Source organism: Salvia hispanica, chromosome 3 (assembly GCF_023119035.1).
Source record: "Salvia hispanica cultivar TCC Black 2014 chromosome 3, UniMelb_Shisp_WGS_1.0, whole genome shotgun sequence".
NCBI lineage: Eukaryota > Viridiplantae > Streptophyta > Magnoliopsida > Lamiales > Lamiaceae > Salvia > Salvia hispanica.
The window spans coordinates 15,746,741-15,889,472 of NC_062967.1; the positions used below are offsets into that span (position 1 = coordinate 15,746,741).

The window sequence follows — 142,732 nt, forward strand, 5'->3', positions numbered from 1 at the left end:
GAAAAAAAATTAATGGCTATATGCACCGATAAATTCATATATTTGTAAAGTAGCCTGAAAAATCGCACTCTACATTTGAAAAACTATGCGTTATTGCTCAATCTTATAGAAACGTCGTTGATGAAATTTGAATTTTAGATTTTAGATTTTTTTTCTTATTGAATACTCACTAGCTCAATTTACATTCTATCATTACCAAACGACATAATAATATTTATATTCTTATTATCATTAGTAGTATTAAATTTTTTGTTGAAAAATATACTCCTATTTCTTTAGTCTATAAAAAATATACCAATTCGTGAATAGCACTGATTTTAATACGTAATTAATAAAGTAAGAAAAATAGGGGAAATGTGATAGAAGTAATGTTAGTGGATTGTGGGGTATACATTATTAGTTGTTTGAAAATTTTCTTTTAAGAATTGGTCTAAATTCACTAAAACGTAAAATTAGTTTATTTTTTTGGATTGAATACTTAATTGTAATATTATTATCTTTGTAGCTGTAATCAACATATATGACTCAGTTATTTCTGTAAAGTCTGCTTTATTTTACTCTATACATAAAATAGTATGAAGACATAGATTGGGTCGCACTCAACTACAAAAACGCCCATAGGAAAAATAAAGAAAAGAAAAACTTGTTCAATGTAAATACACTGTATGGATTCACAACAATAATCATTAGATACATCATCAAAGATATAAATGGAATAAAATCCAAAATCAATAAACGAGATAAGACACAATCAATCCTCAAAAAGAAAAAAGAGGAAAAAAAGCAAATAAAAAAGCAACAAAACAAACCTTAAACACACAAAGCACGAACCTCTTAAAACAAGCAAATCAAAGCGTCGCGTAAACAACCTCCCAAGCTTTGCTGACACGTCAAAATTCAGTTACACTAAATAAATAATCCTCTCCGACGTCGTTTCCCACCATATCCTCTTTTCATCCGTTGGATCAAATATCAACGGATGAGATCTGCCGCCACATCGTAATCCCATGGGCCGCGACGTAACTCGCCACCCCGCGTTAATAAGTAGCATCTCGTGTAAGGCACAACCTATAATAATAATTGTAGTAATACATTTACTATTATTAATTCTTTGGATTTCTTATTACATCTCTTCGGATGTGATCATAAATAAAATTTACTTTTTTCACAATTTCGGATCTCTAACAAAAGTTGATGTCATAAAGTTGGTTTATTTTCTTCTATATATACGCTTAGTTTCGTGCAAACTCTGTAACTCATCAAACTTCAATGCCATAATTTGGGTGAGTATATTTTGTAACATATCACTCTAAATTATTGTACTCATGAATTCGTGTTTAATGGGAATAATGTTCAAGAATTGTTGATTTTGATAAATTACTTTTTAATATTCCTATCATGGTATGTAATGTTGCATTGATGTAGGACATGTTATTTATAGTCTCTAGCGGTGGCTGTTTTATTTCAAGTTAAGCGAAACTAGAAACATTATCAATGATATAATTTCATTTCAAGTAATAAGTTGAGATTATATTGAATGTTGATGCAGTCTGAATTTGGCATTTGCTTAAATTATTCTTGATAAAAAAATTTGATTTTATAGGCAAAAATGGGAACAAAGATTGAAGCTTTTGCACTGAGCCTTTTGGTGGCAAGTCTAGTGTTGCTTTGTCCTGCAGTTTCTGCATCAGATGATGGGCTGATGAGAATAGGATTGAAGAAGGTGAAGTTTGATCCATCAAATAGGGAAGCTGCTCTCCTCGACTCGAAGGAGAGCCTCAGAGCCAAGGCCGGGGATGGAGGGGATGCCGTTGTGGCACTCAAGAACTACATGGATGCTCAGGTACTATCAAAAGAGTGTTTAAAATTGCTATAAGCAATTAAATGATTTAATCTGTTAGAAAAAAAAAAATAATTCATGGATATTCGATTTCAGTACTTTGGTGAGATTGCCATCGGCACCCCACCGCAGAAATTCATGGTCATTTTCGACACGGGAAGCTCCAACCTGTGGGTGCCATCTTCGAAATGCTACTTTTCTGTAAGTATATATTCGTGTTGGTGTGCGATTCGTGTTGTTTTCGTGTTCGTGTTTGTGATTGAGAAGTGGTGGTTTTTTGGGTGCAGCCTGCTTGTTTTCTCCATGCCAAATACAAGTCTAGGCAATCTAGTACCTACAAAAAGAATGGTTAGTTCTCATTCCCTTGTTTTGTAATAATGATTGAAAATTGAAATATTCTAAATAAATTATGATTTTGAGGATAAAAAAAAGTTTTGAATTTTTTGGTTGATGGGGCTGCAGCTCCCCCTACATAGGATATGTACTTATGTGAAAAGGCCTGAGTCTTTGGCATCATTTGATTTCAGGGAAATCTGCTGCGATTCAATATGGAACAGGATCAATCTCTGGATTCTACAGTGAAGATGTTGTTACAATTGGCAATTTAGTTGTGAAGAATCAGGTTTTGTTTCCATTTTTATTTTTAGATTATTGTTTTTCTTATAAATCAAAGGCCACAACATAACTTGTGCAATTTGGAATTTGAGCAGGAGTTTATTGAGGCAACAAGTGAACCTGGTGTGACATTTGTGGCTGCCAAGTTTGATGGCATATTAGGACTTGGATTCCAAGAGATCTCAGTCGGGAACTCGACCCCCCCATGGTCTGAGCCCGGCACCCCATTAGTACTATTTTTTTCGTCTTTTGGTTACTCAAATCTCCAATCTAATTGTTGTATGCAGGTACAATATGATTGCACAAGGCCTTGTTAAGGAGCCTGTGTTCTCATTCTGGCTGAATAGGAATGTGAATGATCAAAACGGCGGTGAGCTTGTTTTTGGTGGCTTTGATACCAAACATTTCAAGGGCGAACATTCGTATGTTCCGGTCTCAAGGAAAGGCTACTGGCAGGTTGTTCATTAGAGCATATATATGTATAGCTGATCTTGAAAATTACATAAAAAATTGAGGATTGTTTTGGTGATTTCTGAAATTGTGTATGGATATTTTGCAGTTTGACATGGGTGATGTTCTCATTGGTGGTAAACAGAGTGGTATGTCACACCTTACTTTCAAACTTTTTTGTTTTGCTTTGATAAAAAATGTGAGATCCATGTTGTATGCATTTTGTAGGCTATTGCGCCCAAGGATGTTCCGCGATTGCAGATTCCGGGACTTCTCTTTTAGCCGGTCCAACGGTATATTTTTCTATGCTTCTTTTTTAGTTTGGCTAAGCTTATTTTTGAGTTTATGTTAATGGATGCTGTCTTTGGTTGTAGACTGTGATAGCAATGATCAACCATGCCATTGGAGTATCTGGAGTGGTAAATCAAGGATGCAAGTCTTTGGTTCAAAAATATGGCTCATCAATCATGGATCTTCTCTTGAAAGAGGTAACTTTTCTCTTAATATTAATTCTCTACATTTGATTCCAATTTTGGGTGTTGTAGTCATTGAACCATGATTTGGTCTGTCAACAGTTGCAACCAGAGAATATATGTGGCCAACTCGGGGTGTGCGAAGCCCATGGAGCAAGGTTAGTGCTCGTCTTCATGGCTCGGGTGATGGCTTAGATAGATAAAAGTATTAAGTGAACACATCTTCAATATGCAGCAGCGAGGGCATCGAGAGCGTTGTGGGAGATGAGGAGGGCAAATCAGCGGGCCTGATCAATGCTCTGTGCCCGGTTTGCAAAATGGCCGCGGTTTGGATGAAAAGCCAACTCGGGCTTAACAAAACCCGAGACGTTGTATTGAAGTATGCTAACGAGGTAGAATTTTTTCACTTGACTAAGATATGGTATAATGTTTAATTTCATTTTATTTATTTATTTTGTAATATTTGGGTATAATGTTGCAAAGGTTTGTGAGAAGATGCCTAATCCACTGGGACAATCAATTGTTGACTGTGGAAGTATTGCTTCTATGCCTATTATTTCCTTCACAATTGGTGGCAAAACTTTTGATCTCTCATCAAAAGAGGTGCACATTTTCTTACTTCACACATTCAATTATTTAGCCTGGAGCATTAGTTCTTCTTTGTATCTTGATCAATGACACTTGTTGGTTTTGTCATGTGTTACATCAGTACATACTTAAGGTGGAAGGACAAGGACAAGCACAATGCATTAGTGGTTTCACCGGCATCGATGTTCCTCCTCCACGTGGACCACTCTGGTAATTCTAGTACTATACGATAAAATTTGTGTGAGATCGTTATTTTATGTTGTGTGATGAATCAAGTTGGATTCAAAACTTGATTCAATTTGGATCTTGATATTGACCCGTCTTATAAAATTTTAACTTTACAAAACTTGCGCTTAACTCGAATGTGATGTTGCAGGATCCTCGGAGATATGTTTATGGGTCGCTATCATACCGTGTTCGACCATGGGAAACTGAGAGTTGGGTTTGCTGAAGCTGTTTAGAGAAAAATTTCATATTTACAAAAATAATGTGATCAGTAATTACATGTGATATTTGTTTTGAGTGTACTCACTGTTCAAGATTTGGATCTTTATTTCAATGAAACAATCTTTCTTGGCAAAAATTAATGTTCTGTTTTCCTACTTTTGCGTTCATTGTTCAAATTTAAATTAATTTTAAGCTTTGCAAAATTAATTTCCTATATTTCCCAGTTTAACCCGGTGCAAGTTCGACATTTTTAAAATAATTAAAGAATTAAAATAAAAATGGTGTTATGTGTGACACGAGCGAATATTCAAATGTTAACATTATATATTTTGCAATCTATATAAAGAATTTAGCGTGGTACTGTTTTGTCCTATCCTATTATCGAAATTTGGATCCATCACTGTATGAATGTATTAATTACTATTTCAAACGACTACTAATTCATTTGACTTTTTTGAGAAAAAATCATTTGTTTAGAAGTTTGTAATAAGACAAAATATTGTTCAACTATCACACGATATTAGATGAGCTACCTACGTCCCTAAAATATACTATAAGGTTCTAATAAATTTAGTTTTCAACCAAAAAAATTACAATAATAACAAATTAATGAATGCGAACCTTTCATAATCAATATTTCAATTATGGAGTTTATGTTGGTGTTTTAGTTTGAGGGAGTTGGGAATTGACTTTCAATTTTAACTAGTGGAAAATCATATCCCAGGCCAAGTCAATTCATTTTTTCATTTTCACCAATATTGAGCTACGGCTTTTATAAAATAAAGATCATAAATGTTAGAACTTAGAACCTATTATTAAGATTGGTTGAAATTATCTACTCCTCTCCTTTTTGTTAATTAAGTATCCTATAATTAAGATTGGTGGAGACGTAGACAACAATGACAAATTCTTTCGTGATCTACATTTCAACTTCATTTCTGGTGTCAATGTTGATGATTTAAAATAATTGACTTTCAATTCAAATAAATGATTTAGGCTAAGTCAATCCAATTTTCGTCTTCACCATTGAGCTGCGGCTTTTATAAAATAAAAAGACCATCAATGTAAGAATTTAGAACATCTACTTATTAAGATTGGTGGAAATTATTTACTCATCTCCTTTTTGTTAATTGAGTGTCCTGTTTTTCATGAATTAATGTCTCATTTAATAAAAATTACAAGTATGTAATTGTGGCATTCTATCCTATATAACCTTATTTAATAATTTTGAAAGAAATGGTCTTGTCTAAATTTTCAAAGACCACGTCAGCTTTACTTGTCATCTAAGAAATATTGATCACAAACTCATCAACTATATACGTACATATACTAGAAAGTTGATATTTGAGAATTAATAATAAGCTTCAATATTTCTTAACATGAACGTATCCATGCAAATTACTGAAAGCACATATTGAGTAATAAATCCAAAATTTTAACTACCAGGATTAATAAACTGAATGAAAGAATAGGAATAGATTAATAAAAATTGATGAATAAAAGAATGGGTACATTTTTTAATTTTATTTTTACAAAAAAAATATGATCAGAAAAGCTTGCTTGCAAATTCATCAATGGCATCCCCTTTGACCAAAGAATCCTCCGCTAAATTTCTGAGCTCCGACAAACTCCTTCCCAACTGCAAAGCAACCTTCATCTCCACCATTTCTCCATTCTCTCTTCTCTCCAAATCATCCTCCTTCAAGTTTGATTCAATCGATTCTTCCATTAGTTTAAAAAATCCAGCATTGCTTCTATACATCTCAAACACCATTCCCACTTGCCCGCCGTGCTCCAACGTGTTCGCCACCGCCGCCAATGCCCCACCGCCAACAGCCAAGGCGGCGGCCCAGCCACCGTGAGACTGAGAAAGCATCGCCGAACCAACGGCGGCCACACCCGTCAAAACAGGACCGCTCATCGCCAATACCTTATTCAATTTGAGTGCCTTTTCCCCCAAATTCAAGTACTCTTCTTCGTCTTTTCTCTTTATCACATTTACTATTTCTCTCATTTCTTCTTCCAATTTCCCATTCCATCCGTTGTAGCCTTTGCTCGTTTTAGGCTGCTTTCTTCCGTTGCGAGGCCACCACACCGCGGGCTCCACGGTGGCCGGGAATTTATCGAGCATGGCGCCGAGGAGAGGCAGCGGAAAGGCCCTGTCGAGCGCCAACACTTTGTCCATGAATTCCTTCACATGAATTGGATTTGGATTGCCAATTGAGAGAATGGTTTGGATTTGATTGTGAAGCTGTTTGAAGAGTCTCGTTGCGTTGCGCTGCTCTTCGGCTAGCTGAGACGGTTGGATTTTGTTGACGATGGAAAGCATCCCTGTCGCTGCCACGTACATCGCTGTCGATGACAACGCCACTGCGGTGGCGTCTCCGTCGCTCATGGAGGCGATGCCGGCCATGGTGGCGGCGGCCAGAGTGAGAGCGTTGATCGAATTCAGAAGGAGAGAGTTCCATTCGTTTCTCTGATCTCCGATGTTTTTGTGCATTTCGATTCTATCTGCAACCGCTTCCATAATGGCGTAGAGCTTAGCAATGACCGATGGATCCGTTTCGTCTCTTTCGATCAAGGCTTCCACGTTAGGGCTGAGCTGCTTCTCGAGTTGTTCGAAGCTGCTAGTGTTGCTTTTGATGTGTGGAAGTGTGATTTTCGAGACTCTTTGTGGGAGATTGATGGTTGCCTTTGTAGTGTTATAATTTCCTCTTCTATGAGTGTTTAAGGAAGGCAAGATTAGGCTTGATGCTTTTAAGGCTGCCATTTTCTCAAGATATGTAAATTGTGAAGTGAGTGTGGGTAAAGAATTTGGTTGTTTGTTGAAGTGAGGTATATATTTGTTAAGATTTGATGTATGAATTGTTGAACCTTTGTGGTATTGGTATATATAGTGAGATTGGTGTTGACTGCATGATAAGTTGAATTGGTTTGAATGGAAAAATTCAACGGTTAAAAGTTTGAAATGGTTGTATTATAGAAGTATGTGACTTATATGAATGCGACAGCTTCAATGTTTGATGGAGTACTTCAAGTCTTCAATTATGGTATTGTGCCTTTGACATGATATAATAAAATTCCTGAACAGAGGGCTATTATCTAGATGTAACAAACGATAAAATAAATATGAAAATTGTAACATTGATATTCCTCCCTGATTTGCTTAAAGAATCACAATTCTTATAATTCACTTCTCCGGTAACGTAAAATAAGTGACACATTTCTTAACTATTTATTATTCATCTCGTCCCTAAAACACACGATTGCTAAAGTAAAATAGAGATAGAAAAATATTGGAATATTGTTCTCCGACTATTTATATTAAATTCAAATTCATTTCTTATAATATGTCACATTAAAAATGAATTTTACTTCAATTATTTATCCAAACTCAATTTTTACATCAATTTTTATGTATACGTCTCACCACATGTTTGCATTATCTATAATACACATCCATATTTGGTATTGTTTCGTAAAATAAGGACTAAAAATATGAGTTTAAATTTGCAGTATAATTAGAGAAGTTTTCTACCTCCAAAATTAAGATTTGGTATATGGAGATGGTATAAAGCATTCGCATAAGCCATAAGGCCTTCTTAGACCATCTCCAACAATACACCAAAACTCATTTTTGGTGTAGATAATTTCTCCAATCGTACACCAAACGCAAACCCATTTTTGGGTTTTTGAATGGATTAACACCAAATATGGTGTTTACTCCAAAATTTTGTTAGACAAATACTCAAAAATGACGTAAACATAAATATGGTGTAAATGGTTGGAATAAAACTACTTTTTGGTGTGACATATACTCAAAAATGGGTTTGAGTTTGGCGTGAATGATTGGAGATGGCCTTAGTTAGCAAATGCATTATTACCGATGGCATAGTTGTATAAAATAAAAATTTGCCTAGTAATTGATAATACCAAACAAAAATTAATATCTTAAATAATTGAAAAATACCTATTGAACGAGCATGTATATAGATAGGATAATTTTTTAATTGTGTTTACCATTAATTTGAGATAAGATTTTGCCTCTGCAAAAGGGCTTATGAGTGTGCTCAACAAAATCTAAGTTTTTTATTTTGCGATATGAGTGGATGAACATTGTTAGTTAGAGTAATTGATACTGCAATAATATCATTTCACATATCTCATTGATTTTAACTAATTAATTTTGGAATTTTATAATATAGATATTTAGATAAGTATGAAATTAGAGAATAATAAAAATCATGGTAAAATTTAAAAATTGAATTGTAACGGACTACTGAAAAAATTGCGGCTATTCGTTAATATTATACGGACCTTTTTTCACATATAAAAGGGGATATATAAAAGAATAAGAAATACTCCCTCCGTCCCAGATAATTCGTCCCAGTTCATTTTTCACACTCGTTTTGCAAAAATAATAATAAATAGGTAAAGTTGAGAGAAAGTAAAATAAGAGAAACAATAATGTAGATAAGACTATTCTCTACATTATTCTCTCTTTTACTTTACTTTTTCTCCACTTTAACTATTTATTATTATTTTTGCAAAATGAGTGTAAAAAAGGAACTGGGACGAATTATCTGGGACGGAGGGAGTAGCGTTCTTTTTTAGACTAGAAATTATAAGGAAGAAAATAGAGTTGGGTAGGAGTCAAATTAGTACTATATGTGTATTTACAGACAAAAGCATTCTGTTATTAGGGAAAATCAATAAAGTTATAAAATGTTTATGAAAACAAAGAAATAGTGAGTCTATATTCTTCAATGACGACGAATGAAGTTTCAGATTTGCCAGCCTAGAGTTGGATTGGGCACATCTCCATTATCCATTTATACACATATGATATTGCCAATATATAAGATACTACCAGGTACTCTATTAATTGGCTTTGCTTAAACGATTGCTGCTTAATTGATAAAGTTAGTGTATTTTTTTTGAATCGTGGCCTACGAGTTTAGCTCTTAACAATTAACTATGGCATATTTATGATGGTATGGAAAAAGTTGGTTGAACTGTGATAACAACATCATCAATTTTATCATACACCTATGAGATTAGTTGATTTTGAATTCTTGTATTTTAAGATAAAAAAAATAATCAAATTTCACCTCCAATATTTTTTATAAAAAGTAAATTTCTTACTATAAAGCGTCGAACTTTACAATTGTTGTGAATTTTGTTTCGGTAGAAAACAAAATTATGACCTCATATATTAATTGGAGGGAGTGAGGTAAGTAACATTTATAATTCATTTAAACTATGGTTTTAATTTATTTGAGATATTTTTTCATCTTTTGTGATTATTTCTTTTCTATTTTGTCTTTTTTTTTAAAAAAATTTCAAGGACAAATTTAACTATTTCTATTATTTCTCTCTCTTATTATCATAATATTATAATTAATAATCTTATTGTATGCTAAAAGTCAAACTTATGTTTATGTCTTGGAACAATGTTGTATGTTTAATTTGAAGCTTAAAGCTAGGCCTATTTCTTTATTTTACTATTAAAATATATAATTAATTAATTATTTTGTTGATTTATTTGTAATTTTTTGTAATTTTACAAACGTACTTTAATATATTAGAAAGTATGAATTTTTCGAAACCTATATCTTGATATTTTGGCAGTGATAATTAATTTGCGAAAAGTATTAATATTATTATTACATAGAATTGTGTCTCTAAAAGACCTGCATTGTTGATATCCCCATAAGAGACTCGTAAAGGTTTTATTACAAAACATGTCTGTTCAATTTTATTTAAATGTTTGAGGTATAGCACTGTTGAAAACGTATGTTAGTTAATCATAGCCTCCAACAAACATAAATTTAATAAATGGATATTTGGTGTTTTCAATATGGGAAATAATTTAATTAAAAAATCAAATTCCTAATGCCAATGAAGACATGTAACGCAATATTAATTTTTTTAATGAACTCCATTAATATTATTTATATTTTTTTTCATTAAAAAAGGTTTAATTAATTTCATCCAGTCTTAATTGGCTAGATTCTAACATTCACGGACTTCATTAGCTAAAAGAGCAGTTAAATGGGGATGACAAAAAATTGAATTGACCTGGCTGGTCTGCTCTTTCGATTTTTCAAATAGTACTAATAAAATTTGTGCAAATTATCCACCATTTGAAATTGAAAGTCAATTTTCCAAATCCCCTCAAACTAAAATACCAAAATTGGAATTGCAGTATCAGATCAAGAAACAGTCGCATTCATTAACCGCTTCAAAAACTATCTATTGTTGAAACTTTCAATTCAAACCATTTCAATTCATGTGGTCAACAACATCCCATTCTACTCCCTCTCTCTCTCTCATAGTACTATATATATACATATTTCGAATTTGCAAATCATACCATCAATCTTCAGAGCTCATATCAGCATAAAAAACTTCACAATTCACAAACACAAAGCACCTTATATTACTACAAAGGAAAGAGAAAATGGCAGCCTTAAAAGCATCAAGCCTAATCTTGCCTTCCTTAAACACTCATAGAAGAGGAAATTATAACACTACAAAGGCAACCATCAATCTCCCACAAAGAGTCTCGAAAATCACACTTCCACACATCAAAAGCAACACTAGCAGCTTCGAACAACTCGAGAAGCAGCTCAGCCCTAACGTGGAAGCCTTGATCGAAAGAGACGAAACGGATCCATCGGTCATTGCTAAGCTCTACGCCATTATGGAAGCGGTTGCAGATAGAATCGAAATGCACAAAAACATCGGAGATCAGAGAAACGAATGGAACTCTCTCCTTCTGAATTCGATCAACGCTCTCACTCTGGCCGCCGCCACCATGGCCGGCATCGCCTCCATGAGCGACGGAGACGCCACCGCAGTGGCGTTGTCATCGACAGCGATGTACGTGGCAGCGACAGGGATGCTTTCCATCGTCAACAAAATCCAACCGTCTCAGCTAGCCGAAGAGCAGCGCAACGCAACGAGACTCTTCAAACAGCTTCACAATCAAATCCAAACCATTCTCTCAATTGGCAATCCAAATCCAATTCATGTGAAGGAATTCATGGACAAAGTGTTGGCGCTCGACAGGGCCTTTCCGCTGCCTCTCCTCGGCGCCATGCTCGATAAATTCCCGGCCACCGTGGAGCCCGCGGTGTGGTGGCCTCGCAACGGAAGAAAGCAGCCTAAAACGAGCAAAGGCTACAACGGATGGAATGGGAAATTGGAAGAAGAAATGAGAGAAATAGTAAATGTGATAAAGAGAAAAGACGAAGAAGAGTACTTGAATTTGGGGGAAAAGGCACTCAAATTGAATAAGGTATTGGCGATGAGCGGTCCTGTTTTGACGGGTGTGGCCGCCGTTGGTTCGGCGATGCTTTCTCAGTCTCACGGTGGCTGGGCCGCCGCCTTGGCTGTTGGCGGTGGGGCATTGGCGGCGGTGGCGAACACGTTGGAGCACGGCGGGCAAGTGGGAATGGTGTTTGAGATGTATAGAAGCAATGCTGGATTTTTTAAACTAATGGAAGAATCGATTGAATCAAACTTGAAGGAGGATGATTTGGAGAGAAGAGAGAATGGAGAAATGGTGGAGATGAAGGTTGCTTTGCAGTTGGGAAGGAGTTTGTCGGAGCTCAGAAATTTAGCGGAGGATTCTTTGGTCAAAGGGGATGCCATTGATGAATTTGCAAGCAAGCTTTTCTGATCATATTTTTTTTGTAAAAATAAAATTAAAAATGTACCCATTCTTTTATTCATCAATTTTTATCAATCTATTCCTATTCTTTTACTCAGTTTTTCTGTGTTGACATTGGGTTAATATTGAGTTTACTATGTTGAAAAGTTTGGAGCAATGTTTTAAAAATCGGACCGGCCAGTGAACCGGCGAGGCTACTGATTCACGGTTCATCTGGTCCGACCGGTTCAATCACTGGTCGGACCGTTTTATTGTTACAAATTATATATAATATATAAAATATATTCAGTTTAAATGAATAATAAAATTTATTAATTTTTTTATCAATAAATATAATTAAATGTACAAAATACAAGTTAGTGTGAATAAATTTTTAATATTTTAGATATAAAAAAAAGATAATTCATAATAATTCAAAAAAATTATATGAAAAAATATATAAATAAATATGAATTAGAAAATATACTATATAGTAAATAATTTAATATAAACGTTAGGTATAACTACTTATATTTACATATAAATATAAATATAAGTACCTATATTATACAAATAATAGTTAATTTTAGTAAAAAAGAGTGAATTTTAGATGATAAATATATTATATTATTAATACCTACTCACTAGAATATAAATTTAAACTTGAATGATTAGTTTGAGTAAATTAAAAAAATTATTTTTATATAATACTCCCTCTGTCCCATGATAAGTGACTTGTATTCCTTTTTGGGGTGTCCCACTATAAGTGACATATTTCCATTTTTAACAAAAAGTCATTTTTCTTACTTTATTCTCCACCTACTTTATTCTCTCTTCTCTCCTCTACTTTTCCCTCTCTTTACTCTCTCCACTTTAACTTATTTAAATACAATTCCTTATATCCGGTGCCCAAAAGAAGTAAGTCACTTATCTTGGGACGGAGGGAATAATAATTAATGTTCATGTTATCAATAAGAAATGCTTGTGGTGAGTGGTAATGGTCTTGGTCTGGTCTCTTGACCAAGAGGTCATGAGTTCGACCCCACCAAAAGCACTTATTTTACAAAAATTTTAAACAATGAAGAAAACTGGTTTCCGGTTCCCGGCTAGACCGGTTCGACCGGCCGGTTTTGGCGGTTCGCGGCGGCCCAACATGCTGGCGGCTTTACAGAGACAACCGGACCGGACCACTCAACGGTTCGCGGCCGAACTGGTCAAACCTGCCGGTCCGTTCTGGTTTTTAAAACACTGGTTTTGAGTTTGTACAATATATAAGTTTGCATTTTATCACTACCCGGAGCACTATTGTATATATATAATCTCCGTTCCAATATTATAGTAACAGGCTTCATGTTTCTTTTTGGCATGAAAGTTAAGAAATATTGAAGCATAATAGTACTCCCTTCGTCCCATAATAGATGACACATTTGGGGATTGACACGAAATTTTAGGTGATGTTGTTTTGTGTGTCAGGTGAAGAGAGAAAATAGTATATTTATATTAATGTGAAAGAGAGTTTTTTTCAAAAAATGAAATATGACATCTTTTGCTAACAAACTAAAAAAGAAAGCGTAACATCTATTATGGGGAGGGGGGGGGGATATTATTTTTCAAATATCAATTTTCTAATAGTTGATGTGTAACATCCCACTTTTTCGAACCCTAATTTTTGAGACGTGCATTTTTTTTGCATTTAATGCTTTTATGAAATATGTGGATTTAATTATGAGTAATTTATTGCATTATTTCTTGTGACCTAATTGCGATATGGAGTTGAGTTTAGTTGAATAGTCAAACTTGTTAAATATATGACGTGGCTATTGAATAGTCAATATTGTGGAAAATATGACGTGGCCGTGGAATGGTCAAAGTCGTTGAAAATGTGACGTGGCGGTGAAATTTGAATGGTGGATTTTGTGATACGAATATATGAATACTTTGATACGGGGTGAAATAATATTGTGGTGAATTATTTTCCTAAGGAATGAGTGAGAATTAAATAGGAGCATTATTAATTCACCCGGAATTTTCGACCCTCCTATTTATTGGAAAGAAATCCTATTTTTCTTGGATTTAATTATTGCTTGGGATAATTATTTAAATTAAATTCAAAGTCCGATTATTCCTTATTTATTTCATGAAATTTTCGGCCCTTATGATTATTTCAAGTAGATTTTCAAAAATCTCCTATTTATGGGAGAAGGGGTTACTTTATTTTATTTGATCCCTTGTTTATTCTCTTCCATAAATAAATTCAAATATCCTAGCATATCCTACCATATCTAATGAGATCTTGCCATATCTTATTTTAAATAATATTTGAAATTGATTCTTTATGGAGGAATCAATAAATCACGCCACTTTCATATTATTTCGAGATGATTATTATTTTTATTCTGCTCCGTGATATTTTATTCTACTCCGTGAAATATCTTAATTAAATCATAGGCTAATTAAATAGCCTAAAATTCGAAACCACCTTATTTCTCACCCATATTAACGCCAATCTCTCACATATCTCTTTCAAATCTTATATTTATTTAATTATGGGATTATATCTTGCACTCTATAAATAAGAGGCAAAACCTAACCCTAGATCACAAAAAAAAATCGCCCCCCACTCTCCAAAATCACGCCACTCCTCTCTCCCCACTCTCTCAAAGTTTTCTTCTACTTTTCTCCATTATTTCTTCATCTTTTGGAGAAGAATTGAAGTTGAAATTCAAGAATCTTTGAAGAATCAAGGCTATTACTTTGTTTCTACCGGTCGTTCTATCGAAAAAGGTATTTTCTATATTAATCTTTCTTCATCTATCGATTAATCGGTGTTCTTGTGTCCTCATGCATTTAGAATGAGTGAAAGGGGAAACAATTGATGAATATGGGATGCGCGTGTGTGTGTGTGTGTGAAACCGTGTGTGTGTGGGGGCATGCCTCGGTGTGCGTGCACGTGTGTTGTGTATGTGTGTGTGACGTGTGTTGTGAAACACTCATGCGTGACATATTTTGATGATAGATCGGGAGTTGTGGTGCGAATAAAAGTGACATGATAATCATACTTTGATTTTGAATGGTGTTATTATAATGAATTAATGGGAAAAAGGGAAACATTGAGAACATGCATGATTTTGAATGAATGATTGAGACTTACTTGTGATACACATAAATTAAAGGTGTTAACTCGCGCTCACGGAGTGATAGCAAGAAGAAGAACATACTTGTGATCTAAGGAATCAATGTGGGCTTTATTCTTAATCTCTCTTATGTTGCAAATTTATGAAAGTGGAGAAATAAGGGTGGATTAAACTGTTATGTCATGTCTGTGATTGTTTTGGATATTGTGTGTGCCTGATGCCTAGTTTGCGAGTGCGCTCCATTAGGCTATAGGGCTATATAAACGAATTCGGATCTGAGTAGGGCCGCAAACCCTATCAGGCTAGTGTACACGGGAGATCGGGAGCCGTCCTTGCTAGTCAGCCGGTCTCGTGGGCGAAGTGTGGCCACACTTGCGTCGCACCATGAAATTGTTGATTGATGAGAAAATGAGAGGTATTGTTTGACTGGCCAGTCCATGAAATTATTTTGTGATACTCGATGATATTCTTTAAATAAATGCAAAAACTCGAGTTCACGAAGGGTGGCATAACTATTAAAACGTTTTAGCATGAGTTCACTGAGTATGTTAAAATACTCAGCCATGCATGTGTTTTCCCTATGTGCAGGTTGAGCGGCGACGGACGGTTGGTGGTGTTGAGAAAATTGAATTGGATAAAATGGATGTGTTGAAACTTCGAGTGTAGTTGTGTCTTCATACATGGCTTCACTTTCTCTTGGTTGCTTCCGCTGGATTATGGAACTTATTATTTTTTGATTGATTTGAACTTATTTCTTTGGTTTAGGATTTCGAGGCATTTTGTTGAATTTATGTCAAACCCTTGACTTTTGATCATAGTTTATGATATCTATTCTTCATTGATTTTCTTGATTAAACCGTTGACTTATTGCTTTGATAGTTCGTTTAATACCTTGGTCAAATCTCTCTAAATGAAACTCTAGCCTATGTCCTTATTGCTTTTAAGTCCGCCTTAGTAGCAGTCGCCGTATTTATTATATCCTAGAAATCCGAGCCGTTACATGATGAGTTTATGATCAATATTTCTTAGATGACAAGTAAAGCTGACGGGGTCTTTGATAAGTTAGACAAGACCATTTCTTTCAAAAGTTATTAAATAAGGTTGTACAGAATAGAATGTCGCAATAATTATACTTGTAAATTTTATTAAATGATACACTAATTCATGAAAAACAGGACAATCAATTAAAAAAAGGAGATAAGTAAATAATTTCCACCAATCCTAATATGTTTCGAATTCTTAAATTGATGGTCTTTATTTGATAAAAAGCCGCAGCTCAATGGTGAAGACTAAAATTGGAATTTACTTAGCTACATTTATTTGAATTGAAAGTCAATTACATTAAATCATCACAATGACACCAGAAATGAAGTTGAAATGTAGATCACGAAAGAGTCGCATTCAATAAAATTTGTCATTGTTGTCAAAGTTTTTGTTTGAAAATAAAATAGGGTACTGGTTTCTAAAATTAGGAGTGGGAAAACATGTAGTTGTAGCCAATAAAAAAAATCAGATACAAGCACCCGAGAAATGGTTGCCCACTCCGGCCGATACTCGACGCGATTATACATTTGAGTAACTAATTATATGATACGGGTATCTGAACCCGGCTAATTGGGTACCCAAAATTTTCCCAATGATAACTTAGAAAGGGAAACTAGGAAAAACACAAGAAGGAAGAAAAGAATTGAATCAAACGAAACCTTCACCATCAATTCCTGCTCAGAGTTCAAAATCTCATTAAAATCACAAATTTACTTTTACTAGATCGTCCACTCCTACGACGGGCATGTGTGACTAGAGGGGGTGATTGGCTGATGGCGGTGTCAAACCAGTGGTAATGTCAGGCTGGAGGTGGTAGTTGGCCGCCGATGAAAATATGATCAGGTTAGGATAATGAGTTGGGTGAAATGAAACTAATTTTAAAAAGTCAATTATTATTATAAAAATAAATAAAAATAAAATTAATTAATTGGAGTTTTTTGGTTGATTATAAATCCGGCATATCGATATAGATTTACCGACATGCCATGTTGTCTAAATTTCACTTGAAAAGGGTGGGTTGGATCTTTTGCAAAAATTACATAAAATCTAAAAGATTACGATTTAATTGATTATATTTGAAATTCATGAGAAAATCTTAAAGGACAGTAAGTTAGTAACATTAATAGCTCTTTAAAAATAAGTAGTACTCCTATATAAGGTTGAATAGGAAAGAATGTCACTATTATACTTTTAATTTTATTAAATGAGACACTAATTAATGAAAAATAAATATATAAGAATGTGACTCTTAATTAATTAAAAAAAAGAAGAAGAAAGGAGTAGATGTGTTTGTGTTGCCCAAGTGTGGTTAATGTCTGATGCCAAATGTTTTGAGCGACCTTAAAATTTTTATTTATTTATCAAAATTAAAATAAGTAGGAATATATAATTTCCACTAATCTTAATAATTAGGTTCTAAATTGATGGTCTTTATTGATAAAAGCCGCGGCTGAATGGTGAAGATAGAAAAATTGAATTGACTTGGCATGGCATGTGATTATCTACTAGTTGAAATTAAATGTCAATTCCCAATTCCCCTCAAACTAAAACACCAACATAAACACCATATATATAATTGAATTGTAATGAAGACAAAATCCTTGATTAGGACCTCATAATTCAAGGGACGTAAGTGAAGTAAGTCTTTTAGTATTATAGCGTGTGGTCGTTGAACAGTGTTTTGTCTTATTACAAAGATTCTAAAGTCAAATGATTATATTCCAAAAAATGTCAAATAATTATTAACTTGAAATAATAATCAAATCATTCATACAGTGATGGATCCATATTTTATATAGGAAGGGTTGAAAACTAAACTGTTCACACATTACTAGAAATTCTAATGCTAGAATAAATAAATATAAATTGCGCTCTGTAAGATGTAAATACTTTGAATTCTAATCTAAAATATCGTCGTATTCAGTCTGATTTATTCATTCATATCGCAATACGCTGACACAACATGTTTATACTATTAAATTTCAAAATTTGAATTTTTGAATTTGGTAATTTGAAATTGCAATTATATAATACATAGATGAAGAGCTGCCTTAGGATTCCCGACTCCTTTTCATCTAGATATGATATCGTCTGCGATTCATTATAATTAATTAGTTAGGAGAAAAGTATTCGGAGTAAATTACCACATCGGAGGAATAATGAAGTTCAAAGCGCTATATAATACCCGTAGCTCCATTTTCCAATTAACAAGTCATGGGATGAAGTGAATGGGTTGTGGCTTATTTCCGTAATGGGCTGACCCAGGAAAGTCCCCGGGCCACAAACCGCAGAGATACGGGCTTGGAAACAAGTTAAGCCCATGGGCTGGCGGCCTGGCCTAGGTCGGGGCTGAGACACGTGTGGAGCCCCCTGACCGCTGCCCGTGGGGAATTGGCCGATGTTTCACAGTTATTCACTTGGCCCGTAACTGGGCTAACTGAACGGGGCTTATACTCCCATGACACTTTTTTTTTTTTAATTCGAACACACATAAACTCAATAAGAGAGTAGAACACGAGATCTTATTTCCAACGTCGAACGATCGTTTAACGCGGTTGCCATCAAAACTTACAAAACCCAAACAATATAAAGATAGATCAAAAACTAGGGGAGAGACGACAAACCTACCAAATTATACACCATTCATACTTTTAGAGGCTTCCCCACCACCCAAATCCAAACTTTCCTATAATTTTCACTTCTATTGGAGAGCATTCACGAAAGCCGTCAACGAGGCGACGTCCCTGTTCTCCGATGGATACTTAATCGGACGCAGAGACCGCTTGGGGAAGAAGACGATAGTAGGGAAGGTTCCCAGCTGCAGCTTTTCCTGCGCGAAGGCCTTCTCCTCCCCGTCTGCTCTGAACTTCGCCACCTTGACACCAGATCCTGCTAGCGCCTCAGCCAGCTCCACGTACGAGCCCTCCATCGCCTGACAGTATTGGCACCAAGGGGCGTACAGCACAACGAGCCACGCCTCCTGCCTGTTTTCCAGCTTCAGCAAGTTCTCAACTCCCTGCTGGCTCAAGCTCACGACGTTCTCGGATGTGAAGAGATCTGTGACTGGGGCAGTCCCGTTGTCTTGGACAGTGTTATTTTCCTCCTTGATGTTTCCCTTGTGCAGGCCACACTCCTTGGCCTTGGCATCCTCCCACCACCACCTTCCCTCACGCTCATGCTGCCCGGGTAGAACAGGCCTCGTGCACGGCTCACACCCGATTGAGATGTAGCCCTGTGCGTGCAACGAGTTCACCGGCACATCCATTGTCCGGAGGAAGTTCCAGACGTCGTTGCCCTTCACATTCGCCACTGGATTCCACTTCACCAAGCTCCCGACTCCACCATCCAAACCTTCGAAAACAGGATCCACTTGGACAATGGGGACTTCTGATCGGGTCCCAGGAGACTGATCCTTACGCTGGCCTGTTATCCATGCCCGAAGCCCCTTGAGAGCCCGCCTCAAAGGCCTCACCTTCCTCACGCGGCAGCATTCTTGGTGGCCATCTTCATAGAAGGAGAAAAGGCCCTTGCTTCTAACCAAAGCTTGGACTTCCTCAGCATCTGGAAACATGTATTCAATGCGAATCCCATACTTCTTCTCAACTTCATCAAAGAGCCTATACGTCTCTGGATTAAGTCTCCCTGTATCAAGGCTGAAAACCCTGTATGGCCTCCCTGTTAAATGTGCATATTCAATCAAAGCCACATCTTCCGCCCCACTGCAAATTTTTTAACATTGCATCAGTTAGCTAAATGCTTCATATTTTTTCCAAAAACTCTTTGAAATAACTTCATATTTTAAGAAATGTAATGAAAAGTGAGTTAAAAAAGTTAGTGGAATGTGTGTCCTACTTTTATGTATTAATTTTATAATAAATTGTAAGTAAGAATGAGTCAGTAGAATATGAGATCCACTACAAAAAATGGTAAAAAATGAAATGGGACAAACTTTGCGGGACGGACGGAAATAGAAAAATGGGACAATCTTTGTGGGACGGAGGGAGTATATACTACTGCTATAATCAACGGTCCCCTATCGTCTTCAAACAATATTAATAATCCAATTTAAAATTGGATTCTGATAAATCGAATAAATAAGTATTTCTAAATAGTCGATATATTCAGCAATACACAGAGGTATGAGATGAGTAGATTTCATGATGATATCCAATTTCTTCCTCTGCCTAAAAAACTGCTTACTATACAAACAAACTTTTTTATGCAATTTCAGTAAAAGCTTCCGTGATCATTGAAAAGCACATATCAAAATCTTAAGTCAAATTTTTCAAACAAAAACTAATAAAGAAATGGTACAATTACTATCATGATTATAGGCATCTCAAACAGAGTATCAAATGAAAAAATTCGAAGGCGTGCGAGAAATACCTAAAAGCAATAGCAATATCGTTTCCGAATTTCTCGAGTGCCTTATCCATAATCTCAAGCGGAGAAGCATTTTGAAGCTCCACCGCCAACTTCTCGAAGTCCTCTTCTACCTCCGCTTTTTCCACCACCTCTGCATAATTTTCAATATTAGAAAACTACCAAGGAGAAATGATGCCAGATTTAACTAATTTCTCTTCCAATTAATATACATGCACAGACTCTATGAATGTTTATCGACGCACCAGGAGCGACCACGGTTGCAGCCGACGGAACGATCGAATCACTCCTCTTCGCCTCCGCGTGCAACGGCTTCACGGCGGCGCAACGACGCCGTGAAAGTTTCACCGACGACGGTGAAAGGTGAGACCTATCCAACGGCTGGAATGCACCGAATTGCGCAGCTGAAACAATAGAAAACGCGATTCAATCCAAAAGAAGAAGAAAAATCGAATTAATTACCGAAACTTTTTCGGAGAATATGAAATTGGGATGAGATTTTACCTCTCGGCTGCTCAAACGAGGAAGACGGAGAGGAGCTGTGAACGGGTGCGGGCGAAGCGGATACGGAAAATGCCATTGATAAGATGATTTCTGTCGATTGCAAAACCCGAATTTCGGTTTCTGGGTTTTGGGAAGCTGCTGTTTGTGGTGTGTGTTTTTGTGAGGAAGAAATGGAAAAATAAATAAGTCGGGAAATGAAGGGCGGGGGGCGGCCGTTGCAGGTTCATTGAACTTGGACGTGTTTTGGATTTGGGGAGTATGCTGACGTGGCGGTATGTGATTGGGTACAGCAGTGTGGTGGCTGTGGATTCTATTCTCGTTGCTGCATCTTTACAAATGTGAACGTCCCACTATAGCGAGGAGACGTTTTCCATTTTACAACAAATGAAATAAAATTTAAAATTATGTAGAAATAATTTTACATAATTTATACTAAATCTTACAAGGAAATTTTAAATTTTGTAACTTAATTATATATGTGGTCAATCAAAAATAAAAATATTCATGGACATGGTAAGTTACAGTTATGTCTAAGAAATCCACTTCTATATAGTAACAAATGGTGGCAAATACAGAAAACCACAATTTACAAATCAAATCCTTTAATTATGCACTAATATATTATACTACTCCGTATTAAATAAGAACTAACTGTGGAGAAGGTGAGATAGTATATATAAAATGTAAATTAACCGGTTCGATTTCGATTATGATTTGGGAGTGGATATTTAGACAACTAATTGGCCAAATCGGCTCCATTAAAATTGATCAATTACTTGGAGATATTCAACCATTTACATTAAACTCAAATCCATTTAAGTGTAAATGTCATATCAAATATGATTTTGTTCGAATCATTTACACTAAACTCATACTTAAACGAATATTCTCTATATTATATTTTTTTTACTCATAAAATTTGAAAAACTTTTAGGTATTGGTTTAGTGTAAACCTAAAGATAGATAATTTTTTTTAAATTGAAATTCATTTTTGAGTACTATTAAAACTAAATGCATATCCTATTTTAGGTTTTAGTGTACCCCTTTATGGCTAGTAAAAAAAATTGATCAAAAATAAGACAAAATCCATTTTTTTGTTCGAATCATTTACACTAAACTCATACTTAAACGAATATTCTCTATATTATATTTTTTTTACTCATAAAATTTGAAAAACTTTTAGGTATTGGTTTAGTGTAAACCTAAAGATAGATAATTTTTTTTAAATTGAAATTCATTTTTGAGTACTATTAAAACTAAATGCATATCCTATTTTAGGTTTTAGTGTACCCCTTTATGGCTAGTAAAAAAAATTGATCAAAAATAAGACAAAATCCATTTGGGCCCCATTAGAATATAAGGCAACGAATATTCTCAATTAGAAATTTGTGACCAACACACGCCACCAATTATATAGTGATGCTGATTGAACAATTTTCTTTTATTTAATAGGAGTACTTTAATTTGTAGAACACGAATCCATGAGGAAATGTAAGCCAGAAAGATAAATGGGGATGGCGTTGCCACAAGTACTCAAGTGGTTTGAATTGGATTCCAAGCTCATAAGTCATAACACTTCAAGCAACAAGATTTGTATAAGCACAAGCAACCATAAATATTCAACAATTAACAACTTTAATTAGTACTTCTTTGTATGTATAATTGCATACATATCAGTATTCTTCGATTGGATGTGTGAGTTTTAATTTGATTAAAATTAGTACTAGTATTATATTTCAAAATTTGAGAAAAACATAATAAGTACTCCCTCCGTCGACCATAATTTGTCACCATTTGACTCGACACGAATTTTAAGAAATATAATAAAAAGTTGGTTGAAAAAGTTAGTGGCATGTGAGTCTTATTTTTATATATTAGTTCTATAATAAAATGTGAGTGAGATTGAGTTAGTGCAATATGAGGTCCACAACTAAAAATGGAAATAAGTGACAAATTTTTAGTGAACGGACGAAAATGAAAATAAGTGACAAATTTTCAGGGACGGAGGGAGTATGTAGTTCTCTCTCCGTCCCATAATAGATAACACACTTAGATAGTGACACCAAATTTTAGGAGTTATTGTTCTGTGTATTAAGTGTGGAGAGAAAATAGTACTATATTAGTAATATTAATACGAAAGAAAACTTTTTTCAAAAAATAAAGTGTGACATCTTTTAGGAGACAAACTAAAAATGAACGTGTGACATCTATAAAAGAATGTGAGATGACATCTGGTTATTACTTCTTACAAATCTTTTAAAAAAAGTTTGAGTTAAATTTGACAATATAAGAGCATAGTTCAAACAATGAGTTTCGAAAGCTCCTATCCATGTTAAAATCTCAGCTGTAAACAATGTGTTGCTAATTGAAAAGTTTTTGTAATTTGTTTAATTTGATTACGAGAATGTAAGTTACTGCACATTGCAGAATTCACAATACCCGAAATTTGGAATTTAATGAATTTATCTCTATTATTGAAAATTCTCTACACAAAATACCAATATAAGGCTACATATATATATATAAAAAATACTACAGTATATGTATATATTTTGGATACTGCAAAAAGGCAATAGCCATCATTAAGTAGAAAGTGGTTTACAAAGAATATCTATAATAGTTTTTCATCAATCCTTTAATGACTTGAACCAGCTCGATTAATTGAATGGATAAAAATGTCTTAATAACTAAATTGTGATTCATGGTCAGTAAGTCTTTAGATGTTGCAGTGGCTTTTCTTAATTAAATAGTGACTTATGGTAAAATCTTGCATTTTTAATAGTAATAACGTTGATAAAAAGCAGCTCGTAAGAAAACCCAAGGGTCAGAGTACTTTTTATATGATGTTTTGTGGGCGTGATTAAACTATAGTACGGAGTATAATTAAAGACAATCATTCACTAATGGATGACGGCTAATGACCCGATTGATCATAGTCATATTTTTTGTGTTTGAAATGGGTCCCACTTATTCAATCCAACGATTTAGATTTAAATTGTCTCTGATTTAACCATTTGTTTCTTTTGAAACACTAAAAAAATGAGCAATCATAAACGACCAAATTTTGTACAACTAAAACAATATTATATTAGCTATTTTGATGTGTTAATTAAATATTAAAATAATAAATATAGTTAGTTAACAAATTAAAAATAATTTATTAGTCTTTGGCCTCATTTTTAATTTTTTATTTTTATATTTGAATTATTTCTCTATTATTTTTTAAATTTGAATTAAAGTATGCATTAATTACATTTTATAGTTCAAAAAAAATTTAAAAATTATACACAGATACCGTAATATTATGCACGTTCCCTATACTATATGTATGTCTATACTTTTTAATTAAATGTATATATACATTACTTTTTCTCCCAAATAAACCAATTTTTGGTTGTACAAAATTTGGTTGCATAGATTTATTGTAAAAAAATTTGGCAGATTTGTGTGCATTCAAATTTCAATTAAAAATTCATTAATTCTTAAGATAGCTGTTAAATTTTATTAATTAAATAAGAATATTCAAGTTGGCCAAATACATCACTATATTTATTCGAAAATTTAAGCAGGATGGATTTTATAGGTCTTCATTTTTTAACACCAATAAAAAGGTTGCCTACAATGCTTCAATTACCTAGATAATCATTTTTATGTTTGATGAAAAGGTGGAGGTTAAAAAAAGAAACGAAATGTAATGACACTATAAATGACGTGTTTGCTTGTTACCGTGAATGGACCAATGTTTGATTTGGATAGATGTCCAGAAACTTCCATAATGGCGGCTAAAGGAAAACAAATGAAATTGGGTGGACATTTGAATTTTAGTTCGGTTTTAAAAAGTTTCTCATAATTAAATCTGAATCGAGTCACTTTGCTCGAAAATTCAAACCCAAAAATTCTAAATCCAAATTACGAAATATGATCCGAAACAGAAAATCTAGAATTATATAAAATATTACAAAACATCCGAAAATAAAAAGAATATACTAGTTAAGTATTGTTTAATGTTGTTTCTTTTTGATAAATTTAACACCTGATCTTGTTTATCGAATAAAGTTAGGGGTGTTATATAATATATATTCTTAAAATTCGAGAATAGGAGTATATTACAAGGGGAGTGTTAGGGTGCCACCACCTCTTAAAATAACATCATACCACCATTCCTAGCCAATCATTTGTACACGTGGATGAATAATAAGTTGTCACGTGGCAAAAAAAAAACCCTAAAAAACACGGCCAGCAATATTGTATACACTACACAACAATTTTTCTTGGCCAGCAATATTCAACACGCTATACAGTAATCTATAGATTGTTTAGCGTTTAAAATATTGTTGTGTAGCGTTTATAATATTGTTATATGTGTGATGTCACGGTGTCAATTTAAGAGGTGTTGTCATTTTAACACAACCCTATATTATATATGCCAAATATATAATATTACTTCGAAACATAATAAGGTATTGTTTGGTAGGTAAACAAGACAAAAATTATTAAAGATCCAATTAATTAATTTATCTTAATTTTTTGGTAGCTAATTGAAATTGTGATTTATAATATCTAAAATCTAAATGCTTGGTATAAGCCAAAATAAGAAAATAATCATGATAGCATAAAATAAAATAATCAATTTTTCTAATGATCAAAAGTATCCTCATGATTTCCAAAAATTGGAGTTACTAGCTCTGAGATAAATGGAGTATTTTCTTTAACTCTATCCGAGTACAATATCTGAAACAAGTTATGTAACTTAGCAAATTGATTCATTAGTTTGCTAGTTGAAACATAGGCCTTTTATTGGCTTTCATGAAGGCTGGATACAAGACACGAGCAGCACAAAAATATACTACTTCCGTCTCAAGATAGATGTCACACTTGGAAGATGACACGAGATTTTAGGAGATGTTATTTTGTGTGTTAAGTGGTGAGAGAAAATATAATTTTATAATTGATGTGAGAGGAAATTTTTTTAAAAGAAGAAATATGACATCTTTTGTGGGATAAACTGAAAATGAATGCGTGACATCTATCTTGGGATGGAGGGAGTACTAATATATAGATCAATGTCATTATCTTGATGTAACATAGCCACCAAACGATATACTCCTTCCATCCCAAGATATTAGATCTCTTTCTTTTGGGCACAAGAATTTAGGAGATAATTGTTTAGTGGTGTAAGTGAAGTTGATAGTAGGAGTAAATTTTTACCATAAATAGAAATGGTTCAAGTGTATTGGAACATCCCAAAGTGGAATATGGGTCTAATATCTTAGGATGAAGGGAGTATAAAGATATGAGAGTGTTTTAGATTTATAATACGTTTCGGTTTTTGTAATTTCCAAACTGATCCGATCCAAAATTTGTCAAAAATTAAATTCAAACTTCCATGCTCTTGAAAGAGGCGTGTGCGTTGCCCACATCGATAATACTGCCTCATGTGCTGATGTGAATCTTCAACACATAGATTACTTGAAAGTCTTTACCACGATTTGTTTCTGTAACCAACGCAAACATGTGATAAGGTAATGGGTTTGACCCAAAAAAGGTTGAACTGAAGAAATGGGATAGAAGGTAAGAACATGAACAAATTTTTTTCGAGTAGATATATGACATCCTTGGGACCAAAGACTTATCCAAAAGGATGATGGATTCATTTATTAGGCTATTACCTAAGATGCCATGTTTGCATGGGGTTACCTCACATATTGACAAGTAAAACCATTAAATAACTTTTGTTGTTTGCTTAAATGTTATATATATCAAAATTTAATTTCATCCTACTATACCTAACAAGAGAAGCTTATCTCACAATGATCTATTCAGTGATATACCACAACATCATTTATCTCTCTAGCTAGGTTAACAATACTTCAATATTTTTTGATATATCATCCAAGTATGTATAGATTGTGAAACTTATATATATTCTTGCAAGTTGCTGACCAACACGACCTTTAATAGCGTTGTCATTATCAACCTATAATGTAGAAGACCTGGACTACCCTTAATGCATCTGATTTTCAACTTTTCCACGTGACGATTGGACGTTCTTGTTTGTAAGGACCTAACCAATAGCGGAACTACAAATTTAGTAAATTCAATATTAAACTATTCAATTTTATGTAGTACTCCATATATATATAATTCCTTTAATTTAAATTTTGCTAGACTCTATGTAGATGATAACTTTTTGACGGATCATCATGTCTTGAAACTATTAGGAATAATATGCGAACGGGGGGTGACCATCGTCTATGAGCATAAGCTCACAAATAATTTAGAATATACTAATACTGATACAAATAATATATACGGAGTAGTATTTTGTATGAAAAGCTCATATGTACGGAGTACATCATACATATATCTCCTAATTAAATTTCATGAAATTCTATTTAGAATTGGAAATTTTGAGTTAATGCACAGTTAAGTATACATAATGTAACTAGATTGTACATAACCCACACAAATTATGGGTTCAAATAATTTGTAAAATAAATCACAATTCAAAAAATATTATAGAGAATTAAAATAAATAAAATTAAACTATGCCTATGTAAACAGAATTCCTGATCATCTAAAACTGAAATAAATGAAAATATTACTAATTACAGAAAATTAGAGTGGAAAAATAGGGTTAAAAATACAATAAAGAACAGTGACACCTCAAGAGGAATTCCTGACTGCTCCTTTTTACCTGTGTCCATATAACCCACAAACAAAATCCACCGCTTTTAGAAACTGACATTGATCTTTGTCTCATCGTCATCTCGCACCGGCCAAGCTCCCGCTGAAGCGTCTGCTGGGCCAATGTTGGTTATGTCTCTGAATTATTTCATTTTATTTTGTTGAACTTTCTATATTCAATATGGAATAATTATTCGAATTTTATTATAAATTTTAATAGTGGTTCGTAATATCATTAATTTTATATGCAAATTTTAGAATCTACCCTCATCTTTATATTTCCTGCAATTCTGCGAAATTTAACTGTCATTGTCATTGATATGCTCAAGAATGTTAGTAAAATGACTATTAAGCATTCTTAAAGGAGATTGTAATTTGATCGTGTTCTTGTTATCGAAAATGATAAGGCGCGAAGCTGGAGTATCCCGATTATTAGATAAGTTGTTTGTGAGAAGACAGTGAATAAATCTGTTAAGACAGATAGTGAGCCTCCAGCTGAATTCTCTTGGCAAAATGACTTCAATGGCCAAGCTTTTGTATGGCTCAAATGGTCGATCGTGTATATCTTTTAATGGACTAGCTTACTTTTATTTATTTTATGAGGCTAAATGACCTAGTTTAGTTTTATTTATTTAACAATTTGGGCTAAGTGACCGAGTTTAATGGGCTTATTGGCCAAGCTTCATTAATTTCTTTAATTATTTAATTTGATGAGCTCCATAAATGAGATCATGATTACATGTTAAGTGAATTAATTTTGTAATTGTTATTAAATTCATTTTGAATTTTAGTTATTACTATTATCTATTTTTAAAATACTAATTTTATATAAAATCATTGATTCTTAATAAAATTATATAAAATATATAGATGTGATTGGAAAAATAAGCGAGGAGAGAACAAATTTCCAGCTATGAGATTCTAATTAGAGTAGATTTATTGATTAATAACAATATTTATTGAAAATGAGTTTGAATTTAAAATAAATTGTTTGGAGTTTGGCGTGGAAGATAATGAGTAGGCTTAGAGTTGTATGTTCCGTTTGCAACAAATCAAGTAAAGTAAACTTTACGGAGTATTAGCAAATTTAATCATGACTGCTTGAATTAAAAACATTTTTTCCATAATGAGTAGGTTTTTTAGAGTTGCTCGTTTCCATTTGCAACAAATCAAGCAAGGTAAAACTGTATGGAGTATTAACAAATTCATTCATGACTGATGACTACTTGAATTAAAAACATTTAACTCCATGTTAACTGATTATTACTCCACTATCTATGTAATATAAGATCATTCACTTTCTGTTTTTAACAGAAATTACTGCTCCTTTCGTCACTACAAGAGTCACACTTTGTCATTTTGTTCTGTCCATAATAAGAGTCATACTTTATTTTTACCATAAATGGTAAGTAGGTTCCACATTCTACTAACTCACTTCACTCACATTTTATTATAAAATCAATATAAAAAAATGAGTATCATATTTCACTATTTTTTTTCAACCCATTATTCTTTACTCTCTCTGTTTTTTAAAAATAACAACTATTTCCATTTTGGGCAGTTTCTTAAAAATAGAAACTTTATAATATTTCTATTTTAGAATATAGACTCCACAATCCACTAACTCTACTTCCACTACTTTTTCTCTTTCTTCTCTTACTTTACTAATTCTTCTCACTTACTTAACCAATTGTGCATTAAAACTCGTACTGTTTCAAATGTTTCTATTTTCAACCATCTCTCCCAAATGAAAAACGGAATTACTACATTACACATAATCTAAGGAGTTTTTCTTTTTCTCGTTTCTTTCTCTATTCAATTATTTCTATATAGAGAGATGAATTGATGTATTTATTGAATCCGTCGGGACTGACAGGGCTCGAACCCCGTCTCTTAGAAAGAGCGGCTAAACGATCGGACCAGTTTAATATGGATGGTGTATATTTCTTAAAACTCATGCTCAAAATAGGAGTGGCTCCTATTATGGAACAAAGAGAGTACTATCTAGGTAATACAAGATCATTTACTTGAGTGTGTCAAATGCAAATATGAATTATGTGATAGTAGGTGATAGAGAGAGGTAGCATCGTAATACGGGTGTAGTTCAGGCCTTAATTAGGGCTTAGATAGTTAATATGGTTGGGTAGCAATGTTGCAAGGTGCAACTCCATTAATTCTCGCATAACGGTGAGTATTTTTGGTTTCAGTTTAATTTTGGGATGAACATTCGGTTTTTTTTTTCTAACAACAAACTGAAAAATGATTTTCTTTTAGAAAAAAATTCAAATAAATCTGAGCCCGAACAAAACAAAAAAAATCAAAATCATATAATTAAAAAAAATCCAAAAATTTAAAAAATTACTTATACTACTAGTATTTGATAAAGTGGTAGTAATATTATTTTATTTTCGAACCTTAGAAACTTATCAAAATTTGACAAAACATCACTATATTAACCCTTTCTAATTTGACATCGTAAGTGAAAACACTTAGTACTACTACATCATTTAATATTTAAATTTTACTCCTAGTATTGAGAAATACAGCATAGTATATGAGCGACAAAAATTCATGAGCTGCACAGTTAAAGATTTACGAAAAGCCGCGCCAAGAAGATTTATGACTGTTTGACAATGCTCACACTTTGTTTTCACAAAGCACAAATGTAACAGCTCTCGCAATAAATATTCCCCTTCCTTCTTAACTGCATTCATAACTTCAACTCCACCAGTAATATCCAAACCGCCCATTCCTCACAATGTCCAAATTCTCGGCCGTCGTACGGCCACAAGACTACGCCGACAGCCCCGCCCACTACGCCGTCGCCACGGGTGACCACGCTGCCCTCATCAACCTCATTTCCCCCTTGCCAAAACTCTCCGACCCCGCCCGCATCCACACCGAATCCGACTCCCTAGCCGAGGAGCGCCTCGCCGACCGCATCTCCGCCGCCCTCGACCGCCGCGACAACCGCCTCCGCGAGACCCCGCTCCACCTCGCCGTCCGCCTCAACGACGTCGCCGCCGCCCACGCCCTCGCCGGCGCCGGCGCCGACATCTCCCTCCAGAACGCCGCGGGCTGGAACCCCCTCCAGGAGGCGCTCCTCCGCCGCTGCCCGGCGATCGTCCCCGTCCTCGTCCAGCGCCACCACCTCGCCGCCTGGTCCAAGTGGCGCCGCCGCCTCCCCCGCCTCGTCGCCGCCCTCCGCCGCATGCGCGATTTCTACCTCGAGATCTCCTTCCACTTCGACAGCTCCGTCGTGCCGTTCGTCGGGAAAATCGCCCCCTCCGACACCTACAAGATCTGGAAGCGCGACGGCAACCTCCGCGCCGACACCTCGCTCGCCGGCTACGACGGCCTCAAAATCCAGCGCGTCAATCAGAGCTTCCTCTTCCTAAACGACGACGTTTCCGCGCCGCAGGGCTCGCTCATCACCCTCAATCACGATAAGAAATTGATCTCGAACGTCTTCGACAACGCCGGAAATCCCCTCTCCGACGCCGAGATCTCCAATTTCTGCAATCAAACCAGCGTCTACCGCCCCGGAATGGACGTCACCAGAGCCGAATTGATCGGCCGCACCAACTGGCGGCGCCAGGAGAAAACCGAATCCGTCGGAGAATGGAAAGCTAGGGTTTATGAAATGCACAATGTCCACCTAACATTCCGATCGCGCAAAATCGCCGCCGCCGCAGCCGAAAACAGAGGCGATCCACTCCCACAGACGTGCATTTTGCCTCTGGAGATCGACGAGGCTTCCGACGACGGCTTCATCGTAGCGGAAAATCCGAGATTCAGCGTCTCCGGCGATTACCAGCGGCGGCACAGTAGCTTCGTCGGGGAGGATAGGGAATTCGTGTCGGTGTCTCGGAAGAGTGTGGACATATTCCCTGGTGGGTCGAGGAGGAGAGCGCCGCCTCCATGCACGGCGGACAGGCTGGTGGCGCCGCCGAGGACGAAGGAGAAGGAGTTCGCGAAGAGCCTGCGGCCGACGGTGTGGCTGACGGAACACTTTCCCTTGAAAACGGAGGAGGTGCTGCCGTTACTCGATATTTTGTCGAATAAGATTAAGACCGTTAGAAGAATGCGAGAGCTCTTAACGACGACGTTACCGCCGTCCACATTTCCGGTTAAGGTAGCTATAGCAAGTGTTTCCTCATTTTCATTTATTTATTTTTATTTCTAACTCATATGACACAGAGTGTTATATTATCGATTGCTTTTGGCCTACTATGTTTGATTCTCTAATCATTAGATTGAGGAAGTAAGATTTAATCATATCGGACATTTTCATATTTTACTTTTACTATTTGAATGTGTCATTTGTGGACCCATATCCATTTGAACTGACAGTATTTAATATTGTCACATGGATTATATGATTCATAGTACAAGCTGGAAAGTGTAATCTTGACATATAGTAGTATTGATTAATTTAATGAGATAGATTGATTAAATTTGAACCACTTGTTTGATCAGGTTGCGATACCGGTGATTCCAACGGTGAGAGTAGTGATAACATTTACAAAGTTCATGGAGCTAGAGCCACTTGAACATTTCTACACTCCTCTGTCTAGTCCAACTCAACTTCCAGATGATACTACTACTTGTGGTGGTGAAACCAGCGGCCACTTGCCGCCTCGGCCATCAAAAGGCGGCAGCCACCACCGCCTAAAGAGTGGCGAGCAGGCGGTGGAGGATCCATTCGTCATTCCGAGTGGGTACCGTTGGAGCAGTTCGGAAGACAAGAATAGGAAAATGAAGAGGTCTAAATCTACAGCCACAAGATGATACTACTACTTTTAATGGCTAATAATTTGCAGATTATAGTTTTAATTTGTACATATATATGTTTCTATATATTTAATGCATAAATCTCTTAGTGCCGAAAGTGTAATTGTTGGAATTGTACTACTTTTTGGTGGTCCAACTACTTGAAGGTGTTAAACATTTAAATCGAAGTAATAGTAGGTGATGTAGGGACTCTATCTAAACTTTTTTGAATGGAATCGAAACATACTTTGTCAGTAGAAAATAAACGGTTGTCTTATTAATAAAATGCAATTTTCGTATATACTGTATTCTTTAATCGATATATGGTTTAGTTCCTCTAGAGTTTCATGATTAATAATGATTTTTCTGAATGTCAGTTGTGGAAAGTATTTTATTAATTATGTTAATTAGACTTTGTTAACCTTTTTATTGATATCGTTATATGAATCGAACATAGAACGAAAAAAAGAAATTTTGGTAGGGGATAAAGCAGCCTTTTACCCATACTTAGGCCTGTTACTGGTCCCTGCATTTTATAAGGCTATGATGGAGCAAGTGATAGATTTGATTTGGATTTTAAAAATATGTATGATACTCTGAATTGATTTCGACCACTTGAGTAGTTAACTAACATATTCTTGAGCTAGTTTGAAGCTAGTGAACAATTTTTTGGCACCATTTAACATCTATCAAGTTATTGGAGTATTACTTTGTTTCTTTGATGTTATGTTGAAAATAATCAACAAAAGAAACCAAATATTAGCATCTACTATATGATGGATCATTGACAGAAAAAATAAACGGGAATATAGCAAGATTTAGTGGCAAACAATAAATGTAATACTGTAGTAGTTCTTTTTTTACTTTTAGTTCCATTAAATAACCGATCCCCATACAATAACAAAAACTTATTCAATCAATATAAAATAAATAATAGTAATAAAAGTTATTAATCTAAGTCTAATTTTAGAACATTAACTAACAGAAAACTTGTCTTTCAATCCTCTCATCCAATAAAATTCATTTTATTAAAAGTACTTTGAATATTTGAAGCACAAAGTTGTGGGAAGATTTGTCCCCCAAAGAGCTGCAGCGTTGTCAAAGTAGAGATGTTGAAAGGAAAAGGGAAAGGCCAATTAGTTGTTTTAAACGCACATCAAGAAAGTTGAGAACAAAATCTTTCTTTTGGAATCAATAAAAGGACAGAACATAAAATCTTAGTACAAATAAGTTCTTTAGTGCTTTAGCTCTCACTCCTATGGAACACTATAATTGATATTAGACCTTTTATTTAGGTTCTACCACCACATTGTCCTTTTATATGTGAACAGAAAGAGTATGAAATTAAAAATTACTCTAACTGCGTAAAAATGAAAATACACATATAAATACATGTAAATTATGTGATATAGATATATAAATTGAAAATATAGATATAAAATAAATTTTAAGTACTAATAATAACAAATGATAGACATTTTTTTAAAAAAACAACATTAAAAAATATGAAAAAGAAAAGAAATGAAAAATGATTCAAATTGTGGCCCACGACTTGCAACCCCCAAAAATATGAGTGCATAGCACACATTCAAGAAGTGCGCACAAGGGTGCAAGTGCGTAGAACAGTGCTTTGGGACGGGATTGTCGTGGGGCCCACTCAGTCGCGATAAATGGGATTGTAAAATTGATGCCCCTACCAAAAATTATCTCCCAATTCAATCATAGTTGGTGGCCTGACATTGTTATATTAAGTTTGATTTATATTATTTGAATTAATGTTATTTGTGCAAAAATATACTACTATTCTCTCTATCCCAATATAGTTGAGTCGTATTCGTTTTTTAGTTTTTCCTAAGGAAGTCATTTTCTTTTTTTATATTTCTTACTTTACTCTTTCTTCATCTCTTACTTTACTTTCTCTACTTTAACTTTTAACAAATCAATTTCTTAAATCTCGTGTCCAAAAGAAATGCTCCAACTAACTTGGGACGGTGGGTGTAATAATTTTACATTGAATTGTAAATTCAATATGATAATTGAATCTTAGAAATTTTAGACTAGCCTTTCAAAAAAGAAATGTAAATAAAATATTTACTCATCTGTTCCTAAAAGTTTGTCACATTTTGCTATTGTAGTCCGTCCATAAAGTTTACACTTTTATCATTTTGGCAGTAGATATAACATTCTGCTATTTCTCATTCACATTTTATTTTAAAACTAGTACTCCTTCCGTTTCATTTTCAGCACTCGTTTTTAAAAAATTATACTCTCTTTGTCCCAAAAAAATAGACAATTTGTTAAATGGCATGAGTTTTAATGTGCAATTGGTAAAATAAAATAGAGGTATGAAAAAGTAAGAGATAGAAGGGGAAAAGATAGTCGAAATAGTGTTAGTAAATTGTGGGGTGCACATTAAAAATGATGTGTATGATTATTATTTATTAAAAACTTTCCATATTTAAACTTATTCTAATTTTGGGGGACGACCAAAAAATGGTAAAGCTAGTCCATATTTTGAAGACGAATTGATGTAATAAACAGTTTAAATAGAGAAAAGAAAAGTAATAGAGAAAATAATGTAGAAAAGACTATTCTCTATATTATTCTCTCCTGAATTAGAAACAAGATCACCATGAAAAAATTAAATAACTGATCAATGCACAATTATTTGGAAATAAAAACATAAAAAATTAATACTTATAATATACATTATCTACATAATATCACACCACCCAAATGGTATTAATATTATATGCGATAACCGTAACATGTATCAAACATGGTTAATTAGATAGCACAAAAGAAATCTACTAAAACAACCACAATAATACATATAAATAGGTAGAAAAACAACACACACTAGCAACAACATGAGAGTTTAAGTAATAGTAGTAATTAAACAGAACATAAGAAATACTACTAAACCCTTGTATCACTCGATTATAAGAGTGATGTTAGGATTGCCCGCTGTCAAAGTAGTAACAAGTGTTATAACATGTCCGCGCTCATCTTGTTTAGTGTCACGCTGCACGATCACAGTGTCGGTCCAATGCGGATGGCATCCCACGAGGGCTTCAACGCCCTTAATTTGTTCATAGGCGCTCACTCTAATGGTATCGTTCTTTGAGACAACATGGGCATGCTCAGCTAGAGCATGTTCAGCAGCAACTAGTTGGCACATGTTCTCTCTACGTTGTGCTTCAGCCTCAATCCCCAGTTGAATGACGTTTTAGTCATTGAGTACGTCTTCACTTTTATCCATGGAAGGTCGAGAGTGATAGAGTGAAAGTGAGAGTGAAGAAGGAGGTATGTGAGCTAAATATAAAGGTGAAGATGTTATAATTACTGCGGCGGAGGTGAAGATGTTATAGCCTCTGCCACCATCTCCACTCAATTTCCCCATAATGCTAAAAAATTCCCTAAAATTTTCACCTTTATTTTCACCGTCATGGCCTCCTCCTCCTCCACACACTAAAACTCATAAAAAGTGTAAAACCGACTTCGATTGATCAACAATGGATTCAAACACAAAATGAAATCAAGAATAACACATGCAATATACGGGGTTGGGCCAATTGTGTCCACTTCCATCGGAGAACTCGAGCTAATATACTTGGTTTAGCCAATAACTCATAATATAAATAACACAGTGAGTGCAGTCATGTAAAGAGGAAATTCGTGCTTCCACCATTTAGATTCAATAAATACTTTAGGCACACCAAAGTCACCTAGTTCGTATAGATCAGGTCAATATTGTAATATAATATCTTTGTACTTTTCAAACATAATCTCGAAATTTACATATATTGTCCAAATGGAATTCATAGTCTGTAAATTTTCGTGAAGATCATAGTGAACACTATTCTCGGAAGCTAGTAGACTAACACCTACACATTTTGGAAGCTATACGTCTTACCTACTCTATCTCTTCTCTTCGCCTTCCGTTTCGGCTTTAATTTTTATAATATCCATGTTCTCCATCTATATTAATAAAATTAAATTATTTGATAAACTATGCATTTAATAAACTATTATTTAATATACATATTGTATGGATGCAAGCAGGGTCGTATCTACACTTTGTCTAGATGGGGCAATTGCCCCTCCTCACCCCCACAAATCCTTCTATATTTTGGTATAAATTTCTAAATATATTTCCACTTCTTCACTAAATGCCCCCTTATTACAATTCATAAAATTACCCTGGATATAATTTTGCCCCCTTTATCATGATTTTCTGGCTACACCCCTGGATGCAAGAAGAAATTGTCGACCAGTGCTTTTCCCTTTCATAGAGCCCGAAAATATTTTGTTATCCATAGTTAGTGTCACTTCAAAATTGGGACTCGTTACGAATCGGGGCCGTATTTCCTGTACGATATGGACATTGTAATTTGGCATATAACTCACATTTGCATTGGGTTATACATTTTGTCCATAAAGTGTATTGAATTGAAGATTACTATTGAATACATTCAAATTTGATAATGAACAAGTTGTATGCCACAACACGCCAGCTTCATCTATTAGAACTTCAAAAGGCAAATGGAGATCTGAATTAAATAGAAATTGAAATAGTTAAATAATAATATAAATTCCAATTTTAAAAAATAAAAAAAATTATAATAACACTTACTTAGGGGGAAAGCGTGGCGCAACAATAGCCCATAATAGAGATAACATGGTGTCGTCACGTTAAGAGGATATCCGTGCTTCCACCATTCGGATTCAATAAACACTTTGGCAGCAGCAAAATCACCTGGTTTGTGTAGGTCTGATCTGGCCATAATGTGATGTCTTTGTACTCTTTGAACACCATGGCCTCTGCCTCCGCACAACCTCTACCGCAAAGGCATCGTCCTCCTCTACCCCCACCTTCTCCACACACACTAAAATCCAAAATGAAATCATATGAAAACTTAATCTTTGCTCTAGATTAGAGTGTCTTTCCTAAATACCCTTTGACAGATGTGAATCTATATTAATAAGCTAGCAATTCCTATTTTTAAAAAGTAAAAAAAATCCTAAAATTTTCACCTTTATTTTCATCGCCATGGAATCTTCATCCACACACTAAAACTCATAAAAAAGTGTAAAACCAACTTCGATTGGTCAACAATGGATTCAAACACAAAATGAAATCAAGAATAACACACTCGATATACGTGGTTCGGCCAATTGCGCCCGCTTCTACCGGAGAACTCGAGATAACATTATTAATAATGATCTCAGAATTACAAAGAGAGATACTTCATCCACCTTCATTATTAGCACCACTTTCCTTTTTCGTCTGTCCCCAATTATTGACACACCCTTACTTTTTGCTATTTTTGATAATGGACTTCACATTCCACTCATAATATCACACCACCCAAATGGTATTAATAATATATGTGATAACTCTAACATGTACCAAACATGGTTAATTAGATAGCACAAAAGAAATCTACTAAAACAGCCACAATAATACATATAAACAGGTAGAAAAAAACAACACAGACTAACAACAACATGAGAATTTAAGTAGTAGTAGTAGTAATTAAACATGACATAAGAAATACTACTAAACCATTGTATCACTCGATTATAAGAGTGATGTTAGGATTGTCTGTTGTCAAAGTAGTAGCAAGTGCTAAAACATGTCCGCGCTCATCTTGTTTAGTGTCACACCGCACGGTCACAGTGCCGGTCCAATGCGGACGACATCCCACGAGGGCTTCAACGCCCTTAATCTGTTCATAGGTGCTCACTCTAATGGTATCGTTTGATGAGGCAACACGGGCATGCTCAGCTAGAGCATGTTCAACAACAGCTAGTTGGCGCATGTTTTCTCTACGCTGTGCTTCGGCCTTGATCCCCAGTTGAATGATGTTGTAGTCATTGAGTACGTCGTCACTTTTAACCATGGAAGGTCGAGAGTGATAGAGTGAGAGTGAAGAAGGAGGTATGTGAGTTAAATAGAAATGTGGAGATGTAATAGCCTCCGCCACCATCTCCACTCAATCTCCCCGTAAAGCTAAAAAAATCCCTAAAATTTTCACCTTTATTTTCACCGTCATGACATCCTCATCCTCCACACACTAAAACTCATAAAAAGTGTAAAACTAACTTCGATTGATCAACAATGGATTCAAACACAAAACAAAATCAAGAATAACACATGCAATATACGTGTGGGCCAATTGTGTCCACTTCCACCGGAGAACTCGAGCTAATATACTTGGTTCAGTAGCCGGTAATATAAATAACACAGTGTTGTCATGTAAAGAGGAAATACGTGTTTCCGCCATTTAGATTCAATAAATACTTTTTTTAAAATATAAGAATGTGGCAATTAAAGGTAATCATGAAGAAGTTTCACTACACAACATGGAAGGGCTAAAATGAGGTGAAATATAAAAGATTATTACCGAACAAGAAAGACAAAGCTAATATCCTAATGAGTGAACTACACAAATGGTCCCTGGACTATGGGTTTATCTCGCCCATAGTCCCTGGACTTTAAAAATATCGCCAGACATCCCTGGACTAAGGGTTTATTTCATAAACGGTCCTTGGGCACTGTTTTCAAACGAAAATGCCCTTTTTAGGGCATGGGCAATTTGGACATTTCAAATTTTCTACTGTGCATGAAGTCAGAACATCATTTCAAATTTGCAGGTGGTGTCATGATTGTTTTATCTCTCTCTCTTGCCTCTCCTCTCTCTTACACCTTCTCTCCTCTCTCTTCTCTACTCTTCTTCTTCCTATCATATCCTCTGCAAACGTTTACGGTAAGAAGAAATGTTGCGAGAAATGTTGCGAAGGTGGGTGAACTTGATTTCTTTGATTTGCTGGGTTTCCGTGAATTTGTGATAACTACATCATTGCAGTACGTGATTATTGGGGAAAATTTTGATTGGAGTCTATTTAATTTGAAGTTTGTGATGTTTTAGTGAATTTTGGTTTGAAAATTTATTTGATGCACTTTGAAAATAATGTTTTCGGAAGTAGAATTATGAAAATGGGCATATAAATTTTCATTCGACAGGTCCGACGTGTGCTAGTACACGAAATCTAGAAAATAAAACTAATCGTAATACTACAGTGGGTACGACTAAGGAGATCTACGTGTGGTAGGATCATGTTGGAAATCCTACTTAAATGACCATCGTGCTGGAAATCTACTCGAATGGATCTTCTTCGACATCTTCCACCCATTGTTCCTGTTCCATTGCCCATTTGAATGGCTGTTGATTGTTCGACGTCGCTGTCATAGATGAGCTTGAGGCAACTGTGACATTGGCGGCAGTTTCTGAGACCAATGCTGAGATAGATGAGCTTGAGGCAAACGAAACTCAGTTTTGGATGGTGTCGGCTTCATATCGTTTGCATTTTGGGGTCGCTTTAATCTTGCTAAGATACTTCTCAACTTTTCCTCAGACAATTTTCCACCAACGCCTTGTGCTGGATTTGTGGTAGTCTCCATTGTGTTGTATTTGGGTGATGTATTTGGTTGGGGGTTTTAAACTGGTTGATTGTGTATAGTTAAATGAGTTAGTTGGAAGTTGGAAGATAGATGAATTCAATGCGTTTTAACCCCTGATGACCTGATCTGATACATAAAGATATGTAAATAATTTCAGATGTAGTATATGAAAATAATATCAAATTTGGTACTGATAATTAATATCAAATGTCATGCGACACTAATATCAAATGTAAACCTTAACCCTTGTGTACTAATAGTAATATCGATCTTAGATGAAGGCAAAAAGAACGACACAAAATAATATCATACTAAAAGTCACCTTAGATGTGAGAGGTAGTGGATACCACAAAATAATAACATATCAAGTAGAATTTTTAGTACATATATAAGGTACTCCTGCCTTGTATGCAATCATACATAAATGCATACCAAAATCATCATCAGTCTGCATATCCCTTTACTAGTCTAGTCCATGGGCAAAAACAAACAAAAAGGATAGAAACCCAAGTAGTAAAGGGTAGACACACAGACTGCATTTGATTTACTAATTACAACAAAAAACAATAAAGTTTAGTGATTTGCAATGACATTCACAAAAAACACAGTTTCATATTGGAGGCCAATTCAATTCAATCAGCCGTCTTCCGACGACCACATCTCTGAGCTTTCCGAACATGGTTTGATGACGAAACAACACGGCTCGGCCCAGCCGTTGTCTCCATATGTGGGCGAGGCGGTCGGTCCCTCTGCGCGTCAGGCTCTTGACTCCCATGACCGCTTGCTTGGCTGCGTTGGCTGTTCGGTACTGAAGGGTCATTCTGACAAGTCCGCCTATTGTGTCCAATTTGACCACACCTACCACATGAGAGCACTGCAGTTCGCTGCAACGATTCAACTCCATTCTCGTGAAGACGTACCTATCATCATATCAAACTTGCATTCTTAGTGAATGACGAACACCACACATGATACATATAATTTGAACAAAGATGTGTTACCTGAGGCTGTTCTCTCCTCAGTTTCCTTGGGCGGCCACGTTGCCTTTTGGTGTTGGGAGGGTCTAGCTCAAAACTAACCTCCGAAGACATTGACCAGTTTTCCATACCATTGACAGGGTACAACACATGCTCATATAGTGCCGCCATACTAGCCCTCGAGTAAAATGGTGATACATAATCAGTCAGAGGGTGCTTACACCTGAGTATAGATGCTGCAGCGTGCACGCAAGGGAGGCCACTGATTTGCCAAAGCCTACATGTGCATGTCCTATTGAGCATGTTCACCACAAACTGACCAGCAGGCCCAGAGACTTGGTACTCATTTTCCCCATTCCACAAGGCCCTCCATGAAGTAGAGTTGGATGCCGCCTTATCAAGGATCTCTTTTATGACTGGTGGTACGGGGTAGTTGTAGTGCTTCACCCACTGACCCCTAATCTGGATGCGCTCCAATAGTTTTGTTCGAATTTTCTCCAACAACGACAGAATAGGTTTTTCACGTGCCTCGACGATCTTTGCATTAAACGTCTCACACATATTGTTCAGCTGCACAATAATGTCCACATTAGACGATGGTAGATATTAATCACAACCCAAAACAGTTTTATATACTTTAAACATGTGTTATACTACTTCAAACTTGTTTACCTGTGTATCACACTTTGCATGACCAGAGAAGTACGCCTTGACCCATTTTTCTTTTGGTGCCACACCCACCAAATGCTCATAGGCAGCCTGGTTGTACACCCGAAGTTCATCCAATCTCTGCTCGAAAACCTCCACAGTCGTGCTTTCAGATATTTGCCACATCCTTTTCTTCAACTCTTTACCCGAGAACCGCTTCTTAAAGTTGTTGTACATATGTTGTACACAGAACCTGTGCTCACTCTGCGGATACTTTTCAGCAATTATCTTCGACAATCCCTGTCCATAAAAAAATAGAAGTTGTTACATAACAAGTAATAATATGATATGAAAAAATATCCAAGTGCAATACTAACCTTCTGCTGATCAGACATGAATACAAATCGAGGGCCGTTTTCAGATAACTGCAAGTCCTCATCCAAATGATCTAGAAACCATTTCCACTGCTGGTAGCTTTCAGTTTCACAAACAGCCCAAGCTATAGGCCACCACCCGTTGTTGTGATCGATCCCGATGGCAGTCAATATTTGTCCCTTATACGTCCCCCGCAAAAAACATGCGTCAAGGAAGATGATAGGTCTACAAAACCGTTTCCATCCGATTTTTAGTGGCCCTAGGCAAATATATATTCTGAGGAACCTTGGACTTGAGCTCGGTGTACGTCTATGGTTCTCATAATGTATTTGAACAGTTGAGCCGGGATGCGTTCGAAGCAGCTCATTCTTGTAGTAGAAGAGCTTCTTGTATTGCTTGTCGATGCTCCCAAATATGCCTTCGAGTGCGTGTCCCTTAGCCCTGTATGCCTTCATACGACTAATTCTGGAACCAAACTGCTCGTCTACACATTGTCTGATTGCAACCAATGGGATTCCCGAATTTGCTTTTATCTTCTCAGTGAACTGTTTGCCCAACCACTTAGCCGTGATCCATTTATTTTCTTGGACCTCTGAACATGTGTGAATATGCTCCCTGTTCACGGTTTGCACCACGTAGTCTCCATTTTTTTCCTTATGCATGTACACAAACCAAGTGCACTCACCATCAGCCCCATCGCACACAGCTCTCAATCTTGTATCATCATTCACTTTGAAACGAACGGGCCTCTTCGTCATCACGCCATACTGTCGGAGGACCTCTCTAAAGAAGTCTCGGCTGCCGAAGATATGACCAGGGCTAAAGTGTGGCAACTGATCAGTGAGTATGAACGGTTGTTTCACCACAGGACTACGCGTATGTGTTTCATCGTCTGAAGCAACATCTCTCACCTCAGCATTCGATATGTCGGCTAGCATGTCAGCATCTTCAGCCATCCGTCGGGCTTCATGATTGGGAGTATCTACCACAGGAGAGAATTTGCGGCGTTTAGTAGTCTTCGAGGTAGATCCTGATGCGGCTGTGGCAGAAGCTTTAGCTGCGGCTGTGTCTGCTGCTGCTCTCTCCTCGCGGTGCGTGGTCATTTCTTCGAAAAAAGACGCAAACATTTGCTCATCTCGACACATGCTTGCCAGAGATATGAACTGATCGAAGTCTTCGCATTCATCATCAGTATGCACATCAAAACCCTCGTTGTGCAGAGGGCAGTCGCCTAAGTCTACGTCGTCATCGTCGTCCTCGACCTGGCCGTGTTGCAAGTTTATGTTGACATCCTCCTCAGGTGCAATTCTTGTTCCTCCAGTGTTCACATCCTCAGCACCCTCAGTACCATTTGTGTTTTCTCCTCCCTGGTTTTCATATGTGTTCACCTCCTCCACCACTGGTGGAAATGTTGTTCCTCCTCCATTGTCATCCTCCTCAGGCCCCGTTCTGGTTTCTCCTAGATTCAGTATATCCTCAACCTCAGCCAACCGAACAAGGTACTCCTCAAACACAGCAGCTGCTTCAACAAAGTCTGGCACAAACTGCCCATTTGAGTGAGTTTTAAATGGCACGTAATCTTCCAAACCATCCATAATTGGCCTGTACACATCATCTTCTGTTTGTGCATTAACAACATATGCTACTGATTCTGGTTGAGGTGTTTGTTCAACTACTTCAGTTATCTGCAAAGTCAATGTATTACCACATCAATATCCTTCCTTCCTTCTCAACACCAACATAACAAATCCAATATGATATGCATTAAAACTAATATCAAAATGACTACTAAAACAAATCAAATAAAAAACTCAATATCAATCACATGACATTGACAGTACCTCATCAACATTAGGTTGGGCATCCTGAGATGCAACCTGAACCTCATCTCCGACCGATACTCCAACATCATCTTGTAGTGCTCCCACTCCAACTACTTTCTCTACCTACAACATACATACACCACAATAATATATTCAATTCAATCCAAAATTAAATCTGAATATCAAAATGAATACCTTATCAACATCAGACACATCTATATCAGATGCAATTTGAACTTCACCAGATTGTGTAACTGTTTTAGTTGGCTACATGCATAAAACCAAAACGCATAAAACTAATACCTAAATAAATACAAAGTCATTGATTCACAAACAGAACAAACAAATATCAATGAAAGTACCTCTTGAACATGACATTGATCTTCAATCGCATCTCCAACCTGAACCTCATCTCTATTGGAAGTTCCAACCTGATATTGTGCTCCCACTCCAACCACTTTCTCAACCTTCAAAATAAATGCATGCATAGCAACAAAACATAATATCAAAACCAATAATATAGTATGCATGAAAACTAATATCAAAAACAGTCTGCATGAAGTAAATTAGGATAATTCCATGACAGAGGCAGTAGCATTTCATTACCTCTTCAACATTACATTGGCCTTCATTAGATTTTATCTCAGCAACTTCATCTTGTAATTCTCCTACTTTATCAACCTACACCACGCATACCACCACAAAATAAAAGCCAAATTTGTAATTTTGCAACCATAATGTAACATTAATTCAAACCAAAAATTAAATCTAAATATCAATGATAGTACCTCTTCCATGTGACACATCTAAATGAGATGAAGTTTGCATGAAGACACATCTAAATGAGATGAAGTTTGCATGAAGACTAATACATACAAGTTCAGTACCTCAACCAACTAAAATATCTCAATATTAATCACAGTACCTCATCAACATGCGCTTGTGCTATATCTGTTTGTCCAACTGCATGGTCTACGTGTCCCTGTAATCCTCCTACCCCATGAGCTTTGTCAACCTACAACATGCATAGCAATAAGCCAATAAGTATGCAGTTAACTTATATAAAGTTGATTTTACAATGGAAACAAACTTTGAAAAATAATACATTCCATGAACACTTATATGGAGAAATAAAACACATTTAATACCTCATTTACAACAACAACATCATCTTCCTCTATTGCATCACCAACATTAACATCGTCAACATCATCCTACAAGGTAATGTCCACATTTAGATATGGTAGTTATTACAGTTATAATACAACCAAATATAACACTAAATATGATACCTGAACCACAACAAATTCATCCATCAAATTTTTGATAATGTTTTCTTCTTCCTTTTTTTTCGCCTTCCATCCCTCACGTGCTTTCACCAAGCTATCAACGAGGTAGTCCTCAAACTCGTAGTCACGTGGATACCACTCTAACAAAGGTGTTTGTGGATTAACGTTTGATATTCCTGGAATAGCCTTTGCCTTCTTCCTAGGCGGCTTCGGTACAACCATAGGGGGATCCTCTATTTCTTCAATCACAACACTAGACGATTTCGACTGCATAAATTTTTGTAACAAATCAGCTTGGTCCTGTTGCTGTCGTGCAAGAGCGTCTGCATGCGTGATCTCCAGCACGTATACGTGGACGAGCCTCGCTTTCGATGTAGAAGCCACCTTCATAAATCGAGATACTTGTTCATCTTCGATGAGCGGTTCAGGAGGATGCCCAATTTGAATACCCACACATCCATCATTGAACTGGGGATGACAGTAATAAGACTCACATATAGCGTGTCTTGGATATCCAACTCTGACCATCATACTTGACAATTCAAACAGGTTAAACTGCAGTATGCTCACATAGTCAATGTAGTTTAACCTTCCCGTAATGTAATCTCCTGCGTGGAACACACCATGGTGGTGAAGCGCAATCGTAAAACAATCGGGCCTACTCTCTGTTCAAAGTCAAGCAAACCAACAAAACTCATTAATTTCGGATATTATTACCTTTTTTGAGGTGTATAAATACATAAATTTCCACAAAACCCTGACCTCAACATTACATGATTACAAATTTATAATCAAGTACATAGCCGAACAATGTTACAGGATAAAAGGCGTACCATATTCAAGCTCCGGATGGAAGATAGAGATATTTATACCACGGAGTTTCCATGTCTCTTGCTCAAGGTCTATTATCACCCGAGGACGGCTAGGGCCAGTATCACCATTGTTCCTTGTATTTCGACTCGACCCAGCACCATCATTTTTCGATTTTTTTCGACTTGACCCAGCACCATCATTTGTCGACGTTTTTCGACTTGACCCAACACCATCATCATCATCACCGGTCTTCTTCTTTCGTCCCCTTTTTTTCGGCGGCATCACGGTCGCTGATTGTGGCCGGCGAAACAACTTTTGGAGAGTGGGCACCACCTATTAGTGACAAAGAGGAGTGAGAGTCGAAAAATGCAAATTTTCGAACCAGGTGAGAGGGAAAATGGAGGGTTGGTGTGAGGGAAGGAAGATGAACTGTAGAAAATGGTGGGAAGTTGGAAGGGTCTCTCAAAAGTCACTCAAATTTTCCTCTCTCTCATTACGTGTCAACACCCCATTTCCTCTATTTTATATGTGTATATATGAAAGTACATGCAAATCCGGATTTGCAATGTCAAAACCATGCCCAATACTAAGGGACTAAATCTGATATTTATTTAAAACCCGAAATGATATTAGTTTTTGAAGTACCATATTTGATATTATTTTACACATGCGTATAGTACAGTTGTACCGCATCTGATATATAATTTGTACTAATGAGGACCAACTATGATATTATTTTACTCATGCGTATACCACTTTTGAAATTATTTTATGAACCACATTTGTATGCCAATTTTGATATTTGTTTGTGTTGATTTAAATTTAGTCATATAATTACCAATGTAATATAGTACTCCTTACTGGATACCCTCGTATGTAGTCATTACCCATTGAAGAATACCCATTTTCGGCCATGATCACAAATCACAACAACTAAAACGATGCTCTAAAATTAAAACTAAAACTAAAACTACTACTAAAACTGAAGTCTAAAACTTGTAACTTTGGAAAAAATCATACTTAGAACACATGAATCATACTTAGAACACATAATTCAAATAAAACAAGTTACATCGATTTAAACACTTCAAATTTTTTTCACAACATCACGCACACTTCAAATTACAGTTCTTCCTCACAAAATGTTTCTTCATCAAAATTTTCCCCCACACACTACAATATATTTGCAAAAACCTACTTCATGAAACTCACCAAAATGGCTACAAACGAAACTAACAACGATAACACCAAAATACAATCTTTCGCTTTACTTCCACCTTGACACCGCTTTCGATATATTTCAGAATCAACTTCGTCTTCTCCTCCGACTTCGTCTTCTCCTCCGACTTCGTCTTCAAGCCCATTGTTCCCAACCAAGCAATTGCAGCGTTCAAAATACACAGACTTGGGATGACACCACCGAAAATAATTGCAGCCTCCAACCTTGCCCTTTTTCTCGCAAACGAAATACAACATTCCATTTGATTGCTTTCTTGTGTCGACAACGATTTTGAGAATCGCTCTTTGCCGGCACATACAATTTTCGTACTCAAACCGGAGCCACCTACAACCATTCACTCATACCCCATCAGCCGAATTTTTTACGGAATGCGAAGACATGAAGACAAGCTTGATGTTGTGGAGAGAAGCAGGAACAAGAAGAAGAAGAATCACGATTTTACGGAGAGAATGGTTGACACAAGAGGAAGAAGAAGGAGGAAGCAAGTGAGATAGGAGAGAGAATTGGGTCATATTTAGAGGAGAGGCAAGAGAGAGAGATAAAACAATCATGACACCACCTGCAAATTTGAAATGATGTTCTGACTTCATGCACAGTAGAAAATTTGAAATGTCCAAATTGCCCAAGCCCTAAAAAGGGCATTTTCGTCTGAAAACAGTGCCCAAGGACCGTTTATGAAATAAACCCTTAGTCCAGGGATGTCTGGCGATATTTTTAAAGTCCAGGGACTATGGGCGAGATAAACCCATAGTCCAGGGACCATTTGTGTAGTTCACTCTATCCTAATATAATAGTGAATCAAAAACGCCAACAATCAAACTTAAACCATGATCATGTCTTCGAGAATAGCAGAAACAAGGCCTTGACACTTCTTCAAGATTTCAGCAGTCTCCAAGGTGTTACGCAGACGAACCCTTTGAGCTTGAATGATGACTCCACCAAGTTGAAAATCACAGATACCGCCCCGTGGCAAGAATGCAAGAAGGCAGTGCACAACTCTTTCAGCGCTCCATTGTTGTTACGAATGATGAAATACGAGAAGGCAGTGAGAATGACTAAAAAACCACATGAAACCGGAGCCCAATTTGGACGGGCGGCGTTCACTGCACGCTCGGCCTGATGGAGGACGCCGACTAGGTACATCGCCACAGCCGCACAAGGGCCGTCATCTTGACTGAGGTCCCTAACGACTTGAGACACCACCATCAGTAACTCCAGAAAACATTGAAGCATTTCCAAGCCGTTAGTTGCGTTGACCCTCCGCTTGATTTCAGCAATAGTAGTAGTCCCATGTTCGACGTAGAGCCTCACACAGTCTCTAGTCGTGTTAACGATGTCAGCCATTCCGTGGTAATTTGAATTTTTTAGGTCGTCGAGAATCAATAAATACTTTAGGCACACCAAAGTCACATGGTTCATATAGATCGGGTCAGTATTGTAATATAATATCTTTGTACTTTTCAAACATAATCTCTGAGATTTACTTTGTCCAAATGGAATTCATTGTCACTGCTGAGTCAGTCACATCTGTTGTAGAGCCTCCTCAACCGCCTATGCCTGAATCTAGTCCTCCTCCAGTGATATCTGAGGTAATTCCTTAAACTAGCTCAGACAATACAGTTATTACCTCTGACACTTCTGGTGTAGACGAGAATGAAAATGCAGCAATTGATGGTGATATCGGCCGATATATACTCCCCGACAGAACTACTCGTGGGATCCCGACTAAAAGATACAGTCCTGAGAGGGTTAGTAAAAGTCAATATTCTATGGTGAATTTAGCTAAAGCAAATCTGACAGGGATGGCTAGGGCTTTTGAAGCTGCACTTTACGAAGAAGAATAAATCCCATATACGGCCGAGGAGGCTATGAAAATTCCTCACGGGCAAGAATCAATGCTAGTAGAAATGCACGTTCTGATGAAGAACAATGCCTGGGAAGTATGCCTTAAACCTGATGGAGTTCGAACTGTGGGATGCAGATGGGTCTTCACTATCAAACGAAGGCCAGATGGGTCGATTGAACGGTATAAGGCGAGACTTGTGGCCAAGGGATACACTCAGTGTCACGTCCCGCATTTTCTAATGATAGAAAACACGGTTGATCGCGACTAGAGGAGGGTTAAAGAAGCGGGAAAGAAAGAGGAAAACAACACAATTCAACCAAAGCTCGACATAATAGAAATAGCTCAAATAAAATTAGAGTATCATCTCATTAATTGACAACTCAAAGTGATACAATATCTCATCAATAAATGAACTCAAAAGAAATATTGTTTAGCGAAAGCATTCGAGAGTAGAATAATGTCATGTATGAAGACACAACATATTTCGAACATTTGATAAACATCTTCTTCACTTTTATGCTCAACACCCACCGCACTCGTCACAGCTCAACCTGCACACAGGGCAAACAAATGCAAGGCTGAGTACTTGATGTACTCAGTGAACAAATGCCAAAACAATTTTATAAAAACAGTTATGTCATGCCGCCATTGAGTGAACTCGGGGTTTTAATTTGAAAAGGCCCGAGACACTAAAAATATCTCAAACACAAACTTTCAACTCATGCTCAAATCCTTTTCCTCATCATTTCAAAACACAACCATTTTCTCCTTGAGTTATTTAAGAAATTGCCATATCTGTTCTTTAGAGTGCCGTGTAAGGGGCCACTTTCCACGAGCACGAAAACCGGTCAACCCATTCGATGGCTCACAATCCTCATCATCTCACTTTCCAAGTAGGGACGCACCCTTGCTAAGACCCGAATTCGATTAAACACATAGTAAGCACTCACTCCCCACTAAGCAATCATCAACATCATCATCTCAACAACCTCAACAACAACAATCTCAACATGTGAAATGAGAATGTGGCCTCAAACTCGTTCACTAGACCGGCCGACCCAAAAGACGGCTCACAATACCCAATGGTGTACACTAGCCTGAGTAGGGACTTACTCCCTAGTCAAACCCGAATTCGATTCCAATAGGTCTAGTAGGGACCACTACCTTGCTAAACATACAGATAGGCATTTCTCAAAACAAAAACATGGCATGACATACCCTTTGCAAACTCCATATTTCTCATAAAACGTATTTGAAACATAAATCATTTTTCTTTTTTTTTCTATCAAGATCGAGCATCAATCACATCACAACAACAAGGTCGAGCAATTTATAATATCACTCAATAAATCAAGACATAGCATCACATAAACTCTAATCACATATTTCACGTCATCATTGGAATAAATATAATAATTGCAATCGCACTTAAGATGAATTTCGTCGCATAAAATGATGCTTGAATCGATATACTAAAACTAAAGCTCTTGAAAGTATTTAGTTCGAAAGCACACCTCATTCGTTAAAACCTTGTGTTCCATTCCATTCTCGAAAAGCGCGTGTGAAGACGCCCATTGATTTAATATACTTAGTCCCAATTTTCCATTTTATTAATTTGGCCCAAAGACCAAATTAAGTCCAATCTACACGCCCAAACTTTAAATTAATTCATTTGGCCCAACATTAAATAAAACAAAACTAAATCCTCAATTTTTTTTCTACTTTACGTGAACTCCCATCTCTCAAAAGCTTTTTTCTCCAACACTCACGGTCAGCACCCGTCAAATTCTCTCTCACAAATCCGCCTCCTCCTCATTCTCAAATCAGCGGAGCTCTCGGAGCAATTACCGCCACCCCCTTCTCGCCGTCGTCGGTGAGCGCCGGCCACCTTCCTTCTCTTTTTCTCGGCAACTCAGAGCCGCCGAGTTCGCGATCACCAGCCACAGTCACCGCTGCTGCTATTGAGTTCAGCCCAGTGCTATTCGCCGCCGCCCTGGCAGTACAGCCACCACTGCTGTCCGGTAGATACAGCGCATCGCGCCGTCTCTGTCTGCTCGAGGTTACGCTACCACCGCTACCTTACTCCATCTCAAAATACGCTGCCTCGAGACTCCATCGCTGATCGGATCGTTGCCGCCCCGCTGCAGCCGCTGTTGAACGGACGTTGCTGCTCTGACGGGACAGCCTGCCACTACGTCTCCGATTTCTCTCCTCTCCGTCTCCTATTTGATTCCATTTAAATTGCAGGATATGGATTCCACTACTTTCTCTCAAATTCTCACTCCTCTTTGCTCTCGGTTTCAAACTGAAGAAAGTGGTACAGGATTGTGTGAACGTGGGGAAGATGTGAATATATAGATGTAAAATCTGCGTTGAGAGAAACTAATTAGTTGAAATTTTTGTGGTGATGGAGATATAGTGAAGACTGTGGAGTTGGGAGTGGAAAAAGTTTGAATAAGGTTAGGGCTGCAGATTAATGGGTGAATTTATTTTGGGCTTCTCAAAAACTCTAATATAAAAGAACAATTAAACTAGAAAAGAATAATTGTTTTGGCCCAAATAATATATATTCATTTTTTTCCACAAACAAACAAAGACGGAAAAAAATTTCAAGTGCTCAAACATTGTCCTTTCAAGAACATATGAAAATGTAGAAAAAGTCGGGGTGTTACACTCATACTTATGGAGTTGATTATGCTGAAACATTCTCCCCGGTGGCAAAGATGAGTACTATTCGAGTGCTCTTCTCAATAGTGGCAGTCAGGGAATGACCACTACATCAGTTCGACGTGACAAACGCGTTCTTACATGGGGAACTGAAGAAGCCCATTTACATGGAGCCACCACCTGGATTTGCTGGAGAATTCGAAGGAGGAAAGATCTGCAAACTAAAACGAACACTATATGGGCTAAAGCAGTCACCTAGAGCTTGGTTTGAAAGATTCTCTGTGGTAATGAAAGAAGTACGGGTATGAACAAAACAATTCTGATCATACATTATTCTTGAAGAAAAGAGAAGGAAAGATCACATGCCTCATCATCTATATAGATGACATGATTCTCACGGGGGATTATGAAGAGGAAATAAGCAAGCCGAGGAAGAATTTGTTTGCAGAGTTTGGAATGAAAGACTTGGGATTACTAAAGTACTTTTTGGGTATAGAAGTGCTAAGGTCAAAAAAGAAGATCTTCATCAGTTAGAGAGAATATGTACTTGACTCGTTAACCGATACAAGACTACTGGACTGTAAGCCAGCAGATATTCATATGGTTCACAATCATGGTATGCAGATAGTTGAAGGGGCGGAAGCCACTCACCGCACGAGATATCAGCGTTTAGTTGGGAAATTGATATACTTATCCCACACTAGACTCGATATAGCTTATGCAGTTGGAGTAGTTAGTCAGTTCATTCATGCACCTCAAGTAGCTCACTGGGAAGCAGCACTGAGGATTGTTCGATATCTGAAAGGGACGGTGGGCCATGGGATTCTATTCAAGAATCATGGACATTTAGAGATTCATGGATTCACAGATGCTGATTGGGCAGGGAACCCAAATGACAGAAAATCGAGTGCTAGATATTTTACATTTATGGGAGGAAATCTTGTCATATGGAGAAGCAAAAAAAACAGAAAGTGGTAGCCTTGTCAAGTGCAGAAGCTAAATTTCGAGGAAGTCATGTAAGTTGTTATGTGATAATAAGGCGGCAATCAGTATATCTGAAAATCCAGTTCAACATGATCGGACAAAACATGTCGAGGTGGATCGACATTTCATCAAAGACAATATAGAGGCCTTGACAGTAGAACTTCCCTTTGAAAGATCTGGAGATCAATTGGCTGGTATACTCACGAAAGTTGTCGATGCAAGAAGCTTCCATGAGTATTGGGCAAGTTAAGTATGGGTAATCCTATTACTTAACTTGAGGGGAGTGTTAGAAAGGAAAATTTGTAAGTAAGGAAAAATCAATTAGGGGTGAAGAGATTGTGTAGAATCACGTTAATTAGGGAATGAGTATTAGGGCAAATCTTGCCAATATTTATGTAATCCTTAGCCTATTTAACAGAGGCCAGCGGCGGAACTACATGGGGACAAGCCCCCGCGCCAGCGTGGGCTTGGCCGGCCCCAGACCTTGAATCCCCGTTACATAGCCTGGTAGCCGACCTCCGACCCAAGAGCGAGCGAATCCTGCCACTTGATTTTCTAAAATTGGAAATTTAATTAGGAAAGAGAACACAAGATTTGGGCAACGGAAGAGGAGAAGAGGAGAAGAGAAATAGTTGTAAATGTGTATTCAAATAGATAGAGGAATTATGGAAAGAAGAAAAGGGGATGGCGTGGAGAAGAAAGATGAACAGTGAAGTAGACAAGATCTGTTTTTTAATTCAATATATCTCTATAGATAGTAGTACTACACATTGAAACACGGTAAAACATTTGACGTGTCAAATGGTAGAAATTAGAAAAAATAGAGATAAATATCTATATTTACCCAATTTTTATAGTCCTCTAGTTGAGCTAATCGCAGGAGTATTTAATTTATTTTGTTCTCCCTAATCTATCTGTAGTCCAATTCAGAAAAATCTCTAATAAGTTTAATTTATTAATTTAACAATGTATCTCTAATTTGTTTAAATTATTCTTATAAAATACTTTCATCATAATTTAATTCCACCATTAATCATTAAAATCAAATCATCACAAAATCCAAATAATGAAAACTAGCTTAGTTCCAAACATTCTTAAATTTACTAAGTATTTGTTAAACTTATTAAAATAGATTTGTGATTGGTCAATTGAGTACATGAAATTGATAGCGAAAATAATTTTCTACAATTTCAAGAGATGACATATTTGTCTGTAAAAATCATTATCTAATGCTTTTTAAAATTGTAACGTTTGTTATATGTAATATTTTACTATTATTAGTATTCCATCCGCCCCGACTAAGATGATACATTTTTTTATCGGTACTAAATTTTAGGAGTTGTTGCTTAATGTGTTTAATTGGATAGAGAAAATGTGACCGTAGGTATTAATGTAGAGAGAAAGAGAATTGAATATTTAATTGAGGAGAGAAAAAATGGTCGAGTGTATTACTTGGAGAAAGAAAGATCCAAAAATAGAAATGTGTCATCTTATTTGAGACAAACTAAAAAGAAAAGTGTGTCATTTTAAGTGGGATGGATGGAGTAAATTTTAAAATTTTCAGCCCCGGCTTATTAAACTTCCTGGTTCCGCCACTGGGCGTGTATATTGTTATTCTAAAACAAGTTGAATGAACACAATACCAATCTTCAACACTTTCTCATCCCTCTCTAAATGTGTGTATGAGTATTCTGTTGTGTAACTGAATGACAACAGTAATGAGCTTATATACTTGCTCATAACTGCATGCATCCTGGGGGCAAATCATATGCACTTGGATCACCTAGACTCCTTTTCACTTAACCAACTTAACCGCCACCTGAGTAAGTCAGTGATGTCAAACAAGGGAACCACGAAGGGACAAAGCGGGGGCTTTGCCGCCACCAGACCCCAACCCCCCCTTATATGGCCCGGAGTGAGCCCTGCACTCCAAGTCTCCAACTCCAACCATGCAGCGACACCACTGTTCTCTAAAATTGAAATTTGAATTAAGAAGGAGAAGAAGACAAAGATGAAGCCTTATTAGTCTTGGACCTTTAGTTATTTTGTTGGGCTGCTTTTTATTTTGGACCATTTAACATTATTAACCACTGATGCACTTGATAGAAAAGTCTAACAGAAATAACTCCAATCATGGGTTGGACCAGTTGAGAGTGATGAAGATTATCTCACTCAAATTATTCCCACCATTCTCTCTCTACAAATATACAATATACGCGTGAATATGAGAGTGGGAACATCCAAATACACGGGCAGTTTATTCGTCAATCTCGGGCACTCTATTATATGGATTTCTTTGTTGGAATTGTACACATCACAAATTGAGCTTGTAAAATATCTCAAGGAGTAAAGCTAACGAATTGACTCTGGCAAATTGGCAATATACTACATTTTCTAATACAGTATTAGTGAATTGATAAAGTGGATCTCATCTTATGGAAATAAAAGTTACTTCCAATTTAACATATTTCCTGCACTTTCTTTCCATATTATATTTAATTGAAATAATTATGTTAACTTTTGTTAACAAAAAATATAATACGTCAAATTTTACATATTTCAAAAAACTGAATTTTTCTATTATTTTTAAATTTTAATGAAATAATTTAGATTTTAACATCATTAAACGAGATCGATCTTAAATAGTGGAGTACAAAATTGAATAACTAAAATTTAACTAAATTTCATGATTAAATTCCTATACTTTTTTTCTTCCTTTCTCTCTATTCATCACCTTTGCTCTCTCCACTATTTTTAATCTAAATAATTATGTCAACGTCATTCAACGGAAAAAAAATATGTACTAGAGTTACCTAATTATGTCAACATTATTTTACCAAATTAAATATTTTGCAATTATTTTGTTGGTAATAATATACAAATTTATTTTATTTTATATTGAGACAATAGCTATTCATGATGTTTGGTTATAGTTAAGTTATATTTTTATATACTATCGTTAGTGATATTAAAAACCAAATTATTTCAATAAAATAATAAAAGATAAAGAAAATTTTGACATTTTTCCTGATTTCTGAACTGTAAAGATTGACCCTTTTTATATAACTTTTGAAATAAATACAATTTGACCTATTACAATTTTTTGTTAACAAAAGTAAACATATACTAGTATATAGTTCGATTAAATAGTAGTAGAGAGAAATGGCAGAAAATAACTTTTGGAAATAATTTTTCTTTCCTATTTAAACATAATAGAGATTAGAGAGAGTGCACAAAATCACTTTGGAAATAACTTTTATTTTCATAAAATAAAATCCATTTGTCAATTTTTAATTAATGTATTAAGAAATGTAGTAGTTGTATGTAATGTATGAGGTTATCACTTCGCATTACGGAGGGTTTTGCTCAAATCAAGAGTCCATAGCCCTTGCATTTTACAGAACAATGAATTTGAGATCAACTCCATTAATTGTTTTCCTCATAAGAGAGCAAAGTTGAAAGATTACAAGAATTAGGGGTGAGTCCACCTATTATTGTCATCATCATGTTCATGCCATTCACTATTGTTATTGTGCATTTGCTCCTAATAAAAAGTAGTTTAGTACTACCTCCGTCCCATAATAGATGTCACACTATTCTTTTTTAGTTTCTTCAAAGATGTCACATTTTTTTTGAAAAATGTTGTATCTTAAATGAATATAAAAATTATATTTTCTCTCTCCATTTAACACAAAACAAAACCTACTAAAATCTCGTACCATCTCATAAATGTGACATCTTTTATTAAACGGACGGAGTACCGTGTAAAAGTAATGGCATAGTCAGCCTCTCATAGCCATGATATGTAATCCTTGACATGGTATATACATCATTCTATTTTGTGCAATTTCTATAGTTTCATCGGCTGTCCTTTTTTAATATGCTACGGTCAAAATCCAACTTATCCGCCTCTTGTATTTTGGATCCAAGAAAATCGTAACAAACTTTTTCTGTCCAATTTCCTTTCTTCTCACATTTCTCTTAGCCACTGCACAAATCCATTTCCACACGACGAAAAATTTGAAAATTTTCAATAAATCTACATTGAAGAAAAAAAATCATCAAAATGTCCAAGCCATCAACCAAGCCCCCCACATTCGTGACCGCCCCCGTGGAGCCACAAGACTACGCCAACAGCCCGGCCCACTACGCCGTGGCCACCCGAGACCACGCGGCCCTCGCCAAAATCGTCTCCACCCTTCCCAAGCTCGCCGATGCCAACACCATCAACACCGAGGCCGAATCCATAGCCGAGGAGCACCTCGCGGAGAAAATCTCGGCCGTCCTCGACCGCCGCGACAACCCCCTCAAGGAGTCGCCCCTCCACATCGCCGTCCGCCTCAACGACGTTGAATCCGCCCGCATCATGGCCGCCGCGGGGGCCAACATCTACCTCCAGAACTCGGTCGGGTGGCATGTCCTCCAGGAGGCCCTCCTCCGCCGCTGCAAGGAGATCGCGCCCATCCTCGTCTACCACGGCCACCTTAACAACTGGTCCAAGTGGCGCCGCCGCCTGCCGCGCCTTGTCGCCGCCCTGCGCCGCATGCGGGACTTCTACATGGAAATCTCCTTTCACTTCGAGAGCTCCATCATACCCTTCATCGACCGGTAAAGTTACCTCCGTCCCTTAAAAATACTAACAACTACTTTCATTTTGGTTCGTGCCTTAAAATTATCACACATCATTTTTATTGAAGAATATTGGTTTTTTTAAATCAAAAACTTAGGTCTTAAAATTTTGGTTTTTTATTGAAGAGTATTTTCTACCAACTTTAAAATTGGTCTTAAAAATCATCAATTGTTGAAATTGTACAATATTTTTCTCGATAGCTTTTGATCTTAAGTGGCTAGCCGTGAAGTACATGTGGCTTAGTTTGAATTATATAAAATACAGTGTCAACTCAACGTCCCAATTCTTAAATTCGATATTGAATAATATGAGCCTAATATGATAAAAGTATGCCTCGTAAATATGCACCAGGGTGGCGCCCTCAGACACGTACAAGATCTGGAAGCGCGCCGGGAACCTCCGCGCGGACACGACCCTGGCCGGGTTCGACGGCCTGAACTTCAAGCGGCGCAACCACAGTTTCCTCTTCATCAACGACGTGGACCGGCCGGACGTGCCCCAAGGGTCCCTCCTGGTGGTGAAGCACGACAAGAAGCAAGTCCACGTGGCGGAATACCAGAGGATGGGGACGCCGCTGACGGAGGCGCAGATCGCCAAGGACTGCAACCCCAAGAGCGTCACCCGGCCGGGCATGGACGTGTCGAAAGCCGAGCTCGTCAGCTGCAAGAACTGGAGGCGCCAGGACAGGACCGAGCACGTCGGGAAGTGGAAGTCAAGGGTCTACGAGATGCACAACGTCGTGCTCACCTTCCGCGAGTGCAAGCTGCCGGCGGTGGAAGCGCTGCCCTCGACCGAGCCGCAGAAGGCCGCCGAGGCCGCGTTTAAGAAGAATCTGAGACCCATGCTTTGGCTGACGGAGAAGTTCCCGTTGGAGACGGATGAGCTCCACCGCTTGTTGGATATTCTGTCAAAGAAGCTCACCGCCGTTAAACGGATGAGGGAGGTGCTCAAAACCACCTTCCCACCTAGAACTTTTCCGGTCAAGGTGAGTAGTTCCATACATCCACATGTAAAATATACTAATACAAATATTTTTAAATTGACGTAACGAGAGAACTGAAATCACTATATGTTTGTGGGTGTCAAATTTGACTGACCTAGCAGATATCGATACCTGTGGTTCCAACAGTAAGAGTGGTAATAACATTTACAAAATTTGTGGAGCTACTATCGGAGGAAGATGATTTCCACACTCCACCTTCAAGTCCAGGGCGTGAAGAAGAGAGCAGTGCCACGTTCTCATCGCCACCGTCGAAGACCGACATGGATCCGTTTGAGATTCCGAGTGGGTATACTTGGATCCGTCATGATTCTAATTCTAAAAAGGCTAGGAAAGTTGAGAGCTCTGCGTCAAAGAAGAAAAAATGATCGTCAAATGTATATAGTGTTTGGATCATTCTATTACTCCGTCCAATACATATGCATATCAATGGTTTTGAATCATTGAATGAAATAGCATATCACTGCTGGCTCTCAAATTAGAATTGTATAAAAAAGCTTTAGATTGATATGTAAAATGTAACAGATGATTTTTTAATAAGAAACAAAATTATAATTATATCAAATGTCGACACTAATTACTAAAGCTAAACAAATCCATTATGTGCAGAAGACCAAAGACTGGAATGGTGGTAACTGCTAGGGGTGCTTAAACGGTTCTCCGGTTCTCGGTTAACCTGAATCGGAACCGGAACCGACCGGTTAATTGAGGAACCGGAATCGGATTTTTCGGTTCCGGTACCGGTTTCAACTTTTTAAATAACACCGGTTCCGGTTCGGAACCGGAACCGACCGGTTCCTAACCGGGAACCGGATTATAATTCAATTTTATTTTTTTATAATTTAATATACTAAAAAATCTAATTTATTGAATTAATTTTGAATTAAAGTAAAATAGTTTGAAACACTGAGTGATTTTTAGATTTAAAATTTTAAATGTTTAATCTGTGATACTTTGAATCTACAATTATTTCCCTAATCCATTTTTTATGAACTAACTACAATGAATAGAACATCATAAGTTTGTTTTTAGTTTTCAAAAGAACTTATACAAATACAATATCATTTCATATGATATATTTATTACAAATTTATGTAACAATTCATTTAATATACTATTTTAACATATTTGTGAATAATTTATTAAGTGTTCCGGTATAAACCAAATAGTCACAACAATATCAATTAGTATTGGAAATTCCAATGAATACTATGTTTAACCAAAAAAGGGAAAATGAAATTCAATTTTAAAACTCATTTTTTTAAAAATATTTGCTAAAGTTTAGAACTCCTATTTTTGTATTAGTAAAAAATTGCTAACATAAACTAGTTCGACCCGACCTACTACACTTGGCATCACTCTTATCCATATATGAATATTATTGTATCGTTGGTTTGTATTTTGTGTATTTATTTTAATTTTTAGGTATTATTTGTTATAATTCTAGATGTTGGATTATTATTTTTTTAGTATTGAACTATTTAAAATTATAAATAAATTCGGATTAAAATTATATATCGGTTCCGGTTCGGAACCGGAATCGACCGGTTCTTAACCGGCCGGTTCCAAACCGGAACCGATCGGTTCCGGTTCTTGAATTTATGAAAATTTAAAACCAGTTAACCAGTCAACCGGTCCGGTTAGAATCGGAACCGGCCGAATAAGCAGGCCTAGTAACTTCAACACATTACCAATTTTGCAAATTAAAAAATAGTTCTTGCAAATTAAAAAAAGTTTCATTTTAGGAATTTTTAATGTAGATTGACTCTAAAATTGGATTACTTACTTCCATAAAAAATAGTCTCATAAGCATATAATAAAAATATAATCACATTTCACAAATAAAAATTTCTTCCATATTTATTCACTTTTTTTTTTTTTTTACTTTTTCTCTTACTTTCTCTTCTATATTATTTTAGAATTTTCTTTTTTCTATAAAACCTTTGCTGTGCTTCTCTTCAAAATCTACACAACACAGTGGAACTCCTGCGCCCTAATCTCAATTTGTGAAATCCCTCAAATTTTACTTTGTGTTTCTATTGATTTATGCGATTCAGATAAGAAACTGGGTTTCCATTGCCTAATTAATGCATGTAGCAACCCGGGCTCCTCTGAAATTTCTCATATGAAGAGAGAAGTCCCAAAGCTCGTGCCATAACGACGCCGTTTAGTGTTGCAGATTTGCCGATGTACCTTCTCACGGCCTATTTGTGTCAAAACAACGTCCACATTCATTCTCTGCGCTCGTAATTTCTGTCTTTGTTTTTCTTTTGTGGCAATGATTAAAAGATTATCCGCGCTTCTGAGATTTCCAATCGATGAAGTAGATTGATAATAATGGTTGAATTTCTTAATATGAGCCAATTTATTACTCTGCTTTTTTATTTATATTACAATGTGGTTGTGATGATTAATAATCAGCTTAACGCCAGTTCTGCTTCAGAAAATTCTTGATCGATAGAGCTGTATAATTATCTGAACCTTATTTGATTCTCCAATTTATTTATTTTCACATTAATCGATTTTTTGATACAGTGATGAAATTTCCAATTTTGAGGTGTAGTGATGTTGAGACCCTGTTTACAGGGAGAACCCCTTGATGTTGCTCCATCTTTTCATGAAAATTTGGAAATATCTGAGATTTAACAAAATTTCCCCAATTTATTTTGAAGAAATTATGCCTGTGATGGTTGTTGGATAGTATATGAAGTGTAGTGAATCCGAGTACTGCTTATGCAGTTGAACCTCTCGGTGGATCTATGTTGCTATTGATTATAATTAACATACTGAGGCTGTGAGGCATCTATGTTTTGCTAATGTAAATTCTATATTTCTGAGTTGAAAAGATTGGCTTTAATTTGTTTAGATACTTGAGTTTTACTATTCCCCTTCCTTCTTATGGGTTGAGGGTCTGAAAAACTCATACATCAAAGGTGTTGTCATCAGCTTCATCTCTCGAATTTGCAACAAGACTGGAGTTATATAACAGCACTAGGTTAATCTATAATCTTGCCATTTTCATTATGAAAGATATTAGATTTAGTTCTGTTTCTATTGTTCTTGGATTATGTTTTTGCTTCCAAATTAGACCGTTGGATTTGCAGGAGAGGTAAAATACCTTTTTGACTTTGGTTAAAACGTATTAGTGTGTTTATTTGCTGATTTGTATCTTGTTGTGATTGGATAGTGAATTTATGTTTTTGGAACTAGTAGTGATTGTATCGATTCTCAGCCACTCGTTGGAGAATGAAAGCCTAACTTGTGCCACCTTGCACTGCCGTTGAAGGCCTGCTCTGAGCCGAAGATTGCTGTAGTTTTCACAGGGTAATGCACCCCGACTCCCATCCCACACAAAATTACTGCTATTTCCACATAACTTTGTTTATTGATTGATTCCAATGGGAATTTGTGAATAATCTACATTCTGTGAAATTGCTGAAACTAGTTACACAAAATCAGCTAGATATATCTTAGCAATTACTATTTGGTTGATGATATCATGATAATGGTGAAAGAATGCAGTCATTGGCATGATTATGCTGAATTCTTCCTAACAGTAATGGAACAATATTAGTATCTTACTATCTTGTAAAAGCAGAGAGAGCTTTGAGGAGCTTACTTCGATCTCATTGGCACATTGAGACAGCTTACTTCGATCTCATTGGTGAAATCGAAATTCTGATTTTCTGCAATTGTGCATTTGCTTCTTTCATGTTGATTCTATCCATAGGAGAGTCGGCAGTGCATTTCAAAGCCAATTCAAGTATAGCTGATACACACTGCACATTGTTGTCAATCTGTTCTTCCTCCAAATTCATTACTAAGTTAGCATCTATCACTTCATCTGGCTTCTGTGGAATCGAGAGTTCGACCCATCTCTTTAAGCTTAAATTTCCACCAAACATATCATCACTAGGCCTTTTTCTAGTGAAAGTTTCCATCATCATAATACCGAAGCTATACACATCTCCCATTGTCGAAATTAGCCCTTCCGAGCCATATTCTGGAACAACAAAATCAAGATGTTAGTAGAAATTAAGTGAAACACATTCAATATCTGTAGAGTTAACTTTACCTGGAGCTATGTAACCTAAGGTTGCTAGGGTGTTGGTTATGACAAAGCTATTCTCATCTCCCAACAACTTTGCTATCCCAAAATCGCTTACATGAGCAACCATGTCGTCATCTAACAACACATTACTGGGCTTCAAGTCATTGTGGACAATGGCTGTTGTATAGCCATAGTGAAGATACTCAAAAGCAGATGCTACATCAATCATTATATTCAATCTTTCCATCACATTCAGGCAATAGTTCTGGGAATATAACCATTTCTCAAGATTTCCCTTCGGCATATATTCAAGAATTAATGCCTTGAACTCTTCATTGGAGCAACTGCTTATGACGCTTGCCAGGTTCCTGTGCCGAATGCTACTTAGTATTTCACATTCAATATCAAATCTTCTTGAAATTCCATCCAGTTGCATCTTAAACACCTTGACAGCAACAACCTTACCATTATTAAGAATTCCTTTGTAAACTGAACAATAACTTCCGGTGCCAATCAAGTTTCTCTCATTGAACTGTTCAGTTCCTCGCAGTAATTCGTAATAAGAAACTCTTTCTGGCACTCCTGACATCAACTCATCAGCTCTACTAGTTATCTCATCTTTCCTTCTATATCTAACAAAGATTAAGGCTAGAGAAACAACTGAAATGAAGCCCACAACACCTAAAATAATAAATAAAGCTAGTTCTACTCTCTTCCTTTTTGATCCAGGATTAGAAACTGCTGAGCAAATCCGGACATGGTACCTTGGAATTCCACACAATGCCTCATTACCTCTGAAAGAATCAATAGTGAAGTTTCTAAAAGAACCACCACTAGGAATTTCTTCGCTTAGAGTATTGAAAGAGACATTGAAGTAGCTGAGGTGTTGAAGTGCTTCCAGAGACTTTGGAATTGAACCTGAGAGGTTGTTGTAGGACAAATTAAGAGTTACCAAGCTAATCATGTTTCCCACAGACACAGGAATTGAACCTTGTAGCCTATTATTTGACAAAGATAGACTAACCAAACTCTGTAACTTCCCAATACTACTTGGAATAGACCCTGTCAAGTGATTCATTGATAGATCTATAGAGATTGCTGCTCCTAAGTTACTTATCTCTTTAGGTAAAAACCCTCTGAATGAGTTTGAGGACAAGTCAAGACTCATCAGATCTGTAAGGCCCCATAAGGTTGACGGTATGCTTGAATTCAACATGTTGGAGTCTAGAAAAATATGTCTCAAAGAAGACACATTTCCCAAACATTTAGGAATTGGACCTGAAAATTGGTTATGGCTAATGTTTACAGAATTCAAAGTGTGCAAGTCACATATAGCCTCTCCAATGGAGCCTCCCAACATGTTATCATTGAGCGATAATCCTTGAAGCTGGAGCAGATGTTTGATAGTAGGTGGAATATTACCAGATAACTCATTGTTAGCTAGTTCCAATACCACCAAACCACTCAAATTACCTATTTCGACAGGAATGTTGCCACTGAATTTGCAGCTGCCAGCATAGAATCCTTGGAGCGAGGAAGATAAATTCCCTACAGCAGCTGGAATGACACCGTACAGAGGATTATCAGTAATCAACAAACGAGTAAGTAGCATGCAATTTGCCAATGAAGTAATGAAGCCCGATAGTAAAGAAGCTGGTGCATGAAGGTTGTTGCTGAACAATTCAAGACTTTGGAGAAGTCTTAGGTTGCCGAGATCATTGGGTATATAACCACTGAATTTGTTTGTAGCAAGTGCGAGGATTGTGAGTTTAGAACAGTTAGAGATAGAGTTGGGTATCGATCCAGCGATGAGATTCATGCTAAGATGAAGTTGTTCGAGAATGGGAGAAGCATGACACAGATGGGTCGGAAGAACGCCTGATAGAGCATTGAAAGAAAGTGCAAGATTTCGAAGAGTTGAAATGTTAAAAATCTCATGTGGAATCGAACCACTCAAGTTGTTTAACTCTAATAGCAATTCCTCCAGTTGGTAAAGTTTGCCAAGTTCAGGGGGAATAAGACCTGCAAGAGTAACAAATTTAATGAATCTGTTACCAAATTAGCTTATCATGATACAGGTCAGCTTCGGTTCTTGACTCGAACTATAAAGTGAACAGGAGATATGTATAGACAAGTATATATAGATGATTAAATATGAAAATGTCTTGGCTTGTATAGCATGAAAATTACTCGGTCTGACCTGTCAAGTAGTTCTCATGGAGTTGTAGGCTTGTAAGCATTGTGAGATTTCCAACATCCCTTGATAAGTTTCCTATGAATTTGTTGCGCCATAGTAGTAATGTTTGCAGAGAAGACATATTCATGAAGACATTAAAATCAACTGAGCCCCCAATCTGATTGCTTTCAGCACCAAAAACAACTAGGCTCTCAAGATTGCCAATCTCATGTGGTAGTGTACCTGTAAAAGAATTATTGTATGATTTTGGGACATCAATCTAATCTTGATAGAACATCAATCATCTACAATTGCAGAGTTTATGTCGATAAGAACATGAACCTTACCGTTCAAATTGTTGCCACCGATATATAAATGCTGAAGAGACGTTAGAGAGCCGATTTCTGCAGGTATCTGCCCACTAAAAGAGTTGTAAGAGATGGACAAGCTCCTTAGTTGTGAGCATCTGGAAAAATTTGTTGGAATCGGACCGGTCAAATGGTTTTGAGAAAGAAGAATCCGGTCAAGATTGCGAAGATTATGGCACATATCTGTTGGAAGACTTCCACTCAGTTCGTTGCTCGTCAATGCTATAGACACAAGGGTCGATATGTTGAAGATGGCTAATGGTATAGCACCGGAGAGACGATTAAATTGTACCCTCAAAAACTGCAGACTTTGAAGTCTCCCCAACTCTTGTGGAATTTCACCATTAAGAAAATTGTAAGTCAAGTCAAGAAATTGTAGGTTTGTTAGATTCGAGAGGCATTTCGGAATGGATCCTGTGAAACTGTTGTTCCGTAAGTTCAAGTACTCTAGTTTTGGTAGTTGGCCAAACAATGCGGGGATGTCTCCGGTGAAGTTGTTGAGTAGGAGAGATATGAACTTCAAACGGTGAAGGAGAGAAAGCTCCGGAGGCAAAGCGCCAACGAAGAGGTTGCTGGTGAGGTCGAGGGAGACGAGGAAGGAGAGGTGGCCGAGCTGTGGTGGGATGGTGCCGGAGAGAGACATGTATGAGAGATTCAAGGCGGCTACTCTTTGGTGACGCAAGCTGCAAGCGACGCCAATCCAGCTGCATACGGAGCTCGAGTTGGTCCAGTTTCTTGCAAGAACACGAGAAGGGTCTGCGGTTATGCGTGTTTTTAAGGCAAGAAGGGCAGTTTGATCAGTGGCAAGGCTCATATGTGGTTTAGCTAGACATGATGAAGGCATTTCAAAGGTTACGATGAGGAATGAACATGCAAAGAACCAATAAAATATTCTGTTCATGGCTGCAAATTGATGTGGTTGATGAGCCTCTAATAAATGGGGATAAATTGATGGAGGGTGTGTGAATATATTGCGAAAAGAAAGAGGAAATAGGCAATAATTTAGATAGTCGGTCGTCCACTAGGAAGGATGCATCTATTCATAAGTCTTTCCTTCACAAAAGTCTGAAGAGAGAAGAGAAGTAGTGGTGGGTCTAGTTGCTAGGTGGGCTGGTTGTGTACAAGTTTGAAAGTTGGTTTCACACGGAAAAGGAGCAGAAAAGAAGAAGAAACTATTAATGCCATGGAATTAATCTATGAAGTTCCAAATCGTAAAACATTTTGTGATCATATTATAAGATTATTTTATTTTTCCTCATTTACACTTTAAATAATTTTTCGCAACATAGTTTTTCTCTGCTTTTTTAGCAGATAATTAATGGTTTAAACTAAGAACTAATTGAACTTGAGCTTAGACTTATTTATTAAAACTCTCTTTTAGTTATACTAAGGGTTAATAGTCATTTAAATTACTCCCTCCGTCCCACTTTAGGAGTCCCGGTTGAGTTCGGCACGAGTTTTAAGAAATACAAAGGAAAGTTGGTGAAAAAAGATAGTGGAATGTGGGTCCTACTTTTATATATTAGTTTTATAATAAAATGTGAGTGGAAAAAGGTGAGTGGAATGTGGGGCCTATTACCAATTATGGAATATTCCAACCGGGACTCCTAAAGTGGGACACCCAAAAGTAGTAAACCGGGACTCCTAAAGTGGGACGGAGGGAGTATAAATTTTGGTCAAATTCAGTATGTTCAATGAACTTTCTAATTATAATATTAAATCATAAAGTCTCAAATTTTCTCAATTGTTCCATTCGTGCATAGAATATCGTCTTTTAATGATATTCAAAACAATATATTTAAAATAAGTACCCCCTCCGTCCCATAGTAGATGTCACATTTTCCTTTTTAGTTCATTCAACAAAAGATGTCACATTTTCTTTTTTAGAAAAAACTCTCTGTCACATTAATATAAATATACTATTTTCTCTCTCCTTCTAACACACAAAATAACACCTCATAAAATCTCGTGTCAATTCTCAAGTGTGACATTTACTTTGGGACGGAGGGAGTAGTATTTTTTTCTACTATATTCCTTTGTATCTCATTTATCTTCTTGTTTTATTGAATATCGTTTTCCACATCACTAAAAGATGTCGATTTTTGCATGGATGAGACAATTAAGAAAATTAATTTTGAATTCTTTATTCGGATTATATTAATTCTCAAAAAGGCTACACATACAAGAACTCCGAAGCATCTTTCTTGTATAATGAGCTATAAACCTCGCATATAATTCTTAGATAATTAAAACATGTGAAAAATGAGGTATCATGAGAAAAAGAATAATGGATCAGATGAAATCAATATACAACAAACATTGGAACAAACAGAGATATTGATTCATTTGAATTTGCATTCACTTTTTACTTAATTATATATATACAGCGGAAAGGATCAATGAGAATGGTAGTAAAAGTTAAAATTAACGAGTCCTTAATTTTGACCAATTCTATCTTTCACTCAATTTTTTTTTTTTATTGATCTCTTATTAAGTCAATCGATTTTCAATTCAATTTTATAATTAATTTGATAATCTTGAAATTTAATAAATTTTATATTTAACATTTTATATTTAACTGAATAATGGTAGATGCATACATAGTTGAAATAATTGGATGGTTTATTGCTTTTATATTTAATTAGAAATTTTAATTAACCTTAAATTTGTTTGAAAAAGTACAATATTTAAAAAATAAAAATTAAAAAAACTATTTTAAAGTTGAGTAGCAAATTACGTCTCAAAAAAGATGGAATATGAATTAAATAGAAGTTACAATTAAAGAGAAAGGGTAATATTGTCAATTGAATTAAGCATTAAATGTAGGGGTGACAAATCATGTCTGTTGTGTCCAGTGACGAGTGATGGATCCAAGATTTAATTCAAGCTGGTGCTGAAATTTAATAAAAATAATAAAAAGTACTTCATTCTTTCCATAGTAATAGAGTCATTTTGCCATTTTGTTACGCTCCATAGTAACTGAGTCATTTCTTTTTGGGTTATTGGCATCTAATATCACGAAACTTTCAAAAAGTTGGATTCTTCCCATGAACTTTAAAATAGGCAAATAATATCACGAACTTTACCTTGGGTATGTTTTTTCACACGAATGAAAAAATTCATGTTATTTTAATAGATTGAAGAACAATTTTTTAGGGTGTGCTTCAAGAAAAACTATCTTCAAATATTGAAAACTTGAAACTTTCGAAATTGTTGTCGAGAAATTACGAAAAAAAATCAGTATCATAGTATTATTTGTGAGAATTTTTTCATTCGTGGAAAAAACAAACACGTGGTAAAGTTCGTGATATTATTTGCCAATTTTAAAGTTCGTGGGAAAAACCCAACTATTTGAAAGTTTCGTGATATTAGATGTCAATATCCCTTTCTTTTTTTAGTAAGAGTCAACACATTTATCCACACCTACTTTATTCTCTCTTCGTCTCTCTACCTTTTTCATTTTCCACTTTATTCTCACTTTGCTTAACTCACCTAACACAATTTTCTTAATTTCCGTGCCGAAAAGAAACGCGTCCATGGCTATGGAACGGAGGGAGTACTAACATAATAATAATAGTACTAATAATGTAATAAAAAATATTTTATGTTACATGTAACGTCAGTACAGGTTTTACGAGACACTAGATAACTTTTTTTCCGATGAGTCGTTATGTTTGTACAATTTGAAGAATAGTCTCATTTTAAAAAAAAAATGAATTTTTCTTGCAACACTTGTAACATTAATTCTTTGGTGGTTCACTGTTGCATTTAGAATTTTAATACTAGTACTATTATTTGGAGCATTTGAAATTGAATATTCTTTTAAATTTTTGAGAAAATATCAAATACATAAAGGTAATCAATAATTATAAGATTTTTCTGTAAATAATTTGAAACTAATATGTGTTCTCAAATTGTTAATTTGCCAAGAAAGTAAGAAAATAATTTTATAATCAATTTTATTATTAAGTTATTATATTTTGATTAGATTTATGCATTATACGATTATGCCAATTAAATTTAGAAATCTGAAATTGATAATTTGGACTTTCAAGGGCTTCATTATACATATACCAAAAAACTAAAAATATATAAAAGCCCAATCACTCAAACAACTAATGGCCCAAAATGAAATAGCCATAATTGATTCTCCTTCCTCCAATCTTCAAATTTGACGGGGGAGTATAGTCTGCGCAGAGCTCAAGCTATCCGGGCAGGGGCGGAGACCGGCCGGAGGATGGCCAGAGCAGGAGTATTCCGGGTCTAGCGCCGGCCAAGCCCCCACTGGAGTGGGTGGCTTGGCCCTATGTAGATCTGTCGCTGGTTGTGTCGTTATCATGTCGACACGATAACGACACGACACGATAACAACAAATACGAACACGACCCGTTAAGGAAACTCCGAACACGAACACGATCCGCTACCCTCAGACACGAACACGACACGAACCCATTAACAACACGAACCACTTCGGGTCAACACGACAAGATAACAACACATATATGACACGACACAATAATAATAATATTATAATATATTAATATTATTTCTAATATTAAATTTTAAATTTTAATTTTAAAATTTTAAAATAAATAAAAAATAATAATATTATAAGTAATATATTAATATTATTTCTTAACGTGTAACACGAACACGACACGACACGACACAAACATGACACGAACACGACATGAAGTTTTCGTGTCGTTATCGTGTCGACACGATAAGGACACGAACCCAATAATCCTTGACATACCCATTAATTTCGTGCGGGTTCGTGTCGTGTTATTGTGTCGTGCCAAAAATTGTCAGCCGTAACTAAATGAGATAATTATTTTATTAATATCTATATACACCTATATTTACTGAAATGCTACACTTACCCAAAAGTTTATTGCCACCTTCTTTTAATTGTGGTTAACATAAAATTTTAGTTTTCTATCTTTATTCATTAAATTCTCGAATTAAATAGTGAATCCTTGATTGTACCTGACGAGACAGAGTAGACCTCCATGTAGACTACTAATTCGAGGTAGTGTATCTATACTTGAAAAACTAGCTGATTCACCTACTTCAACTCATAAATAAAATCTAAATCTTCCCTTCATTAAAATGCTTGGAACATGCCAAGAATACAAAATCTCTTCCGAAATGACAAAAATAACCTTGGACCAAATCCATTAAGATAGTTGGATTAGGAATGCATTTAAGCCCCTAAATACATATTATGATCACGATACATATGTTTTTGTAATCTATTCAATAAAACCAGTCTTGGTTAAAATAGCATTCCTGGTTTTGCTGAGGTCTCTTCCTTTGAGAGTCCTCCCAACTCCTTCACACATTGAATGTGAAGCAATAATCCTTGTTCTCTCAAGCCTTTTTGCCAACACTTCATGCGGTGGGCCCACCTCCCCCTCCTCGTCCTCCTCGTCCTCGTCCTCATCAACCCGAGTGTCAAAATCACTTCGCTTAGACCTTTTCTTAATCTTTGACAAGCCGGGAATGTCCACGGGGGCTGAGCGGTGGTGGCGAGACACCCTCGGAGCGCCGCCACCAACGTGCCATGCAAAAGAAGATGATGAGAGATTGCATTGGTTGAAGTTTCCCATTGTTTTTGAGCTTGAGTTTGAACCTTCTCTTGCATTGATCATTTCCCACACTTCCTCTTCTTGAAGATCCTCCTCTTCCACCGCCTTCTTCCCGCCTTCCATTTCTGCAGCTAAATTTAGGAACTTGTATGGAGATTTTTGTGGATGAGGATAAAAGAATACAACTAGAGCACACCTTTTTGTATTCCTCAAATCAACTCTTTTGAGACTCTGAGAAATAGGGTGTAAAAATTTTAAATACCATAAATTAAAAAATAATAGAAAAGAAAAAAAGTAGATTGAAAACGACAAAAATTAGGGGGGATGTAGTCATGTAGATAATGAGTTGGGCTATACTAATTCATTTGGCCCTAAAAATAGTAAAAATGGCAGAGACGAATCAAATGATTTAACGATGCAGTAAACAGCTGTGTGTACTAAAAACGCCTTATCTGAAAAAAAATAATTTATGGGGTTACAGTTCGGTACGGAAAATAATCCAAAACAACATCAACAATTTGATTTTTTTTTTAGGAGATAACGTTGTTAGTAATTTATTAGATTAGATAGGACAGCTAGCTACTCTTTTGGAACAAACAATGCAAATGTCAAATTTACCCGTTTTGGTAAAGCAGCACACATCATATCTACTTTTAGTGAGCATGGGGTTTACAGTCATTTTTCAGGTTATTAATTGTAATCGTTGTGTAACTTTAATATTGTTACAGTAGATTGAAACTATTTTCTTATTATCGAAATCAATGTTAGGGTTTGCATATAAATTTGTGGTCAAGTCAAATATAGAGTATGATCCAAATCACGTTATTAGATTTCAATGCAAATAAAAGTCACCTAAAAAGTGTACTTGATTGATGGATATAGGTACATAAATTATGATACTGATCAGTAGCACATGCAGCTAAATTACTGTGTATTAAAACTTTGTACAATGTACATTGTCCTATTCCGTATCAAATTATATCGTTCTTTCCAAAAAATATACTCCACCTTTCAGCTAAATTTACTGAGTTTTTTTTATTGTAAGTGAGTAATAATTGAAAATGATATGATACAGTAGTAATTTATTTTAGGAGAACGATAAATAATTGTATTTTAAGTAGTGGGTCATAGCGGTTTGATCCATTGTTATTTTTTCTTAAGTTGCTAATTCTGCTAACTCATTAATATAGTGTATTAAAAATATAAACACAATGATACTAAAATGTCAACATAAAATTAGTTAATATTTTAATACACTGTGTTGACATTAATATTAAAAATGTCAACACAATCACATTAAAATGTCAACACGATGATACTGAAATGTCAATTAATTGATATTTTAATACAATGTGTCGACATTAATATTAAAAATGTCAACACGATCACATTAAAATGTCAACACAAATTTGTGTCGACATTTTAATATGATCATATTGATATCTAGTTAGCAGTATATATATATTAAATAAGTTGATAAATTAGCTTGCTATGCATTGATTTGTTGTGAAATATCCCTTGCGTGATGCGGCAACACTAAATAATAAAGATGTAAGTATAAAATACTAACTATAATAAAAAATACTCAATTTACAACCATAAAAATTTAATTGTGATTCAGCATCTAATTTTATAGGTATCATGTAGACGAAAGGGTGGCCTTGTGTGCATGGTACCCAATTCCCGCGACCAAATTGAGTTGGTCTGGACTAGCCCGATCCACATTCTATCTCTAGTCGGAATAGTAAATACTAATATTATATATAAAAGAAAAAGGTGAATCATAATTAAATGGATGTACCGTGTGTGCGTTCAGACCCGTATAAATTTTCTCAAAAATAACATAGGTATATGAGTTACTCACAAATGTCCGCACCCACGTTTTAGTCCTCTTAAAAAAAGAGACACTTGAATACAAAAGTTTAAAACTTCAATTGTGTTATTATCTAAAATGACTAAAACCTTAATTAATTTTCTCTATTAATAAAAGCCTCAAGTCACAAGAGTGGACCAATAGTCCAAATATAACAGTTATAAAAAGCAAAATAGTAGTAGTAACAAATAAACCATCAAACTCTATAAAAGCTTCACGCATCACCATAAATCACTTCTATGACTCAATTATATTCACTAAATGTGACTTTTCCTTTAATACAAAAATATTCGCCTAATCTAAAATTTGGTCCACTTGAAACACCCGTTGACATGCAATGGGCAGAGAGTGCATAAATTTTGGGAGACACTTGCCTTCATATACAACAGTAATAAAAAATTAAAAACCAAGTTGGGAATGAGAGTGCAATTGAGGCCACATCGCAAGCATCATCACAATATACAGAAATTGTTGGAGAGTTGAGGCAGTTAGGATGATACTTTTATAGGTTTGAGTGGTTATTGAATGTGCATAATGTCAAGTTTTGTGAATTCAAATCCTTAATTTCCAATTAATTGCATTATCTGAATAATTTTGTATGGGCAACATGAAAAACGATCCGGGCAGCCCATCTAGTCAAGGCCCAGCCGAGTCAAAAGCTGACGTCAGCAAGTCGCAACTACCATTTTCCCGCCTAGTATTTAAAGCCCATGCCTCTCTCTCCCGCTCTTCTCAACCCAATCGCTCATTTCACTGCTTTCTCTCTCTAGGGTTTCTCTCTAAACCAACGCCATGAAAACGAGGACTGGAAGCTGCGCCACAACGTCATTTTACACGTACCTGAAGCCCGGCGCCCTTGCTTCATTGAGATACTCCAAAATCTCCGCTAGATCCAGAGAAAACGGAGCGCGAGCTCTTCGTGCTCTGTCTCAGCTCGATTTGAGCTCGCAATCCGCGATTCCGCCGCTGCATTCCTCGGATTTAGCTGGAGAGGGAGTTCCTTGTTTCAGTCCGCGGGTTGCGAGGTTTCCGCGATGCCTGCGTCGCAGGAAACACATTGCTGTGAAGCCGTATTTTTCTCAGGTTTAGTCCTGATTTTTCTCGATTTGTTTCTTTATTTACTTTGTTTTTTCGATTTGTCATTGTAGTTTCTGGAGTTTAGGTGTGTAATCTATACAAAAAGGAGATGAAGAAACACCTGAGATGAATAAAATGAGTGATTGTTGATTTGTAGCATAAATTTGCTGATCTAGCACTTGGTAGATACATTGATGATTGAAAGCTGATTTTGTTATTTTATTGAAGATCTGATTTTGGTTGCAAAATGAAACCTAACTTCTATTTTAACTTATCTTCATGAATGGAAGATGGATATATGAATTTGATTAAATTTCAAAACAGTCATGAATTCTACCTCTGAATATAAAGTTATCCCCTCCAGTGACCCACCCATTCAATCCCAAGTTTACAACTAATCTACATTCCAGACAATACATCATTCATAGAAAATTAATTTTCTGTAGTTAAGATTTTAATATCTATTCGTTAATCTCAGCTATTGGCTCATAATTTGAACAAGAGTGCTCTAGTCCATACACCTATTTATTATTAATGGAATTCAATTTCAATCGGCCCAACTATTATGAACTCCTCTGGTGGATATTATCAAAATGATGTAATGATAGTTGTAGCATTGTTGAGGTTTCAATTACCATTGTCCAAGATATCAAGATTAATTTGGGCGATGAAAACTTGCATCTTTCAGTAATTTAAAACAATGTACAATCAATATTATATGTTAAATATTATCTACAAAGATTGAGAAATATAATTTTTATCGTTTCTATCGTTTGATCATTTTAGTGTTATATCACCTCAATCCTTGTTAGTTTCCTAAGGTAGGAAATCTTAGGACCCTTATGTGTATACGTAGCAATATTGCTATGAAATGTCTTTTGCACAATGTTGCGAAATACTATTACTATTTTTCTTCAGCAAGGGCCCGAATGGGACTTGTTCCACAACTAGTCTAGTATGCATAAATCTAAATGCATGTACTCTAAAACTTGAATACTAAATATTTAATGAATACGCAATGACAATACAATAAATAATATCTAAAGTAGGAGTGGAGTTTGTCGTATACAAGCACCCGGTCGACTCGAAAACATATCTCTTTATTACTTTTATACAAATGAACTAAAATAAACAGTGAATTTGCTTGAATCAATCAATCATATCATTCAATAATCAACCCCTTTAAAATAGTCACCCCCTTAAAAGCTTTTGTTTATTTTGAATGTCCTCGTAATGCATATCACACCTTACTTACATCCTTTGGTAATTTGGTTTGCATAAGTTAATATTATAAAGTTCATTGTAGCATACATATATTTTAATGCTATAAAACTTTTAATGTAGTAGCGATGTAGCTATATAAAAGAATATGATTTCACCCTAATCTACAAACTTAACCAGAGAGTAATTGATTAATAAAATCACACTACCGAGTTTCAAGCACCCAAAATGTTGTTTTTGTTGTTCCAAAACATTTTTCACTTTCATACTGCAGTTCACCAAATACAGCATTTGTAAATCATAGATGCAAAGTTGAGGCACCAGAAGTCTCTTTTCAACAAAAAAACCAACGGCGCTGAAACAAGTTGGTCAACAAGTCTCCAACCAAACAATAAAAGATCACACCACGAAGATGAGAGCACAACACTATCCGAAGATTCAACTTAATCGAACACATAATTATTCACACGAACAACATACAAAGAGTGAACAACATAAATTATCGCTCATCTGGAAAAAACAAGTTTCATTTCGAACTAAAATGCCTCATAAATCTCACCACTCCCTGTCAGGGAAATGTTGTCCCGCAAACCTTATCAAACACTCTCATATCCTCAGCAGAAATATTTCTGAGTTCGAAAACGACTTGCACAACAAACATCCATTTCGTTCCTCTAGAAGAGCTTTACTGGTTGTGTCGTTCCACTTCTCATCATTGCACAGAATTCCTCGTAGTTAATTTTCCCATCCTGTACGTACCAACGTATGTAACATCGATATATATTTTGAAATCAAATGAAATGAACCAAACACATTGCTAACTTACATTGTCGGTATCCACCTCAGAAATGATTTCTTTGATGGTAGCTCCATCCCCCATACCATAGTCTTTCATAGCAGTTTCTAGTTCGTCCATTGTGATATAACTGAGATGCAATTTTAAGTAGAATGACGAGTTAGTTAATGATAATGCATGTAACTTGTAAGGTCTACATAGCCCAATTATTGAGATAAGAAATTCGAGAGGAGTTTCTGGAATAGAAAGTTCAGTCTTAAAGCATAGAAATAAAGAGAACGGAATCAGATCTTACCCACTGTTATCCTTATCAAAGAACTGAAATGCTTTGAACAGGTGCTCATCTCGTTCGAGCTTATGCCTGTGCATTGTAGCAGTGATAAATTCAATGTAGTCGATAGTCCCATTACCATCTACATCCGCCTGGCATTACCAGTATCAATTGTTAAATGTACCACACAAGTCGAACCTGATGTTAGATGAAATTGTCCCAAATGAGATGTGGTTATACTTACAGCTTCCATTAGTTGTTGCACTTCTGTTTCCGACAGTTTAGAACCAAGACGAGCCAAACCAGTTTTAAGTTCTTCATAGGTGATTGTGCCGCTATTATCTGTGTCCATATTCGCGAACATTGCTTTCAGACCTTTAATTTCTTCTTCTGATAAACTTTGTGCTATGACCTAGGAAGGTTTCAGATCCGGTAGACGATGGTAAGAGAATAGCCATAAAGAAAGTTTTACATGCAATTATATGCATGACCAGAAAATCTCATTAAAATATTCCACAGGTGGAAATATAATAAATACATTCCTCCCAAGAGAGTCGCAAATAAAAAGCCCTGTGATCAAATCTCATCACTAGACAATGGTTTGCGGCTAACCAACTAGGCTAAAATGGCAATAGCTTCATAGCTATTTTTCATTCAGAATCTTATTTATGGCCATTTAAACAAAATTAGTTGCTCAATACTTTTTTATTTTTAAAACCTTTTTTACGAGTGTACTAATAAGATTCTTGATAAAAACCACTAAACTGCTCATCCAACAATTGTATGATTCATACCAAATATAAAGACACGAAGGAAATTACCTTTAGCGCAAGTTTCTTCAGCTTATTCATGGCCCTAAATTGCTTCATCCTAGAGAGCACCGCACTATCTATTGGCTTGTCAGATGCTTGTCCCTTAATCCAAGGGTGCTCTTTAAACACAGACAAAAAAGACAATAGAGGTTCAGAATAAATTAAAAACGCATCACTACCAACTTGTAACAGAAAATACCAAAATTGTAGATTCTTTTTAACTATGCAAAACTCTGAAAAAAGAAAACTGACTAAAACTAGCACAAACGTGCAATAATAACATTAAAGTCATTTGAGTCTAATGTTACTATGTTACTATGTTAGTAAAGGTATTGGCCCAAGATAGACTCCAATTATTTTACACTTATACATGAGTTTTTTAATGAGGGCCTTTTCATATTTACTGCTGTTGATTCCAAAGCCATGTTCTAGCTGACTATACTATTAATGAGCGGCTGGTTTGTTTGAATTGCAATAAAATCAAAAAATGTGGGAAATCTAGCTTTTGATCGGCAAAGAAAGTAGCAATTAGTAAAACCAAAAATGAAAAGATACTGTGAGAGTTCATTTCAAAGATGATTAAAGTACATATAAGATATTCAGAAAATATACAAACATACATCAATAACTAGAAAGGGAAGGAGATGATTACCAAGTACTTGTGCAGAAGTTATTCTTCTATGGGGGTCTTTGTTCAGCATTTTTCGAACAAGATCTTTGGCACTGCTTGAAATTGAAGGCCAAGGTTGGCTGTCAAAATCAACTTCTTCATTTAGTATAGCATCAAAAATGCCTTTTTCAGTCTCTGCAGCAGATGATCATAACACTAAGAAATCTGGCAGATAGGACTTAGGAGTACTTCATGGAGAAAGTTAATTTAGCCTAACCTGCCCAAAATGGAGGTACACCACTAAGGAGAATGTACAAAATTACACCAGCGCTCCATACATCTATCTCCTTCCCATAACTTCGCCGCAGAACTTCTGGGGCAACATAGTACGCACTACCAACAATATCACGATACACCTTGCCTGAAATTTAGCCATCAAGTTGACAATTATTAGTTCTCAAAATATAAGATATCGACATGAGTAAATAAAACACAAGGAAGGAAATACTTAAATGTCAGGTAGATGGCTTCGATAAAAGGAATAAATCATATACGTGCACTCAAATGATGCTTACAAGAAATCCTTAAATAATTTCCAATAGATTTTGGCAACACTGATTATTTTTTAAGTCAGTTCGAATTGAATTTTTAAGTCATTGTTTCTTAAGTTGTCATTTGTCCTTCGTGTTAGCTTTCATGGTATCCAGAACCTGGTTATAAGGCAAAAGCAAAACTTTGGTCAAGATGGACATGACAAGAGTAATTCACAAGAGTAGGAAGTACATCAATTTAATGTAAAAATTGTGTTTTTAAACGCGATGGTGTCCTGGCTCAGAGCAGTTCACAAGTCGAATTGAAGTCAGTAGCACATGGAGTGTGACGTTATATTGTTTAAGTTGTTGCTAGAAGAACTAACTTAAAGATTCTTTTGAAAGTGTATCAGTGTTGTGATAACAAAGTGGCCATTTCACAATCCAGTGCATGACAACTGCCATTTTACAAAAGTAAAAAATGAAAATGGGACTATTTGTGTTGTCTACGTGTCAGTTGAACATGCTGATGGTATGTTAAACTAAAGGCCTGCACAAACCACTTTTTGGGGAATATGTAGAGAAGCTGAGCTCATACGATGTACAGTCAAGCTCGAGGGGGGTTGTAGGATTTCGATTTTAGTTAAAAGTCATTTTTAACAAATAGAGGATATTTATCATTTACGAATATGTTGGGTGCATTTGGTTATTTGTTTTTGGCTTTTTAAGGCTGAAAACTTATTCAGTATAGAGTAATTAATGCAGATCATCGATTCTTGACACGTCAGCTAAGCTTACAAAACCACTATTTTAATCCATGTGTCTTCAAGAGGACTTCTGAAAGAGTTATAAAAGCTTCACAGCTCACCATCAAATCATTTGCATTAGTTATATTACTGAACAAAAGTTGATTTTCCCATTAACTACCACGGACTGGACTCGTATTGATATGCTATGTGAGATTCTATAAGTTTTGTTTTGATCTAAAATTTTCAATAGCTAAAAGATCTACCTTAAGCTTCTATGATGATAGTGCTGTTAAGATGAAACAGCATGAAAGTTCCTACAACGTTACCACTCATCAGCAGGTGTGAACAATCTCTGTAACCATCTACACACAGACTCAAACCCAACTTAAACATTTAACAGGTCAACCGGAGTATCATTTCTATCAAGTCAACCTGGTCAGCTTCGAAACCATTTGCCATCTAAGGTGAAAGTGAAATAGGAAACTTTACTATTTCAAGAACTACTAATATCAATTAGACCATCACCTAAATGCCCCTTTCCATTAATGTCCTATCATCAACATTTCTCATACTACAAACAACAAACTATATGAGCATAACGACCATGTAAAACTCATCGAGCATACAAGGGTGGGGACTCATATCACTACAAAGACACCACTATCAAATACTTAGAATCTGTACCAGTATGGTTAACCGTTAACCCAAATTGAAAGACGAGTCCTTTTTGAACCTATGCATATACTCTTAAACATTCATTACTTAACCGATATGGAACATCAAAAACCCAAAGAAACATACTAAAAGCAAACATATTATCATCATTAAGGCAGTAATTGTTCAATTGCAAAACCAAAAACACTACAAACTAACCCTCCTCAATGAAGACAGAGAGTCCAAAATCAGTGGCCTTGAGCGTTGCCTTGTCATCCTTGCTCGAAAGCAAGAAATTCTCGGGCTTGAGATCCCTATGCATCACCCCCATAAAATGACAGTTCTGCACCACATTCACAATCTGCCTGCAGAGATCGGAGGCAGCCTTCTCTGAGTAGTGCCCCTGCGCGATAATGCTGTCGAAAAGCTCCCCCCCACGGCACACCTCCATGATGAGATGCACTGTCTGCCTATCCTCAAAAGCACCCTTGAACTCCACAATGTTGTGCTGCCCACTCAAATGCTGCATAATGTGCACCTCCCTCTTCATATCCTCCTTGTCACTCTTGCTCACCAATTTCCTCTTCAGAATCGACTTGCAGGCGTAGCTATGCCCCGTCGCTATCTCAGTGCACATGTAAGTCACCCCAAATTGGCCCCTCCCCAATTCCTTCCCAATCGAGTATTTCGACTTCACATCCTCGAATGGCTTACCGAGAATGTTGTTCGGCTCCAATCTCTGAGCTGCTACGGGCTCGGGCTGCGGCGCGGGTTTATGTGGAGCTGGAGGCGGCGGCGCGTGATGCGTCTGCGGCGGAGGATTGTGGTGCGCCGCCGGTTTTTGGTAATCGTGGTTGATTTGCTGGTACCCTGCGTTGGCTCCCGCAGTGGATCTGTAGCCATTGGTGTCGGGGCTCGAGTGGTTTTTCTTGCTGAAACAACCGCCCATTTTGGGGGGTTTTGCTTTTTGTTATTGATTGAGACAAGATTGCAACTTTATGAGTTGAATTTCAAGGGAAGTAGTGAGAATTGGTATCAATCGATTCGGAGGTGGGGAAGCAAATTTGAATGGGTTTGATTGGGGAAAGAGGGAATGCTGTTTGCAGATGAGAAAGTTCAGAGACTACTAGTTGACTTCTCGCTAGCTGTTGGCCAAGTGTTTAATACACGGTTTACTTTTTTTGTTTATTTCAATTACTTTTCAAATTTTAATTTCTTTTTCTTATAAAATGAGAGAAAACCAATGAGCTTTTGTTTTTTTTATCTAAATGGGATAGAGCAAATAAACTTGGGTACTTCTAATATTTGATTTCTTGAACAACGTCTATGTGATGTACGTCTTGATGATCTCTTGAATTGACTTTTTGAAAAACATTTTAATTATCTTCCAATATTTGTTATGATGCTCGGTTCAAATGAATTTGTGCAAAAATATTTTGTCTTAAATATTATTTGAGGTTTTGATTTTATTTTATTTGTTAAGAACAGTTGATGGTCTTTAAACTTATATTGAGATGCTTTGATTGGACAATATTATGAAGACAACCTTTTGTCATATCTCTAAACGTTGAATTTGATTTAATATCAAGAAAATATTATGATTTTCGAGCTTTGAACGCCAATATAGATGAAGATGTCTTATTTCTACATTGATCATTGGATTTGTTTGTATCTTATGTCTTAGTGATTATTTAAGATTGAATCACAATATAGAAGGTTTCCACTTTCCATCTTACTTTTGGTTTGAATGTCACTCTTTTATAATTTTTTTGAAAGATTTTGGAAAAAAAAAAAAAAAAAAAAGTGATTTGCATTTCAATCACTATATCATTGGCTTTTCACAATATTTACTTCTCGAAAGTATCATGGAAACATATCTCTCTTCCCTCGATCAATCAATCTTTTATTGATAAATTAAAAATTAAAATCAATTTTTATCTCAATATAGACATGTCTATATGATCATACGGTTTGATCATTTGCTAAGAACTTACATTTCTCTACAAAATAGAGATTTTAATGTATTGGAACTTTCGCATAATTAATTGAAGAAAAACCAAAATACGGAGTATATATATGATGCTCAAATGCTCAAATTCTTAGTAATTAGGATTTTCATTTAAACTTGCACCAAACAGTTATATTTTGAAGAAAATTAAGTCCATGTCAGTAAATACAAATAGGAATGCATTAGACGTATGAAATTAAACTTATCTAATTGAGCAATTGGACAATGAAATATTTATCTCATCTTATCGTGTCGTAATACCCAAATAATTTTAAATGGCGTCTACCTATATTCTAATTATGGCTCTTTATTTTCTCTTATTAGAGAATTAAGAGTAATACCATTCAATCTCTCTCTCTCTCTCTCTTGTATCTTGTTCCGAAAAAAAGCTATGAAATTTTTATATTTTGGGACTCTTTAATTTGATGCGTGAGGGGCACTACATGGATAATTGCTTCATGAATCTCATGGATCTCTCGTGTTTATACCCTAACATGTACTACTTGGCTGACAATTTGTTGTAGGAAATCAATTTTCGATTCTTGATATTTTGAACCAATTGCTACCAAATCATCCACTCCAATTTAAAACTTTTTTTAATGTGATTAATACTGGTTCTTCATTTATCCCATGATGACCCGAGCGAATAAAAGTTCAGTAGTTCGGACATATTGTCGCGTGATGTGTCAAGTCAATCATAATCGCATAAAAAGTGAAAAAAGAAAGAGAGATAATATTTTCGCAATAATGATTAGTTGACCACACCATGTGGTAATATGTTCGAACCACTAAATTTTTACTCAACTCGAACCCCCAATATCTTACTAATTGAGATGCACTTAACCGTCCGCTCTAATATAAAATATTATCTCAAAAAAGATACATGTATTTTAAGAGAAAGCTGAAAAGAAAAAAAAAAAAAAAAAAAAAAAAAGCTAAGGCCATCTCCAACCATTTAGACCAAACTCAAACCCATTTTTGAGTATGGATCATACCAAAAAGTACTTTTACTCCAATCACTTACTCCAAACTCAAACCCAAAAGAATATTCCATATTTATATACTTTTTACACCTTTTCAATTGTACCTACATATTTATTTTAAATTACATATTAGTCCCGCAATATTTTTAATTATGTAAATTAAATAAATATAGAAAATTTTCTTATTAATATATTTATATATTAAATGTACTTTATATATTCAAGATGAACCAGATGACTATGCAACTAGAGCATATTCTTCGTACTTCGACAATATTGGAGGATCCGGTTCTGATTTACCAAATTATTAGATGACGTTTTTCATTTTATTATAATAATTTGTTGTTCGTGTTTTATTTTATTTTAATGCATTGTGTTTAACTTGCTTTCTTAATAAAGACTTGCTCTATAGTTGTGCGACATCCATCCATAACTCTTTAGTAAAAATGAATCTCAGCTAAACAACTTCTAAACTATTGACACATAATTGAAACTTTTAAACTATTAATACGATAAGCAATAATAACAAGATTTTTTAGCAATATTCATTCATATATTTGTAAATTTATTAGTTATTATTTGCTAAAAAAAACATAATTTATTATAATATGGTCAGCTTTCTGATTCCTTTTTAATTTTCTTATGGAAAAATATTTGCAAAATTAAATAGAGAGTGTGTGTGTGTGATCAGATTTTCTAGACACTAGTAAAACACACGCCAACATATCTCAACTCAACATCCATAGCTCTACTCAATATTTGCAAGGAGTGTCGGCTGATTCAAACTATCAAGTACTCCAATAAACAAATTATGGCCGGTTGATTCATGAACCTCCAAATAATATAAAGGACTATTATGCAATATTTAAGACTTTTTTGCAGTAGATACTCAATTTTGGTGTTCACTTCAAATTTGGTGTTGTTTGATTAAAAAACCCAAAAATGGGTATGGGTATGGAGTATGGTTGGAGCATATTTTTACACCAAAAATGGAATTTGGTGTATGGTTGGAGGTGGTCTAAAAGGACACTAAATAATCCAATTGTGGGGTATCCACGTCTGCAACACCTTAAAGTCTCAAACATAAATAATTAAACCTCATAACTTATGCTCACCAACTACACCAGAGAGCATAGATTAATTACTAGGATCTGAATTAGTGGTTGATTGTTGGAGTTAATTAATCCAATGTTAGCGTGGATAGATTTTTAATGAAAATTTTAGTAATATATAATTAATTTTTATTATATAAGGAGTAGTACATTTTAGTAAAATTAAGAAAAGATCATGATTCAGCTATGTATGGAATCACGGCAATACACAACAAATATAATTTTCGATGCATCATGATTCGAATTTAATGGCATGATGAGAGATCGGAAATATTTTTTTTGTGGGCTTAAAATGGATTACTTTCGGCCCAAAAAGCAGGATGCTTTTTCAATTTATTGGACCATTTCCATCGTTACAAACACACCCTAGTAGCCCAACACAAAACTTTAAATAAATCAACTTAAATATTTGCATTTAACTTGTGGAGAATTCTCCTTGGATCGGAAAAAACCCATACTTTTATGGGAAATCGATGCATTAATCAATTTTTTTATGCATAAGGGAAAAAAGAGAGAAAAATAACAAACAAATTTTGTTACTTAGTAGTATTATATTTAGCAATTCAATCTGAGGTAACATCAAGTCGTTGTAGTATAGTGGTAAGTATTCCCGCCTGTCACGCGGGTGACCCGGGTTCGATCCCCGGCAACGGCGTTTCTTTTTTATTTTTCTACATTTTTAATTCCAGACATGACAAAGGTTAGGGTGTAATTATTGCAAATCATCCAATAATGGTAGTTTCCACTTACTATAATATAATTATACATTGTAACAAAATCAATAATGATAACCAGTTGTAAGAATCTTGGCCTTTCAAAACATAAAAAAGGACTGTTTGACCATAAATCTACTAAACTTTTAAGCTCCTCCATCGAAATTGCTTGCTAACTAATTCACCTAATTATTCTTCACCGGCCTCTCTGTTGAAATAAAACAAATACAGTATGTTTTGTTTTCATGAATAAGAAATTCATCTACGACTATCTAGTGTCATGATATTTATAATATTATAATTATATAGAAAATGTTATTGTGAATATTATGTAAATGACATTAAAAGTTCTTGATTTAAATGACATTTAGTTGTTTTATTTTATTCTAGAAATTCACAAGTATTTAAAGTGCCTAGTAGTTAAAAAAACGACAGATTGATTAAATTATGTTGAAATTATACAAACAAGGGAACGAAATAATGAAGACATTCAGGAAATAAAACTTACATTAAAAAAGAATCTCAAGTCAAATTTGCTTTGTACAAAAGAAGATAAAGAACTTTGATACAAAACATAAAATTATATAAGTTCAAATTCCATTTGAGATATATATAGGTTAAAAAATAGCTGGCAAAAAGTTGAGCCAGAAAGTGGTGAGAAAGGAAGGGGAATTTAGAAATGTATTTAACAAAAATCAAGCATTGCTATAACAACAAACTTATTAGTGTGTTGTTCTGGCACTGATAGATTTAATAAAATCAAATACAAAATCGTACGATCTGCATGATAAAAATTGAACCATGATTCACAAGGTGGGACAAAAAGATGATGATTTTGGTTGTAAAATATTAAAATGATAAGCACCCAGTCTGTAACTCAATTTCAAAATTTGATTGGTATTTACAAAATAACTAAATTCGTAGACTACATTTACGGGTATTTATTTATCAATAAGCCGGCGGCGGATCGAATTAGAACGCCTGGATCTGTCGGCTCATTTTAATTTATTTTTAGATGCTCGGCACACCGCTCACACACACATACAATATATTAGTGTGTGTGGAATATTCTCAATCTCATGTAGTGAATTTTATTTCTCTGTGTAGCGTAATTATACGAGTATTAAATACTACTATTACTGTCTTCACTCTGGATCATTTAAAAATAACAACTATTTTCATTTTAATATATTTTTTAAACTAGAAATTTTTTTCTTTAATAAAATGAGACTCAAGTTTCCACTAATATTACTCTAATTATTTATTTTCTATTTTTTTTTTATTTTTATCAATTATAAGTTAAAACTCGTGTTATTTTAAAAGATTCTATATCTAAAAAATAATATAAGAGTATGGAGTAATAAATTAAAGAACATCAAATTTTTCATTCATAGCATGACAATGGGCTTGTATCTCACATCTGGTCTCAATCGTCATCAGAGCCATTCGATTGTCAAGTTTACTTGTGACTAAAGATAATGTCTAATATCAATTCTCGTTTGGTTATCTTTTTCTTAAAACCTCTGCAGACTTCAATTTTACAAAAACAAAATGCCGGAAGAGATGTAAACTTACACCATTCAATGCTTATAAACAAAGAAATGCAAATTGCAAATATTATTAACTAATTAAGAGTAAAAAATTGAAAATCTTGGTTAGAGTTGGATCACCAAACCAGTTGTGCAAAGACAGAAACCAGTTAGTACGTCTGCTAAAAATGAGATCACATGGGAATCAATCGATGCACAGCAGGTAAGATCCTGATTCTAATCCTGATTCTAAGTACAATTATTAAATTTCATGTAAATATAAAATAAAATAAAATAAAATAAAACAAAATAGGACATGGAAATATTACTATAAAATGGCTATTTGTTTTCAACAAGCGGCTGTTTAGGCTGTCATGTTTCTCGTGTGTGGGGCACGAATGGTAGGACCCATGCATGGAATTAGACATTAGATTCCACTTCTCTTTGATAGTTTCATATTTTAATTTATTACTCCCTCCGTCTCGACTAAGATGACACATATCTTAGTCTGCACGGAATTTTAGGAGTTGTTGATTAATGTGTTTAATTAGAGAGAGAAAATATAGATGAAAGTATTAAATAGAAAGAGAAAGATAGTAGAATATTTAAATAAGAAAGAGAAAAATTGGTTGAGTGTATAAATTGGAGAGAGAGAGTTTCCAAAAATAGAAATGTGTCATCTTATTTGGGACAAATTAAAAAGGAAAGTGTGTCATCTTAAATGGGACGGATGGAGTAGTATTAAGTACTTTATTAATATTTAAAAAAAATATGTATGATTCGTTATTTTTTGAAGTAATGAATTGACCATAAATTGACAAAATTCGGTGATTTTTCTAATAATTTGCATAATAGTAGTATATAAATATGTATGATTGCAAATTACATGAAATAAAAAAAATAATTTAAAATTAAGAAATATGGCTTCATGAAAAGCTTTAAGTGAAATGCGATTTTAGTACTATAAGACTAAGTTATGAGTGTAAGGTGTAAGTCTCTAAGAACTTTGATAGAGACTATTACTAAACTTATAAACTAAACTCAACTTGTGTGTTAAAAGCAACAATAACACAATAAAGTGAGACATATTTTTGATCTTATATCATGTAAAAAGCCATACTTATCGTTAAATACGTACTTAATATTGTGTCGCAAGTTTTGTTCACAATCTTATAAATATAAAACAGACAACAATTACAAAAGTTTTACAACTTCGGCAATTTCACACGTTTTATTTCTTAATAAAGTAATACCGATATGGTAATTAATTTGGTCCTTTTTATTTTATACATGAACTTTTTGTCCGTGTAATATTTTGTTCATAAAATTGGAAAAATGACACTAATATATTGACTGTATACTGTTTACATCTATGTAATTTTCACATGATTACAATTTATGCCAAATTGATAAAACAAATACTTGCAACCAACTGACAGCAGTATAGCCAAAAATAGAAACCAATAAAACCATCACATTTTAAACTCGTGCCAAAATTAAAACGATCAAAATTTTATAATGTGTATTTTACTGCAAATATATTCGATCAGAACAAGCAATACTTGACTCAGAAATCATTAGCATTAGTTGGCGCATTGTGCACATTTAAATTATGTTATTTATATATAAATAAAAAATATCTTTTTTGATGGGACAAAGGGATATGCGAAGTGAAAATGGTATTAATGATTCAAAAAATAGATGTAATTGGACAACCACGATGAGAGATTAGCTCAATTCATGAAACCTATGCATATGATTTGAGAAAGTCGCCAAAATAAGAGGAGTTTTTATCTATACTGTTTATAGGATTTATGTACTTCTATTAGTATTTTGTTAGTGGATGTGGGTTTTTTTCTACTCAAGGATGGTTTTATGTATTGGATTGAAAGGTGGATGTGGGTTTTTTTCTACTCAAGGATGGTTTTATGTATTGGATTGAAAGGTTAGTGGAAGATGGGGTATATGTTTATAATGAAATATGAGTGATAAAGTTGATGGAGTGTAGGGTTCATTATTAAAAGAGATTAAAAAAGATAAGAATTTTATTGGTGGACAGTGGCAAAATGAGAAGTTTTTTTTTTTGAAACGAGAGAGTATTAGTTGTAAGATTAATTACCAAAAATTCACTAATTTAAACCTAGTTTTATTTTGGACACGATTTACTATACATATTAGTAACGGACTTACCTTTGTAGCAATAAGAAAATGTAGGGTGTTTTTTTTTCCTATGATGACGTGACATTTAGAGGAAACAATTTTGTTGTCACCGATAATATTTGAGCCTTGGACAATTAAGGCGAAGGTGAACAACCTTTAGTCCCCCAATTGAGCTAAGAATTGCCCCATTCTTACATAGTGAACATGCCCCTTTTTTTATACAAATCAAAATGAATGTAGACGTTCATAAATCGTTTCAAAAACTAAAATCAAATGTATTTTGTTTTAGGAGTGTAGTGATGATGGGGCCTCTGGATTTGATAGGTAGCTGCTCCTTAGCTTGACATGATAAGCTCTTTCGATTATTTCATTTAAGAAGGGTTGTTTTCAAGGCCATCCAATTTTCAATCATGATAATTATATGATATGTTCATCTAGAACAATCTATTTTGTTTTGGCCAGCACTCACCATAATGTATAAGAGTGTGACATGCTTCCTATCTCCATTTGACAACCATTTCAAAAATTTTATAAAATGATGTGAATCTCTATATATGTTATATATCACCTCGTTGTCGATTTGAAATGATGTTCAAATTATTTGAATCTGAATTTGAAGCTTCAAAAGAAAGGCTCAAAACATGGATTAGAAGCTAGGAGTGTTTAAATAAGAGTGAACTAAGTGATATCAGGGATTGAAGTGGAAGTTTTTTTAGACTATTGCTTATTTTAAATAGAAAGAATTAATTCAGATAAAATATTACTAGTAATACTCAAAATTCAGTGCTATGTATACTTGGACCTTGGTACTTATAGCAAAAATTATTTTAAAATGTAGACCAAGTCAAAAGATTCATATCTTTTTCAACTCACCACATCTTAAACTCCACTAACTGTCTAGGCAACATCAATTTCAATTTGCTTTGATGGATATTAGTATAACAGTAGCTCCATTAGTTTTAAAAGGATTTGTAGTGGAATTCAAATCTATTACAGTACCTTTTTAATAGCATATTCCTCTCGAAAAGAGATTTATCAATTTTCTTGCTTATAATATTTCCATCCTTCTCCAATTAAGTCATTCTAGCAATGAAGGTCTATTTACTTCGAGCACTGTCCTTTTAAAATATTTATTTATGTTGAGGTGATGTGATATAACTAACCCTTGCATAATTATAGACAAAAACTTATGTGCCGACGGTTATAATGGTTAATACTTAAATTAATAATTAAACACTGATTAATTTTAATTGAAGGTTAAATTACTTAATTTTGATGACAACCGGTTAATTTTTTTCATATGATTATTAACTGTTTCTCATATATCCCAAGATTATTCGAACTTTTAAATTTATTAAATAGAGGAGAAACATCTTACCAATTAAATTATGTTTCATCGCTTAATAAAAAGAATAAATTGGTAAGACCTACATTCCTCCAACAAGTAAATCAATAGTTCAAATTATATAATGCGCTGAGTATGATTGTGCGAGAGCTGTATCACCAAAATTAGTAATAGTAGTATAATTTATGATTAAATAAATTTAAATGTAGATCAAAATTTGAACATTCATACACGTGTGACAGCCGTCGTGGACTCCAATCACTCCCAGTGGCAAGTTTATCTTTTCTTTTTCTCTTTTTGTTTAGAATAATTTATTCATAATTTAACAGTTATGATCTTCTACTCATTCTTAATTTCTTACCATGCATGATTTGTCCTTATTATAGTTATGGCATTGATTAAATTTGGACAAAATGAAATCCAAATTCAAATGAAATGCCGCTGGGCCCTTTCTCCTCATTCAATCAAACGTTATATATTCAATTGCAGCCTTCACCCTCAAGTCTCTGTATATAGAAGAAAATCACACATTCATATAGACATATAGTAATATATAACCTCACTGATTTGCTTTCTGAGTCGCCGGAAAAAAAGATTCCGACGAGCTCGGCAGCAATTCTATCGATTAGACAATCAATTTAGCAAAAAAAAGCATCAAGATTTGATTTTGATCTAGTTATTTCGACTAATGGCAAAGGGCAGAAAATTGACGAGCAGCCGCAGCGAGATGTTTCTCGGAAGCTTCTGCTACGATCAGGGCGGCGCAGCCACCAACGGTTCATCGGAATTAGAAGAAGACGAGGTTTGGTCAATGATCGACGACGCGATCAGCTCGGAAAATCACTCCTCCGGCGACGCGTGGAGCTCACGCGCCGGTGGTGGCCGCTACACGCGCCACCACGCGCCGCCTCGCACCGGCGGCCGACTGGTTGGCGGCTTGTCATTGGCCTTTGACGGAGTGAGCAACGGATCTTCGCCGAGCATTGTGCACCAAATCAGGGCGAGGGAGGGCATGGGGGAATCTCCACGTGGGTGCCACGTGGCGGCGTCGGCCCCGGTCAATGTGCCGGATTGGTCGAAGATATACCGGGTCGACTCGGTCGAGTCGCTGCATGACTCGGACGATGGGTTGATTGATGACTCGGAAGTTGTCCCGCCACATGAGTATCTTGCTCGTCAGTATGCGAGTAGCCGAAAAACGGCGGCCAACTCGGTGTTCGAGGGCGTGGGCCGAACGCTCAAGGGGCGGGATCTGAGCCGGGTTCGAGATGCAGTGTGGAGTCAAACTGGGTTCGATGGTTAATTAGTAAGGATTTATTATAGTTTGTGTGAGTTTTTAATATTCAATAGTACTTTTTTCTGATAAAATTGTTCTCATTACTCAACAAAAATTGTCGAGTATTACGTTTAATTATTCGTCTTATCATGTCTTATAAAGTTCATGCATCATCAAACGAATATTTTTATAAAATAACGACGTATTAGCTCTAAACTAAACCATGTTTGTATTGCTGTTCTAGATAAATAAATTTCCAGAGCTATAATTGACTTATTTGAAAGTCCAGTTCATAAGAAAAACAAAAGCAAAGGTTTGAGCAAATTTTCACAAAACTATAATGTATGTGAATGTATCAAATATACAAAAGGGTGTAAATTCATCATGAACACGTGTGTGACTGAATTACCAAAAATAGATGATAAAAGGATATTAACATGATGGACAAACGCAAAACTTTACTTCCTTTGTCCCCCCTACCTATGTGTCTCATCTTATTAAAAAGAAAAAAAAATATCTAAACTAGAAGATTCATCATTTTAAAAGATAAACTTAAATAGAAATAGTTCAGATTTTGAAAAGATGTAAGGAGTATTATATTAGGAATTGTGAGAATAAGAAAAAAAAGTTTTAAAAAAATCAATCCATACTCCTAGTAATATTTTTGCCTCATTCAAAATGTATCGGCTCATTCAAAATGTATCACTGTTATATACTCCCTCCAAAGATAGAAAAATGTAAAGAGAATAAAGTAACAGAGAGTAAAGTGGTGTGAAAAATGTGCTGACTTAGACTAAAAAAGGAAATGACTTTATTACTATGGAACATACCAAAACGACAAAATCTATTACTATAGAATGGAGGGAGTATTAATTATGTTAATTGCATTATCATAGAATAATAAAATGTATTAAAAAAAAGAGTACATCATAGTTAATACATTTAAAAATAATTATATATTTTAGTTTTTCATCTACTGTACCTTCTTATCTAAAAAAGCAACAATAAATTGGTTGTATAATGAAAATGATTTATCAAGTGAGACATCAAATTACAATCGAAAGTGGGTTGAGAGTGAGCAAGTGGAATGATTCCAACCATTCAAAGATAGAAATCATGAGCATATTGATGGGTGGACAATGGTTTCTTTTCTTTTATCAAGAAAGCCTCCATTTATTGCTCTCACGAGTCTTCTCAACCGCTTTTTTTTCATGGGACCTCCACTCTCTCCCTTAGATTAAGATATCATCACTTTTTTCTATGCCCCTAAGCTTCTTTTCTTCCCCTACTTCATTTGAAGAGAAAAACTCGGATTTCATGATGTCTCAGGTTATACACGTCTGTCTCATTGACTTTCACGAAATATTATCATCCCGGCAATGTATTATACTTGGCAAAAATAAATTTCTCAAATCAGAGATCTAATTCGTGTCACAGTAACCTTCAAGTACTTGAGGATTACATATCAAGGTTCAAGTATCTCAAAACTTAATGTAGAACTTTTCAATTATCTTTGCTTGGATTGCTTGGAAACTTGAATCAACTTGCACTCAAGACACGGAAAGATCTGGTCGGGTGCATCATGTGACAAATATCAAGCTCCCTATGCCATACTTCAATGTATATTCTTCTGAGCCACCACAAGCTCATATTTGTGAATCAGTGCATACTCAAATGCATGTTCGATTCCAACAAGTTTTAGTTGGTTCCATCTCCTCTCCACACCAGCAAATTTTATTTTGAGTTCGAAGTTGATCTTCTTCAAGCTTCTTGCTGCCCGAATCCATATTTCAAAAGATCAGATTATGCCATCTCCTTATAAGTTGGTGAAGTCCATCAACTTCCTTGTGACGAAGATGCTGCCCAATTTCTTCCATTCCTCTCTAACCATTCTGTTAAACCCGACCGGGAGACCTAAGAACCAGGGTTCTTGTATGGACGAAATTCCGGACTCTAATTGTGAGAGAGAGGAGTGATCTGAAACTGAATTCAAGTAAGTTTACCAATACAGAATAACACCAACAAGCCTTTATGTGATGCTCTGTGTTTTGCTTTTATTGGAGAACTACGAGAACAATACACTAGCATTCAACTTATTTCTATAATTTCCTACAAGACAACCGAGATCCTAAACTAGAGATAGAAAAAAAGCGCAAAATATAACCAATATATTTGACAGACATTCATCTTTTTCACGTCAAGGCGTTCATCTTCATCTTCAGTAGCACCAGATTCAGTCAGATGTCACCATCAACGACATGAATATTGTGAGTGTGACTCGGGCCTTCAGTGGATGGCATGGTACTGAGCAGATATTCTTTTAGGCGGTAGCTTGCGCAAAATGAACAAGACAAGAGCTGAAGGAAGGATCTCGACGAGCTGTTGGCGAATAAAGTACATTAGAACAACTTTGAATACATATAATGCCAGCATGAAGCCATCTTAGAGAAATTTTGGTACCATGTAATAGATCAGATTCAGAACTGGATGGTACATAACATCCAGTGATGCATCTGAATCGAAAGCCGACAGCAATACCTGCAGTGAAAGAGACAACATTCAAATAGAAAATCTAGTTAAGCAACTGTAAAGAGAAGTTATCACCACATAAACTAGCGGGTGAAATATTAGATCATCTGAGATTAGACATTTCGGCGCATTCATGTATACTAGAAAAAGAAAAATGTTTTGGCGGCAAGAACACATTTCATGAAAGTAATAAGACTAAGTAGACAATACCAAGGCCAGAGCAGAAGTAGGTATCACACCACTATAACCATGCAATATCAGACAATGGATGCATTTATACATGATGAGAATTATTTTACACGAAAAGTACAAAGACTAAGCAGATGAATATTAAGTGACTGTACAAATGTATTTTGTTTCATGGAGACACCCCTTAGTAGATACACAGACACACATAAGGCTTAGTTTTTCATGGAAAGGAAAACCGAAGTTCAATTTGATAAACTTACCACGAAGCACCTTATAAGAAAACAAGTGAAGCATATAGCTGTCACAGATCCAACCTGAAAATGAATTCAAGTTATTGCAAAGCCAAAGTTGAAATCAAGGATAAACGTGATTAGCTTGGACATGTTGATCAATCCTCAATGTTTTAGTTTCTAAAGAATAACAACTAATTATTCATGATCTCTGCTTCAATTTAAATGAGTAAAATTAATTAAGCTATTTAAGACTACAATGAGATGAAATTATAAAGACATTAAGTACAGTTCTATTTTAGAACCAAGCAAAATTTGTATGCAACAAAATCAGAAATGAGTAACTGCTTCACCATTGAAGGGTCACCAAAATATTTCAGATCCTAAATTTCAACCATATTCCATAGTCAAGATGAAGTGCAAGTGAATAGAACCTGTAAGTCTTATATATGGAAGGAATATAGACATAACACCCAAACTAGTTGAAAGCCCTTTACATCTTTGCCGAGCAAAGATAACACAGTATGAGTAATAATGAGAAGGCTGGGCTAATTTACTCAACGAAGATGATAAGATGAATTAAATCGGGTACATCATACTTCCCAATGATTATAACAGCATAAACTAAAACTGAGACTCATTCCCTTATTATGTAATAACATCTTAATGAAGATATTAGGAACACTTTTGAATGGTTCGTTTTCGAGATCAGTTCATAATTAAAAAAGAGAAGGTCTTCAAGCAGGAGGGTTACCACTTACCAATGACTGACCTTCTACATTTGGATTATTATCAAACTTAATAATCAGATGTTAAACCTAATACATCCTATTGAGTCATTGACAAGTGCACTTCATATTTACTCATTGGCAATTTGGCATTTAACGGTTCCTTGTGCCACCCATCTGAAAGGAGCATAATTGTTCAGATAAATCCACTTGCTGCAGATGAAAAAGTTCCCCCTTGATCCCTATATATATGACTACGTAACTTGAGTGTTATTCAGTTTTAAGATTGATTACTTCAAGAGGTAACTAACAATATTTGAGGGGAAAGATCATATGATCCAGAAGACAACCACCTTAAGTACCGTTGAATCCAATATTGCTAGATAGCGGAATATCCTACAATGGACTAACTAGATCAACTATAAATGTATTTAGGTACAGCAGAAAGGGACAAACCTCATGAAGTTTCTTTCTCCTCCCTTTGGATTCAATGGGGAAGCGTCTAAGCATGAAAAATAGCCTGGAAGAAGAAAAAAGAAAGAATGTAGTTTGCGCAAAAGTGAAAACAGGTATGGTTGTTAGACTTCAGGAAATTATCTGGAAGAAATTAATTCTGCTATATACAATAAGCAGCGAGTAAGAAGACTTTAAGTTCACCTTCCTCCATATATTACAAAGCCCAAAGCAGCTATGACTGATACCACTGCAAACATCAGAAGAAATTACCACTAGAATCCAAAGACAGTTTTAAGCAACCCAATAAATCAAAGGTTCAACCTTTGTTAATGTACCCTTCAACTGAACAAAAAACCTGGAGGGAGATTAACCTGCTATAAATATCTTTCCGATGAATTGTACAATGACGTTCTCATCTAATCCAAGGTACAGCCAGATACCGAACTGATGACGAAAGAAGGAAGATAGTTCAAGTTTTAGTCAGTTGATGGCTGGAAAGGCACTGTATGCAAAACACAGATGCTGCTGTTTTTTCTTGACAGTATTTACACCACGGACATATACAACCAGCAAATAAGATATAAGCCAGTGAATTTTGACTAACCTGTATTATGTAGATTGCACCATTGATAGAAATGTAGAAGATTCTCAATTTCTCTGTTGGCATGCTTCTAGCCTGACCAATTTACAGAGACAAAGGTTTCATTGATTCTTCACCTCACATAACACAATTCAGATCTCTCAAACATCTAAAGTAAAAAAAACAATTCTTACAAACTACAGCAGCCCAAAACAATTGAACGATATTTCAATTAACTTCACTGCTTGTGTACCTGATGATATATTTCGGCCCAGAAAAGGACAAGAAGTGTATATGTAGAAAAGAACAGCAGGTCAGGAAGATCTAGGAGTAGCAAAGTTAGGGCCTGATTCATAATGAACAAAGAGAGAAAAATAAGAAATAAAAACAAAAGAAAATTAAAAATGGTACTAATAAGGTAAATGTCTGCACGATAATGCTGTTTATTGAGCAAATGCAATTCAGTAGTAACTGTGCACAAGGCAAAGGTAGACTATGCCCACTGGAGGTATACACGTAATTGACCACCTTATACTTTCAACTAAGTGGAAACAGAGTGTCCATCAGCAACTTATCTAGTGCGGGACTAATAACCCTTTTTCAAATGCAGTTCAGGAGGAAATAAGACTCTGATTTTTTAATTAACAACATTCCCATATGATGCACTAATTAACTAAATAGAACTGCACATCACACCATGTGCAAGGAAAGACAGCAAACATAAATACAAAGCTAAACATACAGGCGGAACATATTCTTAGAAATATACTACAAGGTAACTGAAATATCATAAAATACATGTATTAAATAAATATCATTTTTTTCTGCTGGCATTTCCATTATTAAAAAGGTTCCTGAGGACTCATATTCTTAATATGAAGGTTCCTCCTACCTTTGAACCTATAAAAATGTAGCTGAAGACACTGTAAGTTATTGGCAAGGACATAAAATCAAAAATAAGATTCTGAGTTGGCAAAATAGATCCTTATCTAGAACTAAAGAATAAGATAAACAGATAGTGAAGTCAATTTTACCTTGGGATTCAGAAAAAATACTTGCTTATGAAATCCAAACACAACAGCACGCACTGCAATTGAGTAGCTTAACGATTAATGCAGCTAATGATAATCGATAGATAGAATGACTTGGAGATTATCTTCCCAATACCTCCATTTACAACAAAATTCATCAAGTGGAAAACCTTTTGAGTAGTCCATCCATATTCAGGCACCCTTAATTCGATTCTTATCAATTGAATCTGTAAATGTAAATGCACCCCCAGTAAGAGACATTTCATTTCATGCAACAAGTTATTCTCACAAAAGTAGAGTTTTCTGCAAAAAATATGTAAGAGTTTCAACTGTCAACTGTCAATTTTAACAGCATTCATTACAGTTTAAACACAAACTTACCACTATATCTCATAGTTTCTTGCGGAATCTAGAAACTACTGTATACCTCCTTTTAACATCGTAACTCAATCACTTCTACTTGTTTCCATTGTAGTTTCACATAGCACTTTTCACTAACCCTTTGTCTAAAGGGTATTGACTGACCGTATAACCTCTGACAGATAAACTCAGGTTGTGACTTTTGCAAGCAACATGATACAAATTCTAAGCTCCATTACAACATCTAGCCGTAATCACCGCTTTGTAGTGTATTTATATTGAAAGATTTGTACATTGTTGCTGAACAATGATCCGTTCTTATACAACGATTAAAGGTATGATGCAATAGTTGAAGATGGGCAGGCTTGGGAGGGTCTGGAGAACAGCGTGAAGATACAGGGGACAGAAAACTACTCCGACCAGTCTAAACCATTTTACGCTAATCAGCGGTCGCGGAGCATAATCCCTTTCCACCAAACTATTTAACATGAAAAAATGACTTTTAAAAATCTGGAACTCTAAATATGGAAAACACGGCCCCCTTCAACGAATTTCCTACCTACGCCCCTCAAAATTAGTCATACTATATAACATGTTAATGTGTATCATCAAAGCTGAACACTACTATATAATTATAACTACAAGCAACATTACTAAAGAATGAAACGAGCTGAGCTCAGTTGCTCCAAAAACACTAGAATTCATCTGCTACCGAAGCTTATGATAATGGAGAAACCGAATTCAAACAAAAATTCAAACAGCTGTCTACACGAACACAATATTGCAAAAAGGTTGCCGAAAAGTAAATGCAATCGACTCACAAGGGCGACGGACGAAAGGAGGGCATAAACAGCGCAAAGCGTGAAGAATATTCCGTCTTGCCATTGTACGGAGGCGTTGATGTGGTTCCACCAGGAGGCGGACAGTTCTCCGACTCCTCCGGCGTCGATCGCCGCAGAGCTGAGTAGCATCCGCGCCATCTCACCGCCGGAAGAAAATAGCGACAATCGATGGGTGGTAAAGAGCGTACAGTGTCACTGATTCAGAGTCACTTCTTCAATCAGAAAAGGCGATCAAATCGAATTGCGAGAGAGGAAGGGGAATGCATAGCTAAATACAGAGAAATGTGTATGAATTTTGATGAGAGAGAGAGAGAGAGAGAATGATCAATCTGTATAGTTGTACAGTATATCTACGTGGTCCTTATCCAGAGATTTCGCCATACAAATACAAAACTTTCTAAATAAAATTAGTGTCACATCTCATCATGGTCGGTTAAGAGCTAAGACGATATATTTATACAAATTTAGATGGATAATGTATGATGTAATTGTGAATAACTTGAGTAAATAGATTATTAAAACAAGTTGATTCGGTAGTATCTAAAAGTAGGCGTGCATATTTTTTAAAATACACTAAAATGGGGAATATCTAATCTCATTCATTAATCTGTGAAATTATGGGTTTAGGATTTATGATTTGTTCTTGAGATAAATCATTCATCAAAAGATGCACAAAAAAAACATTGCTGGTTTCAATATTAAGCCTGTATTTAATATTTTATTTTTGAACAAATTTGGTTATATAAAAAGAAGAGTGGTAAAATTGCACCAAGGATCCGTGGCGCAATGGTAGCGCGTCTGACTCCAGATCAGAAGGTTGCGTGTTCGATTCACGTCGGGTTCAAATCCCCCGATCCAAGATCCGTTTCTTTTTATTTCCCATTTTTCCAGTTTTCTCTTTCAAAATTGAAATATAACAGTCGTTCTTCCATTTTTCATCACTCTCTAAACCCTAAAGTAAAACCCTAACACTCTCTTTCGGCTTCAACCACACCAAAATCAACAATGGCGTTACGCAGCAAGCTCCGATCATCGCCGTTTCTCCACCACGCCCGTCGCTTCTCCGCCTCGATCCTGAGCCCGGACTCCAAAACCCCCCTCACCAGCAAAGAAAAATCGCGCGCCGCCCTCTCCCTCCTCCGCTTTGAGAGCAATCCAGAGCGCGTCCTCGACATCTGCCGCGCCGCCGCCCTCACCCCCGACACGCACCTCGACCGCGTCGCCTACTCCCTGGCCATCAACAAGCTCAAAAAATCACACTACTACGAAGGTATCCGCTCCTTCATCAACGATTCCCTAGCCCGCCCCGATCTCAAATCGGAGCGCTCCGTTTCTCATTTCATCGTTCTCTACGGCCAATCTGGCCTCGTCAAGGATGCAATCAAGCTGTTCGACGAAATCCCTCAGCACGGCGTCGAGCATAACGTGAAATCGCTGAACGCGCTGCTTATGTCGTGTATCATGGCCAGAGAATATGGCGAGATGAAGAGGATTTTCTCGGAATTTCCTGCTAAGTATTCGGTTGAGCCGGATTTGGACACGTTTAACACTGTTTTGAAAGGCTTCTGCGAGTCCGGCAGCTCGAATTCAGCTTACTCTGTTCTGGCGGAGATGGAGAGGAAGGGGATTCAGCCTAACGCCACCACATTCTCCGTTGTGGTTGCTGGTTTCTACAAGGAGGAGAAGCTGAGCGACCTGGAGAAGCTTACGGAAGTGATGCAGAAGTTTGGGGTTAAGCACGGGCTCGGCGTCTACAATGCTAAGATTCAGAGCTTGTGCAAGCTGAAAAAGTCGGATGAGGCGAAGGAATTGTTGGAGGAGCTCGTGGAAAAGAAGATTAAACCAAATTCTATGACATATGGCCATTTAATTTACGGATTTTGCAAAGAGGGGAAATTGGAGGAGGCCAAGGCTTTGTTCAAGGAGATGGTTGATCGGAAATTGAAGCCGGGGTCGGAGACTTACTTCTATTTGACACAGTATTTATGCCAAGGGAAGGATTTTGATGCGGCATTGGAAATTTTTAAGGAATGCATTGCTAAAGGGTGGGTTCCTCGCATTGCAACAACGGAGTTACTTGTGAATGGTTTGATCAGCATTGGGAAGGTCGAGGAGGCGAAGGAGATCATTGGGACGATGAAGGAGAAGTTCTCGAGGCATGCTGATAAGTGGACTGAGGTTGAGGAAGGGTTAGCTAAGTAGAGAGCAAGAAGCATGGTTGCAGATACGTTTTTCTGTTAACTCGTATCATTTGATCTCAGCAATAAGCTTAAGGAGATGATTTTTAGTTGTCTGAGATGATTGTTTTATGCAAGTTCTGCAACTACCTTTTCTATTGAATCTGACTTGATATTTGGCCGTTCTTTACTGTTTTGTTTAATAAATTTGATTGTGTTAGTTTATGGGCTTTAGATTTTTATAGGATGTTTCATTTTGCATCTATGTTTCTTGTTTGTTCAAATTATAAAAGATTGGAAACTGCTTTTACTTGGCTATGGTTATTTGCATTTTTCAGTCTTCAGTTGATGTGTGTAATTCTGTCTATGTTAACAATGGAACTTAGAATGTCATTGCAAATATATATAACACCAAAACACAAACTAAAATGTATAATCCAGCGTTGTGGGATGTTTGGAATCTAATGCTCTATGCCTCAAATATCTTGATTCGTTTTATTTTCCAATTCTGCAAAATTTTCTAAACTTCCCTAAATTTGCCCCTTCTCGATTTCCCAAATTTTCCTCAGCATATAATTTTGCCCCCTTCCATTTATATTCCCCTGATGACAGAATGTGGAGTATTAAATTAAAACGTGTATGGAACTTTTTGTACTAACAAGAAACAACGGGGAAACATTTTTTTAAGTGTAATTTCCCCATATATTCTGCGTTCATCTTTTAGACCCCAGAATCTTGACATAGCTCGTTATTTTCAATGTATTAGAGTACAAACCGACATTGCTTTCGTGCATGTTATTTTTTTTTAAAAATTATACAATGCCATCCTATGAGCTATGTCAAGATTCTTGGGATTGTAAAATGGATGTATAGTAATTTTTATACAAAGTCGAGAATTTGGTGTTCAATTTAACTATGTATTGTTCAGGATATTTTTGATAAAATGGCTATGGTTTAGGGTTTAAAATTATATTTATCACAATATATTACTATTTCTTGAAATTGGGTAGGGAGAATCCAACTTATCTCTCCCTCTACCTAATTTAACGTGGTATGTATTAAGTTCTAGCATGAGGTTATATTTTTCCCCTTTTAATATCCAATCAATCTTTTTCTCAACTGTCCCTATTTTTAAGGCATGCTACATGTCATTTGCTATAAATAGCTTTCCCTTTTTAAGCGTTGATATTTTGATCATCATATTTCATAAGCAAAAAAAGGTCAAAAATGAAGACCAATCTGCATTGTTAGTGATGATTGTTGAATCCTTCAAGAAGGGTTCATTTTAGATATTATCTGGAGCTGATTCTGAAAATAGATTCTGTTATATAACACGATAAGAAGTAGCTGATACGAGGATGAGGAGTGTTCTTAAAGCTTCGAAAAGTTCTCTCCAACAGATCAAGTCAACCAAATACAATGCCGTGGATGCGTTGTCATCTGCTGTTTCCAGAACCGTTACGCTAAATGCTGGTTAGGTTCATGTATCTATCATAGATGCAAATTCTCATACTTTTGTCATGATTTTTCATATAGAAAGAATTTATGCCGAATCAATGTTGATTTTGATGGAATCGTGGACCACCATCACAGCAAAAGTTTATGTTTTGTTTGTTATGAAAACCTCAATTTCTCGTCATTTGAAGCTTTTGATAAAACTGAACAGCTGCTAACAAGCTGAGGAAAACGGCGGAGGATCCGCCCAAGCATGGCATGGTAGCTCCTGGTAGGGTATTCACCTTCCAAGAACTGGCGGCCGCGACAGAGAACTTCAATCCTGATCTGCTAGTTGGCGAAGGAGGATTTGGAAGGGTTTACAAGGGCCGCCTCAAGAAAACTAATCAAGTAGGCCCCTTATCTTCTCTTTCAGCAAAATCCTCACATTAAATGATAGATGCTGCTTCATCTCCCAGGTAGTGGCTGTGAAGCAGCTTGATCGAAACAAGGATCAAGACAACACAGAATTCCTCGCGGAGGTCTTGGCACTGAGCCTCATTGAACACCCCAACCTCGTGAGCCTGATTGGATACTGCGCTGATGGCCGACAGAGGATTTTGGTCTACGAGTATATGCAAAATGGATCCTTAGTAGATCATCTTCTTGGTAGCTATCATATAACTCACCATCAATGATTTTTTTTTTGGTTTCCAAAATGGAGTATGTTTCGTGATGATTCTTGTATGCAGATTTACCTCCGGACAAGAAGGCATTGGATTGGTTCACTAGGATCAAGGTAGCTCGGGGCGCAGCTCGGGGGCTGGAGTACTTGCACGATACAGCATGCCCGCCTATCATATTCCGGGACTTCAAGGCATCTAACATACTATTAGATGGGGAATTCGACCCTAAACTGTCGGGTTTCGGTCCGGAGGAGCGAGAGGAAGTCTCGACAAGGGTGATGGGGACATATGGCTATTCTGCCCCAGAGTATGCCCAGACGGGCAAGCTCACGACCAAGTCAGACGTCTATAGTTTCGGGGTAGTGCTTCTCGAGATCATTTCGGGAAGAAGAGCTATTGATAGCAAAAAGCCACCCGAGGAGGAGAATCTAGTTGCTTGGGTTAGTCAAAAATTCTTTCCTATCAGTATATCTTCAGCGGCTTTTACTAATCTAAGTTATCACTATAAATTATAGGTTCTTACATGCTTCAATATTATCTATAGTACTAGATCATAACTCAATATTATTATACAATTATTATAAATTAAAAACTCAGAAAGGGACAAATTCATCTGATTTCGTTGAATGTGAAAATTTTAGGCGAAACCACTACTAAAGGACCGAAACAAGTTCTCGCTGCTAGTTGATCCGTTGCTGCAAGGGGAGTTCCCTGTGAAGGGGCTGCATCAAGCTCTTGCTGTGGTGGTGATGTGTCTGCAAGATGAAGCCGACACTCGACCCCTGATCGAAGATGTTGTCACAGCCCTCGAGTATTTGGCTGTAACGACAGATGAAGAAGTTGCCTATGTAAAAAATGTGGACATGTAAAATACATGCAACAAGTAATTTCGATTAAAAAGGCGAGGACAATCATTTTTGTGTGTGTGACTTGGTGTCGTGGTTGTATGTCGTTCTGTGCATAATACTATAGCTACATTTAGTGAGTCGTGTGCTGATTCTATACGGTATAACGTGCTGATTTATGTGTAAATATTCTACTTGATACTTACTACAAGTACTGAAATATGTGTGCATATTCTAATTTGATATTACATCTCGTGTTAAAAGTGGGGAAATAAGAACAAAGTGGTGTGGTCAAGTGGTATGAGATTTGTTTATTTTTTGAAAAATAGTCAGGGGATCGATACCTGTTTTCGTTGTGCTAGCTATGTGGTATCAAGCTGAGTCACTAGATCCATCGATGAATAACCTTGATAAATACCAAAAATAAGGTGGTGAAATAATGTTGATGATAACTAAATTAGTGAAGCTTCACAAATACATTCAGTAAACTATCTTTAATTCATGCATAATTTGATTTTTTTTTCATTCTTACGTTAACTCAAAACAACATTCCTTCAGTAAAAAAAATTAGCGGTCAAGGCATGCCAAATAACAGTTTGACATGATATGTCCCTCTAATAATCTTTGACTTGTGCATTATAGGGGCCCCACTAAATACATTCATTTTTCTTTATAAATTTTTTTCGTTTAATTTGATTTAAAATTTTAGCATTTATTGGTTCAGTTTGAATATATAAAATCCAAAAAATAAAAAAATCAAGTTTATTTTTAACAGCATATATAATTTCGATTCAAAATTAATATAATTTGTTTTTTAGTTTCTTCCTTGCTACTCCCTCCGTCCCACATTTATAGTAACATTTAGTTATGGCACGGATTTTAAGGAATTGATGGAGTGTGTAATTAATGAAATGAGAGATGAAGTGTGTAATAAATGAAGTGAGATGGTGGGGTGAGATGATGGGGTGTGTAATAAATGAAGTGAGATGATGAAGTGTGTAATAAATGAAGTGAGTTGGTTGAAGGTGGGTCCCTCTTTGACTTTTTGATTTTTTATTTTTGTTTTGATTTATTTTAATATAGATAATGACATTTGGGTGTAATTTTAGTGAATAATGGGGTAAAATTTTATGTGCAAATATAGTAAATTCTAAATGTTACTCCAAATGTGGGACGGACTTTTATGGCAAAATGTTACTACAAATCTGGGACGGAGGGAGTATTTTTTAATTGTTTTTTGTTTATACTAATACACACTAATGTCAGTTGATTTCATGAGTCAATCGCATTATTCGTATTTCAATATGGATTACACTCTAGTATTTCAAATAATAAACATCCGGAAATCCTCCATGACATATAAATGTAAATTCACAAAACTTTGAAATATGGTAACCTAATATAAACACTTTATTAAAACTCATATATTAACATGTCCATATAAAATGGAGAATGAATATTGATTCAACTTTGAAAAAATTGTCTTTGCAATGCACCACAGGTCCACAAACTCCACTTGAGGTGACATACGCTTTTATAGCATTGCAGGTTATTTGCTTAATTTACACGTTGTATATATGATCTTTCACTATTATCAAATGATGCACGACAAATGATATAAATATTCTTAATAGCAACTGTCACAATCTTTCAATTGAATTGGGCACATACTCTTGACTCTTAAGAATTGGTCAAGAATTCTAATATGTACAAATCTAGGATGTTACTTTTGTTGTATTTTGTTCAAGTGATAATAATGTAAATTAATTGATGTGGTAACTTCAAAATTAAATTAATATGGATCAATTTTGAATTAAATTGAGTTAGTATTAGAGCACTTAGCAATACGGCAATAGCACCGATAAATCCATCACATGCGATTGACAAATTTATTGGAGCTATTGCACGTCATTGGACAATAAGACCGCCGACGACCTCACCCTTGGGATAGGGTGCGCCGATCGACGTTATTGCAAGGCATTCCGCCAATTATCGGCAGTTTTTTATTTTATTTTTTCAGCTATTTTTCTCTTTAAATTCCCTCTTCGCTACATTCACCACCCTTTCACTCAATCTCTTCCCATCTTATTTATGTTTCTCTAGAAAGCAAAAAATGAATCCCGATGATTTCCCAAACCCAACGGAACTCCGAGTTCCCTGGTTGTTCCGCCCCGGGTGGTCCCCTAATGTTGTCTGGTCGCAGACCCATGACTCCAGCTCTCTAAGTCGCCTTGTACAAATTTTTTCAAAGCCAGTGTATTTATCCCAACTATGGTGACGAAGTGTATCGGGCATATCCAAGATGAGGGTACTCGGGGAACGCACGGCTCTACCATTGACCCAAAGGGGACGAAGGTCAGTGCCGACGGTAGTTACACGAGCAGGTGTCAGAGCGATGCGGTGGACTTGAACTCTCCTATGGAGGAGAGTTTTGGAACAGACTCATTTGTGAATAATATGGGTTTTAATGAGAAATTGGTAAGTAAGAAATAAGGAGAAAAAATAGGTAAAGTAAAGAGAGATTGAGAGAAAAAGTGGGTACAATATGAGAGAGAAACTTTCCAAATTTAGAAATGAGGCTATTTTTTTGTGGACATCCTAAAATGGTAAAATGAGACTATTTTTTGTGGACGGAGAGAGTATTTTTTTATATATATTATCCAATTATTGAACATAAAATTCATATCCGTAATCAAAATTCCTTATGAATATGTCATTGCATCGGAATAATATATAAATTTGTACTTGACGATAAACGCGTTACCATGTTACAACCATTACATAAATTTTGCATGACTATAAACGCGTTAGCATGTAATAAAAACCATTCATTATTTGTGTTTTCCCCAAACTTACATTTAGCTTCTTGAATCTTGATTGCATATAGCCACTTCCATTTTACATTAAAATTTTTACATAATTAGCCATTCAATTTTATATTTTCTTCTTGACATCCAACATTTGTGAATCATCAAATGCATGACACGTACACTAAGTTCGTACGCGGTCCACAACAAATACTTAAATATGAACATATTGCACAAAACATGAATGCTTAGAGTTATGATATGAACAAATTTCCTTTAGTAATTAAAACCGAATAAATGATATAATTGCTTTATAGAAAAAGTAAATATGAATATGATAGAATATAATAATAAGAATCCTGCAGTTGGGGATGTTAGGTATGGGAAGATTAAATTGCATTGGGTAAATTGAATAGCATTGGGTCTATTCTATTTATGGTTAGTGGGGATTCAACTTTTACACAGACCCCCCTATTTATCAAACACCTCCTCTATATTGTTCCTTTCAATTTCAACGCTCGTACCATTTGGCTTCAGACTTATAATTGTCTGAGAAATAAACCAACGAGCTCAATAACTGGTTCGAAAAAACAAAATCGCAGACCAATTATCACCACCCAACGCACCATCATATTGATTGTGAAAAACTCACTTTTTAATACATTAAAAAATGCCCAATTAATCACATATATATAGTACTTTACATTATCCGTGTACTTTCCATATTCAACAATTAACAAATAACGTATCTCAATGCTATAGTCACACAAGTGTCACATTATTGAGCTATGACAAGTGTAACATGAGAGTGATTTATGTGATCTGTGATACATCACAAAATTTCCAATATAGAGACTTGACTTATTTGCAAATAATATAATTAATATAATACCACAAACTAGTTTGTAAATATTTTTTAATTTCATAAAAAATATTTAAAATACTTACTAAACAACTCAAAACATATTCTCAACATACAAACTAATTTCCGCTGCAACCCCATGTACATTTTATGTATTTGTACATGTATAATTTGTGAAGCTTTGGGCCATGCATGTGTAGTGGAATACTCACTCCGGCCCCATTATGTGTCTCCGTTTTCTATTTTGGTACGATCATATTAATTGTCCCACTAAATTTTTACTTTTTTTGGGTACTAGACCACACATTCCACTAACTCATTTTCACCTACATTTTATAAAATTAATATATAAAAGTAAGATCAACGGTCCACTAACTTTTTCATCTCACTTTCTATTACATTTACTAAAACCCGGGTACAATCAAAGTGGGACACATATTGAGGGACAAAGGGAGTATGTAAAAATGTCTCTAAAATTAATAACTTTAACATTAATGTAGACATATAGAACGGAAATATTATAATATAATTTAAGTTAATATAGAGGAGATTCAAAACATTTTCCTACACAAAAATCATACACCCCACGGTAGCTACCAAACACTGATAGAGCAAAAAAACAAAAAAGAAGAAATAAAAAGCAAGTAGCAATCAAAGAGATGGAGATCCGGTTGACGTGGCATCACGAATTCAAATCTTTGTCCGGGCCAGAATTATTGCTTTGAGCGGATCCTTCATGACCACAGTAAATGCGAAAGTCTCCGCCGGGTCAGGCGGGTTATCCGGAATGGGGATCCACTTGAAGGCATGGACCATCCTCGCCAGCAGCAGGTTTACATGGAGCGTCCCCAGGCTCCACGCCGGGCAGATCCTCCTACCCGCCCCGAATGGCAGCATCTTCACCCCCCGCATCCCCGTTATGTCCACCTCCACTCCCTCCCCCGTTAGAAACCTCTCCGGCCGGAATTCACTTGGGTTCTCCCACATCTCCGGGTCCTCCGTCAGCCACGCCGTGTAGATCTCCACGTTCACGTCTGCCGGGATCGTGTACCCGCCCAGCTCCATTTCCTTCGTCACTGGCGTCACAAATGTCACATTTTTTTAATAATGCAACGATATTAATTTACTCAACACACCATGTAACAATACGTCTAAATCACTAAATTTTTAAAGATCCTGATAAATATAAGTACAACTATTTTGGATGTAATTAATGAAATCTAATTAATATTGGTAAAATACTAAAACACAAAAATATTTGAGAAACACAAGTCTTTATTTATTGTCACATCACCTAAATAGATTTATTTGGTGCAACAACAATTCCAAATTGAGGGACATACTGCCTACACCCCATCCTCATGCATTAATTATGATTCCACTGCAACTTGCACCCCATAAACCGATTTAGTTATCAAACACACAACCCTTGTGTCTTCTTAAATATTAATAATAAAAAAAAGACAAAAATATTTCACCTGCATGAGAAAGCAGAAAATGGCTAGGCGGATGACGCCGAAACGTTTCCTTCACAATGGCACCAAGATAAGGCATTTTCTCAACATCAGCTTCATTCACAACTCCATTTTTCCCAACGCAGCCCACAATCTCCTTATAAAGCCTCTCCTGTATTTCCTGATTCTGAACCAGATGGAGTAGGGCCCACTCCAGGGTCGTGGCGCTGGTGTCGGTGCCGGCGTTAATCGCCTCCGAGCACAGCGTCACCATCTCCTCCTCCCCGAGCCTCCCCCGCCCGGGCACCTCTAACCCGAACAGCGAGTCGATATACGCGGCCCCCTTGGGGCTCGCCATCTCCGCCGCATTCTCGCCGCTCTCCACGAAAGCCCTCCGGTCCCGGATGAGCGGGACCAGGCACTCCAGCTGCTGACGCCGCAGCTCCCGCGCGGCCCTCACCTGGCGCCGGAACAGCGGCGTCAGCAGCGGGAGGAAGTCCGGGAGCTTCGGCGTCGTCATCATCATGACGTCCTTGAGCACGGCCTCGATGAGGCGGATGCGGACGTCTGAGACTTTGACGCCGAAGCAGAGGCAGATGAGGATGCTGCACATGGTCAGCCGGCAGTGCCTCATCACCTCCACGTGGCCGGCCCGGGCGGACTCCTCCTCGAGCCGCTTCATGTGGGCCTCCACGGCCCAGTTGCGGATCCAGCTGCACTGCTTCACCCGGGCCGGGTTGATGAGCTCCGTCACAAAGTTGCGGCGGAGGGAGCGCCAGAGGGGGCCGTACTCGGCCGAGTTGATGGCGCATTTGCCCATGCTGAAGATGAGGCGGATGGGGGAGTCGGGAGGGCGGCTCGCGAAGAGCTCGCCCTTTTTGACGAGGGCCTCGTGGATGAGGTCGGAGTTTGTCACGATGACTAGGGTTCTCTGGCCCATCTTCATGGTGAAGATCGGGCCGTATTTGGCGCGTAAGTCGCGCACCATGAAGATGAAAGGGCGGCGGTGGAGGACGACTTGGAATAGGTTTCCCACCAGGGGCCACCCTGGTGGCCCTGGTGGTAAATTTTTTGGTTTTCCGCTTGTGGTGGCGGACCAGTACCGCCACCACAGGCGGAGGAATAGGGCGGAGAAGCAGAGTAGGAGGATGTCTATCAAGTCCATTGGTATTTTTTTTATTTTTTAGTTTTGGTGGTGTTGTATGAGGAGTGAAGTGTGGGGGTTAAGGGGAGTTGGGGTTATAAAGAAGAGAAGAGAGGAGGTGGGTGAATGTATTTTACTTTAGTGTCTATTCTACCGGCTATAGGTGGTATTAAATAACCTGACCTGAAATATTTATTACACGTTAAGTACGGCAAGATATTGATACTGTATTAAGGATTTTCCTATGGTAGGATTCAACTAGCAATGGGATCTTTTATTTATTATTTTTTGGTATGTTACTGACTTACTGTGTTGCTCCGGAGTATAACATTGATAAAACTTCAGTCACCTTTAGGTCCTTTGCCAATTTACCATACTATTCTTACTAATTATACTATAGGAGTATTATTTTACAAATCAATTAATATCTAATATTCATATTTTCCCTTTTTAAAAAGAGAGAGAAAAACTATTTAACTCATAAATCCTGAACTACAAATCCCACACATCGACTCACGATTTCATGATTTAAATTTTTCAATAATTTAACTTTTACTACATGATTTCAAGATCGGAAACTCATATTATCATGAGATATAACTTGTGTATGGTGGCATATTTCGACATAAACGGCACACCTTAGGGAAGAAAGAGAGTGAGAAAGAGTTGAGCTATTGGTGGGGAGAGATAGAAAGATGCAGGATCCCAACATCAAAATTCGAGCACACATACTCGAAAAATTCTTAGCGAATATTATCACAACTTCACGAGTTGAAAGACAGATATTTGAGCACATCGTCGTTGCTCATTATTGTGTGAGCAACAGGGAAGGGAACAATTTAGCAAGTATCATTGTGCTCGCTAAGGTCATTTAGCAAATTCTATTTCTTGGTGTTTGTGAGCCCTTTGTAATATAAAACATATTGATTTTCAGCTTGAAAAGAATTTTATTTATGAGGAATATTGATTTAATTAAAGTAAAACATATTATGATCAAAATATGATAAAAATGAAGTTTTGTATATGTTGGTCTTCTAAAAAATCTGTTATTAACACTAAAATAGGATAAAAATTTAAGTTACGCAATTTCAATTCTAAAAATAATGAATTACCATAACTGCTTTTTTATGTTTAAAAAGTTAAATTAACCTTTTTTATTTTAAATTAAATATTTTTTCATGTGTCACTTATTATAACTGTTGGATTACAATATCCTACAATTTTGATTTTGCAAGTTTCCCATATTTAATTCCTGGGTCCATCAATACTTTGGGAAAAAATTTCTACTATACATCTGGGAAATCAATATGTTTTTTCAAAAATAACATTGTATTTTACTTATACGTTCCTTAATAAGATATTCGGAAACTTGTCGGCAAATTTGAATATCTGATATTTGTTCTTATGAAAACACGACCAATTAAACTTTTTAGCTAGGTCTTAATTAGAATACAATACTTAGTTATGCCATATACTCCATTAATTTTCATTTTCGTGTTTGGTTCTGAAAGTTGATGAAATAGGAAAAGGATTATGTGTTTTGAGTCTTTAAGAAAGACCAATGTCGATAGCAAGTCATTTCCAAAACAAAATGTTTTCGTTTAGGGCATCCAAAACAGAGGTCTACTGCAGAGCCTATCTCCAGAGCCCAGAACTTATCTCCATTTTCTTCTTCAATAGCAGACTCATCTAGAGTCTATCTCCCTGTAAAGAGAGCTCATCCCAAAATTTATCTCATTTCCACATCATCACTATTTTTATATAGTACTATCTCAATTTTAATTGTTGGTGTAAATTAAAGACAACGTAATTTACGGAAAATAACAAATTATATTAAAAATAAAATAAAACATCTTACATTAAAAAAAAGGTAAAGATAGATAAAAAATTGAGATTGGAGAGGGATGAATGTGAATTGGGGAATAAGGTATATATAATGTGTAGATGAGATGAATTAAATAATAATAAAAAAAAGATATCGCCCTTGCATTGGCCCGAAGACCTTGCAATGGATGCCGATAGACGAGGGGATGAGGGCCGATAACTCTATCGGCTAGGGTGAGCGATGCAGCGGCCTTAGGGCGGAGGGTGATCGCTCAGCCCTTGCGATCAGCCCATTGTTAGTTTCTACATGACCTTGGCTCTATTCCCTCTAGAGGCAAAACTTATTTTTTAAGTAATTGAATCTTTTTCTCTTTCTCTATCATATTTTACACTCTTTCCATTTAATTAGGCCATTCACAGTAGCGCCTTTAAAAACCCACCCTTTAAATCCGCATATCCCCATTTTACCCTTGCCATGTCAGCATTTTATATTCCAACCCATCACCTGCAATATTGCGGTATAAATGGAAAGACGCAAGTTGCTTTCGCGTCGTATGGAGAGACAGGTGTGTTATATGTGTCTCGTACTCTCATTAAAGATGCTAAACCAAGTCGCGTCTTACCTAAATTAAGAAGTAAAATTTTATTCCCATTCACGGGATTAATTTCATGAACTCTACTCATTCAAGATTTTGCATGTATTAAAAATTTGAGGGAACTTCTTTTTTGGTACACGAACTTTGCCAAAGTATCATTTTAGGTCCGTGAACTTTGAAAATATCATTTGAGGTCCATCAACTATGGGATAATATCATTTGAAGTACTCTTTTACTATTTCCAAGTTTTTCTGGACGAAAATACCCTCAATACCTTAAATGGTATATATTTTTAATAAACTTATCATATACTCATATTTTTTATAAATATCTTTACAATATATTTTTAACGATTTTTCTAAATATAATTTGACCTTCAATATTATCACTTAATTTTGTGACATGCAAGAAATAATCCTTATTCAATTTTTTTATTATTAAAGAAGTTCTATATTCAATTTTAAAATATATAAGTGATACATATTGAAGGTCAAATTATATTTAGAAAATTCATCAAAAATATATAGTAAAGATATTTATAAAAAATATGAGTATATCATAAGTTTATTAAAAATATATACCCTTAAAAATATTGAGGGTATTTTCATCCAAAAAAACTTGGAAATAGTAAAAAAGTAATTCAAATGATATTACTCCATAGTTGATGGAAATGATATTTTTAATATTCATGGACCTAAAATAATACTTTGGCAAAATTCATGGACTAAAAATGATGTTCCCTCTAAAAATTTTGGCACTTATGTATATCAACGTACAGTAAGTCAATAATTAGTACATCAGTACATGCATCTTAGTGAGACGAGCACTTTTTTTTCCCACAACTAAGAACACTCATTTTCTTACGGTAATTGTGCTTAAAGTACATAAATTTTTCATAAAATTCAAATTTCGCAAATGAATCCAAATATGTGAACTCTCGATTTTTTTGGATATTTGATGATGTCATTTTATCCAATAATATTGAGTTAAAAATTACTCCAATAATACTAAGTTAGTTTGCGTCATCATTCCGTCCACTGACCAAGTTTGATTGTATTGTGCATGAGATTTAGGAATTGGGAGTAACAAAAAGTGGAAAGAGAATGTCAGTTGAATAAGTAGAGTTTTATAGTGAAATAAAATTAATGAATGTGAGATCAATTATAAAAAATAGTATTCTCTCCGTCCCATTAAAGATGATTCACTTTGTTTTTTGATTTGTCCCAACCAAGATGACTCATTACTTAAAATGGAAATTCCTTTATCTCTACTTTATCCCCGCTCTCTTACTTTACTCTCTCCATTTAACACACAAAATAAAGTTACATAAAATCCCGTGCCGTCCAAGAAAGGGGTCATCTTCCTTGGAACGGAGGGAGTCTATAAAAACAAATAAGACATTTATTAGTGGAAGGACGAAAATGACAAAATGAAACAATTATCGGTGGATATTGGGAATATTAGTTTACCATTTTAACTAGACATGAGCACATAATAACAATTACACATAGTGACATAACTATGGGAAATATTAAAATTACGTGAAAATGTATACTCCTATACAGTATCAGTTTCTATTACGTATAACTTGCTCTTTTTTCGTTGAATCATTAATGATTTTCTTGAGAAAACGATGACCAATAGACATAGATTTATTAATAGAAAGATTTGCGGTACTGACCCCGAAAATGAGATCTGATTCGTGCAGCACAGCACATGTCCATCAACATAATTGGCAGAGTAATTTTTTTTATTATTATGTATTTTAAGTCCAAAAACTTTCTTTGGATCTTGATATGAATATGGAGCAACTCCACATTTATGATTTATGTGTATTCTGAATATGAGTAATTGTGTATGAAATTCGTGCTAGAAATCCTGCCAGAGCATTAAAACGCTATCACTGTTGTGGTTGGTTGGATGGCCTGCAAAGCAACTACTCCACTTAAATACCAAAATATCAGTAAATAATTAAATCATTAATTTAATTAAATTCCAAAATATAAATAAACATTGAAAGCATTAATTGAATAATATTTGAGGTAAATTGCCATTTTGGAATAGTACAGATGGATTATAGATAGTAGCCATATATATTTGAGGTAGTACTGATACAAATTAAAATGGAGTACAGTATTTTTAATTTGGAGTGATGGTGAATATTTTTACTCTTTATTAAAATATATTTTGTAGTTAAATACTGCAATATGACTTTGTTGATTTGAGAAGTCTCAAGTCTATTTTTTCAAATTGTATTTTATTTCAACAAAACCAAATTGCTACTTTTTTCATGATAAATTAACTCAGAAAAGTGTTGTGTAAAATATCTAAACGAAATCAATTGACCTAAAATCGTCTTACATTGGATCGTTTGGTGCTATAATGATTTCAACATACTTTTGTACTTACTTATTTTTAAAGCCTTTCAATTGCTGTTATCCTCCAATAAATAATTTATGGTGGTATTTGTGAATCTGTCTGTGGTTTTCTGCTTCATGGAAACAATGTTTTATAATTAAGGAAGGTGCATTTATTCCTACTGTCACTCACATCAACCGCTTGAGCTCTCATTCAATTTGAAAAGCAAATATTTCATTGATGAATTATGAATAATGAATATATGAATACATACAAATTGGAATGAATGGAGGATTATTGTTTTTAAAATACCATAAACCGAAAATTGGGGTGTGATTTTAGGTTAAGAAAGAAAAATACCTCACAAATCAACGCAACATAAATAGGTAGGAATTTTATAAAGTAGTTTTGATAAGTTACACATGCTAGTTTTGATTCTTACAGAATTTTAACTTTGCCTTCAAATTTTGCCGATTAAGATTGCAAATTTTCCGTCAGCATAAATTAACTGCCGATGCATGGTTTACAATATTAATTTATTTATATTGTGTTTTTATATTTTATATTGTATGTGACCATGCGTGCAAGACGTACATATTGAAACCTTCATTCTTGTCTCACATTGACTTAGTAGAGATTTTGTGTCTTCTATATATTTTTTGGACAACGACAGGGAAGGAGGAAGGAAATAATCTTTGAAGGGGTAAAAATATATGTGGGGATATTTATAGTATTTGAGGAGGGGATTTAGTGAAGAAATTAATAGTAATTTTTTTTCTATAATAGATTTTATACATAAATATGAAAATTTTGAGGGAGGGCATTTGCCACACCAGCTTACACATTAGATCCGTACCTGGGTAACGACCACATATAAGGCCTTCCCAAGATGAGTGACCTATTTCTAAATGATACTCCTCCCTCCATCCACCATTTAAACAACCATTTTGACTCGGCATGAAATTTAATAAATTGTTTGACTCTGTGAAAAAAAATAAAGGGAGAAAGTGAGTGGAATGCGGGACCCATTTAAAATAATAGTTTTATATTGGATTGTGAGTGTAAAAAGTTGATGGGATGTGAGATATGCATACTAAAAGTGGAATCAAGTAAATGGTTCTATAAACCATGGACAAACCAAAATGGCAAAAATATTCTTTAAATCGTGGACGGATGGAGTATTAGAGCATTTTAAGTCGATGATAAACTCTTTGTTTCTTGTGTGTAAGTCCGATGTGCATTCCAACCCACACGTATAGAGTGTGTTAAAATCTCCAATTCTTATCCCAAATCAATTTGATACTGATTGATACGCTCGGATTTTGCATGGTTTTAAGACCATTATTTGGTCCGTTTTTAATGTCAAAGTTGCATTACATGTCCATTATTTACATGTTTTTATCTATTTTGGTAGTTTGACATGTTTTGTGAGAAATGTGTATATTTGAACCTAAAAATGGAGTCAAAACGCGAAAGTTAGAAATTTGGAGTTTCAAGTAGCGTCCGGCGACCGCCGCAACACTTCCGGTGACCACCGGCGCTCAGCGGTGACAAAGACACGTCCGGCGACTGCCACAAGGAGTCAGAAGCTTCTGATGTCCGGCGACCGCCAGCCAAGGTGCGGCGGCCCGCCACTGAAACGCGGCGCACGACAGTTGTATTCAAACTGAAATTTTCGGCGATCCTGAAGTTCTATCAGGGCGTTCTACACACCATTCTCTTCGTCTTGAAAAGAGCTTCAAGTTGGTACCAAGATCACCTCAATCGGAGTTCTGTGGAGAGAGTTATGACCGTTGTACCAAAGTCGCGCAAAGCTGTCAAATGCAGTCTAGGCGGAAATTCAAAGAAGGAAAGAACCAAATCTTTTCCTTCTACTAAAGGGAACGAAAATTCCATCTTTCCAATTGCTTGGAGGAGACTTTTTACCAAATTTAAATCCTTCTTAATCATATATATACCCCATAACCTAAATCATATAATTCACCCTTCCATAGCCCCAGGGGAGTCTCCAAGACTCCTCCTCCAACCCTAATCCTAGAGCTTCTTTTTGCAAAATAAATTCCCAGAGATTAAAAGCTTGAGTACGTCATTGTGCAAGGAGTTGAAGAAGGATTTCAAGAACATCAAGAACGACAAGGATTCAACCTACGGGTTTTATTTGCTTTAGTTTTATGTTCAATTTGTCTTCCCTTCAATCTATGTGTTTAACTTATTCCATTATGTGTAACTAAACTCATACTCCCTCCGTCTCATAGTAATAGAGGCATTTCATTCTGCACACTCGTTTTGATAAAATAATTATAAATAGTTAAAGTGGAGAAAAAGTAAAGTAAGAGAGAGAATATTATAGATAAGACTCTTCTCTACATTATTTTTTCTCTTACTTTACTTTTTATCCACTTTAACTATTTATAATTATTTTTTCAAAAGGAGTGCGCGAAATGAAATGACTCTATTACTATAGAACGGAGGGAGTAGGATTCTAGGGATGTGTTAGTAACGACTATGGTTATACAATTCCAGTTTTCTATTTAATATACGTTTTGTTTTTACTTTGTTTCTTCCTTAAGTAATCTTGATGCTGCATGATTGAGTGACACAATTATGTATGATTTAATACAACTTCCTTCATAACTGTGAGAGAGTTCTAGCGAGTTAGGTCCACTTAGTAGACACTACAGTTAGCTTATCTTAAAACGACACTGTTAATTGAGAGTGAGGACTTTTTAAGGGTCTCAGGAGCTTTTTGGAGTTACGTGTTAGGATTGACAACCCTAATATTGTAATCAACGTTTGTATCGCATGAGCATAAACTAGATGAATTGTTCTATCAAAGTAATAACTGTGTTAGGATATTGTAGTTTGGAATTTGTATAACCATAACAGTGAAGCACATCCCTGAAATTCCCCTTATCTCTATATTTTATCTCCGTGATTTATTTGCAATTAGTTGTTGTTTGCTTTCTATTGTTTTCTGTTTTCAAAAATTCTCAAAACTTTCGGTTATCCAGATAGTAATTGAGTTTTAGTAGAGGATAGACACTTTGTGTTTGTTTTCCCCGTGTTCGATATCCGGTATTGACCTTTAGCTATACTATATATACTCTGTATACTTGTAGATTTATTTAGTGCTAAAAAATAGTGCATCACTGATCTTGCTTTTTTAGTACTATATATGAATGGATAATCCTTCTTCATTATAAGACCTCTTTAAATGATATCGCTCCAATGGCCGTCAGCTTATAAAGAATATTAAAGCATACAGAGCTAGCAGATATCGAAAAGTTCCACGTACATGGACTGTGGTTCCCAGCGCACCAAAAAAATACTTCATTGTAATGATCGAGAGAGTTGTGCAGACTATGAGTTACTTTTGGACAGGGTAATCTCGAGACTATGTTCGAAGAGTACAAAGACATCATATTACAGTACTGGCCAGATCTACACAAACAAGGTTATTTTGTTGTTGCCAAACTGTTTATTGAATCTGAATGGTGGAAGCACATATTTCCTCTTAACGTGAGGGCACCATGCTATCTCTATTACGGGCTATTGTTGCGCCACGCTTTCCCCCTGAGTAAGTGTTATTATAAATTTTTTAATTTTTTTAAATTGAAATTTATATTATTTTTTTACTAGTTCAATTTTTATTTAATTTAGATCTCCATTTGCCTGTTGAGTTCTAATAGATAAAGCTCTAATAGATAAAGCTGACGTGTTGTGGCATGCAACTTGTTTATTATCAAACTTGAATGTATTCGATAGTAATTTTCGATTCAATGCCAAGTATGGACGAAATGTACAACCCGAAGTAAATGTGAGGTATATGCCAAATTATAATGTCCATATCATACGTGAAATACGGCCCCGATTCGTAAATAGTCCCAATTTTGAAGTGGCACGGACTATGGATAACAAAATCATTTCAGGGACCATGAAAGGGAAAAGCACTGGTCGACAATTTCTCCTACCATCCATACAACATGTATATTAAATACTAGTTTATTAAATACAGTACTACTTTATTAAATAATTAATTTTATTAATATAGATGGGGAACATGGATATTATAAAGATTAAAGCTGAAACTGAAGGCGAAGCGAAGAGAGAGAGTAGTTAAGACGTATAAAGTTATAAAATCATTTATACATTTTTCGGTATAAAGTTATACGAAACGGTTGGTATAACGGTAAGGTGTACCGAAGTAGGGAAAGCAAAATTTACCGAAATATTGATTAGTACTAACATTAATATATACTACATGTTTTACTTCCCCCGTCCACGAAAAATAAGGCACTTTGTGAATGGAGTTTTAATGTAGAATTTATAAAGTAAGGGAGAAAGAAAAAAAAGTAAGAGAGAAGAGAAAAAAATAAGAGAGAAGTAGTGTTAGTGGAATGTGGGATCCATATTATTATTAAGAGAGAAAGGGAAAAAAATTAGAGAGAAGTTGTTAAAAAGATCTTTTTCGACCAATCCCATAGAAACAACGATTTATTCCTTTCTCTCTTTACGTTCTGTTCCAACATGTCTTCCCCCAGTTCTCTCCATTTTTTGAGTAGATTATTTTTGGATTTGAATTTGAAATAAATAATTGAAGTAAAATAACTTTTTAGCGTGAATCATACTTAAAAGTTAATTTAAGTTTGGTGTAATAATGAGGAAGCACGTTTTATTAAAGTTGAAATAATATTAGTATTATATTATAAATATATATTATTAACCAAGTATTTTACTATAATACTTTAAGGAAGGTGCATTATTCCCACAGTCACTCACATCAACCGCTTTGAACTCCCATTCAATTCGGAACCAAATATTTCATTGATGAATTATCATATATGAATACATAAACAACAGTGGTCCTATATGTTATCCAAATTGGAATGAATGGATGATTATTGTTTTAAAAATCTCATAAACCGAAAATTGGGGTGTGGTTTTAGGTTAAGAAAGAAAAATTACCCCACAAATCAACGCAACATAAATAGGTAGGAATTTCTTATAAGGTAGTTTTGACAAGTTACTTATGTTAGTTTGATTTTTACACAAGTTTAAACTTTGCCTTTATATTTGCCGATTGAGATTGCAAATTTTCTGCGGCATAAATTAACGGCCGATGCGTGGTTTACAATATTAATGTATTTATATTGTGTTTTTGTATTTTATTTTTTATGTGAAATAATTATCTTTTATTTATCTCCCACCTTATCAATACCTTCTTGACGGAGACAGATGTTTGATAGTAAAATCAACCAACAATTTGGAGAAATTAATAATTACAATAAAAAATTGGCATAAACCAAAAATTCCACTATAAATATGAAGAGGAGTATAAAATAATTTTTCTAGACTAGCAAGACAAATAGCCCAATAACAAATTCTCTATATGTTCAATTTACTCAAAATCAAAGTAGAGAATATCGAAATAAGAGAACGATTAATGCCATGAATTTCTATAAAGAAACCCTCGAAAATATTGTATGCACAACATAGACTGCCAAATGTCAATTGAAGCTTGTAATCTAAATTTAAAAGTATCATTGGTCTATTCGGGCTCTTGTTGGGCATTTGTGGAGGAAACGAACCATGGAAGAACTCGTCAGACCAGACCTAAGTAGACATTGGATCTCTTTATTTCAAGTGTAGAAGTCCGATGTGCATTTTAGCCCATACGTGCAAGACGTATTGAAACCTTCATTCTTGTCTCACAGTAGAGATCTTGTCTCTTCTATATATTCTTGGATAGCGACCACATATAAGGCCTTCATGGGTGAGTGACCTATTTCTAAATGATATTAGAGCATGCTAAGTCGATGATGAACTCTTTGTTTCTTATGTGTATGTTTGATGTTCATTCCAGCTCACACGTGTATGAGCTTGTTAAAATCCCTAATTTGTATCCCAAATCAACTTGATAGTGATCTTGCTTTTTTTTTTCTTCTAAATATGAATGGATAATCCTTCTTCATTATAAGAACTCTTTAAATTGTAAGTACGACCATTTCGAGCTAGAAATATGATAGGAAAATTGAATAGGACGGCAATGAAATAGTTTCTGATGAGTTTTGAAATTGTATTAGAGGTTGGTGTATAAATGTTTTTTTTTGTGTATAAATGTTTAGTTATATTTGTTGTGATTTAATTGATATGGACTATTTAGGTTGAGCTATAATTGACTACTCTATAAATTTATAATATGATAAATCAAGTTATTTTGAAATTCTTTGCAACCTTTTTGGGCCATAAGAAATTTTCAAAGGCGTAATATAATATTATAAACCATCAACATTACGGTGCACTTTTTGGAAATAGAGTTAAATGCTTAAATTTGAGATAAAAGCGTATCGATTAATAATTTTTGTTTCACTTACTAAAGTCCAATTTTTGTAGGCTTAAAATTGGTATTTTAATAGGGTGGGCCGGACCTCAAAAGTTCCAACCAAGAGGCCGGCCGGATTTTGGGGCTAAAACGCCGGCCCAATTTTTGAATCTTATTTATGTGTAATGTAATGTGTATATGGTGTAATAGCTACTATCTTGGTCTTATATGACAAAGAGATGCATTGTCTAACCTTAACATGATATCGATATCAGAATTTAAGAGTGTAAACTCAAGAACAATAATCGATTTTTTGAAAATATTTGACAAAACAATTCGAATACATAAGGCGGCCTTATGGGTAAACTAAATTAAACTAATCTTAATCTGATTAATAAGCTAAACTATCAACAAATTAAAATATAATAGTAAAGATAATATTTAAGCATTAATCTTTTCTTCTAAAACCCAATGGGTTCTATTGTCACAGTCTCTCTTCCCCAAACAGGCCTCGGCCCAACTCCCACTTCACACAAAATATTTTTCTTCTACTCATTTTAGCCCACTCAAAACTTCAGCTCATTTCATTCGATCGCTTCACTTCTCGAACCTTATTTTTGAGAAGCATGGATTACATCAATCGTTGTATCATGATAGATTTGCATCAACGATCATGTCATGTGTTTAATCTAATTATTATCACTATTTGTTGATTAATAAGTAGTTGACTTACTATTAATTTTAGTTAGCAAGTGGTGTAACGTATTTCCCTCTTTTGGTACATAATACTTGGTCACAGTAACAAAGGTGGTTAATAATAATTGATTGGGCTCTACTTTGTTTTTGGTCATGTTTTATATAGGGTGTTGCTGGAAAAAGGAATCCATCCATCCACTAGACACAAGCATCAATCATTTAATTCTATCTACATTTCAATTTTTAAACATCAATTACTCTTTAATTCTATTTCACTTTAATTTTTAAACATCATTTACTCTTTAATTTTGTCTTTCACTTTAACCTTTGAACACCAATTTCTTAAAGATAGTCGAGTCATACACATGCACCTTCCTTGACCAACTAAACAGCCATGTCAATATGTTTTTTATGCTCAAGTTTTGCTTAGATGGACTATGAAATGTTCGAGCAAATTTTTTTAAAACGCGTACGACCAAATGCGTATGTGTTTTTTGAAATGAGTTTCGCCTTCGCATGTTTTAAAATGAATTTAGGCTACTACAGAGAGAAAAAAACAATTTGGAAACCTATACTCCCCTGAACTAAAAAAACAGATGGACTAAAGGAAAAAGGGAAATCAAGAAAGAGAAAACAACAATAAGTAAAAAAAGTTAAAAGAGGAGAGAAAAGGGACATGAAGAAAATTTACTAAAATAGTGTTTCATAGTTGAAGGGCATTTTGATTAAAGAGTGAACTAAATAAATGGTACATGATTTTTCACTTTTGCACATAAATGGTACATGATCTTTATTTTATATCGTTTTTGGTACTCTGTGAAAAAAATAACCCTAGGTGCCAAACATGCGATTATTTTTCTTCCTTTTTTATTTCTTTTTTTCTTCATTTTCTTCTTTCTTTTTAGTATTTTATCTTCCTTTCTTCTTTCTTTTTTCTCGTTAATTTATGTTTCCTTTTTTTTTTTTCTATTTTCTTCTTTGTCTTCTTTCTTTTTAGTGTTTTATACATACATCTATTTGCATTCATAATATAAATCAAGAACAAAACACCTAATTTAAATTAATTATTTAAGTAATTAAATCATTTGAATATTTTTTATCAAATTGTTTTATACTCATTTTTGGGTTGAAACACCTAGCTAAAAACATTCAACAATTTATATCATTATGAATACAATTCACAGTTTTAAATTTTTATTTAGACTATATTGATTACTTATTACTTTAATATAAAATAATAATAATAATAATAATAATAATATACTATGATTCATAATTTAAATAATTATACTGTAATGATTTATTAATTACTATTAGTTTTTAGTATATAACAATAATATTATATAAAATTAAATATAATTATAACTATCAATTATATTAATAAATAAATAAATTATTAATTTATAATATCAAAATAATAATATTAATATTGATTAATAATAATAGTATAAAGAGTGAGGAGAATGAGAAAACATATTATAATATCACTTTTGCTACTAGTTTTGCGGATTCCCAAATTATCCTCATTGACACAAATGGAAAAATGTATTTGTTTAGAGGGTATTTCGGGGTGAAAATTGTATCAGGTACAAAAAATGTGATTTATAGGTACCAAAAACGATATAAAATAAAGATCAGGTACTATTTATGGATTTCGCTCTTAATTAAAAAGTCTAAATTGCAAAAGTTCTTTTTAACGGTAGTACGTCAAAAATTAGATAGGTATGGATTTTTAAAATTTGAAGACATATGTGCAAATAACATAGAAATAAAATATCTTTAATTTGTAATCTTACAATTCATCAATTTTGTTACTATGAAAGGATAGTAGATATTGTACCAATGTACTTTCTGCATTAAAAATATGACAAAATTTGAAACTCAACATTGTTCAACTACAACACCAAAATAGAAAATATAGTAAAAGTTTATTCTACCATATGACAAACAGTTCTACCACCCAAAAAATTGGATTTCTTGCATGAATTTAGATCCTTAAGTTTTAATGTAGTCTGCAGTCATGGAAATAATTAATTTAAACACATTATTGGACAAAATTGGTCATTTTTTAAAAGAAGAAATTGATCATATCTTATTAATATGCACATTTCAACAGTTGGGTTACTTTCAAGAGTTTTTTGCGACCGAATTGAATGTCACTAAAATACTAATAATAAAAAAGGGGAAAGTACTAAAAAAAACATAAAAATGTGAAGACGCACACGCAAGCTCAGACTGCGTACAAACCTGCTCTCCTCCTCCTCGCCCTCTGCAACACTCTTCCCACTATTTCAATTTTCAACCTTCTCTCTTCATGTTTCGTGTCTCTCTTTGCACTATTCTAAATCTCATAATCAATTGCTCATTGTTAGTTCCGTTGTTTGTGTTGCAATTTCATAAACGATGGTACGTTCATATCTTCATCTGCAATTATGTTTGTAAGCAAATGCACACTGTCATTATCTGCGAATGTTAAAATTATTCAATTAGGTTACCGATTGTTGCGTTGTCCTTTCTCTGTGCTTGAATTTGGGGGATTTTTGTTAAGGAATTTGCTGATTTAGATTTCATCTATAAATAACTATGCAACAGCGTGATTTTGTCCTTCTTTCTTGTTCAAATTTAGTGTATGACCATTTATGTAGACTTCTTAATGATGAAAATGTGTATATATTGCTTTCTGTATCTGAGAAACTCTGGATCATGGTTATGTTGCAGATTTGTTCAATATAAACACATAGTGATACTTATTTTCAGCTTTAACAATCAGGATTGTTACTGTTTGGGGATTCTCTTTCAAGGAATTTGTTGATATTCCCTTTTTCTGATTTAGTATGTTCTTTGTTGTAGACTTGTAAATGGTGAAATTGTGTATAAGTTTCTGTATCTGAGGCTCTATGTTATGGTTTTATTGCAGTAAATAGGTTTTTGGTGCGATTCGCGCGTGTCCCATTCACTTCTCCAATCCGGTTTATTTTCAACATTCAATTTGTTATATGGAGGCTAAGCTACAGAACAGAGAAATCACAACTTTTCTGAGCCAAAAGAGTATGAATCTAGATTCGATAATCTGATTGCACATTTCCAAACTCTATCACCAAGTCAGAAGACATGTTGCTGAGTTTTGAGCATTTTACTGATGCATAACTGCTAAACTGCACGGCTGCCCTGAACCGTCTTGTTGCATTGGGGATTAGTGCAGCAGTCATGGAGCACCGAGAAGCTGTGGCTACTCCAGCTGCTGAAGTGCGCACCAAATTTTTTACATTAACGTATTCCTTTGAATCAGACGTGGTTGCTGTTGATCAAGTACATCCATTGGTATTTGAATTATATGATTCTCTCAATAAACAGAACAATATTCGAGGGAGAAATGAAATGGACGTTGCTGAGGAGCTAACAGTTGATCTTGTGTCTTCTTACAACCTGTTTATGGCAGCATTACCACTGCTGGAACATGCTTGCTGGTTTGAGGTGAGAATATAAATAGTGCTTAAATTGGTTTTCTCAATTACCATATCAAACTTATGTAGTTATTGCATCTATTTGATCTCAGTAGGAACTAGTTACATTTCATTGAAATGATGACAATAGATTCCAATGGTAAACTTCATTATTCATATGAACTTTTCAGAGGGAAAGATATAGCCTTCTTGTAGATTGATTGGCTTCTCATATTCGTATCTTGATTGGCAACGTTCAAAATTTGGGTTATCTAATCTTTCAGATTCAACAAAGCCACCATTTTTGGTTACTTGAAGAAATTTGTTTTACATAGTTGTGAATTCCTATGAAGTTGGAAAGTGGGAATGGATTCTTCCGAGGGTAAAATATTAATGTGAAATGGAGTCACGGAGATATGAATTAGCATTGAATAGGTCATTGTTTATGATTGATGCGTCATGAAATTGGGAATAATCATTACCTAAAGATAAGATGATAATAATGCCATAAAATTTACTAGTGGAGTTAGAGTAGGGTAAATTCTGAAATTTGGATTAGTGTGCATATTTTCTCAACCAAATTTGTGTTCGTACTCCCTCCGTCCCGGCTAAGATGACACATTGCTTAGTCGGCACGGGGTTTTAGGAGTTATTGGTTAAAGTGTTTAATTGGAGAGAGAAGGTGAGTGTAAGTATTAAAGTAGAGGGATAAAGAAAGATGAATATTTTAATAGGAGTGAGAAAAAGTGGTTGAGTGTATTAATTAGAGAGAGAAAGTTACGGAAATGTGTCATCTTAGTTGGGACAAACTAAAAAGGAAAACGTGTCATCTTAAGCGGGACGGAGGGAGTAGTAAAAACTGAAATTTAGTCTAATCGTATGGTTAGTGAAATACTGAAATTCTTTGTGCGCAGCGTTATTTCTTCGTGAGAATTTTTTTGGTCCCTAAACATTGTTCTTTGGTACTTCCTTTGCCTGTCCCATTCAAAATGTCCACCTTCTTTTTAGTTTGTCGCATTGAAGATGTCTAATTTCTATATTTAAAAATAAATAAATCTCTCTTCTCATTTTCTCATTAAAATATTCAATTACATTTTTTCTCTCTACTTATTCCATCTAATTATTCTTCATAGAATCTCATGTCACTCAAGAATATGGATATTTTGAATGGGACAGAGTATTTTTTTACCCAAAGGACATTTTCATACTTTTCCCATTACATATAACTACTACTCACTCTGTCCTATTCTAAGTGACTCATTTTTTCCGCACATATTTTGTAAAAAATGAAATTTATAAATAATTAACGGGAAAAGAATGTAAAGTGGGAGAGAATAATGTACAATAGATTTTTTTTACTTTGTCTTAAAAGATCATAAATAGTAGTAGTACTAGTATACTGTATAGGAGTAATTAGAAATTATTAAAATGGCAATTCTAATTATTTTTATATTATTTTTTTATGAACATGGTGAACTTATTGATTTATTGACGATTAAATAAGGCAGTGAAATAATTTGGCCAAGTTAAAACATAAAAATATCTCAGTAATAATTATTATACTGCTTTGTTTCATAAAAATATATATATTTTTTTTCATTTTTGGACTATCTCATAAAATTAATTATTTATATTTTTGATAACTTATTTTTCTCTAATAAGATGAGCCCTGAACGCTACTAATAATATTGTAATAACTTTTTCCTGTACGCTACTAATAATATTGTAATAACTTTTTTCTTTCCATATCTTCTTTAATTATTTGTCAATTGTATATTAAAATTCATGTTGTCTCAAATATTTATATTCTTATAAGATGGATGGATTTTTAGCTTACTAGATTTAACCAAGTAGAATTACTAATAAGTTCGTTTCACATTGTGTCGTGTTGTGCAAACTTTATACCTCGCTACTTATCGTAAAAAATATATTTTATTAATCGTAAAAGATCTATCATTACGATAACGACTTCAATAAAAAACACTCTCTGAAAAGATCAAAACTAGAGTAATAATCGTACATAGATGGATCTGCGAGTTATTTATTGGTAAAAGCCTTTTTTTTTTTCTTCTTTCCCATGTACTGTATTTCCTTTACGTATTTGAGTTTAAATAAGCGTGATACCACTACTTTATGGCCTAAACAATCATTGATTAATTTGTGTGTACCAATTTTTTGAGACATTATTGAAGGTCGGAGGGAGTGGTGTTTAAGAGAGTTTTAATTAAACACTGCATATATTGTTTATATTTAGGCCATTAGATGATGTAATTAATTAGTTTCTATCACGTCAAAGTTTCACATGCAATGAAATCCAAGAGATTTTGCATAACTTTTAAAATACGAATTGGGGGCAAACTTATACTATATCTAAATCCTTTATGAATTTGAAACTTTTTTTTAGTCATGAGACCTTTTGAAAATGATCCAAAACACAAATCCATGTAGATAATATTGAACAAACATGTATAGTCGACGATCTTTAACAATATGAACTTATGATTCCCATGTTATACTTTTTTCTCCCTTCGTCTCCTATATATTTATTAAGCATGATATCGATTTTGCATAACTTTTAAAAATACGAATTAGGTGCAAACTTATACTATATCTAAATCTTCTATGAATTTGAAATTTTTTTGAGTCATTGAGACTTTTTGAAAATGATCCAAAAGACAAATCCATGTAGATAATATTGAACAAATATGTATAATCGACGATCTTTAACAATATGAACTTGTGATTCCCATGTTATACTTTTTTCTCCCTTCTTCTCCTATATATTTATTAATCATGATACCGATTTTGCATAACTTTTAAAAATACGAATTGGGTGCAAACTTATACTATATCTAAATCTTCTATGAATTTGAAACTTTTTTGAGTCATTGAGACTTTTTGAAAATGATCCAAAAGACAAATCCATGTAGATAATATTGAACAAACATGTATAGTCGACGATCTTTAATAATATGAACTTGTGATTCCCATGTTATACTTTTTTCTCCCTTCGTCTCCTATATATTTATTAATAATGATACCGATTTTGCATAACTTTTAAAATATGAATTGGGTGCAAACTTATACTATATCTAAATCCTCTATGAATTTGAAATTTTTTTGAGTCATTGAGACTTTTTGAAAATGATCCAAAATACAAATCCATATAGATAATATTGAACAAACATGTATAATCGACGATCTTTAACAATATGAACTTGTGATTCCCATGTTATACTTTTTTCTTCCTTCGTCTCCTATATATTTATTAATAATGATACCGATGTATTATAAAATTAAATTCTAATGGAGCTGAGAATTCAGTTCACATTTATATTGTTGCATGTATTTCATGTGGGAACTAAGTAATTAAACCCTCTCTGAATCAATCTGGAAATTCCAGGATTTTGCTCATTCAATGAGATTAATCAGAGGCTCATTTAAAATCCTGAAAATCTTATTGAAGACAACCAACCACCATCAAACCTAACACTGTCAAGTTTTCATAAAATTCTTTTGCCTCGAGCAACCACTATATATGCATTGTAAATCCTACATCAGATGAGAATCTTGTAGCTAGAGTGAAGAACAATATAACAAGAAACAAAATCAAATTAAATGTGGGACTTAAACAAGTAATTTTGGTAAGTAGTTGGGCATTATTCAGAATTAAAATTAACTCAAAATTTTACAATATATCCTCGCACTAGGATTGAAGGCCTCATACTATGGAATTAGAAAAAAATACCTTATGTTGTTTGCAAGACCACACACATGATACCAAGATCTTGATCAAGACCACACATGTTGGTCACCAGGAAGTCAACTATTTATACATACACATAATATAATAAACAATTATAATATGCAAATAAAAAATAAAATGTGGTTATGCTTTTATTTATATGTATATGTATATGTATATGTATATGTGGATGTAATCGAATGCAAATTCTGTATATTGTATAAACTCCAGACTATGACTGAGCCGTTAGATTTAAAGAATTGATGTCAACAGATGACATACAACGTCAATAGAAAATGTTAACCCAACGTCAACATTGTCAACCGATTGATGTTGTGCTGATAAAATTTTAGCAATATCGACCGCTAGTCCAAAGACTACTAAGCTGATGAAATGTCTCATTTAAAGAAGCCAAAATGAGACACTTATCAACATTAATCCTTATCAATACACAACTTGAAAATTACTTATTGATCAACATCAAAAGGGTTATTTATCCCCGAGAATTGGAGGAGCATATTTAGTAAAAATAGACATTAAGTTTTCAGTAACGAGAACCGCATTCATCATTCTTTTCTAATCATAATTTTGGCAATCGAATTTGTATTCTTTTAGGATTGCAATAAACCATTTACCAACATTGTAAAGAACTTGACTCATATGAAATAAAAAAAAATTATAATGATACTTTAATGTTCGATACAAATATTGCAAATAATCATAAAACAATTATGTACCATCTCACAACATAAACAATTATGTACCATCTCACAACACTGAATATTACTTAATCCGTGCCTATTGGAAGACTAAACAATTCAAATTTTAACAGAGTTCTAGTCACAATACTAAAAGATAGTCTAAAGACCACTAATTAGATATAACTGTTAAAAATTGTATAAGCATCTACCATATATAAAAGCTTATATTTTATGTTTTAATTAACAAAAAAATTAAGTACTCGTGCCATCCGTTAATTAAAGTACTGTTTTGTCATTTTTGCCGCTAATATAATTTTTATTTAAGTGTATTATACTAATCTATACATATATAAGGCGAGTTTTGACCTTCTTTTGAAATATTTGTAAATTTTGTCCTCATTTTGGAGTATCTATAAGTTATGTGATCAATTTGAATATTTATTGACTAACTTATTCATTGAAATTAATAAATAATTTGCATTAACATGGGATTTTGATATAGGCGTTTGGGGTGATTTATACGTGTAGTTTGGCCATATGAACTGACTACAACATTAGTGGGTTTAGGCGTTTAGTCGTTTATGTGTCAAAGAGAGAAAATAATTTAAATGACAGTTATTTTGCCTATTGAAGGTAAATAAATAAATGTCATATGGAATATTGATTGATAATATTACATATAAGAGCTTAATTGAAAATTTTGGAGCTAAGAATAAAGATTCATTGTAAATACAATTTTAAAATCATATACTACCGTTTCATCTTATATACAACATTTTTTATATTAAAAAATTATTAATTATGCCTTATTAAAAGGTACTCCCTCCGTCCCAAAGAAGTTGACACACTTTCCTTTTTAGTTTGTCCCACAAAAGATGTCACATTTCCCTTTTTGGAAAAAGTTCTCTCTCACATGAATATAAAAATTATATTTTCTCTCTCCATTTAACACACAAAACAAAACCTCCTAAAATCTCGTGTCATTTTCAAAGTATGCCAACTTCTCTGGGACGGAGGGAATATTATGTAACCGCCTAAATGATTCCTTTTCAATACTTTATATTTATAAATATGTACCATTTGCTAGATTCCATTCCATTTCTTCATTGTCTTCGTTCTCTATCACAAATTTTTGGCAAAAATAAAATTTTGTTCACATAAGGGAATTCACATTTCTTAACGATCTACAGCCTAATAATGCTTCATCAGTAATTCAAGTGCGGTGCTTGCATGTTTATGAATTCATTAAACATGGACAAATCAATGTAACCTCCTTGAAATATGTGTTCAACGATCAGATGGTATGTGTGTCATTGCTTAGCTTATTAGTACTATTTTTTTAGAAATTTATCTAAAACTAAAATCATTCATTTTTATTTTTCCATGCCGGGAACAAGGATTCAAAGCATGGTTTCAAGAAATTTTTAGAATACTTTCAACATTCTGTCTATAAATATGTATCATTTGCTAACTTGTAATTTATTCTTCATTGTCTTATCCCATTGCGTCGCGAATTCTCTGCAAAAAGAAGAATTTTTCTATGGGTATCACTCTTTATCTATAGTTGTACATTTATTTGAGATTATATTGTTTCAGTGATGTTAGTTCATATTTATGTTTTTTCTTAATGTTAGTTTGTTTTATTTTTTTGTTAGTTTTGTTCTAATTTTTCCGTCGAGTCTATAATAATCCTTTTTTTTACAAACATAGACCTAAAAGTGTTGTAATTTATTTAATTTTTTATCTATAATTATTTAACATATCGTCGTATATAGTACTATATTTTTTATTTTTTAATTATGTAATGATTTACTATTTTTTATTTTATTTAGTATATTTATAATGTCTAATTAATTAACTAAAAATATTATGTGACGCGCATAGCGCGTGGGCTAATACTAGTACTAAATAAGCTACTAGTTTCTTCAATTCATTCTATTCACATTTTATTAAAAAATTAATACTATTATATAAAAATGAGACGCATATTAATTTCACTAATTTTGCAAATCATATTTCTTTATCTTTCTTAAAATCTATATTAAAAAAAGTAAAACTTTTATTATTGGACTTGGAGAATACTCCCTTCATTCTTTAGATGGCACGGGATTTTATGCAACGTGGTTTGAAAAAGGAAAAAGTCATGGATCGAATCCGAGGGAGTATCTTTTAATTTCAATTCGTGTAGAAAAAATACAGTAGTTTTTTTTATTGTTGGACTTAGAAAGAATCTTTTTAGCTCTTATTCTTTGTACCATCAGTCATTCCATTCATATCATTGTATGATTCGACAAGCTCTGCACAGTACAAACGAATAAACACCACACAGTTAACAATTTTTTAATTTGCAGATATTATAAATATGTGTTCCAAATTTTACCGTTGGTCTTACTTCATACATTGTGACTATATATGATTAAACAAATAATGTTCTATATTTAATGATATACTACTGTTTAAAACAAAAATAATATTTCTTCCTTGAAGGGAAGGGAAAGTCAACACCAACCAATTAAGCATTTTAGGTATGTAATGAATGCATGGTCTCAGTTGTCACACCGCATTTCATTTACTCTTCAAGATTCCAATTTTATATAACATATACACATTTGATGAACCAAAACTAACACTATATGATTGGAATTGACGGTACATGACTACATCATCTGAAACAATCTTTAGTTTGTTGTTGAGATTGAAGAAATTACATCAACCAACATTTTTTAACATTTGTTAAAGATACCTTACTCAAGACTGAAAATCTAGCACCAAAAAATCAAACAATATTTTAAATAATTCACTTAAAAAATAGATGTAAAAGAAGGTGGAGGATAAGATATATTATAGTCTTATATTACTCCTTCACTTCGTATTCTCAGTTTCTCACCTATGTATAAACATGTTACATATAATACCACTACAAGTGTTTTTAAAAAAATAGTAGTATCAAATAATTAATGAGGATAGATAAAAAATGTTCTATGCAAAGAATGATCGACCCTCTTGAACGTCAAGATTTCGTTTCTAAAAATGTCTTAACCGTCTCATTAATCTTGCCTAGTAAAATCTTGACCTTTAATTAATTTGAGTTTAATATAGTATGAAATTTAGTTAGAAGTTTTATCATTTATTTTTTACCAGGACCTTAAATATGAAAACTATCAGTGTGAGATACAAAACTGTAATTAAGATAATTAGACTTGGAGAATTATGTGTTCCGATTGTTATTTTAGATATACATTAGTATTTATTATAAAGAATTTATTAAGGAACTTTGACTGAAAACTACTTGTAGAAAAAAAAGGACTCGAATTAGTCATACTGTATTTATAGATTGTATCAACCCAAACTCCTATGTTCACCTCTCAATTGCATTTCAATTTTTAAGTACTTGATTTTAATATTTGTAGATGGATATTCTATCTTATTTGTTGCAATTACTGGTATGTAACAATGTAAGTATGTTCACCTAAATATTAAAACCTATTTGGGTATCTACGACTATGATTTGTAGACGCCAAGTCTTACTAAAACGTCCAGCCCTATACTATATTCGGTTCATTGCATCATTCATACGTAAATGCTATCAATTTTTAAAATAAAATTAATTACATTCTTAATTTTCAAAGTAATGCATAAGTATTAAAAATATTCCATGGTATTCAACATACTTGTATGTGCTTAATTAGATCATCACATTCTCTGGGAAGCCTCTTTTCTGCCTAAATTAGTAAACTGATATATTACCTTAAAAAACCATTAATAATTCGTCATGTATTTATGTACAGATGAGAATCACTCAAATGGCCAGTTCCTATATTTTTAATAGCCACAACATGACCAGACTGAAATCTCTATACTAACATTCTAGAGTTTATAATGTATATATTGTGTGTGAATTACAATTTTCGGTTTAATGTATTCCCACGTGGTGGTAACCAAACTTTAATTTCCCCATGTTATGAACATTTACAAAACCTGTTACCATTAAGTGATACCTGGTCATTAATACATACATATATGTATCATTTACATACAATTTCAGTACAAATTATTAGTACTAATTCTTGTGATGTTGCTCTAAAATCAGAGAAAATCTGTGAATGAGAACTGAAAAAACTTAATAAACCTGGTTTATCAAAGCATAGATGTACACATATACTATTGTATGAAACCCTAGTGGCAAAAATTCAAGAAAAAAGAATGAAATATCTTGTTCACATTTTGTAAGAAAAAAAAAACTTATTGAGTAGGAGAAGAGAGAATTAAAGATAGTGGGATAAGAAGTCGGTTCACATCTCTCTCCTCAGCAATAAAAATTAAATTGTCTCTCAATATCTCTATCTATCTCTCAACCCGCCATTAATGCCTTGGCACCCTCTCTACACGCTCTGCAATAACTTTGGGCTGCCATTTCTTCTCCACTTGGTCCCCTTTCTTCTTCACCTCTCTCTCTCTCCCAACTATTCTTCTTAAATTCCATTCACAAGAAAGGTGCCACCATCAATCAAAAACCTTTAAACCATCTCATTTTCTTTCCACCCTTTAACCCTAGCTATACCACTTCTTGCTATCAAAATCAACATCTTCTAAAACAGTAAGTCAATCTCCTTAATTTTCCCATTTTCTAAATTTTTGTTATGTTAGAAACCCCAAAAAACGAGTAGTGACGAAAGTCAATGTTATCTCAATTGCCCAAACATAATTAACCAACCGTCACTTTGTTATCTGGAAACTGACAGATAAAATCCTACTAACAAAATGCAAAACCCCTTTTGACCTTATCTCACTATATATCTAGAGAGGGGAGAGATAGGAACAAAGCTCTATAGGGTTTTTTTCCTTGCTAAAGCTTTGAAGAACATGGTTGAAGATTAACCAACACATCTCTCATTTGTTGTTAAGGTTGGTAAATTAACTCTCTCTTCATCTTCTCACATTGTTCAAAAAGATCACTTTCCGAAGTAATGGAGTAGTATTTATTTATGCATCCATAATTCGAATTAATTCCCCTGTCAAATCATCACCATTTAAAACTCTCAAGAGGTCAACCATTTATTTTCCTAGTTGTATATGATTATAATTGCAAGCGTGCAAATTTATCCTCTGTAAAAAATATACCAAGATCTGCCATTATTAACAGCTTAGCTCATTTCTCCATCAATCTTTCAATCAAAATTCCATCCTTTTTAATTTCAATTATTTCCACAGTTGGCAAGGGTTTCAGTAAGCTTGGTTGATATAGCAAAAGATGTTTCAGCCAAATATGTTTGAGAGCCACCACCATTTACTTGAAATGGGGAATGGAACCCCGGAAAATGAGCTGGACCTTATCCGAGACGACGGCTACGAGAGCAAGTCCGGCACCGACAACATGGAGGCGGCCTCTGGTGACGACGAAGATCCCAACGAGCACCCCAACAAGAAGAAGCGCTATCACCGCCACACCCAGCTTCAGATCCAGGAAATGGAATCGTATGTATCTCTTACAAAAATTAGGTTATAATTTTTTTTTATGTGTCTAATTCTTGTGATTGTGTGTATGTGATATGTTGCTAGGTTTTTCAAGGAGTTCCCTCATCCAGATGATAAGCAGCGGAAGGAGCTCGGCCGTCGGCTAGGGTTAGAGCCATTGCAAGTTAAGTTTTGGTTTCAAAATAAGCGAACTCAAATGAAGGTAATGATCTTTATCATTTCTCTCTTTCTCTCTATCTCTATGTATGTTTTTGTGTGGCTGAAATGGTGTGGAGTTATTAACTAAACACAGTCACAACACGAGAGGCACGAGAACACGCATCTGAGGAACGAGAACGAGAAGCTGCGAGCGGAAAACATTAGGTACAAGGAGGCTCTTCGCAATGCAGCATGCCCGAGCTGTGGGGGGCCTGCCTCCGTTGGAGAGATGTCGTTCGACGAGCAGCACTTGAGGATCGAGAATGTGCGCTTGAGGGAGGAGGTGAGTTGATTGAAATTTGTACATTTCTCGTTGGATTTTGCAGTGAATTGTCATTTGTGTTTGTTAAAGAAATTAATGTTGAAATAAAGCTTTTGTACAATGTCCGCGGTTTAAGTTCATGGTGAGAATTGAATGTGTTCGCTCAAGGAATTAATGTTGAATGGTCCACACATTAATGTTAGAGCTTGTAATGTGTAAATGAATACTTAATTACTTGAATTAAATGTCAATCATCAACAGGAGTTGGTGGATTTGGCATTAATTTGATGATAATAATGTGTTTTATGTATGAATCTCTTCACAGATTGATAGGATTTCTGGGCTAGCTGCAAAGTATGTAGGAAAGCCAATGCAATCATACCCTCAGATTTCATCAGGAGCATCTCGTTCGGTTGATCTTGGCGTGAGCAGTTTTGGTGCAACGACGGGCTTTTCTGGGGAGATATTCGGAGCTTCTGATCTCCTGATCAGGTCGGTGTCTGGACCGTCCGAGGCTGACAAGCCGATGATCATCGAGCTAGCTGTTGCAGCCATGGAGGAACTCCTCAGAATGGCCCAAACTGGGGAGCCTTTATGGATTCCGAACAGCGATGGCATGGGACATGTGTTGAATGAAGACGAGTACGTGAGGATGTTCCCACGAGGCATTGGGCCGAAGCCGTTGGGATTGAAGTCTGAAGCCTCGAGAGAGTCGGCTGTGGTAATCATGAACCACATCAACTTGGTTGAGATCCTCATGGATACAGTAAGTAATATGATTTTTTTGAAATCTAAACCAGATAGATGATTGCATAATGTTTTTATGATCTAAGTCTGATATTATGTTTGCAGAACCAATGGTCGAGTGTGTTTTCGAATATTGTTTCTAGAGCAGTGACTCTGGAGATATTGTCCACTGGGGTTGCAGGGAACTACAATGGAGCTTTGCAAGTGGTATGATAATACAGGACTTGAGGCAAAATATTACTGAATAAAATGACATGAAAATGTTTCAAGAAATCTTATCTTTTTGTTCTGATTTCAGATGACTGCGGAGTTCCAAGTGCCATCTCCGTTGGTCCCAACTCGAGAGACTTACTTCGTGAGATATTGCAAGCAACACGGTGATGGAATTTGGGCAGTGGTGGATGTCTCTTTGGATAACTTAAGACCTGCAACCATATCAAAATGCAGGCGAAGGCCGTCTGGTTGTTTGATCCAAGAATTGCCCAATGGCTACTCAAAGGTACGTGCGATTCCTTCCATTTTACCCGATATCGATTTGAGCCTAACAAGCTTGCTTTCCTACTCTTTTCAAGGTGACATGGGTTGAACATGTAGAGGTTGACGATCGAGCAGTGCATAATATCTACAAACTGTTAGTGAATTCCGGCCTTGCCTTTGGAGCCCGAAGATGGGTGGCAATACTAGACCGGCAATGCGAGCGACTGGCTAGTGTGATGGCAAGTAACATTTCATCTGGAGATGTAGGAGGTATGTAATGAGTCCCTATATCAAAATTTCCATTTTTCTATTCTACATTTAAAATTATATAAACTAATTGTGTTACCATGTGATGCAGTGATATCTTCTCCAAAGGGGAGAAAGAGCATGTTGAAGCTTGCTGAGAGGATGGTGATGAGCTTCTGCACCGGTGTGGGTGCCTCGACTGCACACACGTGGACAACGCTCTCAGGGAGTGGAGCGGATGATGTGAGAGTGATGACTAGGAAGAGCATGGACGACCCGGGGAGACCTCCAGGTATTGTCCTCAGCGCTGCAACCTCGTTCTGGCTCCCTGTGCCCCCAAAACGAGTCTTCGAGTTCCTACGCAACGAGAATTCAAGAAATGAGGTATGATATCACTTCTTCAACTTCTCATCAAAGATAAAACTGTTGAAATATCCAATCACCTAAAACACATTGCCTTCTCCTTGCTTGAAAAGTGGGATATTCTCTCAAATGGTGGCCTTGTTCAAGAAATGGCTCACATTGCTAACGGCCGTGATCCAGGAAACTCCGTCTCTCTCCTTCGCGTCAACGTAAGATTTATCAACGTTGCTTGTTTTTCTCGTTTCCACGTTGCTCAAAGCGTTAACCATTGAAAATACGAATGCAGAGCGCCAACTCGAGCCAGAGCAACATGCTGATACTGCAGGAGAGCTGCAGCGACGCCACGGGATCCTACGTGATCTACGCTCCCGTGGACATCATAGCGATGAACCTCGTGTTGAGCGGCGGAGATCCCGACTACGTCGCCCTCCTGCCTTCGGGGTTTGCCATACTACCTGACGGTGGCGATCACCAAACCGGGGGAATCACTGAAGTCGGCTCGTTGCTAACCGTCGCCTTCCAGATATTGGTCGATTCCGTCCCCACCGCGAAGCTCTCTCTGGGCTCCGTCGCCACCGTCAACAGCCTCATCAAATGCACGGTTGAAAGGATCAAATCGGCTCTCCTAAATGACGCTGCGTGACCAAAAACGTTGCTGGTAAAGTTGTCATTTTTTTCAAGCATTTCATCGAACAGTTAATCTGCATCTTGAAAATTTCTAACAAACTTTTACCATTTTACAGAGATAAGGGAAGAAGTCAAGAACGCACCGCATATTGAATCCTTGCTGATTAATGAAGACGGCGAAATTTGCAGGATTTTTCATTCATCTGCAAGGGGGATTGGTTCGGGTATTGACTCCAACAATCAACAAGAAATCGAGCAAACAACGACTCATTTTCATATTGTTTTAGTCTTAACTCTATGATCTAAACATTTTGTTAGTTAGCACCTTCGGAGTTTAGTTTTCACTTTTCATTTAGTTTTTCTTTATGAACTCCTTTAGTAGAAGCATATGAAGATGTATCTTCGATAACGTTTTGGTTAATCTTATTTACCAAAAAAATTCAAACGGACCCCGCGGGTAACTGAACGGTCAGTTTCACCATAATACCAGATACCCGATACCCAACTCAGATATCAAACACAATTTGCATTGATTTGAGTGTCACGACTATAATTAGAGGCATTGATTTGAGTGTCACGACTATAATTAGAGGATGTAAATGAAAGTGTCCTAAAAAGCAAAAGATTAAGGTAATTTGTTCTTAATTTTGGAACGCTTTCTTTTGCGTCCTAAATTGTTGTTATTTTAAAATTGAAGATAAGAGAGAAAAGAGAATAAGTAGTAGCACGTATAAGATAGAGGAATCTAATTTTGGATGACAAATGTTTAATACACCGTGCATAACCTCATATCTAGTACGGAATGAGTCAATCATCCACTTTGGTATCTTATTGAAGAAAAAGGGCGTTCCTCCATTGATCAAGAATTTCCAATTTCGGGAAGTATCATGATCATCTAATAAGAAGGATTTCCGTTTTTTCAAATTAATAATTTGAGGACCTATTGGTTCTAGCAACTGATTGCCGAGTTTATCATTATAACCTTTCAATTCGTAGACATAGATCTCGGACTCATTCAATGTCAAACGGGTAATATTATCTCGACAACAATACGTGGTTAATGTTGCAAGATAAAGATAATCACTTTCTCTTTACTAAAAAGTATCACAAATTTTAAATTTAACTTAACTCCTAGTTTAGATTACACATGTTATATACTGTCATTATTCCACTCCTACAAGATCATCATATCAGTTATATAATGTCATCACATTTGTTAGACAATGTCATCACACCAGATATCATACCAATTAATATTATATCATCACATCGTAAACTAAATTTAGTACAAATTGTAAACTAAATTAAAATGCTAAAAGTTAAACTTAGTGGATGGAATTTTAATTATAATGAATTAGCAAGGGGAAGTGCAGAAATGAGTACCTGTGCTCATTATTTCATTTAATTTTGAGAGGTAAGTCTGCCTACCAAAATAATTTCGAGTATCATTTCCTCCTCTTGAGTTGGACCAAAATATAGTACTCCTAGTATTTATTTTGAAACAATTTGCAGCTAGTCATTAAATGGTGTGCACAACTTTGCTGGAGCTCAAGATGCTCTTTACACAATTACTCACTCTGCTATTTGTTGTAAACATATTAAATACACATTGCAGCCTGCTCACATATTTATTTCTAATTCACGGGCAATGCCACGTAACGATATGGAGGCCCATAGGTGATATGCCCTTCATAATGTGTGAAAAAATAAAATTTTTTTTTTACCAATTTTAGTATTTATAATTAATATAAAAGTTCTGTTGTTATTTATTATTAATAATATGTATTATTCCATCGAACAGGTCAGCAAATAGGTCTCATAAAATCAGAATAGAAGAGGTATGATAGTGATTGTATTTTGAACGTTAAAATTTAATATATGGAGTAGTATTATTTATGTTTAATTTTATTTTCAACATTTTATTTGGGTCCGGCGTCAAAATCATAGTTCTATCACTATTTGTGATATATTACTTCTCTTGATCACTCTATGTATATTGGAAGCATAGTCATCTTAAATTAATATCAAATTTTTCAGATAGTGATTGTTGTAAATAAAGCGAAGGCCTTTGGTCTTTCTTCTTCTGTTAATTTTCGATTCATTTTGTAGGGCGTCTTGAATTGAAAATTAAGTACATATTGAAGTTTTCTCTATATAACTAAATGTAACTAAATGTAAAATTTAGAGAACACGCATACACAAATTTTTCCAAGTTTTTAAACAATTCTTCTTTTTTAATTTTTCTTGCATTTTGTATATATAAAATTAGGATTTTTCTCTATATAAATAAATGTAAAATTTATTTTCCAAGTTTTTAAACAATTCTTCTTTTTTAATTTTTCTTGCATTTTGTGTATATAAAATTAGGATTTTTCTCTATATAAATAAATGTAAAAAATTTTTTCCAAGTTTTCAAACAATCTTCTTTTTTATTTTTTCTTGCATTTAACATTAGGATCATTGTTTGCTCAGTTAATCTCTAGCTGGCAAGTTTGAAGTGGTTTTATATGTTAGGTGAACATTTATCTTGTAAAAAGAAAACTTTTATTGACTCAATTTACTAGGCTCTCGTCCCTAATTAATGGATACTGATTTTAAAAACTATAGTAAAAGTGAGTAAAATAAAATTAGTGTAACGTGGATCCTACTTTTATATATCAATTTTATATATAAAATGTAAGTAGAATGAATTAGTGGAATGTGGGTTCTATCTTTTGTAAAAAAGTATGGCCAATTAATTAAGGACGGACTAAAAAGAAAATTTAGTGCGATTAATAGTGGGCGGAGAGAGTATTAGTCCGTTTTATTTTATTTATTTTCACTTCTATTTCCGCTTCTTTTATTTCTTTCGTTATAATTCAAGCCATATACGTATTTGTAACGTTGATCTCGATCTCAATAGATGTGCTATTTAACATTAGGAACATTGTTAGGAAGGGATATGGTAACATACTTCATGTTTTATCTATCCTAAATAACATTATTATTTATAAACATATCTGTATGATATGAAATCTATTTAGAATAAATAATCCACGTGTCAAGAGAGAATAAAACACACATTATATAATTTCAAATTTCAAAATCCAACATTTATCAGGTACATATTTCAAAATATTCTAAACAGTAGTGAGACCCTCTCACCACTCTATATACTGTACATTTATTTACATGCAAGAACGATGAGGAGGAGAAGGTTGCTAAAACGTGTCAGTCGCCGACCCTTATAATAACTGTAACTCACATCAACCCAGACATCATTGATATCTTATTCCTGAAAAAAATTAGTAGTTTATATGAGCCACAACTCAGTGTATATAAGCCTTACCTTTAATTCCACATCCCATATATCAATATATTCTTTAACCAATATATATAACAATTATCAACAAATATTAAAATATTTCCATATAAATATGCATATGCCACTATGTTCAGTTTATTATTCTGTGATAGTTCAAGCATGGTATTTGCCCGAGATTTCCAATATGCCACTATGATTTGACCCGAAGGTCCCACTATGATTTGACCCGTAGGTCCCACTGTGAATTGACCCGTAGGTCCCAATATGATTTGACCCGAAGATCCCAATATGATTGACCCGAAGGTCCCAATATGTCCACTATGATTTCAGATCCAAGACATGACTATCACAGATCCTCTTTAATCAAATGATTCAATTAATTCCAATACCATATGCAAAACATATCTATTGCACCAAACACATATCCATATCATATTCCACTCAATAATTCCAATTTAATATACAATTTATTGCAGCAAGCATATATCCCCATCATCATAATTAAACACATATCATATCAGTATCACATCATATAATTCAAATATTCACTCCAATTTAACACATAACAATTAATCACATAAAATATATAAAACTAAAAGTGTGATTTATACACACCTGATCACGATAGATAAACTTACTAAACTCCTGATTCTGACTCTCCTGATTCGAACTCTTTAATTTATAACTCTCAATCAATTTAAAAATCAAAGCCTGTGTTATGGTAAACTTCTTCCCTAATTACCGAAGGCTCTCTCTTCCCCTTTTTATTTTCTTCCTTCCCCTATCCTCCTCCTTTTTTTTCATAATTATGTGTATTTGTATATATAGACCTTCACGTCGGCAACTTACCGACTTATACATATTACAAGGATGGTTATATATTCAAGTGGCATGTCTTTAGTTAAACACATGGTACTACACGTCCCTTACATATATAATTGTGAGATAAAGATAACTTACAAAATAAACAATTTAATATTCTAAGTATAAAAATATTAATAAAACTTTCTTAGTGAATAAAATACTCATCATATTCACTTTGTATTTGTATGCATACAAGAACGTGTACGTATATTATATATTTCCAAGGACAAGACATGCACACATTCACATTATTTTATATATGTATACACTTAAATTAATTAACTATTTAATACTTAAGGTAATATTTATTGATATAATATTTATTATGCAAATAACATTATATAAAAAAATATGCAATAATAAATAAAAATATTTTCATATGCAAAATAATGCATGTTTTGGGTCATGGATGTCACATATATAAAATAACTTGAATTGAAATATTTTTGTGCTCCTAAATATGGTCAGTAAACTTTGCAGTATGATATATGTACATTTGATATCAGTTTAAGATCAACAAGTATAGTTAGCGTTTCAACACAACTCTCAAAACTAAAAATATAAATATTTGAAATTTGCATGAATCACTTGTTTTGAGTGCATATATATGGAGTGGAGTGATGGAGTTATAACATAGGCGAGTTGCTTGTGAAGCAACTTTTATCCAAATCAAAACAAAGGAACCACGAATTGTTATAACATAGGCGAGTTGCTTGTGAAGCAGCTTTTATCCAAATCAAAACAAAGGAACCACGAATTCGTGAATAAAATAGGCATGAGTTTTTGGATTACAACATCATCATCTTGTTAAGTTGTATGGATGAAATATTTAAGACTACGACAGATCGAGTGAACAGAAAAGCACTTAGACACGTGGTGTTTTGGGCAAACTAAGAAACATTTACTTTTCAACTTCAACTTCAAAATAATACAACACACCCATATATATCAGTACTCACATATTCTAAAATTCTCTCCTTTATTCATTTGTATTCTATATATTAAAATTTTTCCCTATTTAGAACCTAAATTTTTTATTAGATAATACTATAATTAACAATTCTACTAAAAGTATTTAGATATTCTATAACACAATTCCAAAAATATCTAAAATTTTTTGGAATCTCATTGTATATGTATTTTCTTGATACTCATCAAATGACATATTGCAGTCATCGCCCTTTTCAATTACATAAAGTTAAGCAATAATAATATTTGAAATATTAGATATCAATAAAAATAAAGAAAAAGAAATCATCCGCCGCTCATCTTCTTGATCAAATGACATATTCATTTATATCAATATTTATCATTTTCACTGACTCGTTTCCATGCGTGTGTATATATAGTACTCCATCCCTCTCGGAGTATTAGACTCACTTTTTTTGGGCACATGATTTAAGGAATTGATATTTAAATAGTTAAAGTGGAGAGAGTAAAGTATGAGAGAGGGAAAAAGTAGGAGAGAGAAGAGAGAAAAAAGTAGGTGAGGAATAAAATAAGATATATGCTTTTTGCTAAAAAGGAAATGAGTCTAATATGTTGGGACATCCCAAAAAGGAAAGTTGGTCTAATACCTTGGGACGGAGGGAGTAAGACAAATTAAAAATAAATACTACCTCCGTCCCCTAAATATTGGCACACTTTAACTCACCACAGGTTTTAAGAAATGTAATGAAAAGTGAGTTGAAAAAGTTGTGGGATGTGGGTCCTACTTTTAAAGTACTCTTCGTCCCTGAAAATTTGTGACCTATTTTCTTTTTTCGTTCGTCCCTAAAAATTTGTCACCTTTCACTTTTACTATTTTTGGTAATGGACCCCACATTCCACTAACTCATTCTCACTCATATTTTACTTTAAAACTAATAT

At 35.1% G+C, this 142,732-nt stretch overlaps 15 protein-coding genes and 6 non-coding genes across 29 annotated transcripts; 14 read left to right on the forward strand and 7 right to left on the reverse strand.

Moving 5' to 3' along the window:
- Positions 1–1,180: 1,180 nt before the first annotated feature.
- On the forward strand, positions 1,181–4,563 carry LOC125210599 (aspartic proteinase A1-like). Of its 4 annotated transcripts, none has more exons than XM_048110136.1 (15): positions 1,181–1,283; positions 1,604–1,843; positions 1,937–2,041; positions 2,128–2,188; positions 2,368–2,462; positions 2,551–2,663; positions 2,743–2,911; positions 3,015–3,054; positions 3,134–3,198; positions 3,280–3,393; positions 3,481–3,536; positions 3,614–3,770; positions 3,862–3,981; positions 4,088–4,176; positions 4,343–4,563. In XM_048110136.1, the coding sequence occupies exons 2-15, from the start codon at positions 1,610–1,612 to the stop codon at positions 4,425–4,427; spliced, it is 1,503 nt and encodes a 500-aa protein (XP_047966093.1). In that variant the 5' UTR covers positions 1,181–1,283; positions 1,604–1,609; the 3' UTR covers positions 4,428–4,563. The 4 variants fall into 4 exon arrangements, with proteins under 4 accessions (XP_047966093.1, XP_047966095.1, XP_047966096.1 ...); XM_048110138.1 differs by having other exon boundaries at positions 3,617–3,770; XM_048110137.1 differs by lacking the exon at positions 1,181–1,283 and adding an exon at positions 1,493–1,514.
- A 1,328-nt stretch (positions 4,564–5,891) lies between these two features.
- Positions 5,892–7,246, reverse strand: LOC125216615 (probable F-box protein At4g22030). Its single transcript, XM_048118368.1, has one exon. It carries the CDS (start codon positions 7,181–7,183, stop codon positions 5,960–5,962), a length of 1,224 nt encoding a protein of 407 aa, XP_047974325.1. The 5' UTR covers positions 7,184–7,246; the 3' UTR covers positions 5,892–5,959.
- Positions 7,247–10,810: 3,564 nt separating this feature from the next.
- LOC125216567 (probable F-box protein At4g22030) lies at positions 10,811–12,177 on the forward strand. Its single transcript, XM_048118318.1, has one exon. The coding sequence runs from the start codon at positions 10,877–10,879 to the stop codon at positions 12,098–12,100; it is 1,224 nt and encodes a 407-aa protein (XP_047974275.1). The 5' UTR covers positions 10,811–10,876; the 3' UTR covers positions 12,101–12,177.
- Positions 12,178–18,752: 6,575 nt separating this feature from the next.
- Positions 18,753–21,296, reverse strand: LOC125213990 (5'-adenylylsulfate reductase 1, chloroplastic-like). Its single transcript, XM_048114819.1, has 4 exons — positions 21,136–21,296; positions 20,877–21,035; positions 20,635–20,764; positions 18,753–19,967 (listed from the first exon to the last, which is right to left on the reverse strand). Exons 1-4 carry the CDS (start codon positions 21,209–21,211, stop codon positions 18,950–18,952), a joined length of 1,383 nt encoding a protein of 460 aa, XP_047970776.1. The 5' UTR covers positions 21,212–21,296; the 3' UTR covers positions 18,753–18,949.
- A 9,191-nt stretch (positions 21,297–30,487) lies between these two features.
- LOC125212377 (ankyrin repeat domain-containing protein 13C-like) lies at positions 30,488–32,857 on the forward strand. Its single transcript, XM_048112533.1, has 2 exons — positions 30,488–31,957; positions 32,302–32,857. Exons 1-2 carry the CDS (start codon positions 30,581–30,583, stop codon positions 32,611–32,613), a joined length of 1,689 nt encoding a protein of 562 aa, XP_047968490.1. The 5' UTR covers positions 30,488–30,580; the 3' UTR covers positions 32,614–32,857.
- Positions 32,858–56,791: 23,934 nt separating this feature from the next.
- LOC125209426 (ankyrin repeat domain-containing protein 13B-like) lies at positions 56,792–58,868 on the forward strand. The gene is made up of 3 exons (XM_048109024.1): positions 56,792–57,333; positions 57,707–58,340; positions 58,460–58,868. Exons 1-3 carry the CDS (start codon positions 56,792–56,794, stop codon positions 58,721–58,723), a joined length of 1,440 nt encoding a protein of 479 aa, XP_047964981.1. The 3' UTR covers positions 58,724–58,868.
- A 1,574-nt stretch (positions 58,869–60,442) lies between these two features.
- Positions 60,443–60,588, forward strand: LOC125217265. The gene has a single exon (XR_007175682.1). It is a non-coding gene; the product is annotated as a small nucleolar RNA snoR134 (small nucleolar RNA).
- A 40-nt stretch (positions 60,589–60,628) lies between these two features.
- On the forward strand, positions 60,629–60,718 carry LOC125217254. The gene has a single exon (XR_007175671.1). It is a non-coding gene; the product is annotated as a small nucleolar RNA U36a (small nucleolar RNA).
- A 32-nt stretch (positions 60,719–60,750) lies between these two features.
- LOC125217179 lies at positions 60,751–60,841 on the forward strand. The gene has a single exon (XR_007175598.1). It is a non-coding gene; the product is annotated as a small nucleolar RNA Z223 (small nucleolar RNA).
- A 404-nt stretch (positions 60,842–61,245) lies between these two features.
- On the forward strand, positions 61,246–61,354 carry LOC125217241. Its single transcript, XR_007175658.1, has one exon. It is a non-coding gene; the product is annotated as a small nucleolar RNA snoR97 (small nucleolar RNA).
- Positions 61,355–61,618: 264 nt separating this feature from the next.
- Positions 61,619–65,794, reverse strand: LOC125209429 (LRR receptor-like serine/threonine-protein kinase EFR). The gene is made up of 4 exons (XM_048109026.1): positions 64,930–65,794; positions 64,607–64,825; positions 62,431–64,428; positions 61,619–62,358 (listed from the first exon to the last, which is right to left on the reverse strand). The coding sequence occupies exons 1-4, from the start codon at positions 65,792–65,794 to the stop codon at positions 62,003–62,005; spliced, it is 3,438 nt and encodes a 1,145-aa protein (XP_047964983.1). The 3' UTR covers positions 61,619–62,002.
- A 4,412-nt stretch (positions 65,795–70,206) lies between these two features.
- LOC125209430 lies at positions 70,207–70,665 on the reverse strand. The gene has a single exon (XM_048109027.1). The coding sequence runs from the start codon at positions 70,663–70,665 to the stop codon at positions 70,207–70,209; it is 459 nt and encodes a 152-aa protein (XP_047964984.1).
- A 4,360-nt stretch (positions 70,666–75,025) lies between these two features.
- On the reverse strand, positions 75,026–80,269 carry LOC125213946 (calcium-dependent protein kinase 2-like). Its single transcript, XM_048114760.1, has 8 exons — positions 79,355–80,269; positions 77,480–77,623; positions 77,245–77,397; positions 76,602–76,711; positions 76,025–76,192; positions 75,805–75,932; positions 75,540–75,639; positions 75,026–75,462 (listed from the first exon to the last, which is right to left on the reverse strand). The coding sequence occupies exons 1-8, from the start codon at positions 80,082–80,084 to the stop codon at positions 75,388–75,390; spliced, it is 1,608 nt and encodes a 535-aa protein (XP_047970717.1). The 5' UTR covers positions 80,085–80,269; the 3' UTR covers positions 75,026–75,387.
- A 3,552-nt stretch (positions 80,270–83,821) lies between these two features.
- On the forward strand, positions 83,822–83,893 carry TRNAD-GUC. The gene has a single exon. It is a non-coding gene; the product is annotated as a tRNA-Asp (tRNA).
- A 5,576-nt stretch (positions 83,894–89,469) lies between these two features.
- LOC125212383 lies at positions 89,470–90,396 on the forward strand. Its single transcript, XM_048112544.1, has one exon. The coding sequence runs from the start codon at positions 89,674–89,676 to the stop codon at positions 90,286–90,288; it is 615 nt and encodes a 204-aa protein (XP_047968501.1). The 5' UTR covers positions 89,470–89,673; the 3' UTR covers positions 90,289–90,396.
- A 1,193-nt stretch (positions 90,397–91,589) lies between these two features.
- Positions 91,590–97,553, reverse strand: LOC125214237 (tobamovirus multiplication protein 1-like). 4 transcript variants are annotated; one of them, XR_007175083.1, is made up of 12 exons: positions 97,186–97,553; positions 96,141–96,231; positions 96,008–96,060; positions 95,227–95,319; positions 94,998–95,069; positions 94,765–94,837; positions 94,595–94,640; positions 94,394–94,457; positions 93,240–93,293; positions 92,722–92,799; positions 92,443–92,640; positions 91,590–92,238 (listed from the first exon to the last, which is right to left on the reverse strand). XR_007175083.1 is itself a non-coding variant. In XM_048115174.1 (11 exons), the coding sequence occupies exons 1-11, from the start codon at positions 97,342–97,344 to the stop codon at positions 92,548–92,550; spliced, it is 876 nt and encodes a 291-aa protein (XP_047971131.1). In that variant the 5' UTR covers positions 97,345–97,553; the 3' UTR covers positions 92,260–92,547. The 4 variants fall into 4 exon arrangements, 2 of the variants coding, with proteins under 2 accessions (XP_047971131.1, XP_047971132.1); XR_007175084.1 differs by having other exon boundaries at positions 91,590–92,244; XM_048115174.1 differs by lacking the exon at positions 91,590–92,238 and having other exon boundaries at positions 92,260–92,640.
- A 425-nt stretch (positions 97,554–97,978) lies between these two features.
- TRNAW-CCA lies at positions 97,979–98,050 on the forward strand. The gene has a single exon. It is a non-coding gene; the product is annotated as a tRNA-Trp (tRNA).
- A 59-nt stretch (positions 98,051–98,109) lies between these two features.
- Positions 98,110–99,701, forward strand: LOC125214235 (pentatricopeptide repeat-containing protein At1g61870, mitochondrial-like). Its single transcript, XM_048115171.1, has one exon. The coding sequence runs from the start codon at positions 98,212–98,214 to the stop codon at positions 99,406–99,408; it is 1,197 nt and encodes a 398-aa protein (XP_047971128.1). The 5' UTR covers positions 98,110–98,211; the 3' UTR covers positions 99,409–99,701.
- LOC125214236 (probable serine/threonine-protein kinase PBL23) lies at positions 99,347–102,432 on the forward strand. Of its 2 annotated transcripts, XM_048115172.1 has the most exons (6): positions 99,347–99,430; positions 100,719–100,856; positions 101,050–101,228; positions 101,297–101,486; positions 101,570–101,943; positions 102,145–102,432. In XM_048115172.1, exons 2-6 carry the CDS (start codon positions 100,742–100,744, stop codon positions 102,370–102,372), a joined length of 1,086 nt encoding a protein of 361 aa, XP_047971129.1. In that variant the 5' UTR covers positions 99,347–99,430; positions 100,719–100,741; the 3' UTR covers positions 102,373–102,432. The 2 variants fall into 2 exon arrangements, with proteins under 2 accessions (XP_047971129.1, XP_047971130.1); XM_048115173.1 differs by lacking the exons at positions 99,347–99,430; positions 100,719–100,856 and having other exon boundaries at positions 101,108–101,228; positions 101,278–101,486.
- A 4,084-nt stretch (positions 102,433–106,516) lies between these two features.
- LOC125212639 (cytochrome P450 77A3) lies at positions 106,517–108,771 on the reverse strand. Its single transcript, XM_048112856.1, has 2 exons — positions 107,496–108,771; positions 106,517–107,093 (listed from the first exon to the last, which is right to left on the reverse strand). The coding sequence occupies exons 1-2, from the start codon at positions 108,634–108,636 to the stop codon at positions 106,708–106,710; spliced, it is 1,527 nt and encodes a 508-aa protein (XP_047968813.1). The 5' UTR covers positions 108,637–108,771; the 3' UTR covers positions 106,517–106,707.
- A 23,932-nt stretch (positions 108,772–132,703) lies between these two features.
- Positions 132,704–137,104, forward strand: LOC125216291 (homeobox-leucine zipper protein MERISTEM L1-like). 2 transcript variants are annotated; one of them, XM_048117964.1, is made up of 12 exons: positions 132,704–133,205; positions 133,512–133,775; positions 133,860–133,977; positions 134,068–134,256; positions 134,561–135,001; positions 135,088–135,189; positions 135,281–135,481; positions 135,555–135,729; positions 135,818–136,089; positions 136,182–136,277; positions 136,355–136,726; positions 136,812–137,104. In XM_048117964.1, exons 2-11 carry the CDS (start codon positions 133,552–133,554, stop codon positions 136,709–136,711), a joined length of 2,175 nt encoding a protein of 724 aa, XP_047973921.1. In that variant the 5' UTR covers positions 132,704–133,205; positions 133,512–133,551; the 3' UTR covers positions 136,712–136,726; positions 136,812–137,104. The 2 variants fall into 2 exon arrangements, with proteins under 2 accessions (XP_047973921.1, XP_047973922.1); XM_048117965.1 differs by having other exon boundaries at positions 132,704–132,897.
- The last annotated feature ends 5,628 nt before the right edge of the window (positions 137,105–142,732 follow it).

What these genes read in the sequence shown, in the direction of transcription:
- LOC125210599 (XM_048110136.1), top strand. Translation starts at nt 1,610, where the DNA reads ATGGGAACAAAGATTGAAGCTTTTGCACTGAGCCTTTTGGTGGCAAGT. An exon ending in AGAACTACATGGATGCTCAG is followed by an intron (nt 1,844 to 1,936) that starts GTACTATCAAAA and finishes ATTCGATTTCAG; the next exon opens with TACTTTGGTGAGATTGCCAT. An exon ending in CATTGGTGGTAAACAGAGTG is followed by an intron (nt 3,055 to 3,133) that starts GTATGTCACACC and finishes TGCATTTTGTAG; the next exon opens with GCTATTGCGCCCAAGGATGT.
- LOC125216615 (XM_048118368.1), bottom strand. Translation starts at nt 7,183, where the DNA reads ATGGCAGCCTTAAAAGCATCAAGCCTAATCTTGCCTTCCTTAAACACT.
- LOC125216567 (XM_048118318.1), top strand. Translation starts at nt 10,877, where the DNA reads ATGGCAGCCTTAAAAGCATCAAGCCTAATCTTGCCTTCCTTAAACACT.
- LOC125213990 (XM_048114819.1), bottom strand. Translation starts at nt 21,211, where the DNA reads ATGGCATTTTCCGTATCCGCTTCGCCCGCACCCGTTCACAGCTCCTCT. An exon ending in CTCGTTTGAGCAGCCGAGAG is followed by an intron (nt 21,036 to 21,135) that starts GTAAAATCTCAT and finishes CTATTGTTTCAG; the next exon opens with CTGCGCAATTCGGTGCATTC. An exon ending in GATATTGCTATTGCTTTTAG is followed by an intron (nt 19,968 to 20,634) that starts GTATTTCTCGCA and finishes AAAAATTTGCAG; the next exon opens with TGGGGCGGAAGATGTGGCTT.
- LOC125212377 (XM_048112533.1), top strand. Translation starts at nt 30,581, where the DNA reads ATGTCCAAATTCTCGGCCGTCGTACGGCCACAAGACTACGCCGACAGC. An exon ending in CGTCCACATTTCCGGTTAAG is followed by an intron (nt 31,958 to 32,301) that starts GTAGCTATAGCA and finishes TTGTTTGATCAG; the next exon opens with GTTGCGATACCGGTGATTCC.
- LOC125209426 (XM_048109024.1), top strand. Translation starts at nt 56,792, where the DNA reads ATGTCCAAGCCATCAACCAAGCCCCCCACATTCGTGACCGCCCCCGTG. An exon ending in ATCATACCCTTCATCGACCG is followed by an intron (nt 57,334 to 57,706) that starts GTAAAGTTACCT and finishes AATATGCACCAG; the next exon opens with GGTGGCGCCCTCAGACACGT. An exon ending in CTAGAACTTTTCCGGTCAAG is followed by an intron (nt 58,341 to 58,459) that starts GTGAGTAGTTCC and finishes CTGACCTAGCAG; the next exon opens with ATATCGATACCTGTGGTTCC.
- LOC125209429 (XM_048109026.1), bottom strand. Translation starts at nt 65,794, where the DNA reads ATGCCTTCATCATGTCTAGCTAAACCACATATGAGCCTTGCCACTGAT. An exon ending in CGGTGGCAACAATTTGAACG is followed by an intron (nt 64,826 to 64,929) that starts GTAAGGTTCATG and finishes ATTCTTTTACAG; the next exon opens with GTACACTACCACATGAGATT. An exon ending in CCATGAGAACTACTTGACAG is followed by an intron (nt 64,429 to 64,606) that starts GTCAGACCGAGT and finishes TTACTCTTGCAG; the next exon opens with GTCTTATTCCCCCTGAACTT.
- LOC125209430 (XM_048109027.1), bottom strand. Translation starts at nt 70,665, where the DNA reads ATGGAAGGCGGGAAGAAGGCGGTGGAAGAGGAGGATCTTCAAGAAGAG.
- LOC125213946 (XM_048114760.1), bottom strand. Translation starts at nt 80,084, where the DNA reads ATGGGCGGTTGTTTCAGCAAGAAAAACCACTCGAGCCCCGACACCAAT. An exon ending in TGTACCTCCATTTTGGGCAG is followed by an intron (nt 77,398 to 77,479) that starts GTTAGGCTAAAT and finishes CATCTGCTGCAG; the next exon opens with AGACTGAAAAAGGCATTTTT. An exon ending in TGAAGAAACTTGCGCTAAAG is followed by an intron (nt 76,193 to 76,601) that starts GTAATTTCCTTC and finishes AAACCTTCCTAG; the next exon opens with GTCATAGCACAAAGTTTATC.
- LOC125212383 (XM_048112544.1), top strand. Translation starts at nt 89,674, where the DNA reads ATGGCAAAGGGCAGAAAATTGACGAGCAGCCGCAGCGAGATGTTTCTC.
- LOC125214237 (XM_048115174.1), bottom strand. Translation starts at nt 97,344, where the DNA reads ATGGCGCGGATGCTACTCAGCTCTGCGGCGATCGACGCCGGAGGAGTC. An exon ending in GTGCAATCTACATAATACAG is followed by an intron (nt 94,838 to 94,997) that starts GTTAGTCAAAAT and finishes TTTCGTCATCAG; the next exon opens with TTCGGTATCTGGCTGTACCT. An exon ending in TTTGTAATATATGGAGGAAG is followed by an intron (nt 94,458 to 94,594) that starts GTGAACTTAAAG and finishes TTCTTCTTCCAG; the next exon opens with GCTATTTTTCATGCTTAGAC.
- LOC125214235 (XM_048115171.1), top strand. Translation starts at nt 98,212, where the DNA reads ATGGCGTTACGCAGCAAGCTCCGATCATCGCCGTTTCTCCACCACGCC.
- LOC125214236 (XM_048115172.1), top strand. Translation starts at nt 100,742, where the DNA reads ATGAGGAGTGTTCTTAAAGCTTCGAAAAGTTCTCTCCAACAGATCAAG. An exon ending in GCCTCAAGAAAACTAATCAA is followed by an intron (nt 101,229 to 101,296) that starts GTAGGCCCCTTA and finishes TTCATCTCCCAG; the next exon opens with GTAGTGGCTGTGAAGCAGCT. An exon ending in CTTAGTAGATCATCTTCTTG is followed by an intron (nt 101,487 to 101,569) that starts GTAGCTATCATA and finishes TCTTGTATGCAG; the next exon opens with ATTTACCTCCGGACAAGAAG.
- LOC125212639 (XM_048112856.1), bottom strand. Translation starts at nt 108,636, where the DNA reads ATGGACTTGATAGACATCCTCCTACTCTGCTTCTCCGCCCTATTCCTC. An exon ending in TTTTCTGCTTTCTCATGCAG is followed by an intron (nt 107,094 to 107,495) that starts GTGAAATATTTT and finishes TTGTGACGCCAG; the next exon opens with TGACGAAGGAAATGGAGCTG.
- LOC125216291 (XM_048117964.1), top strand. Translation starts at nt 133,552, where the DNA reads ATGTTTCAGCCAAATATGTTTGAGAGCCACCACCATTTACTTGAAATG. An exon ending in ATAAGCGAACTCAAATGAAG is followed by an intron (nt 133,978 to 134,067) that starts GTAATGATCTTT and finishes AACTAAACACAG; the next exon opens with TCACAACACGAGAGGCACGA. An exon ending in TTCATCTGGAGATGTAGGAG is followed by an intron (nt 135,730 to 135,817) that starts GTATGTAATGAG and finishes CATGTGATGCAG; the next exon opens with TGATATCTTCTCCAAAGGGG.